The sequence below is a fragment of the Gorilla gorilla genome, chromosome 20 (assembly GCF_029281585.2).
Source record: "Gorilla gorilla gorilla isolate KB3781 chromosome 20, NHGRI_mGorGor1-v2.1_pri, whole genome shotgun sequence".
In the NCBI taxonomy this organism is placed as follows: Eukaryota; Metazoa; Chordata; class Mammalia; order Primates; family Hominidae; genus Gorilla; species Gorilla gorilla.
This window is the reverse complement of record NC_073244.2, coordinates 68,136,708-68,276,026: the sequence shown is the minus strand read 5'-3', so window position 1 is coordinate 68,276,026 and position 139,319 is coordinate 68,136,708. Positions and strand designations below refer to the sequence as shown.

Here is a 139,319-nt window from a genome sequence, read left to right as displayed (position 1 = left end):
ATCATCTCTGACACTGACGGGGGCTTCAGCCATCTCCACATCTGATTCCTGCATAAGATATTCCTTGCCGAGCAAGTTGACTACAGACTATAGAGAGAAAAAAGGCAATCAGACTCACTATGAGAACCTGAAAGTAGCTCTCATATTCCCTGGGTCCTGCCATAATGCTCACACTTTACTGTAATTAATGTTCAAATCTGCCTTCCCGATGCAGAATCAGCTCTGTGTGAACTTTTTTCTTTTCTAGATAAGTATATAAATATGAGTCCTTTAGATGAAAGGGTCTCTAAACCAAAGAGAAAAGAGGAAGAAATATTCTGGGTGAATCCAACTCAATTGGCTGATGGCGGGCTCATGTGCGGACCTGGAGGCAGATCCCTGCATCTGATACCAGCCACTTTCCCTGCCTCAGGATGGGACTTCTGGGCCCCACTTCAGTTCACTCTAATGCCTCCTTCCCTACGTTCCATCAGGCCTAATATTTCACCAATGTGTTTCTTTCATGTTGGCCTCACACAGTGTGTGGGTCCCTGTCCCCCCTCTGCCTGTCCATCTCCTACACCAGGAACTTGCCGTCTCAGCACAGCTGATATTTGAATCTGGATGATTATTTGTCATGATGGGTTGTCCTGAGCATTGGAGAATGCTTAGCAGCATCTCCTGTCCTCCCCCTTGTGACAACAAAAACTGTCCCCAGACACTGCCATGTGTCCCTGACGGGCAAACTCTCCTCTACTTGGAAGTCCTGACCTAGAGCAGCCCCTCGGGTCCTCTCGAGTCCAGCTGCACCGTGCAGCCCCCATCCCAGCTCCCCTTCCCTGCATCAATCACGAGGGTCCCACTCACCCATTTCTTGGGTCTTCTGTTATTTCGTAGCAGGTCCTCCAGGTCTTTGCAGCTCTGCACACCGTTCATCATGACTAAGACCTGGAGCTCCTGGGGCATGGAGATCATGAACTGCTCCATCACCAGCATGTCCAGAATCTGCTCTTTGGTGTGGAGGTCGGGCCTCAGCCACAGATGGCACAGCTCAGTGAGTTTCCTCAGAGCCTGGATGGGGTCCGACTCCTTCGGGCAGCTGAACATCCTGAAGTTCACATGACAAGTCTCAGGATCACTGTCATGATTTCCAAGCTGAGTTGCTGGGGATGGCATGGACCGTGGTGGCTCTGACCCAGGTCTGTTGCAGGATTCTCTCTGACCCCATGAGGGTGTGCAATTTGCAGCCATGTCTACTGGAGAATATTTCAATCTGTCTCTGAGAAAGCTGTTCCAGAAGCTGGTGTCTAATTGTGACCTATCTACACAGGCCACCCCTGGTTTTTCTCAGTAATAGATTCACTGTTCATTCAGAAGTCTGCAGGGAAAAAAAGCGTGAGCTCTGTTAGTTTAAGTTTCTACTCTACCCACCCCGTCCTTCCAAATCCCTCATCCCAATCCCAGACCCCACTTCCCCTCTAGCATTGGACTCAGCACCGTGGAAATCAATCCACTCTGTTATTCTTCCAGTGTCTACACCTGACTACATGTTCTGGAGTAAAATCTGAATACTCCCCTGGATTCTGATCTCTAGGGGATCATTGTGCAAAGGCTGAATTGGTTTTCCTGCCCATCGAACAACATTGGTTTTGACTGTAAATAAAATAGGACAGGAATGTGAAGCGCCTAAAATCTGATGTAACAATCATGTCAATTCTTTATGTTTTCTTATCAAGATAAGATCCAAGGCAAATCCTTAGTCATAATTATGCAATAAGACAAATAAAAATAGTTACAATGTAAGATATTGTCCCACAACAAACCCTCTTAATCCCAGAATTATTCGCTCCAGAGAAGGGACAGCACTAAAGAATCCCATGAGGATTAAGCTCCTACACAGATATTTTGTTATTTTGGTGAAATGCACATTCATAATTTCATCATTTTTACCCTCCTCAAGTGAACAATTTCATGGGACTAAGACATGCACCATGTTGTGCAACCATTACCACTGTCTAGGTTCTAGTTCCAGAATTATCTCATCACCCTAAAAGGAACCCCATCCCCATCAGTGATCACCCCCTGCCCACCCACCCCAGCCCCTAGCAATCACCAATCTACCTTCTGTCTCTAAGGGTTTCTCTATTCCTAATCTCATCTCAGAAAATGGATTTAAAGTCTAGTGCTCTTTGATATGTTAAAGAAGTGGGTTGATACAATAATAAGATTTTTAAAAATTAATTCTTAAACCTAGCTTCATTAGGCAGGAGCCACTGAGTGATACTCTCCAGGCATCAATTATCGTCCAAGTTCAACAGCTATGAGAACACAGCCCTGCTTTCCTAGACACAGGTGGGGGAAGCAACCTGAAGGTCTGCAGAAGGGAGAAAAAACTGGCAGGAGGGTCTCAGGAAAGGTCACTGGTAGCCTGGAGGGCGAGTGCCCCACACTTCCTGGAAGGACTCTGAGCAAGTGCAGAACAGAGAGACAGCCAGGGAGACAATCGGCAGAGGCGGGAGACAACCCAGAGGAGGAGACAATATTTACACACCACACATCTCATGGGGCCCCTGTGCAAAACACAAGCAACTCAAACTCCTCCAGAGCGAGAAAACAACCCACTAGAAGGGCTTAAGGCGCCTGTGTGGACACCTCAGATGAAGACATGTGAATGGCCAGCAGGTCTAGGAAAAGGTGCTCGTCATCACTCATCATCAGGGACATGCAAATCCAAACCACAAGGCACCCCTCACGCCTGCTAGAGTGGCTGTTCCCAAAAAGACACATGGAACGAGTGTTGGTGAGGATCTGGGGGAAAGGGGTCCTCTGCGCCCTGTGCTGGGATGTAAATTAGAGCAGCCGATATGGGAGACAGTAGAGAAGCTCCTCAGAAAATTGAAAGTACACAACTGCATGATCTGGCAATCCCACTCCGGGGCAGGTACACAGAGGAAAGGAAATCAGGACGTGGACTCCAAAACAGTGAAACTCTGGAGGGATAGAGGGAGGGAGGGTTGAAAAACTACCTATTGGTTGCTATCCTCACATCCTGGGTGATGGTTAGAGTCATACCTCAAACCTCAGCATCACTCAATATACTCATGTAACACATCTGCACAGGTACACCCCAAATTTAAATGAAACTTGAAATTATAAAATAGTTTTAAAAATAAAAGAAGTAGGTAATGTAAACAATAATTAAAAACCCAGTGGACTCAAGCTGAGTATGGTGGCTCACGCCTGTAATCCCAGCACGTTGGGAGGCTGAGGTGGGTGGATCACCTGAGGTCGGGAGTTCAAGACCAGCCTGACCAACATGGAGAAACCCCGTCTGTACTAAAAATACAAAATTAGCCAGGCTTGGTGGCACATGCCTGTAATCCCAGCTACTCGGGAGGCTGAGGCAGGAGAATCCCTTCAACCCGGGAGCCAGAGGTTGCAGTGAACAGAGATCGTGCCATTGCACTCCAGCCTGGGCAACAAGAGCAAAACTCCGTCACCAAAAAAAAAAAAAAAAATTCCCAGTAGACTCATAGTAGCAGTGAGTAGAATGGTGGTTAACAGGGCTGTGGTGAGGGTTGGGGAGATATAGGTCTAAGGGTATGAATTTCAGTTGAAGAGATCAGTTCAAGAGAGCAATTGTCCAACATGGTGACTTCAGTTCATAACAATGTATTGTATAATTGGAAATTGCTAGAAGAGTAGACTTTAAGCATCCTCATGACCAAAAATGATTAGTCCATAAAGTAAGGCATGTGAATATCAGCTCAATTTACCCATTTTACAGTGTTTCTATCCTGCAAAGCACATTATGCTGTACACCATAAATATGTATCTTTCTTGTTTTTCAATTTAAAAGTAAATTTTTTTTGAAAAAGCATACGGATATGAGAGAGAAAAGGCAGCCTGAAATTCTGGAATTAAAAATGGTTTTGCCACAGGGCACCTGCTGCTGCTCAGGAGGCTGAGGAGGGAGGATCCCTCGAGCCCAGGAGTTTGATAACCACCTGGGCAACATAGTGAGAGCCTGTCTCTAAAAAAAGGGGTTCATGTTCCTAGAAACCACTTTGTATTTGCTGTCAGTTCATTTCCCATTAAAACAAGCAATGGGACAAGGGAAAAAATAAAAGCAGATACGCGGGTTAGTATTCAATTCTGGGAGTACATAGCACACAGGACCCCCAGGTAGGGACACTTAGTGCAGATTCTCATTGGCCTAGTAGGTTGATGCCCATTCATCAATGGCTGATTTTACCCTGTGGAAAGGGAGAATCCAGCAATGCTTTTTGACAAGTGGTGTGTGGCCGGCAAGGTGGCCCACACCTGTAATTCCAACAGTTTGGAAGACCAAGATGGGAGCATGCTTGATCCCAGGAGTTCAGGACCAGCCTGGGCAATGTACTGAGACCCCATCGGTACAAAAAAATTAAACATTTATTCAGGCATGGTGGCAAGTGCCTGTAGTTCCTGCTACTCGGGAAACAGAGGCAGGCGGATCGTTTGAGTCTGGGAATTCCAGTCTACTCTGGGCAATGAGAGAGATCTCGTCTCTAAAAAATAAAATGTAGCCTAACCACGATGAGAAAGTTAATATTATTCCTATTTTACAGGAGAGTTATATAACAAGTCAGAATAAATAATAGGGTGCAAAGCAGACCCACTGCCTTCACAAGGTGTCCGGGCAAATGCATGAAAAAATAAACCCAAATCTTTCTGAAACCAACCCCTGCAGGCCAACTCCAAAACCCCACAGACATCCCCAGTGGACACTTACCTCCTTCCTGACTTCTGCCTCCAGCCTCCTCTCTTCTGGGATGTGCTCTCCAACTGCTCTGGAGCTGAACTGTCTATTTATAGAGAACCCCCGGGACTCCAGGCCTCTCTTCCAGTCCCCTGGGCCCCCACATGATTGGTTTAGGGCCATAGAATCCATTGAAGGTGATTAGCATTGATTACATTTCTCAGTGAAACCCCACCCACAGGAAATTAATGTATTAAACATGCCTACCATGCAAATAACATAGGTTTTCCCGCTCTACTGAATTACATTTCATATTTCTGAAGTATTTGGAGGCTTCAGGGACTATAGATCTGCAAGTTTTAACCACTTTGCGTCCCCTCATGGCACAGACAGTAATATCCTAATGAGTAAAGGACATGTTAAGAGTTGGTTGAATAATATCAAACCAGTGATTTGCTCTAGTTTGAGGAAAGCTTTCACATGTGAATGTCGAGATATTGAAAAAAAAAGGGACAGTCATTGTTGATACATAATGAGTAGTAGTGATAATTTTTCACTTTTCAAAATCTGGGAATTGACATGGGAAAGCTGTGCTTGAACTAGGCTAAATCACTGCTTTGATATCAGCCAACCTACTCTTAGGTAAAAACAGTGGGAACCGGAGGAAGGCACGTGGTCCCCACTCTGCATTCACTTTAGGATGATGGGAGGTGGTTTATAGACATACTGAGTGCTCCCTAGTTCTCAACCCCCTCAGTTAGGCCTCTCAAGCAAGAAAAGCCTTAATGGTGGTGTGAATTTTACTGTGTGGATCATGGAGACCATGTGGAATGACAATTAAGTGCACTTTATACTGATTCTAGTTTCAATCCTTAGGAAATCTTAACACCCTGAATTCTGGAAACTTCAAACTCCCTGTGACTAGAACCAGGGAATTATTACCTTCCTGACATGTTGTTTTGAAGATTAAATAAGATTATGTTGGCCGGGTGTGGTGGCTCACGCCTATAATCCCAGCACTTTGGGAGGCTGAGGCGGGTGGATCACAAGGTCAGGAGTTTGAGACCAGCCTGACCAACATGGAGAAACCCCATCTCTACTAAAAATACAAAATTAGCCAGGCGTGGTGGCGCATGCCTGTAATCCCAGTTACTCGGGAGGCTCAGGCAGGAGAATCACTTGAACCCGGGAGGCGGAGGTTACAGTGAGCTGAGATCATGCCATTGCACTCCAGCCTGGACAACAAGAGCAAAACTCCATCTCAAAAAGCAAACAAACAAAAAACCAGATTATGTCAGTAAAGTGCCCGATACAAGGTCATTTTGCCAAAAAGTTCTGACGCTTATTTTCTGATGCATTTTCTCATACTCTGTGATGTTTTTCCTTGTTAAGAATTGAGGTATTGATAGTGAGTCAGAGTTCAGATGGAGTTATTAAGTGGAATGAACTAGAATCTGCCTAAAACCACCATCTACCTACCCAATTCCCTCCAATCCTCTCCTCTTGAAACATGTCATGTTCTCATGAGGAATGTCCTTGACATTTTGGTAGGGATTGAGTTGGATCTGTAGATCTCTATTAACAGTGTGGTCATTTTCACAATCTGAATTCTTCCGATTTATGAACATGGAATATCTTTCCATTTGTGTGCCCTCTTCATTTCCTCTCATCAGTATTTTATAGTTTTTCTTGTAGAGATCTCCTGCCTGTGTGGATAAATTTGTTTATTGATTGATTTATTTTTAGAGCCAAGGTCTCACTGTGTCACCTTGGCTGGGTGCAATGGAAAACTCATAGCTCACTGCAGCCTTGAACCCCTGGGCTCAAGAGAGCCTCCTGCTCCAGCCTCCTGAGTATCTGGAGTTACAGGGAAGCACCACCACACTGGGCTAATTAACAAAGATTTTTTGTAAAGATGGGGGTATCGCTATGTTGCCCAGGCTGCTCTCCAATTCCTGGCCTCTATCCGTCCTTGGTGACTAAGGTCACCATGCTGGTGTTTACATATCCCTATTCATGGTGTAATTATCACTACAATCAAGCTAATTAATGTATTCGTCAACTCACATAGTGACTATTTTCTTTTCATTATCTATTTATGTCCTTAATTCCTGGGTCAAGCAATCCTCCTGCCAGAGGTTGCAGTGAGCCAAGATCGCGCCACTGCAACTCCAGCCTGGGTGATGGAATGAGACTCCATCTCAAAAAGAAAAAAAAAAAAAAGATATCAAAAGAAAGCCAGATGTGGCTCGTGCCTGTAGTCTTAGCTGCTAGGGAGGCTGAAGCAGGATTGCTTGAGCCCAATAACTGAGAATTAAACAAATAAGAAGAAGGAAAGAACATGGTATCTATGTGAGTTGAGGGAGATGTTAACTAGCTTGGTCCTGGCGATTGCATCACAATGTATTCCTGTTTCCAAACTTCAGCCTGGTGACCTTCGTTAATAATAATGTGTCGGGAAAGTCTCAACCAGAGCAAGGAACAAAGGGCATCCAAATTCAGAAGGAGGAAGTCGAATTGTCTCTCTTTGCCAACAACATGATGTCATCTATAAGAACCCCTGAAACCTCCACCAGTAAAACTCTTAGAATTGATAAACCAGTTCAGTAAGGTGGCCAGATACTAAGTCGATATGCAAAAATCAGTAGTGTTTTTATACACCAACAACGAACTAGTGGCAAGAAAAAAATCAAGAAAACAATCTCATTTACAAGAGCAAAAGACACCCCAAAACCCTGGAAGTAAATTTAACTAAGGAGGTGAAAGATTTCCACAAGGAAAACTATTAAACACTAATGAAAAATATTAAAGCGGACCCCAGAAAATGGGAAGACATGTTCATGGGGGGGAAGAATCAACATTGTGAAAAAGACCATACTATTAATAGACATCTACAGATTCGATGCGATCCCTACCAAAATACCAACAACGTACTTCACAGAAATACACTGTGAGTTTCCGGAGGGGAGGATTCGGGGGAAGCAGATAGGAAGATGGTGGTTTAGGCAGCTCCCAGTTAATTCCAGTGAATAATTCCCTTTTTTTTTTTTTTTTTTTGAGACGCAGTCTCGCTCTGTTGCCCAGGCTGGAGTGCAGTGGTGTGATCTCCGCTCACTGCAAGTTTCGCCTCCCGGGTTCACGCCATTCTCCTGCCTCAGCCTCCCAAGTAGCTGGGACTGCAGGCACCCGCCACCACGCCTGGCTACTTTTTTGTATTTTTCGTAGAGACGGGGTTTCACCGTGTTAGCCAGGGTGGTCTCGATCTCCTGACCTCGTGATCCGCCCGTCTTGGCCTCCCAAAGTGCTGGGATTACAGGCGTGAGCCTCCGCGCCCGGCCATTAATTCCATTCTTAACTCCAACCCATTGTCAACACCTCAGTGGTTAAGAAGGGAAAATATCACAAAGTATGAGAAAATGCACCAGAAAATAATTGTCACAACTGTTTGGCAAAATGACCTTGTATCGAGCACTTTATTGACCCAGTCTTATTGCATCTTCAAAACAACACATCAGGAAGGTTCTAGTCACAAGAAGTTTGAAGTTCCCGGAGTTAAGCGGCTTAAGATTTTCCGAGGATTTAAACCAGAATCAGTGTAAAATTAAGAGCCCTTCAATTTATCCTAAAGGTTAGACGAGAAGGTTTCCTCTGAAATTAAAATGAATGAGTCACTACTTGAATGGATTAGTATCATCCAATTGATGGTGTGAACCTCCCAAATTGTAATCTAATCCTGCCTAGCACTTAATTATCATTCCACATTGACTCCATGATCCACAGTAAGATTCACACCCACCGTTAAGGCTTTTCGTGCTTGAGAGCCCTAACTGAGGGGGCTGAGAACTAGGGAACCCCGTAGGACCCTCCGTGTATCTATAAACCACCCTGGCACTGTCCTGGAATGAGTGCAGAGTGGGGACCATGTGCCTTTCTCTGGTTCCCACTGCTTTTATATAAGGCTGATATCAAATCAGTGATTTAGTTTAGTTTGAACAAAGCTTTCACATGCCAATTCCAAGATTTTGAAAAAAAGAAAAAAGTAAAAAATTATCACAAACATTCATTACATATCAACAATGAGTGTCCACAATTTTCAATATCTTGGAATTCGCGTGTGAAAGCTTCGCTCAAATGAGATTAAAAATGAGATTAAATCACTGGTTTGATATTAATCAACCAACTCTATTTTGAATTTTTCTTTTTTTTTTCTTTTTCCGTTTTGTTTTAATAAGCGAAGACAACCAGCTCTTAACACGTCCTTTACTTGTTAGGATATTACTGTCTGTGGCATGAGGGGACCCAAAGTGGTTAAAACTTGCAGATCTATATTTTCTGAGGCCTCCAAATACTTCAGCAATATGATAACTCAGTAGAGCGGGAAAACCTATATTATTTGCACAGTAGGCATGTTTAATACATTAATTTCCTGTGGGTGGGGTTTCAGTGGGAAATGTAATCAACGCCGATTACGTAAAATGGACTCTATGGCCCTAAACCAATCACTGGGCGGCGCAGGGAACCGGAAACGGGGCCTGGAGTCCTTCTTCTCCATAAATAGACGCAGTTCAGCTCCAGGCCAGTTGGAGAGCGCATCCCAGACCGAGAAGGTCGGAGGCAGAAGCCGGGAAGGAGGTAAGTGTCCAGCGGGGATGGCTGTGGGGTTTCGGAGCTGGCATGCGGGGGGTTGGTTTCAGAAAGTTTGGGTTTGTTTTCTCATGCATTTATTTTCTCGGAGACTTTGTGAAGGCAGCGGGTCTCCTTTGCACCCCATGATTAACTCTGACTGGCGATGAAGTGCTTCTGTAAACTAGGAATAATATTAGCTTTCTCGGTCGGGCCCAGTGGCGCACGCCTGTAATCCCAGCTACTCTGGAGGCCGAGGTGGGCAGATCACGGGATCAGGAGTTCAAGACCAGTCTGACCAACATGGTGAAACCCCGACTCTAACAAAAATACAAAAATTAGCCGGGCGTGGTGGCGGGCGCCCGTAATACCCGCTATTCAGGAGACTGAGTCAGGAGAGTCGTTTGAACCCAGGAGGCAGAGGTTAGGGTAATACCCGCTATTCAGGGGACTGAGTCAGGAGAGTCGTTTGAACCCAGGAGGCAGAGGTTGCAGTGAGCCGAGGTGGGGCCATTGCACTCCAGCCTGGGTAACAAAGCAAAACTCCGTCTCAAAAAAAAAAAAGGAGAAAAATAAAGCAATAATGTTAACTTTCTCATCATGGTTAGGTTTTGTTTTATTTTATTTTTCAGAGACGGGGTCTCGCTCATTTCCCAGGCTGGCCTGGAACTCCCAGGCTCAAGCTATGTGCCCTCCTCGGCCTCCGCCTAGCTGGGACTGCAGGAGCACACCACCACACCGCCCGAGTGCATTTTTTTATTTACTATAGAGACGTGGTCTCGCTGCTTTGCCCAGTCTGGTCTCGAACTCCTCGGCTCAAGCAATCTGCCCGCCTCAGCCTCGATCTCCGCTTCCTGAGCAGGGGCGCTTAGGGAACCTGGCGGGAAAACCTCTTTAATTCCCAGAATTTCAGGCTGCCTTTTCTTTCTCATATCTGTATGCTTTTTAAAAATGTATCGATTTACTTAATAAATAAACAAAACGAGATGGCCGCTGGATGTGTCTCCCAGGCTGGAGCACAGTGGCACAATCACGGTTCACTGCTGGGCTGAAGTGATCCTGCCACCTCTGCCTCCCAGAGCACTGGGGTGACAGGAGTGAGCCATCGCACCAGGCCTAATTTACTTTCAAATTGAGAAATATAAATATATAATGGTGTATATGTCCGGTGCACAGCATAGTGTGTCAAGGTGTGTACGCATTGTGCAACGGCTAAATCGAGCAAACTGCCATAGGCTCTACCTCACTGTCTTATCATTTTTGGACAACACTTGAAATCGACTCCCTTAGCAATTTCCAAGTATACAGTACATTGCTGTGAACTATAGTCACCATGCTGTGCAGTAGACCTATTTAACGTTATTTCTTTTTTTAAAAAAAAAAGTTTTAATGGCCGGGTGCGGTGGCTCACACCTGTAATCCCAGCACTTTGGGAGGCCGAGGCATAGGGATCACTTGAGTTCAGGAGTTTGAGACCAGCCTGGCCAACATGGCGAGACCCCCGTCTCTACTAAAAATACAAAATTTAGCCGAGAGGGGTGGCTCACGCCTATAATCCCAGCTACTCGGGAGGCTGAGGCAGGAGAATCGCTTGGACCCGGGAGGCAGAGGTGGCAGTGAGCCCAGATCGGCCACTGCACTGCAGCCTGGGGGATAGAGCGAGATTCTGTCTCAAAAAATAAATCAATAAAACGAAATAAAAATAAAAATAATTTTAAGTAGGCCAGGTATAGTGGCTCACACGTAATCCCAGAATTTTGGGAAGCAGAGGCAGGAGGATCACTTGGACCCAAGAAGTCAAGGCTGCAGCAAGCCAGGATGCACCACTGCATTCCAGCCTGGGTGACAGAGCAAGACACTGCTGCAAGTTTAAAAACAAAAATAGATAACTTAAAAAAAATTCCACTTTTATTTTAGGTTTGGTGGGTGCCTGTGCAGATTTGTTACATGAGTGTACTGAGTGATGCTGAGGTTTTGAGTATCACTGAACCTGTCACCCAGGATATGAGGATAGTACCCAGTAGGTAGTTTTTCCACCTTCCCGCCGTCTGTCACTGCAGAGTTTCACTGTTTTGGAGTCCACGTCCTGATTTCCTTTCCTCTGTGTACCTGCCCCGGAGCGGGATTGCCAGATCATGCAGTTGTTGGACTTTCAATTTTCTGAGGAGCTTCTCTACTGTCTCCCATATCGGCTGCTCTAATTTACATCCCAGCACAGGGCGCAGAGGACCCCTTTCCCCCAGATCCTCACCAACACTCGTTCCATGTGTCTTTTTGGGAACAGCCACTCTAGCAGGCGTGAGGGGTGCCTTGTGGGTTTGGATTTGCATGTCCCTGATGATGAGTGATGACGAGCACCTTTTCCTAGACCTGCCGGCCATTCACATGTCTTCATCTGAGGTGTCCACACAGGCGCCTTAAGCCCTTCTAGTGGGTTGTTTTCTCGCTCTGGAGGAGTTTGAGTTGCTTGTGTTTTGCACAGGAGCCCCCTGAGATGTGTGGTGTGTAAATATTGTCTCCTCCTCTGGGTTGTCTCCCGCCTCTGCCGATTGTCTCCCTGGCTGTCTCTCTGTTCTGCACTTGCTCAGAGTCCTTCCAGGAAGTGTGGGTACTCATCCTCCAGGCTTCCAGTGACCTTTCCTGAGACCCTCCTGCCAGTTTTTTCTCCCTTCTGCAGACCTTCAGGTTGCTTCCCCCACCTGTGTCTAGGAAAGCAGGGCTGTGTTCTCATAGCTGTTGAACTTGGGTGATAATTGATGCCTGGAGAGTACCATACAGTGGCTTTTGCCTTTTGAAGCTACGTTTAGAACCAAATTTAAAAAGAAAAAAAAATTGGGCTGTACGCGATGGCTCATGCCTATAATCCCAGCACTTTGGGAGGCCGAGGCATGTCACCCGAGGTCAAGAGTTTGAGACCAGCCCGTTCAACATGGTGAAACCCTGTCTGTACTAAAAATATAAAAATTAGCTGGGCGGGGGCCTGTAATCCCAGCTACTTAGGCTGAAGAAGGAGAGCCATATGAACCTGGACAGCAGAGGTTGCAGTGAGCTGAGATTGCACCACTGCACTCCAGCCTGGGCAACAGTGCGAAACTCCACCTCAAAAAACATAAATAAAAAAATAAAATTTTTAAAAAATGTAGGCCAGCTGCAATGCAATCACGCCTGTAATCCCCGAATTTTGGGAGGCCAAAGCAAGCGCATCGCTTGAGCCCAGAGTTTGAGACCAGCCTGGGCAACATGGCAAAACCCCATCTCTATTACAAAAATAACCTACAAAAATTAGCCAGGCGTGGTGATGCACTTGTAGTCCCAGCTGCTTGGGAAGCTGAGGTGGGAGAATCACTGGAGCCCAGGAGGTTGAGGCTGAGGGAACCATGACTGCAAATTTCCCTCCAGCCTGGATGACAGAGCAAGACCCTGTCTCAAAAAGAAAAAAGAAAAAACCTCTCTATGGTATGATCCCACTACCTGGAAATTTCATAAGACTTTAATCCATTTTATGGAATGAGATAAGGAACAGAGAAACTCCCAGAGACAATAAGCAGATTAGTGATGGCCAGGGGCTGGGGGGGGTGGGGCAGGAGGTAATTCCTGATGGGGATGGCGTTCTCTTTTGGGGTGATGCAGTGATTCTGGAATTAGAAAGTGGTGATGGTTGCACAACATAGCGCATGTTCTTAGTAAAAGTGATGAATTTCATAAATGTGTGTTTTACCGAAACAACCACATATCTGTGCAGGAGCTTAATTCTCATAGGATTTTTTTTTTTTTTTGAGATGGAGTCTCACTCTGTCACCCAGGCTGGAGTGCAGTGGCACGATCTCACTGCAAGCTCCGCCTCCCGGGTTCACACCATTCTCCTGCCTCAGCCTCCCGACTAGCTGGGACTACAGACGCCCGCCACCATGCCCAGCTAATTTTTTGTACTTTTAGTAGAGACGGGGTTTCACCGTGTTAGCCAGGATGGTCTCGATCTCCTGACCTCATGATCCACCCGCCTCGGCCTCCCAAAGTGCTGGGATTACAGGCCTGAGCCACCGCGCCCGGCCTCTCATAGGATTTTTTAGTGACACCTCTTCCCTGCAGCAAATAAATATCCTGGGGTTAACAGGAAAAATGTGTTGGGGACAATCGTAGGTTGTAACTATTAATATTTTTCTCTAGCTTTTTACATAATTATGACTAAGGGCTTTGCCTTGGATCTTGTCTTGATGGGAAAACATAAAGAACTGACATTATTATTACATCAGATTCTAGGAGCTTCACATACATATCCGATTTAATTTACAGTCAAGAGCAGTGTTGTTCCAGTTGAAAGGAAAACCAGTTCCACCTCTGCACAATGATCCCCTAGAGATCAGAATCCAGGGGAGCATTCAGATTTTACCCCAGAACATGTAGTCAGAGAAGAACAGAGTGGATTCATTTCCACAGTGCTGAGTCCAATGCCCACGGACAAGTGGGGTCCAGGATTGGGATGAGGGATTTGGAAGGGAGGGGTGTGTGGAGTAGAAAGTTAAAATAATCGGGCTGGTGCTTTTGTCCTGCAGACTTCTGAACAAACTGTGAATATATTACTGAGAAGAAACAGGGGCAGCCTGTGTAAATAGGTCTCAATTTGATACTGGCTATTGGAAGAGCTTGCTCAGAGGCTGATTGAAATATTCTCCAGTAGTTATGGCTGCAAATTGGACACTCTCATGGGTTCAGGGAGGACCCTGCAACAGCCCTGGGTCAGAGACTCCACGGTCTGTGGTGTCCCCAGGAACTCAACTTGGAAATCACGACAGGAACCCTGAGACTTGGCACATGAACTTCAGGATGTTCAGCTGCCCAGAGGAGTCGGACCCCCTCCAGGCTCTGAGGAAACTCACTGAGCTGTGCCATATGTGGCTGAGGCCCGACCTCCACACCAAAGAGCAGATCCTGGACATGCTGGTGATGGAGCAGTTCATGATCTCCATGCCCCAGGAGCTCCAGGTCTTAGTCAAGGTGAACGGTGTGCAGAGCTGCAAAGACCTGGAGGACCTGCTACGAAATAACAGAAGACCCAAGAAATGGGTGAGTGGGAACCTCGTGATTGGTGCAGGGAAGGGGAGCTGGGATGGGGGCCAAAGAATTCTCCAGTCTCAAATATCAGCACAGCTAATATTGCAAATACCTGACCTAGGAGATGGACAGGCAGAGGGGATACAGGAACCCACACACTGTGTGAGGCCAACCTGAAAGAAAGACATTGGTAAAATATTAGGCCTGATGGAACGTAGGGAAGGAGGCATTAGAGTGAACTGAAGGGGGGCCCAGAAGTCCCATCCTGAGGCAGGGAAAGTGGTTGGTATCAGATGCAGGGATCTGCCTCCAGGTCCCCAAATGAGCCCCTAAGTTCTAACACAAGGTGAGCTGCCATTGGCCAATTGAGTTGGATTCACCCAGAATATTTCTCCTTGTCTTCTCTTTGGTTAGAGACCCTTTCATCTAAATGACTCATATTTATGTACTTATGTAGCGAAGAAAAATATTCAGATAGATTGCTGTGTCCACAGAGCTGATTCTGCATCAGGAAGGTAGATTTGAACATTAATTACAGTAAAATTTGAGCATTATGGCAGGACCCAGGAAATATGAGAGCTACTTTCAGGTTCTCATAGTGTCTGATTGTCTTTTTTCTCTCTACAGTCTGTAGTCAACTTGTTCGGCAAAGAATATCTTATGCTGAACTCAGATGTCGAGATGGCTGAAGCCCCCGTCAGTGTCAGAGATGATCCGAGAGACGTGTCCAGCCAGTGGGCCTCCTCTGTGAACCAGATGTGTCCGGGGAAAGGCCAGGCCCGCCGAGAGCAGCAGATCCTGCCCAGGGTCCCTGCATTGTCCAGGAGGCAGGTGAGTGTGTGAGGCCTTGGTGTCTGGGCAGAGGTGGGAGAAGGAACAGGAGGAAATCGTGTGGCCGCTGGACTGATTGAGAGATTTGGCACAGGACAAGATTAGAGCCATTCCCCATGGACATGATACATCCCCAAACATTCATTCCTGAGCCATCACAGAGAGGGAAGCCTCATCTACTTTTCTCTTCACCATGAGAGCTTTTAGCATTTAGGGTGGGGGGAGGTAAGAAATGGTCTCAGTGAAGTGAGGGAGGCAGTTGGCACAGACGAATGAACTGAAGGTCCCTTCCCCATCCAGTTTCCGCAAAGACATTTCATGAAGTCATTCAGCAAGGAACCCACTTTCTCAGACTGTTGATTTCTTAATTTGAGGAGTGTTTCTCAACTGGTGATTTTGCCTTTAAGGACACATTTGGCAATGTCTGAGGACATTTTTGTTTGGCATTCTCAGGGGTGCTGGGGTGTTAATAGCATCTAGAGGGTGGAGGCGGGGTCTCTGCTCTGCACAGGAGCGCCCCCTCCAGGAGGGTGATGCAGCCCCAATGCCAATGGTGCCAGGGGTTAGGGGCCTCCACCTAGAGTCATGCTCCTTCCAGCGTCAGGGGCAGGGAGACATTGGCACGGCGGGGAGAAATATTCTCAGAGAACCAAACAGCGAAAACCGCCAGGCAAAGGAGCTGATTTAGAATATGGAGGGTGCAGATTAGGGACAGACGCAGAAATGAGGTGGTGATGTTTACTTGGGGTGATGGGGTGGTCCATGGGAAGTCTGGTGTGTCCAGTCAGGAGGGGGCAGACATGTCCCTACTTCCACCAGTATAGACACGGCAGTCATTGCTCTTGGTTTTTCCTCTTCAGGGAGAGGACTTTCTGCTACACAAGAGTATTGACGTAACAGGTGACCCAAAGTCTCCGAGACCCAAGCAGACCTTGGAGAAGGATCTGAAGGAAAACAGGGAAGAGAACCCAGGACTGACATCCCCAGAGCCTCAGCTTCCAAAGAGTCCCAGTGAGTATGAAGACTTGGATCCACAGGGGTTAGTCCCTCTGTTCTGGGGTGCGGGGCTGGGGGCCCAGCATTACCATCCCCTGGGGCTGGCGATCAGCTGCCAAAATCTCTCCTCCACTTTCCTGAGACCTACAGTCCAATGTCTTAGGCTTGAGGTTGAGGGGAAGTTCTCAGCCAAGGTCAGTGTTTGGTTGCAATGAGTTTGGTGTATTGAAAATCGGCTTTATTAACTGTTGTGTGTGGAATCCCTTCTTCCAGCAGATCTGGTGAGAGCAAAGGAGGGGAAGGAACCCCAGAAAAGAGCCTCTGTGGAAAATGTGGATGCTGACACACCTTCTGCCTGTGTTGTGGAGAGAGAAGCTTCGACTCACAGCGGGAACAGAGGAGACGCTCTGAATCTGAGCAGTCCCAAAAGAAGCAAACCAGATGCCTCCTCCATTTCCCAAGAAGAGCCTCAAGGAGAAGCCACACCTGTGGGCAACAGAGAATCCCCGGGACAAGCTGAGATCAATCCAGTTCATTCCCCAGGCCCTGTGGGCCTGGTCAGTCACCCAGATGGCCAAGAAGCCAAGGCCCTGCCGCCCTTTGCATGTGACGTGTGCAATAAATCATTTAAGTATTTTTCCCAGCTAAGCATCCACAGGAGGTCACACACAGGAGACAGACCCTTTCAGTGTGATCTCTGTCTGAAGCGCTTCTTGCAGCCTTCAGACCTCCGAGTTCACCAGCGAGTCCACACTGGCGAGAGGCCCTACGTGTGTGACGTCTGCCAAAAGCGGTTCGCCCACGAGTCCACCTTACAGGGCCACAAGAGGATCCACACCGGGGAGAGGCCGTTCAAATGTAAATACTGCAGCAAAGTTTTCAGCCACAAGGGGAACCTGAACGTTCACCAGCGCACCCACTCCGGAGAGAAGCCCTACAAATGTGCCACCTGTCAAAAGGCCTTCCGTCAGCTGGGGACATTCAAGCGTCACCTGAAAACACACCGGGAAACCACCTCCCAGTGATTCCAGAGTCAGGTCCACATCCTCCACCCAAAGAGACAGTGAATGATGGTTTTTCTCCAATGTTACCAGATGACATATACACTTAAAGCACTTGGTAGGAATTGCCCGGATGTTTGAGTAAATATTTATCCTCCCCCATGAGTTTTGTTTTCTGTTTGATTATGTCTGTTGCTTTCTTACAGATTTATTTTAGTGTCTGTTGCTATTTCTCTTCCAATGAGCAAAGTCTCATCATTTTCCAATATCTCATAAGAAAAAAACTGAGCACAGTGGCACGCATGTGTAATCCCGTCTACTGGGGAGGCTGAGGCAGGAGGTTTGCTTGAGTCCAGGAGTTTAAGTCCAGCCTGGGCAACACAGTGAGACTCCACCCCAAAAATAAGTAAAGAAAAAGTTCAAGACCAACCTGGGCTCAAGCGAGTGAGACCTTGTCTCTATAAAATAAATAAATAACTTTTAAAAATAACAAAAAATAATAATAAAGTCTAACAAATATTCCACAGACATTTATGGAACACTTATCAGCTGATATTCTAGGCACTTGGTATATATCCTTAAACAAAAGGAGATGTATTAAAAATAAGAATAAAAATTAGAAGTAAGGCTGGGCCTAGTGGCTAATGCTTGTAATCCCAACACATTGGGAGGCTGAGGCAGGAAGATCACTTAAGGCCAGGGGTTCGAGACCAGCCTGGGTAACAGTGAGACCCCCATCTCTACAAAAATAAAAATAAAAATTAGCCGGGTATGATGGCACACCTGTAATCCGAGCTACTGGGGAGGCTGAAGTGGGAGGATTGCTTGAGCCCAGGAGGTTGAGGCTGCAGTGAGCCATGATTGCATCACTGTACTCCAGACTGGGTGACAGTAAGGCCCTATCCTAAAGAGAAAAATAAAAGAAAAGCTGACATGACTGCCTAAATATTGTATTCATGGCATAGATGCAACAAATTTTTTTAATGCAATAATTGGTCTTGGGCTGCTAAAAAAATATTAGAAGGCAATAATTTATTTATTTATTTATTTATTTATTTATTTATTTTTGAGACAGAGTCTAGCTTTGTCACCCAGGCCGGAGTGCAGTGTCAGATCTCGGCTCACAGCAACCTCTGCCTCCCCGGTCCAAGCGATTCTCCTGCCTCAGCCTCTCGAGTAGCTGGGATTACAGGCGCCTGCCACTGTAGCAGGCTGAGTTTTGTATTTTCAGTAGAGACAGGATTTCACCATGTTGGCCAGGCTGGTCTCGAACTCCTGACTGACCTCAGGTGATCCACATGCCTCGGCCTCCTAAAATGCTGGGATTACAAGTGTGAGCCACCGCGCCTGGCAATTTTTGTAGTAGAGATGTAGTAGAAATTTTTTTGATAGAGATGGGGTTTCACCATGTTGGCCAGGCTGGTCTTGAACTCCCGACTTCAAGTGATCTGCCCACCTTGGCCTCCCAAAGTGCTGGGATTACAAGCATGAATCACCGTACTTGCCCAGTAAATTATTTTTTGATAAGAAAAAAAAATCCCATCACATAACACTGCTTCAAAACCTCACTGCAAAGCTGGGTGTGGTGACTCACACCTGTAATCCCGGGACTGTGGGAGGCCCAGGCAGGCGGATCGCTTGAGCCCAGGAGTTAGAAACCAGCCTGGGCAACATGGCAAAACCCCATCTTTACTAAAAACACAAAAATTAGCTGGGTATGGCGGTGCATGTCTGTAGTCCCAGCTACTCAGCAGGCTCAGGTGGGAGAATCACTTGAACCCAGGAGGTCAAGGCTGCAGTGAGCCAAGATCTCCCAGCTGCACTCCAGCCCAGGCAATAGAGTGAGACCCTGTCTAAAAAAAAATCTCACTGCAGCCTCTCGTATTAACTTAATCACTTTAAGTGATTGCTTCTCCCAGGGACGTGAGTCTCTAGCAGGGCAAGAACTCATCTGCTTTCTGCCTCCTTGAATCCCCGACATTTGACTCTGTATAATTATTATTTTTATTATTTTTTTTTTTAGTCTGAGTCTCGTTCTATCACCCAGGCTGGATGGGGTGCAGTGGCACAATCTCAGCTCACTGTAGCCTCTGCCTCCTGGGTTCAAGCAATTTTCATGTCTCAAGCCTCCGAGTAGCTGGGATTACAGGCACCTGACACCACACCTAGCAAATTTTGTATTTTTAGTAGAGATGGGGTTTCACCATGTTGGCCAGGCTGGTCTCGAACTCCTGACCTCAAGTGATCCTCCCGCCTCGACCTCTCAAACTGCTGGGATTACAGGCGTGAGCCACCATGCCATTAATAGTAATTAATATTAATTACGTATTAATTATTTATTGTAATTTATTGTAATAATTATTAATTAATTGCAATATTAATGAATAAGTATTAACAATATTAATACTTATTCATTATGCGAAGAAAAACCTCAGGATTCCCCAAACTCCTTATGCAAAAGGAGAGGTCAGCCTGGTGGCTGAGTCAGGCAGCGCCCTCTTCCAATTGGACAGCGGTTGCTGGCATTTGGCATCAGCCAGATCCCCACGGAAAGGGAAGAGGCCCCGGGCATCCACGAATGCCCCCGCAAATCATTCATAAGGAAATTCTTTGCTGACTTCCCATAAACAAGAACTCACCCTTTGTAACTTCAGGTCTACAATCTAAGTCTAGCTCCTAAAACTCAGGTCTGTTTTATTCCACACTGACAATGTCCATTACTAGCTTATCTTCTGAGGCATGGAACAAAGATAAGATGAGCTCAGTCATTCCTCCACCTACCCAAAGATGTCTACGTAATTGATGCTTCCTTTACTCCCTTTACTCCCTTTTTTGCCTTCAAACATGCACTTTATCTTATGTAAAACGTTGCACTTTGGGAGCCCAAGGCGGGCGGATCACTTGAGGTCGGAAGTTCAAGACCAGCCTGGCCAACGTGGTGAAACCCTGTCTCTACCAAAAATACAAAAATTCACCGGGCATGGTGGAAGGCGCCTGTAATCCCAGCTACTCAGGAGGCTGAGGCAAGAGAATTGCTTGAACCCGGGAGGCAGAGGTTGCAGTGAGCTGAGATTGCGCCACTGTACTCCAGCCTGGGCGACAGGGTAAGACTCTGTCTCCAAAAAAATAAAAATAAAAACATAGGCCGGGCACAGTGGCTCACGCCTGTAATCCCAGCACTTTGGGAGGCCGAGGCAGGCAGATCACGAGGTCAGGAGATCGAGGCCATCCTGGCTAACACGGTGAGACCCCGTCTCTACTAAAAATACAAAAAATTAGCCAGGCATGTTGACGGGTGCCTGTAGTCCCAGCTACTCGGGAGGCTGAGACAGGAGAATGGCGTGAACCCGAGAGGCGGAGCTTGCAGTGAGCCGATATCACGCCACTGCATTCCAGCCTGGGCGACAGAGCGAGACTCCGTCTCAAAAAAAAAAAAAAAAAAAAAATTAAAATAAATAAATAAATAAATAATAGAAACATATATTTTTTTAAATGTAGATTTACTGGGCACTAACTAAAGACTGATAGGAATTTAACCATTCAGCTCACCACCTACCCACCCGTCTGCCTCTACGCCTGCCCCCGTCTAAGGAAATGTATAAATAGTAAATATCCTGAAAACTTCAGAAAAACAGCCACAGAGGTGTCTGTGGCTCACCTTTCCCTGGACGTGCCCCACAGCCGATTTCATAAACCTCGATGGATGGAGACTGACACTGTCTCAGTCACTCATTTTGGTCATTAATTACTTTGAGTCTCACTTTGTTGCCCAGGCTGGAGTGCAATGGCACAAGCTCGGCTCGCTGCAACCTCTGCCTCCCGGGTTCAAGCGATTCCCCTGCCTCAGTGTAATACTGTGGTTTCTTTTTCCTGTGACTCCTCAAATCCAAAATGAAAGTAAAACTTTCAGCAAAACAATAATCCAAAATGGATTGCCTCCAATAGGTTATATTTTCCCAGTCCCTTACCTGATTCTGTCATCCTGGATTTCCCAGTCCCACACCTGACCCCATCATCCTGGATTCTGCTACCCCTAAAAAAATTCCCAGACTAATTAAAAGGGAAAAAATGGAGTGTTTGACAAGAAACATTTTATTCTCTCCATTCTGCTCCAAACTGCCTCTCCTCACTTCTCGAGGAGACTCATGTGGGTTGAAAGAATATGGAGGAGTAAGTACGCAATTTGAAGAATCTTTTCAAATAAAGACACAGACTCTCAGACTTAAGAGGGTTATTTGTATTATGCAATAGCTCATGTTATAATTGGGATGATTCCAAAAGAACACAATTCCTTTAAATGTGTTGCAGGAATATTCCCTGATTACCCCAGAATCTCCCAACTAGTCCTCGAATTACTATTGGTTCCATTAATAACACGTTATACTGATTTCAAGGATGAATCAATAAGACCTAGGAAACTCCAGAAATTTTTTAGAATAATTCAAATGCTTTACAATGTCTTCATGAGACCTGGGTATTTAACTTCAGGATCTTAGTCTCAGCATAGGGTACCTAGAAAAGGTTTCAGAGGGAGCAGGAGGAGCTGGAGAAGAAGGATAGGAACAGGGATTTGAAGACATCTATGACTTCAGGACATCTTCCTCCTTGGGAATTTTCATGCTGAGCATGCCCAGATCTGTGGGAGAGAAAGAGGTAAACTTTGAATGGTTTTTCTCACTATCACTCCCCAAACCAGGTTCTTGAGGTTGGGAATGAAACTGGGGAGGAAGATCTCTTTAGTTCTTCTAAGATCCAACAATCTTTTCTTTTCCTTCTCTCCTTCCTTTTCCGTCTCCCTCTGTCGCCCAGGCTGGAGTGCAGTGGCACAATCTCGGCTCACTGCAAGCTCTGCCTCCCAGGTTCACGCCATTCTCCTGCCTCAGCCTCCCAAGTAGCTGGCATTACAGGTGCCCGCCACCTCACCCAGCTAATTTTTGTGTTTTTAGTAGAGACGAGGTTTCACCACGTTGACCAAGATGGTCTCGATCTCCTGACCTTGTGATCCGTCAGCCTCGGCCTCCCAAAGTGCTGGGATTACAGGTGCGAGCCACTGCACCCAGCTAATTTTTGTATGTTTGGTAGAGATTGGGTTTCACCATGTTGGCCAGGCTGGTCTTGAACTCCTGACCTCAGGTGATCTGCCCACCTCAGCCTCCCAAAGTGCTGGGATTACAGGCGTGAGCCACCCTGCCCGGCCCCTTCTCTCTACTTTCATCTGCCCACATATTCTCCCTTTCCGCCCACATTTTAAGAAGGCACATGGTGATGGTGTGTGTTTTCAAGAGTCAGAATGTAATCGAGGTGAGGATGGAAATTAGTGAATTCAGGGAGCGTATCATACCCAGTATTGTCCAGTACATGCTTTTGAAATGAATTAGTGCTGTTGAAATAAGGACATGGCGTCTCCAGGAATTGAGTTAGGATTGAAGAAGGAGCCGGGCGCAGTGGCTCATGCCTGTAATCCCAGCACTTTGGGAGGCCGAGGCAGGCGGATCACGAGGTCAGGAGATTGAGACCATCCTGGCTAACATGGTGAAACCCCGTCTCTACTAAAAATACAAAAAATTAGCCAGGCGTGGTGGTGGGCACCTGTAGTCCCAGCTACTCAGGAGGCTGAGGCAGGAGAATGGCAAGAACCCAGGAGGCAGAGCTTGCAGTGAGCCGAGATCGCGCCACTGCACTCCAGCCTGGGCGACAGAGCGAGACTCCATCTCAAAAAAAAAAAAAAAAAGAAAAGAAAAGAAAAAAAAGGATTGAAGAAGGAGATGGGGTTGGGGCGAACATCCAACTAAAGGAAGGTGGGACAAGCTGGGGTTTGGGCATCTGCTGAGCTCATGATCGGGTGGGAAGGTGGCAGCTGAAGGCTGTGTTTGGATAGTTTAATTCATTCATTTAACAAATATTTACCAAGTACCTACTATGCATCATGCATTGTGCTAGGCAGTGAACAATACAACGGTCCCTGGCGTGGTGGCTCATGCCTGTAATCCCAGCACTTTGGGAGGCCGAGGCGGGTGGATCACGAAGTCAGGAGTTCAAGAACAGCCTGGCCAACATAGTGAAACCCCGTCTCTACTAAAAATACAAAAATTAGCCGGATGTGGTGGCGGGCGCCTGTAATCCCAGCTACTCAGAAGGCTGAGGCAGGAGAATCGCTTGAACGCGGGAGGCAGAGGTTGCAGTGAGCCAAGATCACACCACTTCACGTCAGCTTGGGCAATAGAGAGGGACTCCTTAAGAAAAAAAAAAAAAAGAATGAATGCTGGAAATAAAGATCTTATTTAGGAGAGAGGTTGATGTTAAAAATGAACCATGAGGCCAGGCGCTGTGGCTCATGCCTGTAATCCCAGCACTTTGGGAGGCCGAGGCAGGTGGATTACCTGAGGTCAGGAGTTCAGGACCAGCCTGGCCAACATGGTGAGACCCCGTCTCTACTAAAAATACAAAAATTAGCTGGACATGGTGGTGCGTGCCTGTAATCCCAGCTACTCGGGAGGCTGAGGCGGAAGAATCGCTTGAACCCGGAAGGTGGAGGTTGCAGTCAGCCAAGATCGCACCATTGCACTCCAACCTGGGCGACAAGAGCAAAACTTCATCCCAAATAAATAAATAAATAAATGAAATTGAACCATGAGGTCAAAGTGAGAGGTTTGACGTCAATGTTGTAGCTGAGGCTAAGCTTGAGGGGTGATACTGGGGGAGATCAAGGTTGGGTGTGGGGTCCTAGTTGCAAAAGTGCTAGATGCAGGCTGGGAAATGAGAGTTGGAACATGAGGTGGGATTTGCAGTGAAGGAATCGAGGTGAAGGGAGCAGTCGAGGCCAGGATGGGGATTCACAGTCGAGGCTGAGTGGTCGGGGTAGTGGCTGTGGTTACAGGTGAGGAGGTCCCTGGTTGGTTCCAGTTTCCTTCCTTTCTTCCTTTACCCTCTAAGCTCTGCCTGCCACTTCCTTGTTCCCCCTCTCCTGTCGGTGTCTCTCTTCCATGTTTCCTGGCTTTACCTCCAATCTCTGGTTTGGCAAACGTCTCCATCACGTTCCTCTTGGAGGGCTGTGGAGGGTGGGAGTAGGGGAGCCCGTCTAGAAACAAAAATACAACATTCACACACACGTTCGTAGTTACAAGTGGGAGCTAAACGACGAGAACACACAGACACAGAGACGGGAGCAAGAGACACTGGGTCCTTCCCGAGGGTGGAGCGGGGGGAGGAGGGAGAGGAGCAGAGAGAATAACCACCGGGTACTCGGCTTAGTACCTGGGTGATGAAGTAATCTGTACAACAAACGCCCGTGACACAAGTTTTCCTATATAACAAACCTGCACATGTACCCCCAAACCTAAAATAAAAGTTTAAAAAATAAATAAGGCTGGGCACGATGGCTCATCCCAGCACTTTGGGAGACTGAGGGGGGCAGATCTCCTGAGGTCAGGAATTCAAGACCAGCCTGGCCAACATGGTGAAACCCCATCTCTACTAAAAATACAAAATTTGCTGGGTGTGGTGTCAGGTGCCTGTAATCCCAGCTACTCGGAGGCTTGAGTATGGATGACAGGCGTGAGCCACCATGCCCAGCCAAACCATTCCATTTCTACCATGTGCCAGACAATTCTAGGAAATTAATGTGCATTTTCTCACTGAGTCATACAACTAAATCATGGGATTATTCCATTTATGTCATTTCAAAGTGGAGGAATTCTGTGGGGTCTGATGCAAAGAGAAAATATGGGGCCCATGGTTCAAACAGGATTCAGAATTTCACGTTGGTAACAAAAGAACATTAAAGCAAGCTGGGGCTCCAGGTGACGGCCCAGAAGCTTGAAGGAAACGCATCACTTGCCCAGGGCCCCCCAAATAGTAAGCGGCAGGGTGAGGGCTGGAGCTCACATCTACCAGTTTCCAAAGCCAGGAGAGAGCCCGCAGAGGAGGACGCAGGAGAAGACGTCTAACTCCCCGCTCACTCACCGATGGCCTTCCACAGGTTTAGGATCTCAAGGGCTGTCTCCCTCTTTCCGTCTTGGTCACCCATTTGGGGAAGGTGGAGGACTGGGTAGGGATGGAGAGAGCAAGACCAGGTGGTCGGTTAAGTAGAACTGAAGAAACACATAATCCATCAATTCAACAGCATGGCTCACTGGACGCAGCGCCTCCACCAAGTCTGTTGGACGGGGTGCGTGTTGACCGTCCCTACCTACCGGTGGGGAAATCGTGCAGCTGCAAGCGGTCACTTGCTCAAAATTACTCTGCTGCTAATGGCAGGACTGGGGCTTGAACCCACCTAGGTCTGGGTCCACATCTCACGTTCTTTCTGCTCCTGCCACACTGTCTCTGCAGCCTGGGTTTCCCTGAATGAAGCTCAAACTGAAACCAACCTTGAGCACCACGGGAATCTCGGTATTTTATGGATGTAATGCTCACTATGCAGCACGTGGCCATGGGCACACCTATTGCCCAGGGAAGATGCAACTGGAGAAATGGGGAGAGACAAATGGAGGAAAAGAGAAAAAAGTTGCCAGGAGCAGTGGCTCACGCCTATAATCCCAGCAGTTTGGGAGGCTGAGGCGGGCGGATCACCTGAGGTTGGGAGTTCAAGACCAGTCTGACCAACATGGAGAAACCCCGTCTCCACTAAAAATACAAAATTAGCCGGTGGGGCATTGTGGTGCATGCGTGTAATCCCAGCTACTTGGGAGGATGAGGCAGGAGAATTGCTTGAATCCGGGAAGCAGAGGTTGCTGTGAGCCAAGATTGGCGCCATTGCACTCCAGCCTAGATAACAAGGCGAAACTCCTTCTCAAAAAAAAAAAAAAAAAAGAGAGAGAGAGACAAAGAATAGCAGCCAATCATTATATAGCACCCACTACACACCAGCTATTGTTCTATTAATAACTCAATCCTCACAACATTCTAGGATGTAAGGGCCATCATTACACCCACTGTCACAGATGAGGAAACTGAGGCATAGGGAGATCAAGGTTGCAGCCAGGTGTGGTGGCTCACGCCTGTAATCCCAGCATTTTGGGAGGCCAAAAGTAAGTGGATCACCTGAGGTCAGGAGTTCGAGACCAGCCTGGCCAACATGGTGAAACCCCATCTCTACTAAAAATGCAAAAATTAGCCGGGCGTGGTGTTGGGCACCTATAATCCCGGCTACTCAGGAGGCTGAGGGAGGAGAATCGCTTAAACTACTCAGGAGGCGGAGGTTGCAGTGAGCTGAGATCGCACCATTGCACTCCAGCCTGGGCAACAGAGCGAGACTCTGTCAAAAAAAAAAAAGAAAGAAAGAAAGAAAGAAAGAGTGAGAGAGCGAGAGAGAGAGAGATCAAGGTTGCAAACCAAGCAAGGGGCAGAGCTGGGATTTGGGCCCAAGGCTCTGGCTCCAGAGTCCACACACCCATCGCTCTGCTTAGACTAACCCTCCAGACAGATCTGCAAATAAATCCATGGGCCTCAGTGAATGTGGGTGAGCATCTTTACAAGTCACAAACTCACTGCCTGCAGCAACCAGGCAGACTCAGGCCAGGGATGGAGAGCTGAGCGCAGCCTCACTCACCGGGACCCAGAAGGTAGCCAGCACTATTGAGGGTCCAGCCTCCTCGTCCCTGGAGAGAGATGCAGAAATCAAGACTCAAGCAGACAGAAAGGGGGGCAGGCGTCCCACAGGTGCGGGGTGATGTGGGTCGTCATACGACTTTCCCACTGGGCTATGGAGCAGGTTCATTTCAATCCCCATTCCACCGATGAGGAAATTGAGGACTTCCTGAGACAAAGCCAACTGGCCTGGAAAGAAAGCTTAAAGTGTTCTGTTGTGAGAGGAGAAAGGTGGTTACCAGGGGCTGGGGGGAAGGAGAAATGGGGAATTATTCTTCAACAGGTATAATTTCAGTTATGCAGGATGAAGAAGTCCTAGAGATCTATGGCACAACATCGTGCCCACAGCCAGCAATACGGTGTCGCACACTTTAAAGATATGTTAAGCCTGGGCGTGGTGCTCATGCTGTAATCCCAGCATTTGGGGAGGCCGAAGCAGAAGGATGGCTTGAGAACAGGAGTTCAAGGCCAGCCTGGGCAACATGGCGAAACCTCGCCTCTACAAAAAATACAAAAATTAGGCCGGGCGTGGTGGCTCTCGCCTGTAATCTCAGCACTTTGGGAAGCTGAGGTGGGCGGATCACCTGAGGTCAGGAGTTCAAGACCAGCCTGGCCAACCTTGTCTCTACTAAAAATAAAAAAATTAGCTGGGCATAATCCCAGCTACTTGGGAGGCTGAGGCAGGAGAACCGCTTGAACCCGGGAGGTGGAGGTTGCAGTGAGCGGGGATTGCACCACTGCGCTCCAGCCTGGGCAACAGAGTGAGACTCCGTCTCAATAAAACAAAACAAAACAAAAAATACAAAAATTAGCCAGGCATGGTGGCGCACACCTGTAGGTGGGAGGATCACTTTAGCCCAGGAGTTTGAGGCTACAGTGAGCTATGATCTCATCCCTGCACTCCAGCCTGGGTGACAGAGTGAGACTCTGTCTCAAAGGAAAAAAAAAAAAAAAAGAAAAGAGGCTCTTCCTCCAAAAACCCTAGTAGGTAAACTTGCTATTAGCTTCATCAGAAAGAGGCTCTTGGCCAAGGCTGGCGGATCACGAGGTCAGGAGATCGAGACCATCCTGGCTAACACGTGAAACCCCATCTCTACTAAAAATACAAAATATATATATATGTATTAGCCGGGCCTGGTGGCGGGTGTCTGTAGTCCCAGCTGAGGCAGGGAATGCTGAGGCAGGAGAATGGCGTGAACCTGGGAGGCGGAGCTTGCAGTGAGCTGACATTGCACCACTGCACTCTAGCCTGGGCCACAGAGCGAAATTCCGTCTCAAAAAAAAAAAAAAAAAAAAAAAAAAAGAAAGAAAGAGGCTCTTGAGGCCCAGAAAGATTAGGCAAATTGCAACAAATTGCAACACACTAAGAACAGCTGGGACTCAAACCCAGGTGGATCCCAGACTCTTTATTTATTTATTTATTTATTTTGAGATGGAGTCTCGTGTCTCACTCTGCCACCCAGGCTGAAGTGCAGTGGTGCCATCTTGGCTCACCGCAACCTCTGCCTCCTGGATTCAAGTGATTCTCCTGCCTCAGCCTCCTGAGCAGCTGGGCTTACAGGCACCTGCCACAAGGCCCAGCTAATTTTTGTATTTTTAATAGAGACAGGGGGTTTCGCCACGTTGGCCAAGCTGGTCTCAAGCTCCTGACCTCAGGTGATCCGCCCTCCTTGGCCTCCCAAAGTGCTGGGATTACAGGCGTGAGCCACCGTGCCCGGCCGGTAGATTCCAAACTCTTAAGGAGGATGTGCACTGAATATTTAAGCCACAGTGTTCCACTCTGTAAGATGGGAAGTAGCAAAATAGAACCAACTGCAAAGGATTGTGGGGTAGAATTAGCTAATTCACATCACGGGTTTCACACAACGCCAAGCGCTGAGAAAACCCTCCACACCCATTAGCTCTTGTCAAAACTCCTCGAACATCCCTATAGGATGGATTCCGTTATCCCTTAGTTATATAGCAAAAAAGGAGGCTCAAAGAAACAAATAGCTTGCCAAAGACCAAGCCAGCACCTGGAGGAGAGCTGCTATCCCAACTCAGGGCAGCTGAATGCCAAGCCGGAGTCTCTTTTTTGTTGTTGTTGTTGTTGTTGTTGTTAGCATTTCTTTCCTTTTCTTTCTTTTCCTTTCTTGTTTTTGTTTTTGTTTGAGATGGGGTCTTGCTCTTTCGCCCAGGCTGGAGTGCAGTGGCGCCATCTCAGCTCATTGCAAACTCAGCCTCCTGGGTTCAAGCAATTCTCATGCCTCAGCCTCCCAAGTAGCTCGGACTACAGTCACGCAAGACCATACCTAGTTAATTTTTTTTTTTTTTAAGAGATGGAGATTCTCACTATGTTGCCCAGGCTGGTCTCGAACTCCTGAGCTCAAGCAATTCTCTAATCTTGGCCTCTCAAAGTACTGGGATTACAGGAGTGAGCCACTGGGACTGGCCTCTATTTTTTGTTGTTAGAAAAAAACTGCATTTTAAATGCAGGCATGGTGCACAACACGTGTGGAAATATGGCTACACTGCGGAGTGACTCCATCAAGGTAATTACCCTCTACATTACATCATGTGCTTAGCTTCTTTGTGGTGAGAACACCTAACATCCATCTACTCTCTTAGCAATTTTCAAGTATACAACACATTGTTATTAACAACAGCCACCATCCTGTACCAGAGATCTAGTTTATTTCCCCTGTCTAACTGAAACTGTGTATCCCTGGACCAACATGTCTTAATTATTTAATCCTCTTGGCTAAATAATGAGAGCTGCCTGCCATCTGAGTTAACTGTTAACTCTCACAGTGCTGGAATTGGACAAAGAAGATCCACTCAGAGACCAGAGAGGTTAGGCAATGTGACTGAAGTCACACAGCTGGAGATCCCGGATTTCAAACTCAACCCAGCCTCTACAGCCCATGCTGTGGAGGTGTGTGATCAAAGGTTTTCAAAGTGTCGTCCCAGACTGGGTGCCGTGGCTGACACCTGTGATCCCAGTACTTTGGGAGGCCAAGGCGGGTGGATCACTTGAAGCCAGGAGGTCAGGAGTTCAAGACCAGCCTAGCCAACATGGTGAAACCCCATCTCTTCTTTTTTTTTTTTTTTTTTTTTTTTTGAGATGGAGTCTTGCTCTGTCACCCAGGCTGGAGTGCAGTGGCACAATCTCGGCTCGCTGCAACCTCCGCCTGCCAGGTTCAAGTGATTCTCCTGCCTCAGCCTCCTGAGTAGCTGGGACTACAGGCACGTGCCACCATGCCCGGCTAATTTTTGTGTTTTTAGTAGAGACGGGGTTTCACCATGTTGGCCAGGATGGTCTCGATCTCTTGACCTCGTGATCCACCTGCCTCAGCCTCCCAAAGTGCTGAAATTACAGGCGTGAACCACTGCACCTGGCCCATCTCTTCTAAAAGTACAAAAATTATCCGGGCATGGTGGCAGGCGCCTGTAGTCCCAGCTACTCGAGAGGCCGAGGCAGGAGAATTGCCTGAACCTCGGAGGTGGAGGTTGCAGTGAGCTGAGATCACACCACTGCACTCCAGCCTCGGCAACAGAGGCAAGACTGAGACTCTGTCTCAAACAAGCAAACAAACAAAAAACCAACAACAACAACAAGGTGTGGTCCCAGGACAAGCTCCTATCCCAGACTCACCCAACCAGAAACCCTGCGGGTGGGTCCCGGTATTACTTTAAGCCTCCTTCCAGCTAATTCTCACACAGGCTGAAAAATAGGTGTGAAAGTTACCGGCCTCCGCCTCCAAAGGCGTATTTTTGCATCTCTGAGCAATGCTCATCATGAGGAGGTTTTAGCTTTGGGCACCCTGAACCCTGACCCTGTATTTTTCACCCATACTCTGTTCTATCCCCACAGCCAAGATGAGGTGGGTGTCTGACTTTCTTCACATATTTTCAGGACTTGAGCTTCTTCCCCAGGACCCTGGACACAAGCCAGAAGCATTTTTAAAAACTCTTCCCAGAGGGCAGGGATTTGGGGACACTGTTGTTTCCGAGGAACTTAGGGAGGCGTTACCCAGTGGGCAGGTGCGGATGCTGGAGTCTCTGCCAGGCTCAGCAAGAGGACGAGGAGGAGGACCAGGGGGACGGAGGGAGGAGCCATCGAAGGCAGGACGACAGGTGCCTACAGCTGCGGAACACACTGCAAGGAGAGAGCGGCCAGTCATTTTCCGAAGCGGGGGCCAGGTGCATTTCCGATAAGGACAGAGGAATTTATTTTTTAGCTTTATGGAGGCATCATCGAGATACAAAAATGGCGCATATTTAATGTACACATCTTGAGGAGTTTGGACGTGTGCAAGCAACCACCATACCATTGCCACAACCAAGGAACTAAAACCTATTCATCACCTCCAGAAATTGCCCTGTGCTCTGTGATGATTTTCTTTCGGGTAGAACGCTTCACCTGCCATCTCTCTTACCTTACTGTGTTTTGTTTGTTTGTTTTGTTTTTGTTTGTTTTTTTAATGGAGTTTCTCTCTTGTTGCCCAGGCTGGAGTGCAATGGCACAATTTCGGCTCACTGCAACCCCTGCCTCCTGGGTTCAAGCGATTCTCCTGCTTCAGCCTCCCAAGGGGCTGGGATTACAGGCACCCACCACCATGCCCAGCTAATATTTGCATTATTAGTAGAGATGGGGTTTCACCATATTGGCCAGGCTGGTTTCGAACTCCTGACCTCAAGTGATACACCCACCTTGGCCTCCCAAAGTGCTGGGATTACAGGCATGGGCCACCGCCTGTAAATCAACAGAGTGAGACTCTGTCTCAAAAAAAAAAAAATTGAGAATTCCGGGGGAATTAAGCCTCTCCTTCTCCCATCATCGGATCAGACCGACCTGGTCCCCCAGCGCCCATGCCTTCTGCCCCACTGCCTCCACCACCCCATCTTCAAACCTTTCCGTCCCCTTACCTGCCCCTCACCTTTTCCCTGCCACCAATGCTGGGGTTTCTCCTGTTATCCCCATCCCTTCAAGCCCCCCATCACTCTCCCAGGAGCCCCTCACTCCCTCCACCCCTCTGCCCTCCTGGCCTAGGCTCTCACCCCGGTGCAGCTGGCATCCACCCCTCTGCCCTCCTGGCCTAGGCTCTCACCCCGGTGCAGCTGGCAGCTCTCCGCAGCTCTCTCTGGTTCCACGCTCCAGCGCCTGGACTCTTTCACGCCCCCTGAGCTTTTATGCCTTCTGAGGAGACAATAGAAGGGAGGGGGGAAAGGGAGGGGATTAGGAAGAAGGGAGGGAGAGGGAGTGAAGAGGATGGAGGTGGGGGAACAGTCATCCACTCCAGGGGCTTTCAAACGCTGGTCTGTGAGGTCAGAACACACACCTCATCGCGGGAAATGCTGCTGTGCCTTGGTTTCCCCTGGTAGACCCTGCCCTTCCCCCTCCTTCTGTGTCCCTTTATCTTCCAGCTGTCATGTTCCAGGCTTTGCAGCTATTTGAGGGCTCCCTCCCTCCCTCTTATCTGCGTCTGGGCCTTGACCTGTGTCTTCCTTGGTTGTCTCCACCTGCCACTGGTGTCTCCGTAGCCCTGTCCCCTCTGCCCCCATCAATCCCTCCAAGCCTCTGCAGCTCCCTCGCTGAGTTGCATTTCTTCTGTCTTGCACGGTAGACCCTGTTTATTTGTTTACTTGTGAGTTGTCTATCTCCCCGCCCCCCACCTACCACCCTGGCTAGAGGAGACCCCATGAGGGATGTCAACTGTGTCTTGTTCATGGCTGCGTCCCTAGCCCAGAAGCTCTCAACCAGGAGTGACTCTGCCCCGATGCTGCCCCAGCCTCACCCCAGGACATGTGACCAAGTCTGGAGACAGTTTTGTTTGTTCGTTTTTTTTGTTTTTGTTTTGAGACGGAGTCTCGCACTGTCGCCCAGGCTGGAGTGCAGTGCTGTGATCTCGGCTCACTACAAGCTCCGCCTCCCGGGTTCACGCCATTCTCCTGCCTCAGCCTCCCGAGTAGCTGGGACTACAGGCGCCCGCCACCACGCCCAGCTAATTTTTTGTATTTTTAGTAGAGACGGAGTTTTACTATGTTGGCCAGGCTAGTCTTGAACTCCTGACCTCGTGATCTTCCCGCCTCAGCCTCTCAAACTGCTGGGATTACAGGCGTGAGCCACCGCGCCCGGCTGGAGACATCTTTACTTGGGACTTGGGAGGGACTCCCGGCATCTCGTGGGTGGAAGCCAGGGACGCGGCTCAGCATCCCACAGTGCTCAGGAAAGGCCTCCCCGATGGGAAGGACCCAGCCCCGAAAGTCAATAGCACCAAAGATGAGAAACCTCACAGCAGCCCCTAAAACAGTGCCCGGAGCTCACTCAATACTTGTTGGGTGAACGAATAAGGAGTGTGTCGTTGCTGCGTCTCTCTCCTGTCATGTGTGTTGATCTATCTGTCTCTGCAGCGCTCTCTCTCTTTGCCCTGACATCACCTGCTTTCCAGAGGAAAGAACCTTGGAAGAGGTTTTACTCTTGCCGTTGCCCTTTGCTGTCTAAGGGACAGAGGGGACGCCCTGGTCCTGGCTGGGTTCTGTCTCCTCCTCTCCACCGTGGAGGACACATTGCCTCCAAGGTCCTTCCAGCATTCCGTCGGTTTGTGGCTGGCACTTGTATCTCTGTCCTGTCTTTGCACATCCCCATCAGCCCTTACCCCATCCTTTCTCATCCCAAGGGGAAAGGGAGACCCCAGGAGAGGGATGGAGTGAGAAGACGACGTGGGGGATTACAGACACCCTGGTGGGCTCCGGAGCCCCCTCCGCTGTTTCTCCAAGTCCCTCACTTCTCATCCAGAGGATGACGACAAGGAGGAGGGGGAGGAGTGGGCAGGGGAGGAGGGGGAGGGGAAGCTTTTATTGAAGACAAACTGACAAGAAGGTGTGAATGGCTTTGCTGGGAAGGAGAAAGGAGGAGGGAGTGACGCCCACTGCACGGGAGACAGGACTGAGGAGGCTACGCCGAGAGCTTGAAGCTGGGTTACCTGGAGCCCAATGGAGGGTCAGAGAAACAGTGGGAAGTCCTTGCCTCACTGCCCATTAGCTAGTCTGTGAAAAGTAAATGGGGTAGGTCCAAAGCTTGCTCTCTCTCTCTTTCACACACACACACACACACACACACACGCAAAACTCAAGTGTGGTGCGAGAAATGTCACAATGTCACCTTCTTCTCATTTCTTTTTTTTTTCTTTATTGAGATGGAGTCTCACTCCGTCGCCCAGGCTGGAGTGCAGTGGCACAATCTCTTGTCACTGTAGCCTCCACCTCCTGGGTTCAAGCAATACTCCTGCCTCAGCCTCCCCAGTAGCTAGGACTACAGGTGTGTGCCACTAAGCCTGGCTAATTTTGTATTTTTAGTAGAGATGGGGTTTCACCATGTTGTTCAGACTGGTCTCGAATTCCTGACCTCAGGTGATCTGCCCTCCTCAGCCTCCCAAAATGCTGGTATTACAGGTGTGAGCCACCTCACCCGGCCATCTTTCTTCTCATTTCTGTAACTGAGTCTGTGTCCCTCTTAGTAAATGCGAGCTATGGACACGAGCACCCTTTCCTTCAGAGGACGCTGCAGTTTCCGACCCAGCATCCACCTGGCTCTGGCTGGAGATGAATCTGGCTGGCTTTTAGTTAAATGCCTGCAGCTCCTCCAGGCGCCCCACAAGCCATGACGGTGTGGACTCTATGCCTGGCCTTAGGGGTGAGAAGGAGACTGGGATCTCCTTCAGATCCTTCCCTCTCTCTTTCCTTCAGTGTGGGTAGGTACCTTGGCGCCCACATGTACCAGGTTCCTGTGTACAATCCATTCCAGCCAGGGAGAGTAGAAAAGACATTTGCTGGGGAACTTCTGAAAAGAAACTAAAAACAACGCTTCCTTGCTCTTTTATTTATTTGTTTATTTTTAAGATGGAGTCTTACTGCAACCTCTGCCTCCCGGGTTCAAGCGATTCTCCTGCCTCAGCCTCCCAAGTAGCTGGAACTACAGGCGTGCGCCGCCACATCCAGCTGATTTTTGTATTTTTAGTAGAGACATGGTTTCACCATGTTAGCCAGACTGGTCTGGAACTACTGACCTCAAGCGATCCTCCCACCTTGGCCTCCCAAAGTTCTGGGATTACAGGCATGAGCCACTGTGCCTGGCCTCCTTGTTCTTTTTAAACTTATTTTTTCCCCTTGGAGTTTCCTTTCAATTTTTTTACTTTTTGTTTTTATTTATTTTAAAAATTTATTCTTTTTTTTTTTTTTTTGAGACAGGGTCCTGCTCTGCCGCCCAGTCTGGAGTGCAGTGGCACAGTCATAACTCACTGCAGCCTCGACCTCCTGGGCTCAAGCAATCCTCCCACCTCAGCCTCCCAAGTAACTGGTACTGCAGGCATGTGCCACCACAACCGGTTAATTTTTGTTTTTCTGTTTGTTTATAGAGATCGAGTCTTGCTATGTTTCCCAGGCTGGTCCAGAACTCCTGGACTCAAGTGATCTTCCTGTCGAGACCTCCCAAAGTGCTAGGATTACAGGCATGAGCCACCGCACCCGGCCCTTAATTTTTTTTTTTTTTTTTTTGAGACGGAGTCTTGCTCAGCTGCCCAGGCGGGAGTGCAGTGGTGCGATCTCAGCTCACTGCAAACTCCACCTCCCGGGTTCAAACGATTTTCCCGTCTCAACCTCCCGAGTAGCTGGGATTACAGGCACCCACCATCATGGCCGGCTAATTTTTATATTTTAGTAGAGACAGGGTTTCACCATGTTGGTCAGGCTGGTCTTGAACTCCTGACCTCAGGTGATCCGCCAGCTTCGGCTTCCCAAAATGCTGGGATTACAGGTGTGAGCCACTGGCCCAACCCTTAATTTTTTTTTTATTTTGAAGTAATTTCAGACTTACAGGAAAGTTGCCCAAAGAATTCCCAGATACTCTGATTTTCCAAATGCTTACATTTCACCACATTTCATTTCTCTGGTCTGTCTCCCGCTTCCCCTCTCCCTTTGCCCCTATTCCTTCTCCCCCTCCTCTCTCTTCCTCCCTTCCTGGATGTTATGGGAGAAGCCTGAAGTCGCGGAGCCGCTATGTCTCCTGTCGCCAGGAGGGGGCGTAAAGCCCAGGCCGCAGCTGAGCCCCAGGCATTGGGAAACACGGGGAGCTGGGCCTGGGAGCCCGGCGGCCCCCACCTCTGTGCTTCCTGCTCCCTGCCACACTTAAGCCATTTGAGTTAGATTTATTTTCAAAACCACATTATTGAGGTATAATTGGTGTACCAAAAACGCACGTAATGTTACCATGTGATGAGTGTGGACACAAACGCCCCTGACACCATCACCACATCCCACAATTTCCTTGTGGTTGTGTTTTTCTAATTTGTTATTTTAAAAATGTTTGTGATAGGCCAGACACGGTGGCTCACGCCTGTAACCCCAGCACTTTGGGAGGCCAAGGCGAGTGGACCACCTGAGGTCAGGAGTTCAAGACCAGCCTGGCCAACATGGTGAAACCCCGTCTCTACTAAAAATACAAAAATTAGCCGGGCGTGGTGGTGTGCACCTGTAATCCCAGCTACTTGGGAGGCTGAGGCAGAAGAATCGCTTGAACCCAGGAGGTGGAGATTGCAGTGAGCCGAGATCATGCCACTGCATTCCAGCCTGGGCGACAGAGCGAGACTCCATCTCAAAAGTAAAAATAAAATAAAAACAAAGTTTTGCTTTTACCAGAATGTTATACAAACTGGATCCTACAGTGTGCAGCCTTTTCAGTCTGACTTCTTTTACTTAGTGCATGAGATTCATCCACGCTGCGGCGTGGGTCAACAGTTCACTCCTTTTTAGTGCCATTCCTACAAATTTCTGACGAATCCTTTAGGTTTAAGTCCTAGAAGAAAAGCAACTCAGTCAAAAGGTATAACCATTCTGGGATTCTTTTTTTTTTTTTTTTTTTTTTTTTTCAGACGGAGTCTTGCTCTGTTCCCTAGGCTGGAGTACAATGGTACAATCTCAGCTCACTGCAACCTCTGCCTCCCAGGTTCAAGCAATTCTCCTGCCTCAGCCTCCTGAGTAGCTGGGATTACAGGCACCTGCCACCACTCCCAGCTAATCTGTTTGTATTTTAGTAGAGATGGGGTTTCACCATGTTGGCCAGGCTGGTCTTGAACTCCTGACCTCAGGTGATGCACCTGCCTTGGCCTCTCAAAGTGCTGGGATTACAGGTGTGAGCCACCACGCCCAGCCTCTGGGATTCTTAGTATACACATCCAGATTGCCTTTCAACAATCACATACCAGTTTTCAGTCCTACCAGCACCACAGAAAGATTCCCATTTTACTTGAGAAAGTTACATTTTTTAGGGAAAGTTCATGGGAGGGGCTGGAAAAGACCTAAGTATTGGTCATGTGCGAGAAACACCTAACTGAATTATTGAACAAGAGGGGTTGCATTCTTGGCTTTTTAAAGAGGCATGGGTGGGTGAGGCTGAAAATCCCGCTATTGGAAAGATTCAGATGTGGAAGCGGCCACAGGATGGGAATCTGCAGTCAGGAAGAGAAGTGTCAGCGTTCTCTACCAGGAGCATTTCTGTGCAGAGTCAAGGTGAGTCAGAGTGAAGGGGAGCCAACGCGATGTCCAAAGCTGAGAGCTGCATGTGAAATACATCATCGATGCTGACGCTGCATTCACAGGAGTGGTTCAAGTGGGGGCACGTGGAGAGGAGAGGGCTGACTCATGGCGGGAGCCAACCAGGGCGGAAGGACATCCTGGAGTTTGGCCCATGACAACGGTGGGGAGGAGATGAAATAAGCAGATGCCTTCGCCTTCCAAAGGCCCCGGACATCCAGTTACAAAAACAAGACTGCGGAAGCAGCCAGCAGCCTCCCGTGACCTTGAATCAGAAGGAAAGCGGGAAACAATGTACACCGGAGGCGGCCAGGTGGGAAATGACAGGCTCTCCCACGTTGGTGGGCTGAGTTGTGTCTTTCTGGCTTTTGTTTTTTCTTTCTTCTTCTTTTTCTTCTCTTTTTTTTTTTTCTTGAGACACAGTTTCACTCTGTTGCCCAGGCTGGGAGTGCAATGGCTGGATCTCGGCTCACTGCAACACCTGCCTCCCGAGTTCAAGTAATTCTCCTGCCTCAGCCTCCCGAGTAGCTGGGACTACAGGCACCCACCACCACGCCTGGCTAATTGTGTGTGTGTGTGTGTGTGTGTGTGTGTGTTTAGTAGAGACAGGGTTTTTCACCGTGTTAGCCAGGATGGTCTTGATCTCCTGACCTCATGATCCGTCTGCCTCGGCCTCCCAAAGTGCTGGCATTACAGGCATGAGCCACCGCGCCCAGCCTGAGTTGTATCTTTATGGCTTTTGTTTTTTCTTTTTCTTTTTTTTTTTTCCTTTTTTTGAGACACAGTTTCACACTGTCGCCCAGGCTGGGAGTGCAGTGACTCGATCTGGGCTCACTGCAACTCCCACCTCCCAGGTTCAAGCGATTCCTGTGCCTCAACCTCCCGAGTAGCTGGGATAACAGGTGTGCACCACCATGCCTGGCTAATTTTTGTATTTTTAGTAGAGACGGGCTTTCACCACGTTGGCCAGGCTGGTCTCAAACTCCTGACCTCAGGTGATCTGCCAGCCTTGGCCTCCCAAAGTGCTGGGATTACAGGTGTGAGCCACTGTGCCCAGCTGGCTTTTGTTTTTCTTTTTTTTTTTTTTTTTTGAGATGGAGTCTCACTCTTTCGCCTAGGCTGGACTGCAGTGGCGCGATCTCAGCTCACTGCAAGTTCCGCTTCCCGGGTCCACGCCATTCTCCTGCCTCAGCCTACTGAGTAGCTGGGACTACAGGTGCCCGCCACCACGCCCGGCTAATTTTTTTGTGTGTTTTTAGTAGAGACGGGGTTTCACCATGTTGGCCAGGATGGTCTTGATTTCCTGACCTCGTGATCCGCCCGCCTCGGCCTCCCAAAGTGCTGGGATTACAGGTGTGAGCCACCGTGCCCAGCTGGCTTTTGTTTTTTCTGTAGGTGCACAGATGATATTAGTTAAATTGAAAAGCAGGTAGAATGTTGACAAGAGTGGGAAAAGAGAGTGCATTCTGCCATTGGCTCTGCCTGGAATGTTCTTGCCAGCTACGTGTGGATGACTTCCTATACTCTTCTCAGGGACATTTATTATGGCCACCATTTAAAAATATGTCTATTTACTTATTTATGTATTTGCTTATTTTTTTCTTAATTTTTTTTTAATTTACAAATACAAATTGAATCTATTTATGGCATACAGCATAATGTTTTGATCTATGTATACACTGTAAAATTATTAAATTGGGCTAATTAACACATCCACCAGCTCGTAGACATCGTTTTGTACTGAAAGCATTTAAAATCTACTCTCATGGGGCGCAGAGGCTCATACCTGCAAGCCCAGTACTTTGGGAGGCCGAGGCGTGGGATCACTTGAGGTCAGGAGTTCGGGACCAGCCTGCTCAACATGGCAAACCCTCATCTCTACTAAAAATAAAAAAAATTAACCGGGCATGGTGGCACATCTGTAATTCCAGCTACTTGGGAGGCTGAGGCAGGAGACTAGCTTGAACCCAGGAGGCGGAGGTTGCAGTGAGCCGAGATCATGCCACAGCACTTCAGCCTGGGCAACAGAGTGAGACTCCGTCGCAAAAAAAAAAAAAAAAACAAAGAAAAAAAGAACCTGCAACACAGTAGATTTGGAAAAAATGAAAAGTAAAATAAAATGAGCTCCATGGAAAGTTGGAGTAGGATGTTGATGTAACTGTGGGAGGCTGCATCTTTCTTAATAACTCTGGGTATCATAATGGCTTGAGGAAGGGCTACAGCATGGAGGTGTTGTTCGGTGTTCAGATGTCAATGGGCATATCTTCCTAAATAGACACATTTTACCCCTTGTGAGCTAGGCAGGCTTTAAAAATCCATGCCCACATTCTGTGTCATCCAGCAGTTCGCCATTCATAAAAAACAGCCAGGTGCAGTGGTCCACACCTGTAATCCCAGCACTTTGGGAGTTCAAGGCAGGCAAATTACCTGAGCTCAGGAGTTTGAGACCAGCCTTGGCAACCTAGCGAGACCCCATGTACAAAAAAATACAAAAATTAGTTGTGTGTAGTGACATGCACCCGTAGTCCCAGCTACTCCAGAGGCTGAGGTGGGAGGATCGCTTGAGCCTGGGAGGTCGAGGCTACAGTGAGCCTTGATGCCACCACTGCACTCCAGTCTGGGAGACAGAGGGAGATCCTGTCTCAGAAAAACAAAAACAAAAAACTCCTAAGATGTCAAAATGTAAACCTATATTTGTCTTTGCATCTCACCAAAGAATTCCCCACATATACACTAAACGAAACAATGAAAAGTGGGAGGGGACAGTCCTTGTGCAAGTTAAAAACAGTCTGTACATGGCCGGGCGCGGCGGCTCACGCCTGTAATCCCAGCACTTTGGGAGGCCGAGGCAGGCGGATCAAGAGGTCAGGAGTTCGAGACCAGCCTGGCCAACATGGTGAAACCCTGTCTCTACTAAAAATACAAAAATTAGCCGGGCGTGGTGGCACAAACCTGTAATCCCAGCTACTCAGGAGGCTGAGGCAGGAGAATCGCTTGAACCAGGGAGGCAGAGGTTGCAGTGAGCCGAGATCTCGCCATTGCACTCCAGCCTGAGCGACAGAGACTCTATCTCAAAAAAAAAAAAAAAACGTGTACAAAAGCTTTATTTCTCTTCCCCACCTAAGATGGGAGGTCAGCACTGGGGGCGGGGAAGTCTGCACCTTTCTTTCCCCTAACTCAGCTTGGAGGAAATGTCTCTGTCTATTGTGCTGAATATTCCATCGTCTCCCTGGATCAGTTCTTCCTTATCATGAACCCAAATTAAGGGGTTACAGTTAACCCTCTAAAGGACATGGGTATGCTGTTGCTTAAGCTTGGGTATTTAGTTAGGATTAAGACCCCGGGCCAGGCGCGGTGGCTCATGTCTGTAACCCCAGCACTTTCAGAGGCCAAGGCGGGAGGATCACTTGAGGTCAGGAGTTCAAGACCAGCCTGGCCAACATGGTGAAACCCTGTCTCTACTAAAAATATAAAAATTAACTGGGAATGGTGGTGGATGCCTGTAATTCCAGCTGCTCAGGAGGCTGAGGCAGGAGAATTGCTTGAAACCGGAAGGCAGAGGTTGTAGTGAGCTGAGATTGTGCCATTGAACTCCAACCTGGGGGACAGAGCAAGACTTCATCTGAAAAAAAAAAAAAAAAGCCCCACACATTTCCTGCCCATAATTCCAAAGGTCAGTGTTGCTCCAACCTCAGCCTCCCTGCCAGCCATTTCTACCACTTCATCCCCCAGAGAGGAGGGGTTGGGGACTCATCTTCACTCAATGCCAACTCTCAGAGCAATGAGGAAACAACCTCACATTTCACTGGCCCGCTATGGGGCTGCAGGGAATTCACTACAGACCTCTGGGCCTCCATCTCCTCTTTGGTAAACTGAGGAACCAGCTCAGAACTTGCAAACGGGCAGCCAAAACCAGACCCTCAGACGTGCTTTGGGTTTGTCTGTTTGTTTGCGTTATGATTTTTGTTTGTTTTGGTTCCTTCATATTGTAGCTCACACAGTGCTTGCTTGCTTTATTTATTTATTTATTTTATTTTTATTGCGATGGGGTCTCGCTCTGTTGCTCAGGCTGGAGTGCGGTGGCACTATCGTGGTTCAGTGCAGCCTTGACCGCCCAGGCTCAAAGAATCCTCCGACCTCAGCCTCCTGGGTAGCTGGGACTACAGGCGTGTGCTGCCACACTGGGCTAAATTTCCACACAGTGTTTTGAAAATTGCAAATCGAATCACGAGCATATAGGGTTTCAAAACTTTTACATAAAGATCTAGATTTCTGTGTTTTTCTATTTGTTTGTTTGTTTGTTTTTTGAGACAGAGTCACTGTCATTCAAGTAACTGTAGTGTAATGGCGCGATCTCGGCTCACTGCAACCTCTGCCTCCCAGGTTCAAGCGATTCTCCCGCCTCAGCCTCCCAAGTAGCTGGGATTGCAGGCATGCACCACCACGCCTGGCTAATTTTGTATTTTTAGTAGAGATGGGGTCTCCACGTTGGTCAGGCTGGTCTCGAACTCCCAGTCTCAGATGATCCGTCCACCTCAGCCTCCCAAAGTGCCGGGATTACAGGTGTGAGCCACCTCACCCAGCCAATGTCAGCTTTTTAAAATAAAATAAAATAAATGCCTGCATTTGTACTGTTAGCCAATTCCCATAGTGTAAATATTCCATTAGGGCCAATTTCAACATACCAACAGTTTAACAACTGGCTCACCACTGCCCCCCCAAAATTGTGAATATTTAATGATTTTTTGGGTTTTTTTTTAATTGTTTTTTTTGAGACAGAGTCTGGCTGTGTTGCCCAGGCTGAAGTGCAGTGGCGTGATCTTGGCTCACTGTAATCTCAGCTTCCCAGTTCAAGTGATTCTCCTGCCTCAGCCTCCCGAGTAGCTGGGATTACAGGTGCCCGCCACCATGCCCGGCTAATTTTTGTATTTCTAGTAAAGACAGGGTTTCAGCATGTTTGTTAGGCTGGTCTAGAACTCTTGATCTCAAGTGACCTGCCCCCCTTGGCCTCCCAAAGTGCTGGGATTACAGGCGTGAGCCACTACGCCGGGAACTTTTTTTTCTTTTTCTTTTCTTTTCTTTCTTTTTTTTTTTTTTTTGAGATGGAGTCTTGCTGTGTGTCACCCAAGCCTGGAGTGTAGTGGTGCCATCTTGGCTCACAGCAACCTCCGCCTCCCAGGTTCAAGCCATTCTCCTGCCTTGGCCTTCTTAGTAGCTGAGACTACAGTTGAGCACCACCACACCAGCTGATTTTTGTATTTTTAGTAGATATGAGGTTTTACCATGTTGGCCTGGCTGGCCTCAAACTCCTGACCTCAAGTGATCAGCCTGCAGCGGCCTCCTAAGCACTGGGATTACAGGCGTGAGCATGACTTGTGGACTCCCCCCATTTAGCCCTCACTGTAACCCCCATGTTGTGGATTGAATGTTAGTGTCCCCTGAAGATTCATATGATGAAAACTAATACCCAACGTGAGAATATTAAGAGGTAGCGTGTCTGTTGAGCAGTCTAGGGATGGATGGATGGATGGACAGATGGAGACATAACGATAGATAGATAGATAGATAGATAGATAATAGATAGATAGTAAATAGGTAGGACTTTTGGGACATGATCACATCATGAGGGCTTCATCCTTGTGAATGGGATTCATGCCCTTATTTTATTTATTTTACTTTTTATTTATTTTTTTTGAGATGGAGTTTTGCTGTTGTGGTCCAGGCTGGGGTGCAATGGTGCAATCTCGGCTCACTAAAACCTCCACCTCCCCAGTTCAAGCGATTCTGCTGCCTCAGCCTCTCATAGCTGGGATTACAGGCACCCACCACCACGCCAGGCTAACTGTGCATTTTTAGTAGAGAGGGGTTTTCACTATTTTAGCCAGGCTGGTCTCAAACTCCCAACCTCAGGTGATCTACCTGCCTCGGCCTCCCAAAGTGCTGGGATTACAGGCCTGAGTCACCACGCCCGGCAGATTCATGCACTTATAAAAGAGGCTCAAGGGAGCTCCGTTGGCCCTTCTACCATGTGAGGACATGGCAACAAAACACCGTCTACCAAGCGGAGAGCAAACTCACACCAGACATCAAATCTGCCAGAGCCTTGATCTTGGACTTCCCAGCCTCCAGAATTGTTAGTGATACAATTCTGTTGTTTATGAATTACCCAGTCTAGGCGGGGTGCGATGGCTCACGCCTGTAATCCCAGCACTTTGGGAGGCCGAGGCAGGCAGATCACCTGAGGTTGGGAGTTCGAGACCAGCCTGATCAACATGGAGGAACCCTGTCTCCACTAAAAATACAAAATTAGCTGGGTGTAGTGGCGCATGCCTGTAATCCCAGCTACTCAGAAGCATGAGGCAAGAGAATCGATTGAACCCAGAAGGCGGAGGTTGCGGTGAGCTGAGATCGCGCCTTTGTACTCCAGCCTGGACAACAACAGCGAAGCTCTCTCTCTCAAAAAAAAAAAAAAAAAAAAAACACCCAGTCTAAGATATTTTGTTACAGCAACCTGAGTGGACTAAGACACCTCACTTGGCAGTTTAGGGAACTGAAGGTCAAAGAGAACATGTCATTTGCCCAAAGGCTTACAGAAAAACAAATGTGAGTGCTATGGAGTCTGAGCTTTGGACCCAGCAGCACGATCCTCCTTTCCCCAGCTTTGGGCAGGGCTTGGTCAGTGGAAAGAATGGACTCAATGCTTGGGTGCCGGGGAGGCTAGAGGCCAAACTCCTCGATGCTGAAAGGGTAGGGAATGACTAACAACGATTCTAACTCTTTTTTGCTTAGTTGTCATTCATCCTCCCCATAGCTATGTGACATAGGCTATTGGGGGCTCCATTTCATTGTGATTCTATGCTGCCAAGTACTGAGGTTCTACCCTTACGGAACCCCAATCTTGTGACAGCTACTAACCTGTGCAAATGCACAGTGCAATCAGGAAAAGAACACGGCTCTGGGAGTGCTCATAACAGAGGCTGGGGAAGGCTTCTCTGAGAAGTGGTGACTTCCAAGCTGAGGCCTGAAGGAGGGGCTGGAGTTCACTAGGCAAATGCAGGAAGAAAGAACAACATTTTATTAATATGTGGAGCCAATGGCCTGTGCAAAAGTCCTGTAGTGGGGTGGAGGAAGGAAGGCTGAAAGAACTGAGTGATGAGCTGGACCTGGAATGCAGACTAACTGGGGAGGGTGGAGGGTACGAGGTAGACAGGGACCACCCCATCAGGAAACTTCTAGTTTTTTTTGTTTTGTTTTGTTTTTGAGACAGGATCTCACTCTATCGCCCAGGTTGGAGTGCAGTGGTGCAATCTTGGCTTACTGCAACCTTCACCTCCCGGGTTCAAGCGATTCTCCTGACTCAAGCCTCCTGAGTAGCTGGGATTACAGACATGTGCCACCACACCCAGCTAACTTTTATGGATTTGGGACCCAGTTAGCAATCACCTGTGAGAGAGACCAGGACTGGAGCAGCTTGGACCAGGATACTCCTATCATCAACCTCCTCCCACAGCAAGGAAGAAGCAGAGTTGAGGTTTGAACCTGGTGTATGGAACCCCAGAGCCGGAACCCTTTAGCAGGGGAGAGGAAGGGGTGAGGGGAGGGGCAGTCACCCAGGAAAATTGAGTAGAATTAACTAACCCCTGCTGGGTCGTGGCAGAGCCCCTGGTGCCAGGGCCCCCAGGAGAGGAAGCAGAAAAAAAATCACCTCATGCCACCAGCAGGTTCTTAAAACAATCTCACCCCTCAAGCAATAAAGACGGAAGCAAGAAAGTCAAGGCCAGCATCCAAAACCACAATTCAGATGTTCTCTGGTCTGTGGTATTGGGGTTGATGGATAAGGATCGTAGATATGATAGTGTCCAACAGACATGGTGGGTATCAGTCACAGGACAGCCCTCATGGCACCTGCTCCATCAGAGTGGATATTGGTGGGGAGAGCTGTTGGGTTTATTTCCTTACTATTCTTTCCTTTTTTTTTTTTTTTTTTTGAGACGGAGTCTCGCTCTTTCGTCCAGGCTGGAATGCAGTGGTGCGATCTCAGCTCACTGCAACCTCCACCTCCCAGGTTCAAGCCATCTTCCTGCCTCAGCTTCCCAAGTAGCTGGGATTACAGGCGCTCGCCACCACACCCGGCTAATTTTTGTATTTTTTTTTAGTAGAGACGGGGTTTCACCATGTTAACCAGGATGGTCTTGAGCTCCTGACCTCAAGTGATCCACCCACCTCGGCCTCCCAAAGTGCTGGGATTACAGTGCCCGGCCCAGGCAGGACTATTTTTAAGACAATTGAGCATGATTTTAGAAGGCTGCACAATTGACATTTTGCCTACTTCCACGTTTCGGTACTTTTCCTGAACAATGTTTCTTTGTTCCCCTCCCCTAGTAATGGACATCTACGTTGCTCTGATTCTCTGCCACCCCAAGCAGCACCATGAGGAACTGCGCTATGCAGGACCTTCTGCGGATGCCCCTGTGCCAGTCTCTCTGGCTGGGGCCTGCACACTCTGAGAAAGGACTGCACACTCTGAGGAAGTACCGCGCAGTCTGAGGAAGTACTGCACAGTCTGAGGAAGGATCGCGCAGTCTAAGGAAGGGCCGCACACTCTTGTGGAAGTACTGCCCACTCTGAGGAAGGACTGCTAGGTTGTCTCTCTGGAAAGTTTTCTGTTGCCCATGCGGAGAATATTCAAGTTTTGTTTCGGCCTTCCAGAATTTCCCTCCTGTTTGGGGGGGATCATCCTCCACTCTGTTATACAGCCTCGGAGGAAGACACCACTCGTCATCGGATGTCAAACCAAAGCTCCCCCAGGCTTAGCGGGTGTGGGTGCAGGAGGGTGCGGGAGTCAGATCTCCATCTATCTGGTCTCGCCTTGTTTCTAGTCCTTTGCAGGGGTGTTCTTCCAGCATCCTCCAATCCATCCAGGACTGTCCGTCTTGAGTGACACAAAAGAGTGGGGCAGGACACCCTGGCCGACTGTCCCTCCAAGACCAGACACGGGGTGTGTGTGTGTGTGTGTGTGTGTGTGTTGGAGGGGTCCCCAAAGGGGCACAGAAGTCCCGGGAGGCTTTTCAGAAGAGAAGAGATGGAGCCTGAATGGGCAAAAGGAGCAGCTGTGCTGTTAGGAGCTGGAGTGAATACTGTGAGCCCAGACCCCTGGGATGAGATCCACAGATGTGGCCCAGTCCCTTACTCTTTTGGTGCCTCAGTCTCCCCATCTGTACCATGGGGATAACAACAGTGCATGCCTCATCGGTTGGTTATGATGATAAACAAGCTGGATTTTAAAAAGGTCTGGCCCAGCAGACTCACTCTGCTGTTATCAGAACCCTGTCCTCAGACCCTGGCCTGACACCACCTCTTACTCCCTCTCATGCCTCTTAGTCACTTCCTGAAAGTCTGCAGCAGACGACATGGCTTCTCCCAGCCCGTCTTCTTCCCCACACGGTGGGCATGGTAACGTCCTTAACATGCACCTCTCAGTGTGAAAGCAGCACGCTGAGATCACACACCAAGTTCCCGTAAGTATTCTGCATTCATTACCTTATTTTTCTTTTGAGACGAAGTCTCGCTCTGTTGCCCAGGCTGGAGTGGGGCAGTGGTGCGATCTCAGCTCACTGCAACCTCCGCCTCCTGGGTTCAAGTGATCCTCCCACCTCAGCCTCCGGAGTAGCTGGGATTACAGGTGTCCACCATCATGCCTGGCTAATTTTTGTGTTTTTAGTAGAGTCGGGGTTTCAGCATGTTAGCCAAGCTGGTCTTGAACTCCTGAGCTCAAGTGATCCACCCACCCGAGCCTCCCAAAGTGTTGCGATTACAGGTACGAGCCACTGCACCCAGCCTTATTTAATTTTCAAAAACAGTCCCTTTTCAGGAGGGGCATTACCACCAGTCCTGTTTTAGGAGGTAGGTGCTGAGGCCTGTGGTCACTTGCCCTTCCTGGATAGCCTGGCACCTAAACCCTTCCCTGCACTGTTGAGTCTTGAAGGCAGACCTAGACTCCAGTGATGTGCACTGGACCGTCCGGGTGGCTGTTTCCAGATGCCCTCGCAGCCCGGCACAGGCTGTACCTGCCCCAGCCCTTGACTCTGAGCCAGAAGCTGAAGCAGAGAGCAAGGCAGTGACCGTGGGGGGGCTTGGACGCAAGGTGGTACCGTGGCGGGCTCAGCCACAAGGCAGCAACCATGGAGGGTTTGACATAGAACCCCTCCCAGGCTCAGGCGCTGGGCACACAGGAACCAAAAGGACCAGGGTGAAGCCAGCCCCAAGACTGGGCGGCAGGGGAGTGGTCAGACCAGCGCTCTCATCCTACACTTTCCAAAGCCCGGCAACTGCCCTTCATCCACCCGGCAGAGGCTACAGATTTCCTCTCTGGAGAGAAGGAACCGGGGTTGCTCGCTGAGCTGACAAGAGGTGGCATCCCGGAAAGATGCAGCTGGCCAAAGCCTGCCCTCCATACGGACCCCCTCCTCGGCCAATGGCTCCAGCTAAAGGTGAGAGGATTTCTTGCGTGGCAGAACGGGCCACCCAAGACCTACCAACACTGACACTCAGGACCCCAGTCCAACAGAGTGGCCTTAGCAAGGGAGGTGGGTGCCATTATCATCACTTGCGGATGTGGAACTCATGCCCAGAGGGTATGACCAACCTGTAGGTCCCCAGCCAGGAAGCTGAAGGGCTCAGACGCGAACCTGACTCAGTGTGGCGCTCGGCAGGTCCCTTCCAGGAGCCTCATCCCTGCCTCCGTAAGATGGAGGTGGGGACAGCCCTCCTGAGGACACATTTCCTGCACTGCTTCCCACAGCTGTGCCCAGACTCCCAGAGCCTCTCTCATGCCAAGAGAGTCTGCGGTGGGAGCCAAGACAGCTGATCCCAGAAGCCCCGGGCACCCCAGACGCTCGGCCCTGGGAGGGTAGCTGTGCTGGACAGACTCCAGACAGAGCTCAGACTCCGGGTCTACACACAGTGACTTTATTACTCTATGGATGCTGGTGAACTGCCCTCCCCAACCAGCTTCACGGGGGCAGGCATCTCTGTCCATCCCATGCCTTTGGGTCACAGGGGGCAGCGAGACCAAGGAGACCACAGCCAGGCCCTGGGTTCAGCTTCAGAGCCATCACCCGCTGCCTCCCCTGACCCCCAATCTGTCCTGCGGGAGGAGAATTCCTAGGGACAAGACCCAGACCCCTTTCCTTCAGCCTCCGCTTCACCAAGGGGGCCTGGCCTGCGCCCGAGCTCCTCCTGGCCTGCCCCTCAGGGGTCCCAGGTCCTCACCTCTGCTCTTCAGGCAGGAAAAGGGCAGGGAGAGAGGAATGGAGGAGGGAGAGGGAGGCTGGGCCGCAGGAGAGAGAAGAGGGGGGAAGGAGGAGACATTAGGGAGAGGCCCCTTCACACAGAGAGAGGCCGAGAAATCAGGGAGAAGGGGGGGCTGAGGTGAGACCTGATAAGGAAACTGAAATTTGGGGGAAAAGGAGTTGGAAAGGAATAGAGAGGAAGGCGTTGGGAAGTTCAGACAAGGGAGGCGCAGGTGGAGGAGGACGATGGGAGGAAAGGAGGAGGGGAAGAGGCCAAGTGGCGCCGGGAGAGAGGGGGGACCGCCCGGGGGCAGCACCAAGGGCGGGAGGTGGCGCGGGCCGGGAGGCGGCTAACCCAAGGGCCAGGGCGGGAAGGGGCCTCCACCATCGGGGCCCGGAGCTACCGCCCCCTGCGCGCTGGCCGCTGCCCGGCCATGGATGCGCTGGTGGCGCAGCACGTGCTCGCGGCGCCCGAAGCCCTTGCCACACTCCCAGCAGGCAAAGGGCCGCGCTCCCGAGTGCGTCTTGCGGTGGCGCACCAGGTGCTCGCGCCAGTAGAAGGTCTTGCCACACTCGCAGCACGCGTGGGGCTTCTCACGGGCGGGCAGAGGGCGCAGCGCGGGCCCGGGGCTGCCGGGGCTGCCGGGGTGCGTGTCGCGGTGGCGCCGCAGGTGCTCCTTGCGCCGAAAGGCCTTCCCGCACTCAGGGCAGGCGTGCGGCTTCTCGCCCGAGTGGCTCTGCCGGTGGCGCAGCAGGTGAGCTGGTTTCAGGGACGTTTTGCCGCACTCGGGGCAGGACGTGGTGCCCGGGGCCGCTAGGAAGGCGGGCAGGCCAGGCGCCAGCGGGGGGCTGCTGGGCTCCTGCTTGTAGGGGCGCACAGCCTGGGAGTCCCCAGGCGCCGGCCCCTCAGCCCCAGGGGCGGTGCCTGCTGGGAAAAGAAACAGAGTCAGCGTCTGGGTCGGCACGAGGGCGGGGCAAGGACAGCACAGGCTGGGGTGGAGGCAGGGAGGGAACGCTTAAAGGCAGAAACCATTGGGGTGGGAAGAGGGCTGGGCTGTGCGCTTCTTATTCATACCTGTGTCCCTGTACCTAGTAGTGCCTGGCATACAGTCAATGCCCAATACATAATAGATGATGGCTGGCTGGATGATGGATGGGTAGATGAAGAATGCGTGGGTGGATGATGGGTGATGAATGGACCGATGATGGATGGATGAACGTACAGATGATGGATGGGTAGATGAAGAATGCATGGGTGGATGAGGGGTGGATGATGGGTGGATGGATGGACAGATGATGGGTGGATGAATGTACAGATGATGGATGGGTGGGTGGATGACTAGATGGACGGATGGGTGATGGATGGGTAGATGATGAATGCATGGGTGGATGATGGGTGGATGGATGGACAGATGATGGGTGGATGAATGTACAGATGGATGGGTGGGTGGATGACTAGATGGACGGATGGGTGATGGATGGGTAGATGATGAATGCATGGGTGGATGATGGGTGGATGGATGGACGGATGATGGGTGGATGAATGTCTAGATGATGGATGGGTGGGTGGATGACTAGATGGACGGATGGGTGATGGATGGGTAGATGATGAATGCATGGGTGGATGATGGGTCGATGGATGGACGGATGATGGGTGGATGAATGTACAGATGATGGATGGGTGGGTGCATGGGTGGATGAGTAGATGGATGGGTGGGTCATGGATAGATGGGTGATGATGATGGATGACAGAGGGATGGTGGGATTGGTGTGAGGGGGAACACGTGAAGGATGGATGGATGCCTGGGTGAATGATAGAGGGATGGATGGGTGAATGGGTGGGTATATGATAGAGGAATGGATAGGTGGAGGGTGGATGATGGCTAGATGCGTGCATGGATGGATGGATGGATGGATGAACCTCCAACCCCGAGGCCCACCCATACCCCCAATGCCCGCCCCTTGGGTCCGAACCCCGGGGCTCCTCAAGGGCTGGGGTCCAAGTCTGTCCTTGTCCTGGGTCCTGGTGCCAGGATCATTCACTGAACCCCCTCCCCGGTGCTGGGGGCTGGCGGGGAGAACCAGAGAGGCCAGCAGCTCACCTAAGGGAATCATCCCGCTGTCCTCCTTTCCACCTGTGGCCCCAGGGCCCTGCGTCACATCCTGAGGCACCCTCGTTGCTGACGACCCATCGGGGGAGGCTGCTGGCCCCTGAAATGAGAGCACAGTTTTGAACTCAGAAACCTGAGCGAGGGCCTCTATTTCCCCCTCTCCCCACCACCGTCGACCAGCTGTGCAATCCCATCCCTGCTGGGGGGAAGCCACAGTCATGCTGGGCGACACTGAAGCCGCCCCACAGAGAGGCCCCCAGGTGAGGAACCAAGGCCTCCTGCCAACCCCCTGCCAGGGAGCCATCTTGAAGCCACCAACCTTCAGATGACAGCCCGGCCAACACTGCACTGTGACCTCACAGGAGACCCTGGGCCAGGTCCGCGTGCCCAAGCCACTCGCAGACTCCGGACCCACAGAGGCTTTCTGAGCTGACAGATGTTACTGTTTACACCCCTGAGTTTGGGGTGACTTGTCAGGAAGCAAGAAATAACTAACACACCTGTCTCAGATCAGCTTCGTCCTGCCCTTTGGATAAAGTGCAAGCTCCTTAACAAAATGCAGAATATATAAGCTACTTTTAACTTGGGAAAAAAGTAAACTAAGTTCAGAAACAACTTTTCTTGGTGTGAAACGGCAGAACAGCTGCCAAGCAGGATGGCACCAACCAGGAAGACCAAAAATTTAAAAAGTTTCAGTCCAACTCTGGTTGTGGTTTCTTCGCCCTACTACATAATTCCTCAAAACCACGTCCCCAAGGGAAAGGGATGAGAATTCTTCTGGTGCCTATGACAGCTAAGTCACGCACCACACCTTTTCCCCGTTTCAAATATTTTCGGCCAGAGGAGTACCTGGATCATAAAGCAATCATTGGTGTGAAAATTAGCAATGCCTAGGCCAGGCGAGGTGGCTCACACCTGTAATACCAGCACTTTGGGAGGCTGAGGCGGGCGGATCACAAGGTGAGGAGTTTGAGACCAGCTTGGCCAACATGGTGAAATCCTAACTCTACTAAAGATACAACAAATTAGCTGGGCGTGGTGCCACGTACCTGTAATCAAAGCTACTCGGGACGCTGAGGCAGGAGAATCACTTGAACCCAGGAGGCGGAGGTTGCAGTGAGCCGAGATCACACCACTGCACTCCAGCCTGGGCAACAGAGTGAGACTCTGTCTCAAAAAAAAAAAAGCAAAGCGGCAGGGGCAAACCACCTGCCCTCACTCTGACAGACAAGAAAACGTTTCCTAAATAAGGGGGTCAAAATACAAGAGCGTGGGCCTGGTGGCTCATGACTGTAATCCCAGTGACTCAGGCGGCTGAGGCATGGGGATGGGGGCTTGGCACAACGCTGACTAGATCCTAGGTGCCTCGCAACCTGGCTGTGGGACCGTGATGGGCTCTGGGGCCCATCGGAGAGAGTCAGAAGAGCACAGTCTCACTCGGGCCCAGAGCACCACCCCGGACCACGCTCCAGCTCCTTGGCCCTTGGCGGGGCTCCCATAATCCTTGTGTGGTGTCGGCCACAGGCAGAGGCTGGGCAGGGGTGCTGTCCTGGCCTCAGCTCAAGGGCACCGGGGTTGACACACCTGAGAGTGGAACCTGGGAAGCCGTGCCAGCAGACGGTTCTCCCAGAGATCTTGGGCACAGAAAAGCCTGAGATCCACCCATTCCTCTGGGAACTTCCTGGTTTGAGGCCCCAGAGACAGGGGACGCTGGCCAGGCATTGTCCACAGGAAGAGACATCCAGGGCACACCCACGCGGGGACAGGCGCGCCTTGCGGGGCCAGGCACACACAAGCGGGGAGCATGGAGCAGCCCCGGGGTCCTAACCCTCCCTGTGATTTTATGATATGTATACACTGGGCTCTGTCCATGGCTCCTGGCTCATGACCCCCACAGCCCTTGTTACGGTCTTGTTCTAACGACGGGAAGCTTTAGTCCTCAGAAAAAGAGTCTCTCCCTGACCTTCTGCCCTACTTTCACCTGCTCTTTTTTCTCCACAAGGCAGGCCTTAAAAACTAAAAATATCCTTAAATCTTCCCCCACCTCCGGCCATAAAAAATTTTTCTGACCTAATTTGTCTGATTGTGGGCCATAACACCCCCCTTCAGAAGGGGTCCTGCCCCTACCCTGGAGGAAAGAAAGCCAAAGGAGGCCAAGAAGGGTCTGAACACACAGGCCTTGCGAGGTTTCCCCGCTCGGTCTACTTGGATTCGATCACACCCGTTTTATCTAATCGCATTTCTACATGGCTGTCCATGCTTCAGTTACGCCTCTCAACCAAGTCTCCATAAAAGGCCCAAAGGACAGGGTTCAGGGAGCTTCCAGAGAGCTGAACTCGTGGAGGTGGACAGCAAGGTAAACTAGACCTCACCCACATGCCAGGAGGATGGTGCATCCCAAGTCCACAGGGACAGAGGCCCCTGCGCTCGGAACCCTTCCAGACCTCACCATACGTGGCTCTCCATCTGGCTGTTCACTGGTATCCTTTAAAATCTCCTTTGCAATAAATCGGTAAACATGTTTCCCTGGTTCTGTGAGCACACTAACAAATTAACGGAACCAGAGGAAGGGCTGTGGGAGCCCGATGTACAGCCCGTCAGTTGGAAGCACAGATGAAATAACCTGGGGCTTGTGACTGGCATCAGAAATGGGGGGCCAGTCTTGGGATGTGAGCCCTCAACCTGTGGGATCTGGCACTGTCTCCAGGGAGACCGTGTTGGAAATGCATTAGAGGACACCCAGCTTGTGTCTGCTGCAGAGTTGATTGCTTGTTCGGTATGTGAGGGGACACCCCCTCCAACATTTGGTCACAGACGTCTTCTGTGGTCACTGATGCTGAGAATAGAAAAAGATACTTGAGTACATTTTTTCCACAGATCCCCCCTGCCCCTGAACCAGCTGTGTCACCTCGGGCAAGCTGCTTCCCTTCCCTGAGATGACACCAGTACCCAGGACGGACCCTGCAGGCTGCGTGGAGACTGGACGAGACGCTGCTGCTGTGCAGTGAGGCTCAGCCCTGTCCAGAGAGGTCTGGCCTCTGCCCTTGGCTCCAGGGAGGGTCACCTCTATGCCCCCAGAACACACTGCCTGATGGCAGGGTCTGCTCACCTGGGGCCCTGGGCCACCCGGGTGGGCTGAGCCCACAGCGTGACTCAGGGTTGGGGGTCTGGGCCACGTGCATCAGCTCGGCCTCTGCCGGGGATGGAGGTGAAGGTTAGCATATCTACACACAACCCCAGCAGAGACCGAGTGCCGAGCTCGGGGGAGCGTTCCTGGCCAGCAGCACCCCCTGCTGGTTGTCACACGTTGTTGCTGGGAGGAGTTAGCGCCGTCCACACTCCACGGCAGGAGTACAGTTGGGAGCACAGAGCCTTCCTCCACCCGTTCCACGCATCTCTTCCCTTGGCTGGTTGTCATCTGTGTCCTTTCTCTGTAATAAACTGTGACCCTGTGTGTGACTGACTGAGCCAATTTGGCACAGCCAGGAACACACTGCCTGATGGAGCCCTCCTTACACCCATCCCTGGAGGGCTCAGGAATCGAGATTCCAAAATTGCAGCTGAGGAAGCCAAGGCTCTGAGAGTCCCAGACATGCGTCCAAGGTCACCCAGCTTGGAAAAGGTGGAGACAGGACTCATATCCAGCTTTGAAGTCTGTGTACTTTAACTGAGAGACTCTGGTCGGCTTTGAAGTCTGTGTACTAACTGAGAGACTTCCTGAGGATGGAGCATCCTCGTGTATCTGGGCTAAGCTCCACCTGCCCCAGCACATCAGTCTGTCCACCCACTGCGGAATCAAGCTGCCGATGTTCTGTTGAGGGTCCCATGAGACTGGCTGCAACCTTCTTTTCCTGTGCTGTCCTTGTCCTGTTAGGTGGTTGGGGGTGGGGGTGGGGGTGGCAGCCTTGCCAGTGAGCTGAGGAACACCTTTCCTGTGTTCTGGAAGTTTGTGTAAAACAGACCAGCCTGGCCAACACGGTGAAACCCCATCTCTCCTAAAAATACAAAAAAATTAGCCAGGCATGGTGACATGCACCTGTAATCCCAGCTACTTGGGATGCTGAGGCAGGAGAATTGCTTGAGCATGGGAGGCGGAGGTTGTAGTGAGCCGAGACCACGCCACTGCACTCCAGCCTGGGTGACAGAGTGAGACTCCGCCTCAAAAAAAAAGAACAGATGAGAATGATCAGTTCCTTGGAGGCCTGGTAGAACTTACACATAAAGTGCTGGAACCCAGTGCCTTCTATACGTGAAGGTCTTTCATCACCTTTTGATCTCCCCCCTCTGGTTTCCAGACTCTCACATCTGCCACTACATCATGAACATATGTTGGTGATTTATATTTTCCTAGAAAACTGTCCATTTCATCTAGGACTTCGAATGCATTGTGTACGTTGAACACGGTGTTCTCAACGGTTGTCAAATCCGCTCCATCCCCGGCTTGGCTTGCTTCCACCATCAGTGTTTGTGCTGTTTCTTGTTTTCCTCCTAGTCAACTTGCTGAAGGTTTGCACTATTCTACCATTCTTTTCAAATATTGAGTTTGGGCCTTGATTATCAACCTGTCCTCTGCTAATCTGCTAAGTTTGGCTTCTACATTGAACAGCTACCCTGTGCTATTTTCCCGTGCTCCCAGCTGCCTCTGGAGCCCCAGGGCCTCCCCTTCAATTCCGACCTGAGACGCAGGCTGACTGGGGCATTTCCTGTCAAGCTAACCAGGTACTGGCTGGAGCTGCCTCTCCCCGCCTCCCAGGCCTACCCCACCGGCTTTTCTCTGCACTTCCCCGATTGGCAGACGCCCTGCCCCCATCCGTCTTAAACTATCCCCTTTCCCTATTGTGTGCCTGAGGCCAGATGCTGAGTGACTACAGCCAGGTCATTCGATCTTTCTGGACAGATCAGATTCTCTCTCCACAGAAGTGAGGAAGCTGACCATACCCTGGTCTTCCTGTCAAATCCTGTATATCAAAGCAGGACAAGAGGAGGCTGGGAACGGTTAGCCATTCCCTCCACAGCAGGAGAAGAGGAGGCTGGGAAGGGTTAGCCATTCCCTCAACGAGTATTTTTGTAGCACCTACTATGTGCCCAGCACCATCCTGAGCTCCAGGGACACATCACTGAACAAAAGACAAGGCCCCAACCCACAGGAGACTATATGAGACTACATTCCAGCTGGGGCTAGACATACCATAAAAAAGTCATAAACAAACTCAACAAGGCCAACGTAGCCAAGAAGGCTATATATTTCTCTAAGTCCCCTAGACTCTGAGGAGATGGGAACAGTCCTTAGAACCATGGAGGCTGTGATTCCCAAATGTCCCCTGTTCTCCCCCAAATGGAAGAGCCTGCCCCCTCCTGGATGACGGGCTCTCTCTTATTGGTGGTCCCCAACTCCAGTGGCTCACACAGGTCATGAGGCACTTTTAAAAAAAATGTGAAAGTCTACTAGCTGGCAGAGGATGCATCCAGATTAACATGAAGGAATCTCCAGGGCAAGAAAACAACCCAGTCTGAAAATGGACAGAAGACTGCTGCAGACCAAATGTCTGTGTGCCTCTCAAATTCTGTGCTGAAATCCTAACCCTGAAGGTAATGAGATTACGTGGGGCCTTTGGGAGGTGATTAGGTCATGAAGGGGGAGCCCTCATGAATGGGATTAGTGCCCTTCTACAAGAGACCCCAGAGAGACCCCCTCACCCCTTCTGCCCTGTGAGGACACAGCAGGAAGCCACCATCTGTGAACCAGCAGGAGGCCCTCACCAAACACTGAGTTGGCCTTGATCTCAAACTCCCCAGCCTGCAGAACTGTGAGAAATACATTCCCATTGTTTTCAGCCAGCAGCCTATGGTACCTTGTTACAGCAGCCCAAACAGACTAAGACGTCACGCAACCCAGCAACTGCACTCCTGGGCGCTTACCCTAGATAAATGTAAACGTGTATTCACACAGAAACCTATTCAGAGATGTAAACCAGCTCTATTAAAAAAAAAAAAAAAAACCCTGGAATCAACCCAAATGTCCTTCAACAGGAGAATGGAGACATTCAGTTAAAAAATTACTGAAGCTGAGGCCCCAATCACCTCATAACCGCAACTTCAAATCTAAGAGTAAAATCCCGGCAACGGTATTTTTTTTTTTTTTTTGAGACAGAGTCTCACTCTGTCGCCCAGGCTGGAGTGCGGTGGTGCAATCCTGGTTCACTGCAATCTTCAGCTCCTGGGTTCAAGCGATTCTCCTGCTTCAGCCTCCTGAGTAGCTGGGATTACAGGCATGTGCCACCATGCCCAGCTGATTTTTGTATTTTTAGTAGAGACGCAGTTTTGCCATGTTGGCCAGGCTGGTCTCGAACTCCTGACCTCAGGTGATCTGCCCACCTTGGCCTCCCAAAGTGCTGGGATGACAGGCGTGAGCCACCGTGCCCGGCCGACAGTATTTTTTAAAAGTTTCCAGGTGAGCTCTACTGCTTTCTACCAGTACAGGAGCCTCTCCTCGGCTGTCCTCTCCTTCTCATCCGGCAATGTCTCGGTGAAAACTCTGAGGACAGGCGAGGACCCACACACCAGATGCCAAGAAACCCCAATGCACAGCAGCGCCCCCAGGTGTCAGCTGTCTATACACCACCGTCAGCTCCCACAGACCAAATGCCAAGAAACCCCAATCCACAGCAGCGCCCCCAGGTGTCAGCTGTCTATACACCACCGTCAGCTCCCACAGACCAGATGCCAAGAAACCCCAATCCACAGCAGCGCCCCCAGATGTCAGCTGTCTATACACCACCGTCAGCTCCCACAGACCAGATGCCAGGAAAACCCAATCCACAGCAGCACCCCCAGATGTCAGCTGTCTATACACCACTGTCAGCTACAATGGCTATCGCCCAGGCTCTTATTACTCTTCTTTACTTTTACCTAAAACTAAAATAACACGGACTTAGGACCATGTTGTATCATTGCTGGAAATGGAAAGCCAGTATCATGTGCCAGAGAGAGAGGTCATGGGAAATTCCATCACTCACGGCAGTGTTATTCCCGTCCGTGTGGATACTGATAGGAGAAGGCTCTGAACCTGAGATCTGCCCTTATTAAAAAGAGAGAGTAATAGATACAAGAGAGATGCTAAAGACGTCCCAGAGCCACAGTGAGAGGTTCGCCTCGGAGCAAGCAGAGAACGCAGGAGAGTCCCGACGGCCTGAAGCCTGGTGATTTCCCGACTTTTAGATTCACTGAACCAACAGAACTCTCACTGCATCCCTGAATGGAAGATTTTTTTTTTATTTTGCAAGATATATACATTAAAAGCAACAATAACCACCACCTACTTTTACCATCTTTTCCTAAAAGAACATTTTAATGCCAACGAAACAGATGGCATGAGCTCAGAGTAGTAACAGTGGCTGAAACCTACCTAGACGGCACCCACGTGCCAGGTCCTGTTCTGAGGAGTCATGGAAACTGGAAAGGGCGTAACCCCGAGGCTGACAGATTCCACGTTGGTTCTATTCCACCCCCACTTCACCATGCATTCACCTCGCCTCTGTGGCAGACAGAATAATGGCCCCAAAGATGTACACGGTCTGATCCCCAGAACCTGTCATCTGCTGTCTCAGGGCAACAAGGACTCTGTGGACGGGAGGGAGTTAAGCAATGACATGGGGAAACTCTCCTGAACTATCCTGATGGGCCCTGTCATCACAGGCGACCTAAGACGTGACCACAGTACACCATGGAATACTATGCACCAATGAAAAAGAATGAGTTCATGTCCTTTGCAGGGACATGGATGAACTGGACGCCATCATCCTCGGCAAACTAACACAGGAACAGAAAACCAAACACCGCATGTTCTCACTCAGAAGTGGGAGTTGAACAATGAGAACACATGGACACAGGGAGGAGAACATCACACACCAGGGCCTGTCGGGGGGTGGGGGAAGGGGAGGGAGAGCATTAGGACAAACACCTAAGGCATGTGGGGCTTAAAACCTAGATGACAGGTTGGTATGTGCAGCAAACCTTCATGGCACATGTAACAAACCTGCACGTTCAGCACATGTATCCCAGAACTTAAAGTAAAATAAATAAATAAATAAAAGAAGTGACCACAGGACCTAAGTGGGTCAAGGTCAGAGGAGTGATGGGGGATGGAAGCAGAGGTCAAGGTCAGAGGAGTGATGGGGGATGGAAGCAGAGGTCAAGGTCAGAGGAGTGATGGGGGATGGAAGCAGATGTCAAGGTCAGAGGAGTGATGGGGATGGAAGCAGAGGTCAAGGTCAGAGGAGTGATGGGGGATGGAAGCAGATGTCAAGGTCAGAGGAGTGATGGGGATGGAAGCAGAGGTCAAGGTCAGAGGAGTGATGGGGATGGAAGCAGAGGTCAAGGTCAGAGGAGTGATGGGGGATGGAAGCAGAGGTCAAGGTCAGAGGAGTGATGGGGGATGGAAGCAGAGGTCAAGGTCAGAGGAGTGATGGGGATGGAAGCAGAGGTCAAGGTCGGAGGAGTGATGGGGATGGAAGCAGAGGTCAAGGTCGGAGGAGTGATGGGGGATGGAAGCAGAGGTCAAGGTCGGAGGAGTGATGGGGGATGGAAGCAGAGGTCGGAGTGCAGCACTCTGAGGATGGAGGAAGGGCCATGAGCCGAGGAATGCGGGCAGCCTCTAGGAGCTGGAAAAGGCCGGAAACGGATTCTCTCCTAGAGCCTTGAGAAGGGACGTGGCTCTGCAGATGACACCTTGATTTTGGAGACTTGAGAAGGGACGTGGCCCTGCAGACACCTCGATTTTGGGCCATGAGACCAAACCATTTTGGACTTCTGACCTCCAGAACTGTAACAGACTTGTGTGATTTGTAAGCCGCTGCATTTGTGATTTGTTACAACCCACTTTCGGGAACAATGACCCGGAAGGAGGGCGAGGATAGAGAAGCCAGAGCCAGCACAGAGGTGCCAGGAGGCGGGAGCAGAGGAGGGGCGAGCTGTATCCCAGACAATAAGAGGGGGGAGTGTCTGGGGGCTGGTCGGGCCGCATGAGAAGGGAGACGGATGAGGCCACTGGCAGTCTTGACGGGAGCTGCTCCCTCTGGAAGGAAGGAAGGCCGCCCGGCTGCCATGGACTGAAGGCTTTGCTCGCTTTGCCTCACCGAGATGCCCCCTCTCTGCTGCTACATCTCAGCACCCACCAGGCACTCGGTACGCACTTACGAGGAACACGCGACCGCTCTGACTCTTCACCCTCCTGCCACCGGGGACTCAGGCCTGGCCGCAAACACCCCCTCACTCAGGGCCCCTCTGCCGCTCGAGGTGGCTCAGGGCCTTTGCACTGGCTGCTCTCGTGGCCTGGACCACTCTTCTCAGAGGTCTCTGCGTGGCTGCCCACCGCTCATCACCCAGGCCCCACACAGCAGCCACCAGCCATGGGAGAGTGCCACTACTGAAAGGACGGTATTTTGAATACATTGGGGTCCATGAAGTAAATTTGCCTTTTTTTTAACGTGCTGACTAGAACACTTAAGATGGCATGTGCAGCTCACATAATACATCCCCCGCACAGGACTCTAAGCCAGGCTGGCAACTTCCCTGACAGGGCCAGGCAGTCAACGCTTCCAGCTCCTCGGGCCCTCTGTGGTCATCACGGTGGCAAGTGTCAGCCCCAGGTGACATGAGTGGGTGGGTGTGGCTGTGCACCAAGACTTCACCCAGAACGTGAGTCGGCCCTTGCCTCCTGTGTGGTCAAGAAACCAAACCTGCCCAGAGAGGCCTGGCTTTGCCCTCCGCCCCTGGGAAGTCATCTCTGAGCCCTTGGAGCCTCACGCATGATGAGGAGGGTCTGCCTGCCCAGGGGACTCAGGCCAGCCCCACAGCAAGATGAATTTGGGGTAGAGTTTGGACCAGGGGGTATCCTTGACTTTCGGGGGGCGGGAGGCTGAGGTCAGCCACACAGAGCGGGGAGGAGTCCCCAGTAAGAACCCGGGACACCACGGTCTGAGGAGAGTCCCTGGCTGGCAACACTCCCTGTGTGCGGGCGGAGTGCGGGGAGAGGACAGCTGGTAACTGCGCTCCCTGGAGCCTTCGTGGCCTTCTTCCCAGCTGCTTCCAGCACGTCCTTCTCTGATAAGCTGTGACCGTGAACACAGCTGTGAGTCCTTCTAGAGAACTCGCAAGTATGCCAGGGTCTTGGGGCCCTCCTGACTTGCAGCTGGTGTGGGGATGGAGGGTGCCGCACGTGGACTGTCCCTCCACGCTGTACCGCAGCCTCCCCACCGCGAGTCACACTGGTTTTCAGGGGTTCAGTGCTGCTCCTCCCTGGGCTTTCTGGTGGCTTCCCCGGCACCTTCCCCTCTCCCTTCCCCGCTTGCAGTCCCGCCAGGCTCACCCAGAGCTCCTCCAGCAGGGCCACCGCCTCCTCCCCGCTCTGCGGCTGCCGGCTGCACACCCAGGCCTGCGTGTCGGCGGGCAGCGCGCTCAGGAACTGTTCCAGCACCAGCAGCTCCAACATCTGCTCCTTGGTGTGCACCTCGGGCCGCAGCCAGTCCCGGCACAGGGCGCGGAGCAGCCCCAGCGCCTCCCGCGGGCCCGGCGCGTCGCCCAGGTGGAAGCGGCGGAAGCGGTGCCACGGGGAGTCCAGCGCCAGGCCCTCGGCTTCCTGCTTCACGGGCACCGCCACCTCCATGGGGCCTCCCGGACCGCAGCGCCTGCAGGGAACAAGCCGGTGAGACCCCTGCCCGCCGAGACCCTGCCCGCAGTGCCCAGACTCACAATGGGACCTACGCTCTTTTTTTTTTACTTTTTATTTTTTGAGACGGAGTTTCGCTCTTTCCCCCAGGTTGGAGTGCAGTGGCGGATCTCAGCTTACTGCAACCTCAGCTCCCGGGTTCAGGCGATTCTCCTGCCTTGGCTTCCCGAGTAGCTGGAATTACAGGCATCCGCCACCACGCCTGGCTAATATTTATATTTTTAGTAGAGATGGGGTTTCACCATGTTGGCCAGGCTGATCTCAAACTCCTGACCCCAGGTGATCCGCCCACCTCGGCCTCCCAAAGTGCTGGGAATTACAGGCGTGAGCCACTGCACCTGGCCTGGGACCCGCGCTTCTGAGCCGCCCACATACCCAGGATAGGCCCGGCCTCTGTGCCTCGCTTTCCCCTGTAAGATAAAGCACTCACCTGCTCTGCCTGGCCCAGGGGGCAAAGAGGTCTCTGTTAGGGGGCAGCGCTCACTCGGGTGGTGAGGAAAGGGTGTGCCCTTCCTGGGATCCCAGGGAGTCAAGTCCAGGCTGGGTCCCGCCCTGGGCCCCTGGCCTCTGTACCTCAGTCCTGCAGCTCCTCCCGCAGCCTGTCCTGAGGATTCAACCAGAAAACACAGAAAGAGCTTGCAGCAGGCCTGGCAGCAGCAGGTCACCATCAGCACCACCCTCACTGGACTTGTGGGGCCGTGCACCCCACACCCTGGGAGCAGACACTTTGCAGCCTACTCAGAAGCCACCCCAACTAACTGCTGTGGCCTGAATTTGTCCCCCAAAATTCACATGTGGAAGCTCTCACCCCAGTGTGACCGTATTTGGAGATGAAGCTTTTAACTGGTAATGAAAGTTAACTGAGGTCACAAGGGCTGGGCCTGATAGGGCTGTGGTCTTATAAGAGGAAGGGACACCGGGACTCTGTCCATCTCTGCCAGCAGGAGCACACAGCAAGGAGGCCACCTGCAGCCTGGCAGAGGCCCTCACCAGGAACTGACCATGATGGCATTCTGAGCTTCCCGCTCCCAGAACTGAGAAATAAGCTCATAGCAGTTCAGTCCACGGTGCTCCGCTATGACAGCTATGACGGCCTGTCCCAGTCCCTTCCGCTGGGAATTTGTGATCTGGGTGCCAGCACTGTCGGGTTCTGGTGAGCACCTCTTCCAGGCTGCCGACGGCCTCCTTTTGTGTCCTCCCATGGCGGAGAATAGAGAGAGGCAGCGAGCTCTCCTGTCTCTATTTTTTTTTTTAATTTTTGTTTTGAGACGGAGTCTCGCTCTGTTGCCCAGGATGGAGTGCAATGGTGCGATCTCGGTTCACTGCAACCTCCGCCTCCCAGGGTCAAGCGATTCTCCTGCCTCATCCTCCCAAGTAGCTGGGATTATAGACGTGTGTTACCACGCCCAGATAATTTTTGTATTTTTAGTAGAGACGGGGTTTCGCCAGGTTGGCCAGACTGGTCTCAAACTCCTGACCTCAGGTGATCCACCTGCCTTGGCCTCCGAAAGTGCTGGGATTACCGGCATGAGCCACCACGCCCAGCCGTTATTGCCATTTTTAAATGCATTAATAAATACTTTACAATTTTCTGTTTTGGTTTCTACTATGATACGTAACAACAGATATGACTCCCATCAATAAAAGCATGTTAGGGTCTTCAGTAATTTTGAAGGCAGAAAGGAGTCCTGACTTCCAAGCATTTGAGAAATGGTGGTCTCTGAGCTGGTGGGCCAAATCTGGCCTGCAGCCTGTTTTACTTAAGTCTCACTGGTGCACATCCACGCCCACTTGCTCACGCACTGTCCACGGCCGCCTTGGAGCTACTGAGTGGCTGTGACAGGGCCTGGGTGGCCTGTGAGGCTGTCCACAGAGCCAAAGATAGTTACTCGTTGGCTCTTTACAGGAACAGACTGCCGGCCCCTGACCTCAAAGACACTGGAAGATCAGGACAGAAGGGACCCTGATGACCCCATGGGGCTCAGGCGCCAGCCCGCCCCAGAACACCTCTGGAGTATTATGGGAGAAAAGAATCAGTTCTATCCTATGTGGAGCCCTGTACTTGGGGTCTCTTCATTACAGCAGCTTGGCCTGTATCATAAGGAACTATAGCAAAGTCCCCCTGACCACAAGGCAGAGGGTGGGCACATAATCTGCTTCTAGCCGGTGAGGTCTGAGAGGAAGTCTGTGTTCAGACAATTTTCCTCCTGATACAACCAAAGCCTGGGCTCCTGACCGCCATGTCACTAAACACAAACGTCATCTCATTGCTGGGATGGCTGCCACAAGACCCGTGTATGCCTACTCTCGCCACCTAGAGCCAAATCACTCCACAGTGATCACAAAAACTTTTTCACTGTAAATCCCTGTCACTTCCTTGCTCAGTGCCCTCCAACTGCTTCCTGTGATGCTCAAAACCCAAATTCCTTACTATGGCCATGAGACCATGCAGCCCAGCCCTACTTTCTCATCTCTGCCTGCTCCCAGATTCTCTATACTCCAGCCACAGTGGATCCCTTTTTTTCTTTTTTCTTTTTTTTTTTTTAAGACAGGGTCTCTCTCTGTCGCCCAGGCTGGAGCGGTGGCATGACCTCTCGGCTCATTGCAGCCCCGACCTCCTGGGCTCAAGCCATCCTCCTGGCTCAGCCTCCTGAGCAGCTGGGACCACAGGCAGGCACCAACACACGCAGCTAATTTTTATATTTTTTGTAGAGACAGGGTCTCACTATATTGCCCAGGCTGATCTCAAACTGCTGGACTCAAGTGATCCTCCCACCTCAGCCTCTCAAAGTGCTGGGATTACAGGAGTGAGCCACTGTGCCAGGTCTGGCTCACTTTCTATCTTCTTGGACTGAAGGCCAGTGCCCACTGCAGGGCCTCTGCACCTGCTGCTGCCTCCCGCTGGATCACTCTTTCCCCCCGATCTTTGCTTACCTGACTCCTTCTCATGACTGAGGCCTCCATGCAATTATTACCCCCTTGGAGAGCCTCCCCAGATCACCCCCTCCGATGCTGCACCCACGTGCCCTTCCCCCAGTTGCTAAGACGTCACCCTTATTAGTTTTCTTTTAGCATTTAACAAGATCTAGTGTTACGATATCTGTGTGCTGACTTTCTTCACTACAATTCATGCGGGCAAGAGACTCCATATTCCAACCCCAGCATTCTGGCTAGCACTCAAATAAACTTTACAGGCTGATCAATCCCATGAGGTTGGTGTTACTACCCCCAAGTTGCAGAAGGAGCAAGGGGAGATGTCTTACCCAAAGTCACTCAGCTAACACGTGGCAGAGCCTGGACTCACACATCCACAGCCAGGCCACAGCATCACCTCCCACCCCACCCATCCATCAGTTTAAGGGCTGATGAACCTGGGAGCAGGCAGAAAGACTTATCGGAAGACCCAGGCCAGATCCGAGTCTCAAAAGCCACACAGATGCCTGCTCTGCTATAAAAAAGATCCCTCTGGGACTAAGGAGGAACAAGCTGACCCTGTTTGCAATCTCAGAGGTGATCACAGGTCACTACACCCTGGGCTGTCCAGAAAGTGAGCTCTCTGGGGCAGTGACCAAGTCCAGCTCTTCTCTGGGTTGGTGGGGCCATCCAGCACAAGGCCTGCTCCCAAGAAAGCACATGCTGTTAAGTAAGGGCCTTCCACCATGTCAATCCACCCTACCATCCAATGAGCGCCCTGTGCTATGTGCATTCAACAGCTGTAACCCTGCTGTCTAGCTGTCTGTGTCCGCAAAGCACAGTCCAGTCCAGAGCCAGGCAGCCTGGATGCTTTGAAGACAGCCACTGAGTGGCTAGTGTCTTATACTGCCCCACCCAACCTTCCCAACAGACCCGTGAGCTGGGGAGATGGGTCCCCTCTTACCATAGGGAGATGCTCAGAGAGTGAAGGAGCCACAAATGGGACCCAGATGTGACTCCAGAGTCCACACCAGTTCCACCTAGTACCCCGGCGCCAGCACCCACGTATGCTGGGTTAATATCATGGCTAAGAGGCTGTGGAGTCTGGCTGCCTGGCTTCAACTTCCAGCTCTGCCACCCATCAGCAGTGTGACTGTGGACGTGTGACTTACCCCCTCTGTGCTTCATTTCTCCACCTGAGACACAGGACTAACAAGAGCTCCTTCCTCTCAAGAGGCTGCTGGGAGCAGGAGTTAGAAGCAGCCTCCAAAGGCTAAGTGCTCGACAAAGACCGGTTTGTCTACTCTAGTTTCCCAACCTCGACATTAATGGCACTTGTGTCGTGGCGGGCTATCCTGTGCAACATACAATGTCTACCAGCATCTCTGCCTCTTTTCATGAGATGCCAGTAGCACTTCCCCAGTTGGAAAAACCAAAAAAAAAAAGTCTCCAGACATTGCCACATGTCCCCTGGGGGACAAAACCACTCCTGGTTGAGAGCTGCTAGCCCACTGGACAAATATTTACCTACGGCACAAAGGCTCTGGGGCAAATTCCAGCTCTGCCTCCTACCAGCTCTGTGTCCTTGGACGAGGTACAAGGTACCTTTGTAATACCCTGTATCTCCATTTCGTTGACTGTAAAGTGATAGAAGGAGAACAAAAATGCTGAGAACCACACCTGGCTAGTAAGTGTCCAGTCAGACTTAGGGTTACTTTGTCGAAGTTTCCCTGCGAGGTGCCCAGGGGACACTGCTGTGAACACGCACGCAGACTAAAATACTAAGTATACATTGGAATAGGCGTTAAAATCGGATATAGAGGAGGGTGACTCCATCCTGACTGGGGTAGAGGTGGCGGGGGTCAACTTCAGATGACAATAAACAGAGTTTCTAAGCACTTCACATATTACCGAAGGTAATAATGCCTTGCAACAAGCTAAAAAGGCACATGCTCCGCACTGAGAAAGCAGCAAAACAGAGCAACGATTCTTATCTTCAGGAATCTCACAACTCTGTAAAAGTTGCACTTGTAGAAGCAGCGCGCAAAACGAGCCACCTGCGCCGTATCTACGTTACAACAATAACCATCGTCCCCGGAAGCCCCTTCCCGCAAACCTTTCCGAAGGGGTCCGGTCCCGGCGCCCCCAGACTCCTTTGTAGGGTCCAGCTTCCCACTCAGCTTTCATCTCACAGCCCACCCTCTGCTAGGGTCCCCTTCCCCTCCCCCACCTGTCCCTCCCCCGTCCCGCCCCTCCCCCTCCCCCAGCCGCCCCTCCCCCGTCCTCTCCCTCAGCATTTCTCTCCCGCGTTCAGGACCTCGAGGATCCACGACCCCCTCCCACTATCCACCCCTCCCCCTCTCCAAGTCCCTCCCCCTCTAGTTCTCTCTCCCAGCCCCTTCCCCATCACTCAGCCCCCTTCTCCTCCCCTCCCCGCAAGTCTCCCATCTTTCCCTCCTGAGGCCCCCGGCGCCCCTCTTCCCATCCAACCTCTGGTCCCTCCCTCGTCCAACCGCCCCCACCCAATCCCTCCCTCCTTCCCCCCTCGCTCACCTCACTCTCTCAGGCGAGGCCCCCCAAGCCCCCTCACCTCCCCGCACATGCGCACAAAGCTCGCCGGGACTCCATGCCCCAGCAGGCTTTGCGCCAAACTCCCCCATCCCCCTCCCCCAATCCCATACTCCGAGTCGCTCGTTCAGCCCAACAACTCCCCATGAAGCCGCGGCCTCACCCCGAACTACAACTCCCAGGAAGCACCGCGGCAAAGGCGGCTGCCCATTGGCCCTCGCCTGGGGACCGCCTCACGCCTGTTTGTCACCGCGCGGCGTCTTCGCCAACACTGGAACTACATTTCCCAAGATACATGAAAGCGTCGTCTGCAGCCTATTTGGCCTTGACGGCGCAAATGTCGCGGGCTGTCTGAGCGCGACAGGCTTTGGACTACATTTCCCAGAATGCACGAGGAGGCTTCCCAGTGGTCTGCGCGCGGGCCCTGGACATGCGCAGACGTGCCGGGAAAAAAAAGAGGGAGGAGGAGGAGGAGCCATGGCGGCGTTGTTGTGGAGATCAGGGGAGGCCGGGCACCGCCGGGCATTTGGGAGGTGGAGCCTCCGGAGCTCTAGAAGCTGGCAAGCGAAGAGGAGGAGGAGGAGGAGACCAGGCTAGAGTTCTGCGCCAATCAGGAGTGCAGGCTACGTCTCCTTGACTACGGATCGCATTTTTTTTTTGTCCTCCCTCTCCACGCGGGCAGAACTTAAGGGCCGATGTCGGTGCCAGGAATCAGGACGTGAGCAGGCTGCCCTCCTGTTCCGGGGTGGGCCGTGGCTCAGGAGGGGGCCAGTGCGGGGGCCTCGGTTTGGCTCTTCCTGTGTGTGAACCTGGACAGGACACCGCCCTCTCTTTAGCCTCAGTTTCGCCTGGGGTGAATTGGGGGACATCGCTACCTGCCACGCGTCCTCGCTGTGCCCCTATTGGACAGACTACTGCCCCGTCCTGAGGCCTCAGTTTCTGCATCTCAGAACTGTGAAGAAGCATATTTGGATTTTAGAGCAGACAGACATCCTAAGAGATCAGCTGAAGTTTTTTATCTAGACAGTTCCAGACCTGATTATGGCTCATACAAGCCCTACCCCAGCCCGCAGCGTATTTCCTCTTCCGTACAACAAGGATAAGAGAATCCCCCTTCCATCCTCCACCTCCCTGGCTGATCTGAAGACTCCGCGCCATAAAAACGAAGACAGTGGCTTACCCATAACAAGCATTCATTACATGGAAGTTGTTCGTCTTATATTCATAAACGAACAACTTTCCCCAGGTTTCACAAGCGATGAGTGGCTGACTCAGAACTTTGTGACCAGTTTGCCCACGGTGGCCTAATCTGCCCTGGCCCACCTGTCTACCACTGTCTTCTCCTCGTGTTTAATGAGTTCCAGTCATGCCTCCTTTCTGCTCCTAGAGCACGCTGATCTTCTTCCCACTCATATCCGATGGCCTACTTGACATCTCCTCTTGGATTTCTTAATAGGCATCTCAAACCTAAGGTGGGCAGTAGATAATTTTTCACTCTCTCCCCCACCTTGCGAAGAAATTTGTTCCTTCCCATTACTCCACCATCTTAGAAAGCAAGTCCATCTTCACCCAAATGTTGAGGCCAAAAATAGAAAAGCAGCCCTTGATTCTTTTTTCTTTTTTTTTTTTTTGGTTTTTTGTTTTGTTTTGTTTTGTTTTTTGATACAGGGTCTGGCTCTGTCGCCCAGGCTGGAGTGCAGTGGTGCGATCACAACTCACTGCAACCTCCGACTCCCAGTCTCAAGTGATTCTCATGCTGCATCCTCCTGAGTAGCCAGGACTACAGGCGTGCACCACCACGCCCAGCTAATTTTTGTATTTTTAATAGAGATGGGGTTTTCCAATATTGGCCAGGCTGGTCTCGAACTCCTGGCCTCAAGTGATCTGCCTCCTCGGCCTCCCAAAATGCTGTGATTGCAAGCGTGAACCACCACGCCCAGCCAATTCCTCTTTCTCATCACGATCCACATGCAATCTATCATCAGGTCCTATTGGCTCTGTCTTCAAAATAGATGCAGAATCTGTCCACAGCTCTCCCGTCTATGGCTACCACCTGGTTTAAGTCCCCATGGCCTCTTTAGACACTGTCATGCTTCCACTCTGGCCTCTTCTGCCTCCTGCCCCTCAGTTCCTGCTCCACACAGCAGCCAAAGGGATCTTTTTTTTTTAATTGTGGTAAAATATATACAAGATAAAAATTACCATCTTAATCATTTTTAAGGTACAGTTCAGTAGCATTAAGTACATTCAAGCTAGGCCGGGTGTGGTGGCTCACGCCTGTAATCCCAGCACTTTGGGAGACCAAGGTGTGCGGATCAGAAGTTAGGAGTTCGAGACCACCCTGGCCAACATGGTGAAACCCCGTCTCTACTAAAAATACAAAAATTAGCTGGGCATGGTGGCAGGCACCTGTACTCCCAGCTACTCGGGAGGGTGAGGCCAGAGAATCGCTTGAACCTGGAAGGTGGAGGTTGCAGTGAGCTATGATTGCACCGCTGCACTCCAGTCCAGGCAACAGAGTCAGACTCTGTCTCAAAAAAAAAAAAAAAAAAAAAAGTACATTCAAGCTGTGCAATCATCACTACTGTCCATTTCCCGAATTTTTCATCTTCCCAAATTGAAATTGTACCCATTAAATGTGAACCACCCATTCCTCTCTCCCCTGAGCTCCTGGCCAACCACCATTCTGTTATCAGTTTCTGTAATTTATTTATTTGAGACAGGGTCTGAATCTGTCGCCCAGACTGGAGTCCAGTGGCTCAGTCTTGGCTCACTGTGACTTCTGCTTCCCAGGCTCAAGGGATTCTCCCACATTGGCCTCCCGAGTAGCTGAGACTACAGGTGCACACAACCACACCCAGCTAATTTTTTTTTTTCTTTTTTTTGTAGGGACAGCGTTTCGCCATGTTACCCAGGCTGGGCTTAAACTCCTGGTCTCAAGTGATCCACCTGCCTCAGCCTCCCAAAGTGTTGGGATTACAGGTGTGAGCCACCATGCCCAGCCCAGTTTCTGTGATTTTGACTACATTAATACTTCATGTAAGTGGAATCATACCGTATTTGTTTTTTGTGACTGGCTTATTTAACTTGGCAGAATGTCCTCAAGGTTAATCCATGTTGTAGTGTATGTCAAAATCTCCTTCCTTTTAAAGATTGCCTAATATTCTGTTGCATACACAGACCATATCTTGTTTACCCATTTATCAGAGGAATTTTTTTTTTAAGATGGAGTTTTCCTTCTCGTCACCCAGGCTGGAGTGCAATGGTTCCATCTCAGCTCACTGCAACCTCCACCTCGAGGGTTCAAGCGATTCTCCTACCTCAGCCTCCTAAGTAGCTGGGATTACAGGCGCCCGCCACCACACCCAGCTAATTTTTTTGTAATTTTAATAGAGACGGGGTTTCACCATGTTGGCCAGGCTGGTCTCAAACTCCTGACCTCAGGTCATCCACCCGCCTCGGCCTCCCAAAGTGCTGGGATTACAGGCATGAGCCCCCGAAACTGGTCCCAGAGGGATCTTATTTAAACTTAAATAGGGTCATGTCACTTTTGCTTAAAACCCTCCATTGCAAACCCTTGCCGCTGGCCTGCACAGTCCCACATGATATGCCTTCAGACCCAGAGCTCCTTCAGCTTATAGAGTGCCTTTGTGTGTGTTGGAAAAGCACGGCCCTCAGAAGCACTGCAGAACTGAGCCAGGGCACACAGCTTGGCAGGCAGATCCGGAGGAATATTCCAGCCACCTCTTCCTGGTTGGCCAGGTGCCTGCATGTCACATACAGGGTTCACACAGGCTCTCGATCCAACACCGTTTCCTTCTTCATCACTATGCTTCAACTCATTGGCCACTTTTTTTTTCTTTTTCTTTTTCTTTTTTGAGGCTGAGTCTCGCTCTGTCGCCCAGGCTGGAGTGTAGTAGCTTGATCTTGGCTCATTGCAACCCCCTTCTCCCAGGCTTAAGCGATTCTTCCACCTCAGACTCCTGAATAGTTGGGACAACAGGCGCCCACCACCACACCAGTTAATTTTTGTATTTTTAATAGAGACGGGGTTTTGCCATGTTGGCCAGGCTGGTCTCGAAGTCCTGACCTCAGGTAATCCGCCCGCCTCGGCCTCCCAAAGTGCTGGGATGACAGGCGTGAGCCACCGCGCCAGGCCTCACGGGTCACTCTTTTAAGTTCCTCTAACACAGCAGTTCTCAAAGTGTAGTCCCCAGACCAGCTGCACAACATCACCTGGGAGCTTGTTAGAAATGCAGATTCTCGGCTGGGCACAGTGGCTCACGCCTGTAATCCCAGCACTTTGGGAGGCCGAGGCAGGTGGATTACCTGAGGTCGGGAGCTTGAGACCAGCCTGACCAACATGGAGAAACCCCATCTCCACTAAAAATACAAAAAAATTAGCTGGGTGTAGTGGTGCATGCCTGTAATCCCAGCTACTAGGGAGGCTGAGGTGGGAGAATCACTTGAACCGGGAGGCAGAGGTTGCGGTGAGCCAAGATCGTGCCATTGCACTCCAACCTGGGCAACAAGAGTGAAACTCCGTCTAAAAAAGAAAAAAAGAAATGCAGATTCTCGGTCTCTGCCTCAGACTGAATCAGCAACTCTAGCAGGGGGCCCAGCGATTTACTTCAACAAGGCCTCCAGGGGATGCAAAGGCGCACTCCTATGCATCGGTACCTCCTGCCTGCACTCTAGAATAGTCGCCGCTTCACAGGGTGCTTGGGAGGATTCATGAGTTAATACACGCATAGCACTCGGAAGGCTACCTGGCAGGGAGTAAGAATTCAATAAACACTTGCTATTCTTACTTAACTCCAGTGGAGTCGCTGATAAAAGCAAGCCCAGCTCAAATGCAAAGTTGACTCTTCCCTCCCTCCCCACATTCGTGCAACAAAAACAGCTTGTTTCACTACTGGCTATTGTCTGCTCAGCATTTGTTCACTTCATACAAACTGGACACCTATAATGAGACAGATGAAATGTTGTATGGGCACAAAGGATCTGAGGGTGGACAGAGTACACAGAATCAGTGTCCAGCCAGAGTTGAGGGCCTAGCACAGTGGGTGAGGGCAGGGCTCCAAACCCACCCAACATGCCCCAGCCGAGAGAGCCTGGGGATCTCAGCTCATCGGCGTCTTCACTTGAATGGAGGTCATAACACACTCAGAGAGTTGGGATTGGGGGTGAGCGTGGTTAATAAGGGCCCAAGGGCCCAATAAGGAGCGGGTCCTTTTTTTTTAGCTTTTTTTTTTTTTTTTTTTTGAGACGGAATCTCGCTCTGTCACCCAGGCTGGAGTGCAGTGGTGCGATCTTGGCTCACTGCAACCTCTGTCTCCTGGGTCGAAGCGATTCTCCTGCCTCAGCCTCCCAAGTGGCTGGGATTACAGGCACGTACCACCACGCCCGGCTAATATTTTTTGTATTTTTAGTAGAGACGGGGTTTCACCATGTTGGCCAGGCTAGTCGATCTTCTGATCTCAAGTGAGGCCCACCCACCTCAGCCTCCCGAAGTGCTGGGATTACCAGTGTGAGCCACCCTGCCTGACCAGGAGCAGGTCCTTATTGGTGTAAACCAATCTTGCTGTGCCCCTTCTCCTTGCCAGCAATTGGTTGATGCTCACATATGTGACACTATTCTGGCTAATGAAACCTGAAGGCAGATTTGCAGGGGCACTGCTGGGAAAGGTTTTCCCAACTCTTAAGCAACTGATAAGCAGGAAGAAACAGTTGCCCTGGAGCCCTGCCCTGTCTGCAGGTGACACTTCAAGCTGTGGCAGCCACCTGGGTACCATGAGGGCTGGTAGTGGGAGCTCCTCACTTAGGATGGAAGGGAGGTGAGATGGAGGAACCTGGATCCTTCATGGCATGGTTTGGCAGCTGAATTTTAACCAACCGTGGCTGGACCTGCCCTACCTCCAGACTTCTCTTGGCATGAAGTAGTAAGTCCCCTCAAGCCATTTTGAGTCAAGTTGTCTGTTGTTGAAGCCAAATGTGACAGCAAGTCACACATATCCGGGGCCAGCTTCATGGGATGCAACCTGTGTGGTTGCAGGCTGCCCTGCACTTGGTTGAATGCCCAGCTGTGGCTATCTTGACATTTTTTTCTTTTTTTTGAGACGGAGTCTCGCCCTGTCACCCAGGCTGGAGTGCAGTGGCGCGATCTCGGCTCACAGCAAGCTCCACCTCCTGGGTTCACGCCATTCTCCTGCCTCAGCCTCCCCAGTAGCTGGGACTACAGGCGCCCGCCACCATGCCTGGCTGATTTTTTGTATTTTTAGTAGAGACGGGGTTTCACGGTGTTAGCCAGGATGGTCTCCATCTCCTGACCTCGTGATCCACCCACCTTGGCCTCCCAAAGTGCTGGGATTACAGGCGTGAGCCACCGTACCTGGCCTGACATTTTTTTTTTTAAAGAAATAAGGTCTCACAAACTCCTGGCCTCACGAGATCCTCCTGCGTCAGCCTCCTGAGTAGCTGGGATTACAGCTACCGCACCCAGCTTGAAATTCTTAATACTTTTTTTTTTTTTTAAACACAGGGCTCTGCATTTTAATTTTGTCCTGGGTCCTGTTTACATAAATATCACCTTGACGATCTGTGCAATGTTGGCACACCAGCGTTTAGGACAGGGCCTAATGTATGGTAAGTGGGCCATAAATCTTGGTGAGGAATGAAATGAAGGAACGACTTCCTGGAAATGTCCTTCCTCCACTTCTTCATCTGGTAACATCATATAATCCTCTGGATCAGATGTCCCCTCCTCCAGGAAGCCTTCCCAGACCACCCCCACACCTGTAAGTCTGGACCAAGTGCCTCACTGGAGCTTCCGCAGAGCCCCCTCTTTCTCCATTTCATATACTATTTTTGGGTGACTGCTCCGCCCACCTCATGCTGAACGACTCAGCAACAGAGACCAACCCTCCTTGCCTGCTGTACCCAGCTCCTGGCTTGGGGCCTGCCTGTGAATGAGTAAATAAGAGTGAAGGCACGTGGTTCTTACCCTGCTTCCCAGGCCTGAGGGCGAGAATTCCTTTGACAGCAAATTTAGCTCATACCTTCTAGCTTCTCGGCTCCTTTGTAGCTCTGCTATAATTATTACCCCAAATAATAATTAAGGTTTTTCTCTTTGTATGGTGCTTTGAAGCACTAAGATCCCCCAGGGCAGGGATGGGGTTTGGTTCATCTCTGGAGGCTCGGGTTGGGTTTATGGGTGAGTGGATGATGGACGCATGAGTGAGCGTGTGAGGGGGAGAACCAGCAGAAAGGGGGAGAACCAGCAGAAGGGGGGATGGCGTATTCATGTCAGTCTGTGTCTCGCAGTGCAGGCTCCCAGGGGGCTGGATCTGAACCTGAGTCATCTTTGGCTCCCCAGGCAACAGGAAACGTTTGAGAAAGGATAATGAAATTAATGAACGAATTGCTTAATGATGGATCACATTGCCCATTATCTGATTTCCCCCTCATGCTCCCCCGGCGAGGCAGCAGAGCTCATCAGGAATCACCCCATTTTTTTTTTTTTTTTTTTGAGATGGAGTCTGGCTCTGTCACCCAGGCTGGAGTGCAGTGGCGCGATCTCGGCTCACTGCAAGCTCCACCTTCCGGGTTCACGCCATTCTCCTGCCTCAGCCTCCCGAGTAGCTGGGACTACAGGTGCCCGCCACCACGCCCGGCTAATTTTTTTGTATTTTTAGTAGAGACGGGGTTTCACCATGTTAGCCAGGATGGTCTTGATCTCCTGACCTTGTGATCCACCCGTCTCGGCCTCCTGAAGTGCTGGGATTACAGGCGTGAGCCACCGTGCCCGGCCTGAGAATCACCCCATTTTACGGTTGGGATAATCGAGGCTCAGTGGAGGAGGTGTACTTTCCCAGGTGACACAGCAAGAGACCCGGGTTTTAAGGCCAGCAGCAGGTGTCCTGATTCTCTCTCACAGATGAGGAAACTGAGGCTCAAGAAGGGCATTCTAGCCAGGTGCGGTGGCTCATGCCTGTGATCCCAGCACTTTGGGAGGCCGAGGTGGGTGGATCACCTGAGGTCAGGAGTTTGAGACCAGTCTGGCCAACATGGTGAAACCACATCTCTACTAAAAATACAAAAATAAGCCGGGCATGGTGGCCCATGCCTGTAATCCCAGCTACTTGGGAGGCTGAGGCAGAAGAATTGCTTGAACCTAAGAGGTGGAGGTTGCAGTGAGCCAAGATCGCACCACTGCACTCCAGCCTGGGCAACAGTGTGAGACTCTGTCTCAAAAAAAAAAAAAAAAAAAAGAAAGAAAGAAAGAAAGAAAAAGAAAAAAAAGAAGGTCATTCTGAGGTGTCCACCCAGCTCCGGCAGCAGGTTTTCCACCGGCCAGATATATCCTCTTCCTCAGATGTTCAGAGAGTGAGCAGGGCCTACAGGAGGAGCGAGTCAAGCTGACCTTACCCTCACTGCCAAGGCAGAGAAGAATTCCTTGGAAATTCTTCCCAACTGTATCTCGCAATGTCTGGCAGGAATGAACGCGGCTTCTCAGAGGTTGATACTGCGGCTTCCGTCTCGCCCCCACTTCCAGCCCTTTACTCTGGAGAGAAATCTCTCCGGTTGGAGATTGAAGCTGCATTTCCCAGACCTCTGGAGAGCTAGAGTTCTGGGCTGAACTGGGCTTTGCTAATTAAGTGCACTCGAGTAAGATGCGGAAAGCCGATCAAGGGCCAAAAGAACCACTGGCAGTGAGGTTTATTTATCTTGGTTCAGCGAGGGAGGACGCATTCCAGGGGATCACTGTACAAAGAGTCAGAAGAGGCCTTTCAGAGCGTTAGGGCTTGCACTAGAGGGCTCTGCCGGGGGTTGGGGGAAGTGGAGAGCAGTTCTAATGAAGGCTTAAGAAGCCGGGCAATGCACTGATTGGATTCCTCCATAATTTTTTTTTTTTTTTTTTTTTTTTTTGAGACAGTCTCGCTCTGTCGCCCAGGCTGGAGTGCAGTGGCGTGATCTTGGCTCACTGCAACCTCAGCCTCTCAGGTACAAGGGATTCTCATGCCTCAGCCTCCTGAGTAGCTGGAATTATAGACGCAGGCCACCATGCCCAGCTAATTTTTGTATGTTTAGTAGAGACAGGGTTTCGCAACGTTGGCCAAGCTAGTCTCGAACTCCTGGCCTCTTGTGATCCACCCGCCTTGGCCTCCCATAAGTGCTGGGATTACAGGTGTGAGCCACCGCACCCGGCTTCAATTTTTTTTCTAATTACAGAGATAGGGTCTTGTTATGTTGCCTAAGCTGATTTTGAACTCCTGGCCTCAAGTGATCCTCCTGCTTCAGCCTCCCAAGTGGCTGGGATTACAGGCGTGAGCCACCATGCCCAGCTCTTCTCTTTAATTTTTGCCCTGAAGGCAGGAAGATAGCGCAGGGTTGCATTTTCAATGGTAAGGAAGTAGCAGTAAAGAATGTGATGTTGTCAGAGGAAGGAAGGTGTTGAATTTTTTGCTGTTGTGGTGTGACTCTTTGTACAGAACACAATTTTTTTTTTTTTTTTGAGAACAAGTCTCGCTCTGTCACCCAGGCTGGAGTGCAATGGCCCCATCTTGGCTCACTGCAACCTCCACCTCCCAGGCTCAAGCGATTCTCCTGCCTCAGCCTCCTGAGTAGCTGGGATTACAGGCGCCCTCCACCACGCCTGGATAATTTTTGTATTTTATTAGAGATGCGGTTTCACCATGTTGGCCAGGCTGGTCTCGAACTCCTGACCTTGTGATCCACCCGCCTCGGCCTCCCAAAGTGCTGGGATTACAGGCGTGAGCCACCACGCCCAGCCCACAACCCTATTCTTGCTTGCTTGGAACATCATGACTTGGCTGCCAGCAGGGCCCATTTTCATTCCCCCCGTTCTCTTGCCCCTCTTGCACTGTTCCTCCTGGCAAGTATAACAGTGGAATATGAGGTGTCTCCACGGCAGGCAGTCAGGGCCGTTCTCTGACTTCCCGGACCGCAGATGGCAGCTTTTGGCCCCTGGGTCACAGCTCTGGGGATATGTTCTGGAACTCAGAGCTACAGATGAGTCCTCAAAGGCGGTGGCTCCTTGCTGGGACAGTTCCGTGTGGTTCTCTGAGTTATCGCAGGAGGCTCAGCCCATTCAATAATTTTGTGAACATTTAATTCCCTATATTAAACCCTTTGGTAGATAAAAATACCTGGGGTGGGGTCTATTTACCTGTTTCCTCTCTCGAACCCAGACTGAGACACTTCTCCATTCCACTTTAGACAATCACCATAATGGTAATAACTACTCACGGTTGTGAGCACTTCTTCTGTGTCTGAGCACTGGGTTTAGCGGCTTCATGCATCTCATTTAGCACTGGCCACACCTGTGAGGTGTTTGCCCTAACAGGGTCAGACAATATAGGGTACATTATCCAAAGAGTCATCTTCCGGCCAGGCGTGATGGCCCACGCCTGTAATCCCAGCACTTTGGGAGGCCAAGGCAGGCAGATCACCTGAGGTCAGGAGTTCAAGGCCAGCCTGGCCAACATGGTGAAACCCCGTCTCCACTAAAAATACAAAAATTAGCCAGGCGTGGTGGTGCACACGTGCAATCCCAGCTACTCAGGAGGCTGAGGCAGGAGAATTGCTTGAACACTGGAGGCGGAGGTTGCAGTGAGCCAAGATCACACCACTGCATTCCAGCCTGGGCGACAGAGCGGGACTTCATCTCAAAAAAAAAAAAAGAAAAACAAAAAACAAAAAGTCATCATCTGATTGCTGCCAGGAATGAAGTTATCACAGCAGTAAAAACATCCACTGGTGAGACCCACAAAGTGCAAATGCCCCCTCTTTATAACTGTGCTGTGGAAGTCATATCGGGGAAATTCTACAAATCCACACCTCATTCATGTTTTGATTTTTCTAAGAATCGGGGCATACATTCATCACTGCAATTGTTGCTTACATTTTGTTAAATATACAACAAAATCAACCAGGAGTCGATTCTCAGCATTCCTGGTAATTCTGTCAAGCCACCATGAACATCTCATCAGGGAACACTGAATCAACGCTCCTAGGGAAACACTGCGTTGGCTTCCTGTGAGCCTCTGGCCACATGTTCGTCAACACAAGCCTTATTTTACGTATGTTTTTATTTAAACATATCTTTGTTGATATATTGTTTTCTGTTGTTTTTTTTTTTGTTTCATTTTGTTTTTTGTTTTGTTTTGTTTTTTGAGATGGAGTCTCGCTCTGTCGCCCAGGCTGGAGTTCAGTGGCGTAATCTTGGCCCACTGCTAACTCAGCCTCCTGGGTTCAAGTGATTCTCCTGCCTCAGCCTCCTGAGTAGCTGGGATTACAGGCGCACACCACCATGCCTGGCTAATTTTTGTATTTTTAGTAGAAGTGGGGGTTTTGCCATATTGGCCAGGCTGGTCTCGAACTCGACTTCAGGTGATTCACCTGCCTCGGCCTCCCAAAGTGCTGGGATTACAGGTGTGAGCCACTGTGCCCGGCCATTGTGTCATTCTTTTTTTTTTTTTGAGATGGAGTCTTTCTGTGTCGCCCAGGCTGAGTGCAGTGGCATGACGATCTTGGGTCACTGCAACCTCCGCCTCCAAGGTTAAAGCAATTCTCTGCCTCAGCCTCCTGAGTATCAGGGACTACAGGCCCCCGCCTCCCATGCCCGGCTACTTTTTTGTATTTTTAGTAGAGACGGGGTTTCACCATCTTGGCCAGGCTGGTCTTGAACTCCTGACCTTGTGATCCACCTGCCTTGGCCTCCCAAAGTGCTGGGATTACAGGCGTGAGCCACTGTGCCCGGCCCACTGTGTCATTCTTATGCCTTTGCATCCTCATAGCTTAGCTCCCACTTATGAGAGAGAACATACGATGTTTAGCTTTCCATTCCTGAGTTACTTCACTTAGAATAATAGTCTCCAGTCCCATCCAGGTCGCTGCATATCACAGTCTTCTCATGCTTAGGAACACTAGCTAGCACTTCAACACTACACTTGGGAGCCATTTAAACAGCAAAATCATCAAGAGAAAGCATAAAAATGTGGAAAATGTGGCACTAAATAGACTGAGAAGGATGCTTGTTTACAGGGTGAGAGCTGAAAGGGGAAGGCAGGGGCTGCCTTGTTCAATCTCAGCAGGGAACTTGCACATTAGGCCACTGGTTTTTCTTTTTTTTGTGGTGTGCTGCTCTAAGCATGTCTGTGAATGACCAGCAAAACCACGAAAGCACTGCAAGTATTAATGGTGAGGTTACAAATAAATGTGAGTGAGTTGGCAGATTCACAAATATGGAATCCACAAATAATGAGGATGATGCACTGTATTTTATTTTATTTTATTTTTTGAGATGGAGTCTCACTCTGTCGCCCAGGCTGTAGTGCAGTGGCACAGTCTCAGCTCACTGCAACCTCCACCTCCTGGGTTCAAGCAATTCTCTGTGCCAGCCTCCCGAGTAGCTGGGATAACAGGTGCTCGCCACCACACCCGGCTAATTTTTTTGTATTTTTAGTAGAGATGGGGTTTCACCATCTTGGCCAGGCTAGTCTTGAACTCCTGACCTCGTGATCCACCCACCTTGGCTTCCCAAAGTGCTGGGATTACAGGCATGAGCCACTGCACCCGGCTCAGCCTGTATTTTCTTAAAATGATGTGGTTTTTTTTTGTTGTTTCATTTGTCGAGAATCCCAAACAAACATGGAAATAACTGTCTTGCATAAATATAAAATATGGGCTGCTGTATTAAGTAGTCTTTTCCCAGTGCCAGTTACTCTGGGACATTGAGGACCTCCTGTGCTATTTCTGGCCATTCCACAGAGGATCGGAGGGGTCCAAAGCCTCTCTCTTTCTCCTCACCACACTGCACAGCCTTCAGGAGACAGGGCTGAGAATTATGGCCCAGGCTGTCTGACCTTCACAAAGACTGGTGCCACTTCTCCAAGCAGCCCCTTTGGATAGGCAGGGGTCTGTGAACTCTAACCAGCAACCTCGGCCGGGCACAGTGGCTCACGCCTGTAATCCCAGCACTTTGGGAGGCCGAGGCGGGTGGATTACGAGGTCAGGAGATCGAGACCATCCTGGCTAACACGGTGAAACCCCATCTCTACTAAAAATACAAAAAATTAGCCGGGCGTGGTGGTGGGCGCCTGCAGTCCCAGCTACTCGGGAGGCTGAGGCAGGAGAATGGTGTGAACCCGGGAGGTGGAGCTTGCAGTGAGCCGAGATCGCGCCAATGCACTCCAGGATGGGTGACAGAGCGAGACTCCATCTTGAAAAATAAATAAAATAAAATAAAATAAAATAAAATAAAATAACCAGCAGCCTCAGACATTTTACTGTGTGCAATAATGTCAGGAAAAACTGCCCCGGATAAATAAACTCCTGTAGCAACAAGAAGAAACCAGGTGGAAGTGTTCCTCAAAACCGCTTGGAATTTATACTGAACTTTTATAGCACTGGGAACAATCCACCACCTGGAGAGAAAGTTTAACAGGTTTTACGATTTATTTAAGAGCTCTCGTTAATTTTTCATCTCATTTTGTCTTTACCACAGAAGGATTCGCTTGAAATGAACTGAAGCCTAAAGGGTCATAATATATTTTTCTCATTAAATGAAAATAAGCTTTATAGTTAAGGAGGTCTTTGGGTGTTTGGTTTGGTCAATGTTTTTCGCCTTGGCATCACGAGTTTTAGAGGACAGGCTGAGTGCAGTGGCTCACACCTGTAATCCCAGCACTTTGGGAGGCTGAGGCAGGTGGATCATGAGGTCAGGAGTTCGAGGCCAGCCTGGCCAACATGTTGAAACCCCGTCTCTACTAAAAATACAAAAATTAGCTGGGTGTGGTGGCGGACGCCTGTAATCCCAGCTACTCGGGAGGCTGAGGCGGGAGAATCGCTTGAAACTGGGAGGGGGACGTTGCGGTGAGCGGAGATCACACCACTGCCCTCCAACCTGGGGGAAAGAGTAAAACTCGGTCTCAAAAAAAAAAAAAAAGTTTTACAGGACAAAGTGCAATGGATGGACAATTCCATTTAAATTGAGGATTTATTCTTTAATAAATGTATTTGGAAATGCATTTCAGTGAGATAAACATTTGATGATTATTATCATTATTATTTTTGAAACAGGGTCTTGCTCTGTCACCAAGGCTGGAGTGCAGTGGCACCACCATGGCTCACTGCAGCCTCAACCTCCTGGGCTCAAGCAATCCTCCTGTCTCAGCCTCCTGAATAGCTGGGACCTCAGGCTTGTGCCACCACACCTAATTTTTTTTTGTAGAGATGGAGTCTTGCTATGTTGCCTAGGCTGGTCTCCAACTCATGGCCTCAAGTGATCCTCCTGCCTTGGCCTCCCAAAGTGCTGGGATTACAGATGTGAGCCACCACGCCCAGCCAACATTTCATTCTTAGAGAAGAAATGCATATTTATGCATTCGTATATCCTCTTGGAAGCATGTACACACATTTACATATGTGTCTATCTTCCATTTCCAGCACCTACCCTATGAGATTCATGTGAGGGTTAAATGTGATATGGTAATTGAAGCTGGAGAAATTTGGGTTATCTTATTCTCTGGACAGTGGTGAACACAGCATGAGGGAATGCCTGCGGCTACCTGGACCCTTCCTCCAGACCTCTTATTTTGGCTCTGGGCACCCACCCTTGTCTGCAGTCACTGTACCCAGGCTGTCCTGAAGGGAGAATAGACCACCCCTTCTGTCCTCTCCTTCCACGTGCTTTATGAGAGCTGGTTCCACCCTGCTCCAGGAGTGGACATGTGACTCTGGACTGGCCAATCAGAACTCCCGCCCCTGCCTGGCCCCTGTGATTGGTTCAGGTGAGCCAATCAGATTCAGGGAAATAATAGAAGGGTGAGGCAGTGAGGGCGGCCTTGGCCTTGCAGTGGCCTTTATTCCCCACAGTGGAGGGATGGAAACCAAAGAGGTCCGCGAAGCCCAGACAGCGGGCCAGGCCTGGGGCCCTGTGCTCCGGGATCCAACCAACCATGCCCCAAGGTGTCCAGCTTCAGCTTCTGGTGTTTGTTGCTGCTGTTTGTTTTCAGTTACCCAAGCCAATAAAGTTTTCTTTCTCCTTTCTTAACCTCCAATCCGTTTGAGGTGCATTTGTCTCATGCAACCTGAAACGTGCCACCGCTGCAATCATCACGTCCCACATCCTGCCATCCAGAATTCCCCAGAGCCCCACTCAGCACGTCTCTTTCCCATCGGTGTGCATGGGGCACAGGCCGGAATGGTTGGTCTGAGGCAGGGTCGCTCTGCTTCCTCAAAGCCCCTCCCTCTGCGCCCCAGCTGCAGCAGCTGGCACACGGAGGAGGTGTGCAAATCTAGGAAGATGGGTGAAGAACGTTATAGGAGGCAGCCACAGGGTTCTGCACATAGGTTTGCCATATTTAGCAAATTAAAATATAGGATGCATTTAAAATGCAATGTTCAGTTGCATTTATTTCAAATAAACAACAGATGTATATATACATCCTATATATATAGATTGGATAAGTACTGGGACTTTTTTTTTTTTAATTATTTTTTTGAGACAGAGACTTGCTCTGTATCCCAGGCTGGAGTGCAGATCTCGGCTCATTGCAACCTCCTCCTCCTGGGTTCAAGCAATTCTCCTGCCTCAGCCTCCCGAGTAGCTGGGATTACAGGCCTGGGCCATCACACGTAGCTAATTTTTGTATTTTTAGGAGAGACAGGGTTTCACTGTATTGGCCAGGCTAGTCTCGAACTCCTGACCTCAGGTGATCTGCCCACCTCGGACTCCCAAAGTGCTGGGATTACGGAAATGAGCCACCGTGCCCAGACGGTATTGGGATATTTTTACACTAAAAAATTACTCATCTTTGATCTGGAGTTCACATTTAACTGGGCATCCTGGAGTCTGCCTGGCATCAATACTTCTCAGACTTTCCCATGGCGAAGAATCCCTTGAGGATTGGGTTAAAATGCAGATTCTGACTCTGTAGGTTTGGAGTAGGGCCTGGGATTCTACATTTCTCATGGGTCTGTGGGTGCTGTCAATGCTGCCTGCCGGGGCCCAACTGTGTCTGGGAGTAGAGATGAAGATTGAGCACGTTCACCTAAGCAAAGCACCCAGGAGTGTGTCCGGTACCTGACGAAAACTCAAGAAGTGTTTGTTAATTATCACTGTAAGGAGGATCATTTGAAAAGTGTGATTGTGTGCGTTTCTCTGTGTATCAAGGACTTCGAAGCAATTGTACTTCAACAGCTGCAAACTCTCCCTCTCCAATCTGCCAGCTGCAGCTGTTCCTGTCACTCGGCCTAGGGCCACACCCTCAGGAGGAAACCGTGAGGAGGTTATAAAGGGCTCCCCAGCAGGAGCTGCCACCCGTGCCTCTGCACTGGAGACCTCTGACCTTCCATATCACTACAGAGATGTGTGGCTATTCCGGTCGTCCACCACTCATTCAACGTAGATGGAGGCTTGCGATGCCCAGAGTGCTGGGGGGAGACTTGGGGCTCTTTTGATTACAAGTGGCAGGAACCCAAAACAGGGCTTTCCTGGAAGAAGTCTAGACTCACTCACTCAAGGGAAGGAAGAGTGGAACGTCCAGCCCTCAGGAAGGTTAGGCAGAGTAGAAGCACCTGAGCCTATGGCCTAGGCACTCAACTCAGCTGGGACATTGTCTCCCTCCAACTCTCACTTCTCTGTGAGGCTTCATTTTCTCCTCCTGCAGACTGGCTTCCTCCACACGGTGGGAAGCAAGACTGCCTTGAGTTTTCCAGCCTCTCACATACCGGCATCTATGCCAGAGAGGTGGACTCTCCAAAGAGAAGGATCCAGAGAAAGCCACTGATGGGCCAACTTGGGTGAAATGATGCTGTTATAGCCATTTGCAATTCTCTCCGTACTCACCATTGCCCCCAACCCCAATTTTATTCAGACTCGAGGCTGTAAATTCCATCTAGATGCTGATGCACCCCTGAAAGGGAGCTTTACCATTTTTACTGCCTGGCATCTGAAAACTCTGTATTAGGGAAGGGTGAAGCTGCTGTAATAAAGAAACGCACACATTGTAATGGCACATCACGTTAGAAGGGTACTTTTTCCTCTAAAAACATTTCCAATTGTAGCTATATATAACACAAAATTAAATGTCTTAACTATTTTTGTGTGTGTCTGGGAGGGACGGAGTTTCACTCTTGTTGTCCAGGCTGGAGTGCAGTGGCCTGATCTCGGCTCACTGCAACCTCTGCCTTCCGAGTTCAAGCGATTCTCCTGCCTCAGCCTCCCGAGTAGCTGGGATTACAGGCATGCACCACCACGCCCGGCTAATTTTTGTATTTTTAGTAGAAACAGGGTTTCACCATGTTGGCCAGGCTGGTCTTGACCTACTGACCTCAGCCAGGAGGCCTTGGCCTCCCAAAGTGCAGGGATTACAGGCATGAGCTACCTCGCCTGGCTACATCTTAACTATTTGTAACTGTGCAGTTCAGTAGTGTTAAACCTATTGACATCTTGTGCACCCATCACCCCCATCCATTTCCAGAACTCTTTTCATCTTGCAAAACCGAAACTCTGTCTCCAATAAACACTAACACCCCATTCCCCTCCCCCCAGCCCCTGGCAACCCCCATTCTACTTCCTGTCTCTATGAATTTGACTTCTCTAGGTCCCTCATATAAGTGGAATCATAAAGTATGTGTTCTTGTGTGACTGGCTTCCTTCTCTTAGCATAATGTCCTCAAGGTTCATCCATGTTGTAGCCTGTGTCAGAATTTTCTCTCTTTTTAAGGCTAAAAAATATTCCATTGTATTTATTTCTTTATTTTTATTTTTTGAGACGGAGTCTGGCTCTGTTTACCAGGCTGCAGTGCAGTGGCATGATCTTGGCTCAATGCAGCCTGCGCCTCCGGGTTCAAGTGATTCTCCTGCCTCACCCTCCCAAGTAGCTGGGACTACAGGCGCCCGCCACCACGCCTGGCTAATTTTTGTATTTTTAGTAGAGACAGGGTTTCACTATGTTGGCCAGGCTAGTTTCAAACTCTTGACCTCAGGTGATTCGCCCGCCTTGGCCTCCCAAAGTGCTGGGATTACAGATGTGAGCCACCGCGTCTGGTCTATTCCATTGCATTTATGTGCCACGTTTTGTTTATTCGCTCATCTGTCAATGGACACTGGGTTGCTTCCACCTCTTGGCTATTGTGAATAATGCTGCTATGAGCATTGGGTGTACAAGTTAGATGTGTATTTCTTGATCATGTAGCAATCTAGGATAGATGTTAGGTGACAGGATGTATTTCCACAAGGTGGTCATTCAGGGACCCAGGTTTCTTGGGGCTCCCCTCTTTCTTTAGGGCCTTGAAAGAGCAGGAAGCAGGCATACGTTTCTTTTTTTTTTTTTTGAGATGGAGTCTCACTCTTTTGCCCATACTGAAGTGCAGTGCTGGGATCTCGGCTCACTGCAACCTTTGCCTCCTAGGTTCAAGCAATTCTCCTGCCTCAGCCTCCGGAGTAGCTGGGATTACAAGCGCCCACCACGCCCGGCTAGTTTTTGTACTTTTAGTAGAGATGGGGTTTCGCCATGTTGGCCAGGCTGGTCTCGAACTCCTGACCTCAGTTGATCCTCCCGTCTCAGCCTCCCAAAGTGCTGGGATTATAGGCGTGAACCACTGTGCCTGGCCAACATACATGTTTCTTAAGAGCATTGGCCCGGAAGAGGCCTGTATTGCTTCCATCCCATCCCATTGGTGAGAACCAATCACAAGGCCACACTTAGATGCCAAGAAGAGTGGAAAACAGAATCCATCGATGGGAAGCAGCATCCCAAGAGTGATTTTGTACTGCGGAAGGGAAGAACAGATGTTAATTGTCAATTAAGCCATGTCGGCTGCAACCCATCCCATGTTTGGGAAACATCCTGGTATTGGTTGGGTTGTCTTAAGGGAGAGACTCAGAATTACCAATGGTTTCAGTGAGTTAGAAAGTGATTTCTCTCATGTAAAATCTCAGCTGGCACGGAGCCTCTTTCACGAAGCCATCCAGTGTCTAGCTGGCTCCCTGTGTCTTGTTTCTCCTCCATCCTCAGTGTTGGCTTCCATCTGGTGTGCCAATGAGCTGTTCTCGATCTTGCCGTTAAGTTGTCAATTTGACCAGCGAAGAAGGGGAATGGGCTGGAGAGGGAGGAGGCTGTCCCTCCCAACAACCAGGTCACTGCAGGACACCCACTGAATGATCTGATTCAGAGGAGCACAAGCACATGACTTTTCTTATAAACAGGTTTCCTCGTGTAGAGTTTGTACCCTAATAATTTGTTTCTATTGCTGTTATGATAGCACTTCACTCTCTTTTTTTTTTTTTTTTTTGAGACGGAGTCCCATTCCATCGCCCAGGCAAGAGTGCAGTGGTGCGATCTCAGCTCACTGCAACCTCTGCCTCCCAGGTTCAAGCCATTTTCCTGCCTCAGCCTCCCGAGTAGCTGGGATTACAGGTGTCCACCACCACGCCCAGCTAATTTTTGTATTTTTAATAGAGATGGGGTTTCACTATGTTGGCCAGGGTAGTCTCGAATTCCTGACCTCCTGACGTCTGCCTCTGCCTCCCAAAGTGTTGAGATTTACAGGCGTCAGCCACTGCACCCGGCCACACTTCCTTCTGTTCTAAGATATATTTAAAAATTTACCTTTGTGGTATTTCTGAAGGAGGGACACAGATATCCTCCTATTGATACACTTAACACAGCACTGTTCCCCCCACCCCATGGAAAGATGTTATTAAATCAATAATGCACATCTTATGATTGATGCTGACTGAGCTTTGAGGGTATACAGTGGCCACAACAATAGACTTATATGTAACACTGCTAATAAGTAATAATAACCACCATCATTTTTGTGAACTTACTATGGGCCAGGTATTGAACTAAGCAGCTCTTACACATATTACCTTGCAGGTTATCTTATTTTTCCCATTCCACAGATGAGAAATTGAGGCTGAGAAAGGTGTTATTCCACCAGTGAATTATAGCTTCTTATCTTTTCTGACTACCAGTGAGGATGATAACAATTATAAGCGATAAGTCATCTGCCACTTAGGTGAGAGTCAGCCAAGTACAGAACAGAGGAGGGACCAGAAGGACCAGCCTACAAGGACACTATGGTTTGGACAATTATTTTAAAATATGTGTTTTTTGCAAGAATACCAACAGTAACAGCTAACACCCAGTGCGTCCTTACTAGGTGCCTACCTAACGCGGGGGAAGTAGCGGATTCTCAGGGCTATGACAGGAGGCAGTGTGTACAGTCAAGGGTTAAATACACGAATTTAGAGCCAGACTCCATGGGTTCGGGCCGAGGCTCTGGCATTCCGGGTGTGTGACTTTTGGTAGGTGATTTGACCCCTCACCTGCAACATAGGGATAGGACCTACCACGAGGCCCTAGTTAGGGCTAGGACCTAGTGCGTGTGAAGCACTTGGAGGCGCACAATGTATTTTCATCACTTCAGAAAGGAGGAAACTGAGGCCATGGCACCTGAAGCGCAGCACTGTCTGTCCAATAACTAAGGAACCCGGGGTCTCTGTCCAGTAACTAAGGCACCTGGACTCGGGCCACTGGGAGGTGCCGCGGCAGAGAAGGGGTTACCATGATAGAGACGGTAGGAGGACCCGGGGTGGCACGAGCGTCCCTCTCCACCACTTCACTCTCCTCACGGCAGGCCCGGGGACCCGGCCGCGCAGGCGCGAGGAGCCCGGGTTGTTGGGGGGGCACCGCCCTAGACACCCGGAAGTCTCCGCCTAACGGGCCCAGCCCGCACCTCCTGTCCGGGAAGGGGGCGGGGCCGAAGCCCCTCGGCGCGGGGCGCCATAGAGCATGGACGGAGGACCTGCGTCCTAGACACTTCCGGAAGTGGCTCCCTCAGGCGCCCGCCGGGCACCATAGAGCTGGGGGCGGCGGCCGGGATAGCGGGCTCGCCTTCCTAGAGCGGCGAAGACAGGGTGGCGGCCCGGGGGGCAGGGAGTAGGGAGAAGGGGGGAGCGGCGCGGGCGGAAGCGGCCGGGAAGGTCACTTCCGGCCTGGGCGCCCGTCCCCCTGACCCCAGGGTCTGAGTCGCCGCTACCGCCGCTGCCACCATCCGCGAGGCAGGAGAGAGGAGGAGAAGTGCGGCGCGGCGGCCCCGGGACCAAGGAGGTGAGGGACCAAGAGGCGGGGGTCGTGCGCTGGGGTCCAGGTGGGCGCGCGCTTCGGGAAGCTGGGCTTGGGCTGCGGGTGGGTGGGGAGACTGGAGGGCGAGCGCGACTGGGCGGCGGGCGCGCGTGCGCGCTGCTGGGGGGGCGTGAGTGGGCGCGCGGCCGGGGTGACGCGGGCGGGGGGAGTGCGCGTGCGCGCCGAAGAGCTGTGGGAGGGGACGCGCGCCCGGGCGGCCCGCGAGCGGGGCTGGAGGGGGGTGCGCGTGCGCGGGCCCGGGTCCGGGGCGCGCGCGTGCGCGTGGCGGGGGCAGGAGCGGCGGCCTCGGTGGGGGTCCCTCTGCTGCGGGCCGTCGGGGGTGGGGCCGCTGTCCGTCCCCCCGAAGTTCCAACTCCGCCGGTCGTGGCCGGAAGTGGTGGCGACTTCGGGGGGAAGTTGAGGCCCAGGTGGGGGAAGGGGCCGCGCGGGCTGGGCTGGCCTGGCCGGATACCGCGGCCCCGAGGGCACGGTCTCAGCCCTCGGCCCCCCCAGCCCTTCCTTCCCCTTTTCGAGTCAGCCCGGGTCCCGTTGCTGCCCCGGGCGGGCTGCGCGTGGCCTTTGATCAGGCGGGTAATTACGGGGATTCTGGCCGGCAGGAGGCCCATTCATTCGTCCTTGCTCGGCAGGCGGGGAGGAAGCGCGTCCCCAGCGGGGGAAGTGACTGGGCCAAGGTCAGCCACCGCGTGGCCCACGGGGCAGGGCGAAGGCGGGGACTGGATCGGGTGGCGACTCCTGAGGCCTCTCTCCCCTGTGCCGAGTGGATCAGAGTGGAGCCCCGCCCTCCTGACACCCCACCCCGACCCCCAGTCCAGGGAGCTGACCCCAATTCATGTGGATGAGTGCTCTGGGACCTGCAGAGTCGCACAGAAAAGTGACCCACAGACACAGAAGGCAGGAGTGAGTGGAGGCAGAAGTTTTTCCAGTGCCAGGCCCTGTGCCGGGCGCTAGAGACAGGGAGCAGGGAGATGAACAAGGGCTTGGATTCTGGGTGGAAGGCAGAGACTGAGACCCCGGCGACAGAGTCGCCATCCAAGGTGACCAGACCCCTGATCGAGAGGTCTGGGGGCTGTGGGAGCCAGGGAAGGCATTTTGACCCAGCCCAGTCCGGGGGATGGTCAGGGCTTTAGGAAAGGAATGACTTGGTCTGCTTTTTGCGGTTTCCTGGTCCCAGGTCCCATGTTGGGCAGTGCTTAGAACCCATCTGGGGATCCGATTGACCCCAGCGCCGGGAAGCACAGTTGCGTTGATCCTGGCTTAGCTCCTCTGAAGACTGTAAGCCTCTTTGGCTAAACGCTGCTGACATTCACCTGCCTGCCTCTGCGCAGTCCCTGTGGTCCTCCAGCCACGCACGGCCTCAGAGAACATCCAGATCAGATTCCTGCTTGCTTATCTCACGTCTTATCCATCCATCCGGGCACCCGGCCTGGCCCCTCCCTGGTGCACTGCCAGAGTGCGTGCAGGCACTGGGTTGTATTCCCCAAGAGCTCTGGGACTGGGCAGGCCTGGGTTCAAGTCCCAGCCCCACCACTCACCTTTGTGGCCTTAGACGAGTAACTTCAGTGCCTTACTTTCCACCAGGACAGAGTGGGAGTGGTAATAATAGTATTGACCTCAGCGGGAAGGCTCTTAATGCTTTCGTTTTAGAGCCAGAGCAGACCTCAACAGATGGGTGTAAAGTAAATGGAAAGGGCTCTGGAGCCAGGCCCTTTCCTGGGCCTTGGCCTTGGCACTGTCTCTTCCACTTCTGTGACCTTGGACATGTCACTTCCCTTTTCCCAGGTTCAATTTCCTTTCGGTTGTCTAAAAACGAGAGCAAGTTCACGATTCCCTGAGTAAATGTAATCCATCCAGGTGGCTGCACAGGCCAGGCCCTGTGCTGGGCATGAGGTCACACATGGTCTTGGCACAGCACTGTCCTGTGAGGGCCCAGATGGGGTGCCTGGCCCAGCCTGGGTGAAGAGAGGGATCTCAAGGCCCCTTCTGTGCAAGCACAAGGTAGAGTGGTGCTCTGTGCTGGGCAGCCTGGCAGGAATCTTACAGTCCCTGTCCCAGAGCAGCTGAGACCCATTCACACTGGGCAGAGGGGTGGGGAGATTTGCCAGAATGCTCCCGGGAGCTCTGACCTTGAGGGAGGGGTGTGTGGTGCAGGGGAGGTATTGTGTCTTGAAAGATAGAGAGGAAGGATTGGCTACCAGGAACCTGGTACTTAAGGGAGGATGACAATGGACTCTGGGCAGGGAATGGCAGGGGTCACAGCTCAAGGCCACCAGCAACTGCCTGGCTGCCCTGGGAGGTCTTTTGTTACTAGGCATACACAGCTCTCAGGACACCCATCCTCAGACATGTTTCACAGGCCTTTCCAAACCTCGTTCGTGTGTTCTCTGGCACATCCTGAGGCCTCCAGCCTAGTGAGGACTGTGCCAGGTGCTGGGGCCTCTGTGGTGTGAGAAACTGCAGATCCGACAACACTTGCTGGTGCACACTTTGCAGGAACCTGGCCCAGTGCCTGGTCCTCACTGTCCTAAATTCTCAAGGCTCTGGGATGGAGGTGGTCACCTCCATTTTAGGGTTATGGGATGGAGGCTCTGGATGGCACTTGTTAGCCCAAGGCCCCCAGCAGCTTCAGAACCTGTGTCTACTACGATTCCAGAGCCCAGACCCTTGACCATCATGACCGCCCCCTTCCGCCCTCAGGTTGGGGTCTAGGGGGACAAAGGCTGTTCCGAAGTCCTCTAGGTGTTAGTCATTGGCTTGGAGACGCTGGACTCCCTGCCTAGTGGGGTGTACTGTCCATGAGGACTCCTACACGCAAGGCTGCTGGCTGGTTCAGGGGAACCCCAGCATAGTGGGAGAAGCACAAGTGGCTCGGAAGTTGAGTGCTGAGATCCATGCAACCCCCAAGGAGGCCTCACTCACCCAGCATCAGGGAGAGCAAGGCAGGTGTGGAGTTCGAGCAGTCACACCACCAGTGTCAGTGGCCCTGTCCCAGGAGCCCAGAGCTGTCACCTTACAGCTGCAGAGAAACCAGCCCAAGCTCTGAGCCCAGGTGGGGCGGCCCCGGGCCTGTCTGTTCCTGCAAGGGACCTGGCAACTTGAGGCTGTCCTTCGTGAAGTTTTCCTGGTTCCATCTCTGCCGTGGCCTGAGCCTTCTCCCTTTGGGCTCACAGAGTGTGGACGTCTCTCTTGTGCTAAATGGGGGTCCCATCTGGCCCCCCTGTTTCGAGGCCTTGCAGTGGATAATGCTGGGACCCAGAGATGCATCAGAAGTGGTCCTTGCCTCAGCCCAGGGTGCAGCCAGTCAGAGCCATGGATTCCTGAGGCTGCTGTGTGCAGGGTCTTTGCTGGAAATAGCCCCGCCCTCAAGTGCACAGTCTGCTGGATGCACTGTGGGGCTGATGGGGACCTATAGTAGGTGTCGCAGAGGTGAGTAAGACACGGATCCCCCTGCGGGACACAGGACCATCCTCAATGGTGGACGTTAAAGGGGACAAATGCCGTTGTCCAAGAGTTAGAAGGAAGCAAGCTGTCTTTGGCAGCCGGCCGACTCAGGTGTGGCTCCAGCCTCCTACGCTGTGGCTCTGTGACATTGCTCCAGCCACTCCACTAGTGGAAGCCTCGCTGTGGCTGTATGATATTGTACTAGCCACTCCGCTTGTGGAAGCCTCGCTGTGGCTGTGTGACATTGCTCCAGCCACTCCGCTTGTGGAAGCCTCGCTGTGGCTCTGTGAGATTGTACTAGCCACTCCGCTTGTGGAAGCCTCGCTGTGGCTGTGTGACATTGCTCCAGCCACTCTGCTTGTGGAAGCCTCAGTTTCCTTGTCTATACAACAAGGACCACAGTGATAGGCTGTGTTTACTGGGTGTCTCCACGGCTTTTGGGTGAGCGCTTGACACACATCATCTCATTTAATCAGGAGGGACGGGTAGCCCAAGCACCTTGCCCAGGTCATGTGGCTGGTTCCTGGGGGGCCAGATCCCACCCTGCCCTGCCCAGAGTGGCTGTCCTTTTGTCCCTGCGCTGGCCTCATGGCCTCACACTGTCTCCCACTGATTGTGGGGCCCAGGATCAGAGCTTATATGCTTAGGGCACCCTGCACCCAGGACCTGGGATTTAATCCGTGCTTGATGAGTGTGATCTTTTGTCGCTGGATAAGAGAGGATAGAGCTGAGGGAAGGGAGCAGTCTGGGAAAGCTTCCTGGGGGAGGTGCTGTTGATGCTGAGCCGTGGCAGATGGGCTAAGCAGATGTATACCGAGAGGGCAGGTGAGTTGGGAGGAAGGGACTGTGCAAAGGCCTGGGGGGAGAATCCACACCATCTAGAAAATGGCCAGCCTGCCCTGTTGGCCCAGCAGAGGGGTCACAGAATGTAAGGCGGTCCGTAGGTGTGGTTTTGTGTGTGTGTGTGTCTGTTTTTTTTATATAAAGGCTTTATTTTTAGTGTTTTATTTCATATATATATATATTTTAAGAGATAGGATCTTGCTGTGTTGCCCAGGCTGGTCTCAAACTCCTGGGCTTAATTGATCCTGCCTCCTCAGCCACCTGAGTGGTGACCAGGGGCTTTATTTATTTATTTATTTTGAGACAGAATCTCGCTCTGTCGCCCATGCTGGAGTGCAGTGGCGTGATCTTGGCTCACTGCAAGCTCCGCCTCCTGGGTTCACGCCATTCTCCTGCCTCAGCCTCCCCAGTAGCTGGGACTACAGGCGCCCACAACCACGCCTGGCTAATTTTTTGTATTTTTTAGTAGAGATGGGGTTTCACCGTATTAGCCAGGATGGTCTCGATCTCCTGACCTCGTGATCCGCCCACCTCGGCCTCCCAAAGTGCTGGGATTACAGGTGTGAGCCACCGCGCCCGGCCAGGGGCTTTATTTTTTTTTAGAGCAGTTTTGGGTTCGCAACAAAATTGAGAGGAAGATGCACGGATTTCCCATATCCCCCTGCACCCACCCCCGACACAGCCCCCCCACTGTCAACTCCCACTCCAGGGCAGCGCGTTTTGTGACAATGTATGAACCTACACGGACACCTGATTATCACCCAGAGTCCATAGTGTACTTTGTAGGTGTGTGGGGCTTTTGGCCTGAAGACTGTTTTGTCTTTTAAACAATTCTCAGTTACTCGGCTGCCCTAAGAGCCGGAAGGCTTCGCATAAGGATCTGAAGATCTGCAGGCACCAAGTCCTGCCGGCTGTGCCCTGCTGTCCCCACAACACACTGCACCCTGACAGTAGATGAAGTCCCTCTCTCTCGCCCTCTCGGAAAGTAGTTGAGTGTGGTGGCTGGGGCCGTGAGCAGTCTCTGCCATGGCTGTGCTGGTGCCCCTGAGGAAGACGGCTCTGACGGGGACGGTGTGGGTGGTGCGGGTGGGAGGCCTGCGGGAAACCTTTGGGAGGCTGCTGCGTGAGTCCAGGTGTGAAGTGGCTGGAAAAGAATAGAGCAGCGACCATCCTGGCTAACATGGTGAAACCCCGTCTCTACTGAAAATACAAAAAGTTAGCCGGGCGTGGTGGCGGGCGCCTGTAGTCCCAGCTACTTGGGAGGCTGAGGCAGGAGAATGGCGTGAACCCGGGAGGCGGAGCTTGCTGTGAGCCGAGATCGCGCCACCGCACTCCAGCCTGGGCGACAGAGCGAGACTCCATCTCAAAAAAAAAAAAAAAAGCAGCGAAATCAACGCGCCGCGGCCAGCCTCTAGAGGAGAGGGAGAGGGGCCAGAGCAGGGGACAACGGCTTCCCTCTGCGTCCTGAACCCTGCCGGAGGGACGTGCAGGCTGTGCTCTAGGAGAATGTGACCTGCCAAAACCGGCTCAGACGAGAGGGAAGGTCTCCGCAGACCAGACACTGTAGAATGAACAGGAAAGGGTGTGTAGAGCTTTCCCCACCACCCTCAGGGAGGGCAGGCCTGGGATCTCCATGGTGTCACAGAGATGTCCCGGGGCTGAGGAAATGAGGGCCCCATGCAAGATGCCGGGTAGATGTCACCCCACCTAGCCTGCAGATCCAGGCGGAGGTGCAGGAGGGAACAAGAATGAGGTTTTCAGGCCAGGAGTGAGGGAGTGAAGTGGCCACAGAAAAGGGCAGTGAAAGAGCTGGTGGGGGAGTGGAGGGATGGCGCTGTGGGCTTCTCGAGCTGGGAGCAGAGCGGGAAGGCGAGCAGGAGAGGGCTCTGTGGCAGGGCCGGGCAGCAGTGTTGGTTCCGGAAGCAGCCATGGGCACCAGGGCAGCAGGTGCTGGACACCCCTGGCACCTGCCCTCAGGGAGCATTGTGCCCAGGAGCAGATGCAGAGTCCCAGGAAGGAAATACCAATAGAAGTGATATCACCACGCTCGTGACATGGTGACAGAAGGTGCTGACCAGGCAGGAAGTCAGCCCTGCCATGGGAAAGGTGGGGTGTGGGCCTCAGGGAGAAGCTGACATTCGAGCAGACCCTTGAAAGGTGAGACTGAGCCAGGCAGGTGGAGGAGTGAGCCCGGCCCCTCAGAGAGAAAGACCAGGCCTGGCCGGGGCAGGTGGAGGAATGAGCCCCGCCCCTCAGAGAGAGAGACCAGGCCTGGCTGGGGCAAGTGGAGGAGTGGGGCCGGTCCTTCAGGGTGAAAGACCGGGCCTGGCCAGGACTGAGCCTGTCGGTGTGTCAGGAGCAGTGCACTGCACAACAAGATCCGGGCCAGCTGGAAGGAGGGGGTTTGCAGAGGTTCCGGAGCCAGATGGAACCCTGTGGTGCCTGGGGAGGAACTTGGATTTTGGATTGAGGGGCAGCCGGCACGTGCAGTGGCAGCAGTTTGGGCAAGGAGGTGATGAACTGAGTTGCTTTTTGTTGAGAACAGTTTTATTATGATATGATTCCCATAGTGTACAATTTGCCCTTTTAAAGTACACAGTTCAGCGCTTGCAGTCCCAGCTACTCGGGAGGCAGAGGCAGGAGAATCGCTTGAACCCGGGAGGCGAAGGTTGCAGTGAGCCGAGATGGTGCGATTGCACTCCAGCCTGGGCGAGAAAGCGAGACTCTGTTTCAATAAATAAACAAATAATATACAGTTCAGTAAGGTTTATAGTGTATTCACTGATTTATGCAGCCATCACCACAGTCGATTTTAGAACCTGTTCTTCATCCCAAAAGAAACACCGTGCATCTTCAGCAGTCCCTCCCTGCCTCCCTGCCTCCCTGCCTCCCTGCCTCCCTGCGTCCCAGTCCCTCCCTCCCTCCCTGCCTCCCTGCCTCCCTCCCTCCCTGCGTCCCTGCGTCCCTGTGTCCCAGTCCCTCCCTCCCTCCCTGCCTCCCTGCCTCCCTGCCTCCCTGCCTCCCTCCCTCCCTGCCTCCCTGCCTCCCAGTCCCTCCCTCCCTCCCTGCCTCCCTCCCTCCCTGCCTCCCTCCCTCCCTGCCTCCCTGCGTCCCAGTCCCTCCCTCCCTGCCTCCCTGCCTCCCTGCCTCCCTCCCTGCCTCCCTCCCTCCCTCCCTGCCTCCCTCTCTCCCTCCCTCCCTCCCTCCCTGCCTCCCTGCGTCCCAGTCCCTCCCTCCCTCCCTGCCTCCCTCCCTGCCTCCCTGCGTCCCTGCGTCCCTGCGTCCCAGTCCCTCCCTCCCTGCCTCCCTCCCTGCCTCCCTGCCTCCCTGCCTCCCTCCCTCCCTGCCTCCCTGCCTCCCTGCGTCCCAGTCCCTCCCTCCCTGCCTCCCTCCCTCCCTGCCTCCCTCCCTCCCTGCGTCCCAGTCCCTCCCTCCCTCCCTGCCTCCCTCCCTGCCTCCCTCCCTCCCTGCCTCCCTGCCTCCCTGCCTCCCTGCCTCCCTGCCTCCCTCCCTCCCTGCCTCCCTCCCTCCCTGCCTCCCTCCCTCCCTGCGTCCCAGTCCCTCCCTCCCTGCCTCCCTCCCTCCCTGCCTCCCTGCGTCCCAGTCCCTCCCTCCCTGCCTCCCTCCCTCCCTGCCTCCCTGCCTCCCTCCCTCCCTGCCTCCCTGCGTCCCAGTCCCTCCCTCCCTGCCTCCCTCCCTCCCTCCCTCCCTGCGTCCCAGTCCCTGCCTCCCTCCCTGCCTCCCTCCCTGCCTGCCTCCCTCCCTGCCTCCCTGCCTCCCTGTGTCCCAGTCCCTCCCTCCCTGCCTCCCTGCCTCCCTCCCTCCCTGCCTCCCAGTCCCTCCCTCCCTGCGTCCCTGCGTCCCTGCGTCCCTGCGTCCCGGTTCCTGGGAAGTGCTGATCTGCTTTCTTTCCCGGGGTGTGCCTCTTGTGGGCAGGCGTATAAATAGAATCGTGCTGTTCTGCATCGGGCTTGTTTTACCAAGCGTGCCGTGTTCGAGGGTCATCCCTGTCACAGCTGAACTTCACACCTGGTTATGGTCGTGTTCCATTACGGTCATGGATGGACCACAATTAGTTCATCCATATGGACATTTGGGTTGTCTCTACATTTTGGCTGTTACGCCTGATGCTTCTGTGAACATTCGTGTGCAGATTTTTGCGTGGACGGACGCATGTTTTCTCTCAGGTCTATACTAAGGAGTGGAATTGCGGGTTCTTATGGGAGTTCTGGGCTTAACCTTTTGAGGAACTAACTGCCAGGTGTTTCCCATGGTGGCCGCACCAGCAATGGGGGTCTCCCCACTTCTCCTGGTCCTCACCAGCACTTGTTTTCTGAGGCCGGCACAGTGGGTGTGAGGTGCTGCCTCCCTGTAGGTTTGGTCTGCCTCTCCCAGACGGCTCATGAGGACATCCTTGCATGTGCCTATCAGATATTTGTCTTTCTTTGGAGGAATGCTTTCTCGGATCCTTTGCCCAGGTTCTAATTGGGTTGTCTGAACTGAGTGACTTCAGGAAGATGAGTTGGTGTGTGGTGTGAGGAGGGCGCTTCCAAGAGGCAGGGTGGGAGCCAGGATCGTGGTGGGAGGGAGCGAAAGCCCCAAGGGAAGGGGAATGGGGAGAAGAGAGTGAGGGTGGGAGGGAGGAAAGGGCCAGAGCCCTCTGTGCTGGAGGGGGTGGGGTGGGGTGGGGGGGACGGCTGGTCTGGGCACCCCAGAGCTCCTCCCCTGCCCCACAAAGGCAGGGCCACATGGGTTGCACGGTGGCTCCAAAGAGGTTGTGGAGTCAGGCTGAGAAGGAGCCACAGGATTTGGTGAAAAGTCAGAGAGGGTGTTTGTTAGCCCAGTGGTTAGAGGATGACTTGGGGGGAAGGAAAGGAGGTGGCTGCTCCAGGCTGCAAGTAGAGGGGAAGGAATAAGAGACTGGGGGGAGGAAGAAAGCAGGTGGGTTGCCAGAGAAGTTTCTGGGCAGGGAGGGCCACGGAGGGCCAGGAGGAGTTGCTTCCGAGAGTGCGGGGGAGGAGGAGGTGAGATTGGCAGCAGAAGAAAGGGGATAATTGGCAGGCAGGCCTCCAGAGGGGTGGGCGGGACTTAATAACAACAATAATAACAATCATTTGTGCTAATTGGATCTCTCAAGGGCTGGGGCGAGGGGAAGGCACCCCTGCCCGTGCTCCAGGTGCTTCCTCTCTGCAGCGGAGGTCAGAGCCAGGTGAGTGAGCACCTGCAGAGGCTGGGAGAGCCTGAGACCCCGACTGAGAAACGAAGGCTGGTAAGGGAGGCCGGGACCCTCGTTTCAGAAGATGTGCAATTCCCAGCCTTCTGGTAGATTCCTTGAATAGCCCAGGGTTTTCTTGAGAGCAAGTGGGGGGCCTTCTCCTAGGGAGCTGGCCTGGACCCTGAGAGCTGGGTCAGGAGCTGCCTCAGGCCCCCGCAGCTCCTGGTGCCCCCGCCTCTCCCATTGTTCACCTCTGCGGGTGAGGGTCCCATGCCCCCGCCATGAGGTCCTGGGGGTAGGGCCTGATGGATTAGGACACAGGCTTCAGCAGGGGCTGAGAGCGTGCCTGGAGGGACGGGAGAAGAAGAGAACTGGGGAGCATTGAGTGAACACCCGTCTTAACCCTGGTGAGTCCTCAGAAGCCTCCACTCAGTCCCCACACAGCTCAGCAAGGCACCTGCCCTTCCTGTCCCTGCTTTGCAGAGGAGGCAGCTGAGGCTCAGCCATTTCTGCGGGTGGCAGAGCCGGTGATGACGCCAAGGACTGGTACCGCGGCTGCCTGTTGCTCACAGGGGCACAGTGCTGTCACCCAGGCTGGTTGTTTCACATCTCCCTGGTAGGTGTCGGCCCCTCCCTCTTCTCGGAGAGGAAGTTGGGATGCAGAGCAGTGTGGGCCCTGTCCCAGGTCGCCACGGTGCGGAGTTCCTTCCCGCCTCCCTCTTAGAAGAGCCACCAGACCCTGAGCTCTGGCCCCTCGCCCCTTACCCCTCCTCTGCTGCCCCCGGCCCCTCTGGCTATGGAATTTGTGGACCCTTATGCTAAAAGGCAGGAAAAAAGCATCTTCCTTTCCTGGAGGTCTCTGGGTCGGCCAGGGTGTTTTGTGTTTGGCATTTCACCCACGGGTGGGTGCAGAGACCCCCAAGCCCAGGCTAGGAGCCCCCAGCACCGAGCCCTTGTGCCCTTGGACCCCACTTACAAAATACGGGTCAAAGGTGAAGTGACCAGGAATTCCAGGGCAGCAGCTGCTGAGCACGGAGCCCCAGGCTGGGCCTCCCTCCCAGCTGCCCAGGCCTTGCCCCAGGTCCCTGCCTGCCCTTCCCTCCTGGCGCCATTCCAGGTGCTCAGCCCCTCTGCTGTGCCTCCTTGGCCTGGCTGTGGCCTGGAAAGTGTGCACCCCAAACGCCGGCACCCTCATTCCTTTATTTACATCAGGGTCAGCAGACTCTCTGCAGTGGGCCACATAGTAAACATTTTAGGCTTTAGGAACAAGAGGGAAAATCAAGGCTACTTTTCATGTAGGTATATGGCTGTCTATTGAAAACATGTAAAAGGTATTAGTATCTGGGGGGCAGTTTGAGGCCCAGCGCTCCCCGCCCGGGGTCAGCCCCTCCACCTCTATAGGCTGCCTCACTACCCCCCTACCCAACTATCACCACAGCAGGAATCATGCCTTGTGCCTAGCTAGGCAGCGCAGGCCTCCTGGCTCGCGGCAGATCCCTGCTGAGTGAGAGGTGATCTCTGCTGGCCTCTGGGCAGGCTGCTGTGCGGTGGAGAGGAGGGGTGTGGCGGGTAGACTCTCCCGCCTCCCCCATCCACAGCCTGGTCAAGGCCTTCACCCTGCAGGAAGCTGGCCCGAGGTGGAGGCCAGGGGAAGGCTCTGAGCTGGGAAGTCCCTGCTTTTACTGAGTTATGTGATAGAGTTTCACTGGAAGTACATTATCACCACTTGGCAAACAGGTTTCAGCCAAGAAGAGGAGGTGAGGAGCAGCCCCCACCACCTCCTCAGCCCCTGGTTGCAAACTGCTCTCCCCTTTTTTTCTTGTGCTTTTTTTTTTTTAACCTTTCCTACAGTGCTGATTCTTACGCATTTTTAATGTTTAGGGTGTTGTAATTAGAAAGCCTGTACAATGTTTAAAAGTTTGTTTACTTTCTAATAGAGGTGCAATTAATGTATTACAACATTTCGTTTTTCTTTTTCTTTCTTTTTCTTTCTGAGACGGAGTCTCGCTCTGTTGCCCAGGCTGGAGTGCAGTGGCGTGTGATCTCAGCTCACTGCAACCTCTGCCTCCGGGGTTCAAGCGATTCTCTTGCCTCAGTGTCCCCAGTAGCTGGGACTACAGGCACGAGCCACCATGCCTGGCTAAGTTTTGTATTATTAGTAGAGACAAGATTTCACCATATTGGCCGGGCTGGTCTTGAATTTCTGACCTCGTGATCCGCCTGCCTTGGCCTCCCAAAGTGTTGGGATTACAGGCGTGAGCCACCGTGCCCGGCCAACATTTGCTTTTTTTAAAATGTACAATTCACTGGTTTTTAATATATTCACAAAGTTGTGTAATCATCACCACTATGTAATTCCTGAACATTAGGCTGGGTGCAGTGGCTCCCCTCCTTGGGTCTCTGGCAGAGTCTGAGAATTAGGTTAACATAGAATAACAGGAGAAAAGCTTACGAATGTTATTTTATTTTATTTTTTTGAGACGGAGTCTCACTTTGTCGCCCAGGCTGGAGTGCAGTGGCGTGATCTCGGTTCACTGCAATCTCCGCCTCCCGGGTTCCCGCCATTCTCCTGCCTCAGCCTCCCGAGTAGCTGGGACTACAGGCGCCCGCCACCATGCCCGGCTAATTTTTGTATTTTTAGTAGAGATGGGGTTTCACTGTGTTAGCCAGGATGGTCTCGATCTCGTGATCCACCCGCCTCGGCCTCCCAGTGTGCGGGATTATAGGTGTGAGCCACTGCGCACGGCCACGAATATTATTTTTACAGGTACATGGGAGACTTCAGAAAGTCAAGGCCTCCTGAAGCAGCTAGACCTGAGGGCTTCTATGCCAAAGAATAGCACCTGTGAAAAAGTAACTAAAATCCTTGGGGAGGCTGAGGGAGATAAGGGTTGGTGTGTGCAGCTGTCTCTCAGCCTCAGCTCCCGGTGCTGGTGATGAGCACGTTCTCTTCCTTTACGAGGAGGGCGTGTTTCACGTGGGGTTTCATCTGCTTTCAGGAAGAAAGGGGAGGCTAGAGCACCCTTCTCGCATCTGCTGCTGCCTCCGTGCCTTTGGGGCTGCACTGGGGTGGCCTGTTCTGTGCCGTCGCCTTCACTGCTGGCCCCTAGCACCCAGCCATCTACCAGTTCCGATACGTAGCCCCAGCCGCTGTCCAAGACACCCCTTTAGGCTTTTTCTCTTAATACAGACGTAATTACCTGTTATTAAAATATTAGGAAAATGAACATAAGGAAAACGTTGAGATCACTCTCACTCTTGATGTTGGGCGTGGGAGGGGTGCCAGCCGTCTTTCCCTGGCCGGCTCCCTTGCTCCCGTGGAGGAGGGGTGACTCCACCCACCTCCCTGGCGTGGGTCTCATAGGTTCCTCCCGGTTTCCCCATTCGGAACCTCACTGTGATGGAGGCTGTCTCTGCAAGAAGCATTTCCTGAGATTTGGGCTTTCCTGTCGGTAGCCTCTGGAGAGGTAGAGCTAGCCTGGTCGGGCTGCAAGCATGTTCATGGCAGTTTAGCCTGAACTCTTCCATCCGAGGCACCCAGAGCCCACGGGGGTCTGTCCGAGGGGAGGTCTGCCTGTCCTTCCGCGTGGGTCTCACCTCTTCCTGAGACAGGTCCGGCGAGGGGCTGAGTGTTGGGATTTGTTGTGTCTGGTCTTAAGCCTGTGCTTTGTCCAGACCTACCTGTTTGTGTGCTCACCCAGCTGTGCCTGGCACTGCCCTGGGTGCTAGGGACCACATGGGTGTCAGAGCGGGCGCTGACATGACAGGATGCCGGGAGGACAGGCCAGCTAAGCAGAGACACGGAGAGTGGCAGAGTAGCAGGCGTTAGGAAGAGAAAGGCAGGCGGGTGGAGCAAGTGGGGACGCTGAGGAGGTGGCCCTCACCTGGAGTCCAGAGGAGGCAGCTGGGAGGACTGGAGGAGAGCTCTGGGCAGGGGCAGGGTGGAGGGAGCTGGGGAGCTCTGGGCAGGGGCTGGGTGGTGGGAGCTGGGAGCGCTGGGCAGGGGTTGGGTGGAGGGAGCCGGGGAGCTCTGGGCAGGGCTTGGGTGGAGGGAGCCAGGGAGCTCTGGGCAGGGGTGGGGTGGTGGGAGCCCGGGAGCTCTGGGCAGGGGCTGGGTGGTGGGAGTTGGGAGCGCTGAGCAGGGGTGGGGTGGAGGGAGCCAGGGAGTGCTGGGCAGGGGCTGGGTGGAGAGCGGGGAGCGGCGGCTCCTGGCAGGGCTGCCTTCAGTGCCTCCCGCTTCTGGAGCTGAGAGAGTCTCCTGGGAGTCCCCGTGGCTCTGTGCCTGGCACAGACACTGCTCCTGGCTGCTGCCGCCAGTGCTGCCCTTCACGTGTTGCAGGGGACCCGAGGGTCTCGCCCTGCCGGCCTCACGTTCCGCATCCATAAGACAAGCGTCAGAACAGTGCCCACCTCTAAGGGACCCCTGCGCTTCAGGTGACTTGCAGTCCTCCCGGCAGGAACTGCCCCACACACCTGCAGCCCCTCCCACAGCCCCCAGCATGCCCGGCCTTTGAGCAGCCTCTCCCGCAGCCCCCAGCATGCCCGGCCTTTGAGCAGCCTCTCCCGCAGCCCCCAGCATGCCTGGCCTTCGAGCAGCCTCTCCCGCAGCCCCCAGCATGCCCGGCCTTCAAGCTGCTGCCTGCCCCCTCCCCTCCACGCTGCCCATCCAGGGAATGCTCCTGTGGTGCCTTCTTTCTGAGGGCGCACCCCAGCCTCCCCAACAGAGCTGCCCGTCCCTTTCTCCCCCTAGACCCCCCTCCCTTTTCTGCCCCTAGGCCCCCCTCCCCGTGTGCTTCCTTCCTGCTGTCTGTGAGCCTTGGGGGCAGGACCTCGGCCCTCCTGGTGACCCTCTTTCTCCTGGTGACCCTTGTCCCTCCCTGTGACCCCATGTCTCCTGGTGACTCGTTTCTCCCAGTGACCCCATTGTCTCCCGGTGACCCTGTGTCTCACAGTGACCCCGTGTCTCCCGGTGACCCCATGTCTCCCAGTAACCCTCGTTTCTCCCAGTGACCCTTGTCCCTCCTGGTGACCCTTATGTCTTCTGGTGACCCCATGTCTGCTGGTCCTCGCAGGTGCTCAGTAAATGAGGACCCTGGAGAGCGCGGCCTTCATGTTCCCACGTGGGATTTGAACACAGTTTCTGAGGCGAGCGTAGTGGTGGGTGGTACTGGGCATAGACTTGGGGCCTGATGGTCTTTGTGTGAACTGTTTCTGTACTCCTCCAGCCTTTCCCTTCACCCCTTCCCCACGGAGAGACCTTGGGCCTCTGTTTCCTCATCTGCATAATGGGGACAGCAGTCAGACCTACCCAGAGGGCTATCATGGACCCCAGTTTACTCACAGTTCGTCAGCCGTTTAGAGCAGTGCCTGGAACCGTGGGGTGGCGTGGCCAGGGGCTGCCCAGTGACCCACACGGCATATCTGTGCACATGAATTTATTTAAACAGGCACGTCCCGAGTTCTTCTCAGACTCTCATGCCCTTCCTGAGGGCAGGTTGACAGCACCCTGCAGTGGGGCTGGTTCCCTTCTGTACCTGGATAGTGGTGAGCTTCTTGTCACTGGAGGGACTCAGGAAAATCGGTTCAGAGGGGTTGCGCCAAGGAGGTGTGTGGTGCTCAGGTGGAAGCCCCACTGTTCCGCGTGCTGGTCTGCAGACCCCAGCCTGGAATGAGGTGCTGGATGCCGACGTTCCTACCTGCTGGTCTGCAGACCCCAGCCTGGAATGAGGTGCTGGATGCCGACATTCCTACCTGCTGGTCTGCAGACCCCGGCCTGGAATGAAGTGCTGGATGCCAACGTTCCCACGTGCTGGTCTGTGGACCCCAGCCTGGAATGAGGTGCTGGATGCCGCCGTTCCCACGTGCTGGTCTGCAGACCCCAGCCTGGAATGAGGTGCTGGATGCCGGCATTCCTACCTGCTGGTCTGCAGACCTCGGCCTGGAATGAGGTGCTGGATGCCACCATTCCTACCTGCTGGTCTGCAGACCCCAGCCTAGAATGAGGTGCTGGATGCCGCTGTTCCCACTTGCTGGTGGTCTGCAGACCCCGGCCTGGAATGAAGTGCTGGATGCCGACATTCCCACGTGCTGGTCTGCAGACCTCGGCCTGGAATGAGGTGCTGCTGGATGCCGCTGTTCCCACTTGGTGGTCTGCAGGCCCCAGCCTGGAATGAGGTGCTGGATGCGAACATTCCCACGTGCTGGTCTGCAGACCCCAGTCTGGAATGAGGTGATGGATGTCGCCATTTCCATGTGCTGGTCTGCAGCCCCCGGCCTGGAATGAGGTGCTGGATGCCGGAGGAGGTTTCCTCAGAGCCGAGTGCATTCAGCCCAAGGGGGCCTCGCCTGGGTTTTCTCTTCCGGTGTTGAGGTTGTTGGGGAACGAGGGGGGGCGGCGGGGGGGGGGCCGCTGTGTCTCACCAGGAGTCCTACCCACCTGGGAGTGAGGTCACACCAGGAACTGAGGCCAGACGGCCGGAGCATAGGCTGGCTAATGGTTGGTCGAGCGTTGTGCCCGCCTCCACCTCAGTAGGCAACTCTGATAAGACACAGAATTGAAGACTCGCGGGGGGGCTGGGGCCTGCGCAGGCTTCTCCTTCCCAGAGAGATGAACGCGAACGTCCACAGAGATAAATGGATGGACGCGGCGTTGAAGCTGGAGTATTCACAATGCCCGCTGTGGAAGCAGCCCACAGTTGTCCGCCAGCGATGGGTGGGTGCATGGACCACTGTGGCCGCCGTACAGTGGAGTGGGGTTCAGCCCGAGAGAGGAGTGACACGCCGGCACGCCGCAGCACCATGCTGTGTGGAAGAGTCAGACACGCAGGAACAGATGCTGTCCCTCTCCTGTGCAGAGCACACGGCAGCAAGTCCAGAGGGACGGAAAGGAGTTCAGAGGCTGCAGGGCGCCGCGGGGGAATGCGCGGTGACTGCCGTGGGTGCGGAGGGCGGAATGCGCGGTGACTGCCGTGGGCGCGGCCGGGGGAATGCGCAGTGACTGCCGTGGGCGCGCGGGCTTTTTGGAGTTGTTGTAAAGTTGATTGTAGTGAGGTTGCAAAACTGAATACACTAAATATCATTGCATCGTACACTTTACATGGGGGAATGTTGTGGTGAGGGGATCACATCTTAATGAAGCTGTTTTAATAAAGAAGTGTGGGCCCTGGGGTGTGAGCCCTGGAGCCCTGGCCCGGCAGTGGGAGGCTGTGCCTCCTCGGGCAGGTTTCTCGTGGCTCCTGCTGGAGGCTTCCCCCGAGAAGCTGGGTGGTTACAGCCCCTGCCTCCTGCAGGTGCCGGGGGATTCGGGGAGCCAAGCCCCAAATCTCTACTGTGGGAGGTAGGAGGTTTTTTTGTTCTAAGGCTAGTCAAGTGAAGCAGTTGGCGTGGAGAAGGAACAAAGAGATCCGTAACTGGCAGTTAGTTGTAAACACCGCTGCACTCAGGCCGGCAGGACGTTTTTTTAAATTGCCCTTATTTGGCTGTCGAAGTTGGCAGCCCTGTGTCCGCCCCGTGGAGTTTCGCTGAGGCGCTCCTGGTTTATGAAACCCCAGCATGTGGAAAGCTGGGAGGGCACGTTTGCCACAGCTCCATCTGGCGGCCCTGCCCTTCCCTGATCTGTGCGAGGGTTCAGGTTCCAGCCGCGCCTGCAGGAGGGTGGGAGAAGGGCTGGGAGGGCTGCCTCAGAGCCTGTTTCATTTTATTTTTTTATTATTTATTTATTTTATTTTATTTTAAATTTAATTTTTGAGACAGAGTCTTGCTCTGTCGCCCAGGCTGGAGTGTGATCTCTCTTCACTGCAACCTCTGCCTCCTGGGTTTCAGCAATTCTCCTGCCTTAGCCTCCTGAGTAGCTGGGATTACAGGCCCCTGCCACCAGGCCTGGGTAATTTTTGTGTTTTGGTAGAGATGGGGTTTCGCCATGTTGGCCAGGCTGGTCTCGAACTCCAGACCTCCACTGATCCGCCTGCTTTGGCCTCTCAAAGTGCTGGGATTACAGGTGGGAGCCACCGCATCCAGCCAGGGAGCCTGTTTTAAAAGAGAGATCCGGGTATGAACCCTTCAACAACTCGGGCGCGTGGCAAAGGCTCTGCTCTCCACTTTAGCTGTGTGTGTGCGTGGCACCGCTTGGTGGTGTGCGTAGAGAACCCTCACAGTGCATGGCACAGGTTGGTGTTGGTGTGCATAGAGACTTTCACAGTCACGGGTTGGTGGTGTGTGTAGAGATCCTCTTGGTGCATGGCACGGGTAGGTGGTGTCATGTGTAGAGACCCTCATGGTACGTGGCACGGGTGGGTGGTGTCGTGCGTAGAGACCTTCCTGGTGCGTGGCACGGGTCAGTGGTGTGTGTAGAGACCCTCACTGTGCGTGGCATGGGTCAGCGTGCGTAGGGACCCTCCCGGTGCGTGGCACGGGTCGGCGGCGTGCGCAGGGACCCTCCCGGTGCGTGGCACGGGTCGGCGGCGTGCGCAGGGACCCTCCCGGTGCGTGGCACGGGTCGGCGGCGTGCGCAGGGACCCTCCCGGTGCGTGGCGCGGGTCGGTGGTGTCGTGCGTAGGGACCCTCCCGGTGCGTGGCGCGGGTCGGTGGTGTCGTGCGTAGGGACCCTCCCGGTGCGTGGCGCGGGTCGGTGGTGTCGTGCGTAGGGACCCTCCCGGTGCGTGGCGCTGGTCGGCGGCGTGTGTAGGGAACCTCCCGGTGCGTGGCACGGGTCGGCGGCGTGCGTAGGGAACCTCCCGGTGCGTGGCGTGGGTCGGTGGTGTCGTGCGTAGGGACCCTCCCGGTGCGTGGCGTGGGTCGGTGGTGTGCGTAGAGACCCTCCCGGTGCGTGGCGCGGGTCGGTGGTGTCGTGCGTAGGGACCCTCCCAGTGCGTGGCGCGGGTCGGCGGCGTGCGTAGGGAACCTCTCGGTGCGTGGCACGGGTCGGCGGCGTGCGTAGGGAACCTCCTGGTGCGTGGCGCGGGTCGGTGGTGTCGTGCGTAGGGACCCTCCCGGTGCGTGGCGCGGGTCGGTGGTGTCGTGCGTAGGGAACCTCCCGGTGCGTGGCACGGGTTGGGAGTGTCGTGTGCGGAGACCCTTAGGCGCCTGCTGCCCTGTTTCTGCTGTGATGGGTCAGTATCTGCCAGGGGTGTGGGAGCTCCAGTCCCTGTTTGGCATGAGCACCACACGTACACTGTCTTGTGTACACTTGACAGTAACATGTTCTCCATCTTGCCAGTGAGGAAGCTGAGGTGCGAGGAGGCGCGAGGTGGGGTTGCTTGCCCCAGGTCCAGCTGGGGAGTGGTGGGGCTGGGATGGGAACTGACGGTGGTTGTAGCCCTTGAGGGTCCTTGAGTCCTTCCTGCGGCTGTGTGAGGCCTTGGCTGGCCCCTGCAGTGGGGAGCGGCCAGGCTAGCTCCAGGCCAGTTCTTGGTGTCCTGGGGTAGGTGCCGTGTGCCTTGTCTGCCGGGCGCTGTGCCTGCCACGCCGGGGTCTGCAGGCTGCCTCTCTGCAGGGCCCTCGGTGCAGCCTGGCACCCCATAAACTCTGTCCTTCTGTCTCATCCCCTTCTAACAGGGACCCAGACATGGAGCTGCGGGAAGAAGCCTGGTCTCCGGGGCCGCTGGATTCTGAGGACCAGCAGATGGCCAGTCACGAGAACCCAGGTGAGCGGCCAGAGGCCTTCCTAGCCGACCCCGCTGCCTCCCACCTGACCCTGGCTTCCTTTGTCTCTGGGTGGGAGGAAACCCCCCTTCCCTGTTTTCCCCTCCTGGGGCCCTGGGACCACCCGACCCTGGCCTCCCCTCCCGCCCTGGGCCTTGCACTCCTGGCTGTAGAGGGAGGGCTGGTGTTGTGGCTCCAAGTTTCCTTTCTGCTGGATGATCTTGGGGACCCCGGGGGGCCACCTTCTCTGCCTGACTTCCTCTGTGCTTGCCCCTCCAGCCTGGGCAGCATCCCCGTCTGTTGAGGGTGCCCCCTTCCTCTCCCCACAGCCCCACCTCCACATCCTGGACCCTCTGCTATGATTCCAGGTGGGCCTGTGGCCCTCCCTGGCAGGAAACTCCTTAGACCAGGGGTGGCTCAGGAGCGCAGGGAACCCGCAGGCTGACGCCGACTTTTCAGGGAAAGCTCAGGAGTGCAGGGAACCCGCAGGCTGACGCCGACTTTTCAGGGAAAGCTCAGGAGTGCAGGGAACCCGCAGGCTGACGCTGACTTTTCAGGGAAAGTTGTCAGTTTGGGTTTTTATGTGAAATCCTTCACTTTTTGGACATTGGCAATGTGTTTTGTTTGTTTAATAAAGCATTATTGGGGTTGAGCAAAACTCATTTGTGGGCTACGTGGGGCCCAGGTTTGCTTGTGAAGGCCCCGTGGTGACCCCACTGTGGCCCCTGACACCTCATGGCTCCCTCCCCTCCACGGAGGCCGCCTCCCTGCCTCAGACCTGAGGAATAAGGTGCGGCGGCTTCTCTCCTTGCTGTGTCTGCATGTCAGGCCCCAGGTCCCAGGCCCACGCTGGCCCCACGCTGGCCCGGGCTCAGCAGACCTTTTCTGCAGAGAGCCAGAGAGGAAATACTGTCCATCTTGCAGGCTGCGGGCCTCACAGATACCACGCAGCCACAGTCCACACGGAAATGCGTGGGCACACTTGATGCAGAAAGGCCGGCAGAGCTTGCCGGCTCAGGCTGGCATAGCTGAGTCGTCCCATACAAAGACCGGGGTGAAGTTTGGGATCGATTTTGTAAAGCACCTCAGCCCCTTTTTGAGTGATTTCTGAGATCTGTGGATGAGCATGAACAGAAGCTCCCTGTGGGTGGGGCTGTGGCAGCCTTGGTCCCGGGGTAGAAACTATGATGGGGGTTTTGAGTGCGTCGCCAGGACCGCACGCCCAGGGGGCCCACACCCCGGCCCCAGGCTGCCCCGCGTCTCTGTGGGTGGTTGCCATCCCGCACCGCCACAGCCCTCGAGGCCTGCCCGTGCCTTCTCCCTCGCATATATCCTTGGCCTTTGAACCTTTTCGAAAACTAATTCTGTGGAAATCTCAAGTGTGTGGACGCAGTGTGATGAATCCCTCTTCCTGCGCCAGCGATTCGCGGCACTGCTGGTCCCTTTCTGCCCACTGTGGTTGTCTTTCCACAGCGTTTTAGAGAAAATATCCATCACGTCATTTTGTCTGTAAATTCTCCAACATGTAAGGACTCCTTTAAAAAAAGAAAAAGCCCTACAGGAAGCTGATCTCATCTCACAAAATGTCATTTTTTAGGAACATCATCTAATCTAGCACCCGGTCCTTTTTAAAATACCTCGTTGTCTCCAAAATGCTTGTCTTTGAGTAAGTTCATCTTTAATTTTACAAGTCACTCATGCACTCACTCTCTTTGTAGAAGGTAGGTGTCAGGTCCCCTTGTCCAGCCCGCTGCCCTGCCCAGCCCTGGCCCTGCGTCTGTGGGAGTCCTGTCCCCCACCAGGCAGCTGGCTCCGGGGAGGGCCTGTGCTTGGCGCTGCCTCTGGAGCATCACCCCCACGTGACACCCTTGCTCGGCTGTCAAGGATGGGCTGCGCACGCTCCCAAGCTGCTCTGGCGTCTGGCGTTCGCGTAACTCCCGTGTGGGGTCCCGCCTACGTGCGTCCCTCCTATGTGACAGTGACAGACATCGTAGGCGGGGGTGGAGTGGCGGGGGTTGGCCTGGCCATGGCGTGTGGGGTCCCGCTTACGTGCGTCCCTCCTATGTGACAGTGACAGACATCGTAGGCGGGGGTGGAGTGGCGGGGGTTGGCCTGGCCATGGCGTGTGGGGTCCCGCCTACGTGCGTCCCTCCTATGTGACAGTGACAGACATCGTTGGTGGGGGTGGAGTGGCGGGGGTTGGCCTGGCCATAGCGTGTGGGGTCCCGCTTACGTGCGTCCCTCCTATGTGACAGTGACAGACATCGTTGGCGGGGGTGGAGTGGCGGGTGTTGGCCTGGCCATAGCATGTGGGGTCCCGCTTATGTGCGTCCCTCCTATGTGACAGTGACAGACATCATAGGCGGGGGTGGAGTGGCGGGTGTTGGCCTGGCCATAGCATGTGGGGTCCCGCTTATGTGCGTCCCTCCTATGTGACAGTGACAGACATCGTAGGCGGGGGTGGAGTGGCGGGGGTTGGCCTGGCCATGGCGTGTGTGGTCCCTTTTCCTCTAGCCTATTGCTGAGGGATATGGGGGCCCATGGGGCAGGCATCTGGAGAGGAGCATACCCTGGAGGGGCAGGGGAGCATGCCCGCCAGTCAGAGAAAAGGGAACCAGCAGGGCTCGCAGCCCACCTGGCCCCAGCCTCTTCTGCGTAATTAGGGTCCAGGCCCTCAGCCTACCTTGTGGGGTCCTGAGACAGGGAGGAGGCAACTTTCACCATCCTGCATGTGAGCAGTGGCCTAGGGAAGGTTGAGAAGGAGGCAGAGAGAACCAGCAGCAGGAGGCGTCCAGCCTGAGCACTTGCCATCCCCAGCCCTGCAGTGCTGGGGCATGGGGCAGGGTGTCCATGTCCCGTGTTGGAGGCAGGAGATGCTGGTTGGAGTGCCAAGGAGGGAGGGCGCCACCCGAGCCAGGCTGCAGGCACTCAGCACAGAGAGGTCTTGGGGTAGATGCCACGGGCCAGCGGGCCCTCACCCCAGACCCTTCCTCAGCTCCTGACTTCCGTGTGTCCTGGCACCTGCTCTGGGAATACATCCCGAGTATGGTCGCTTCTTCCCACCACGGCCCTAGCCCTGTGGCCTTACACACAGTCACGGCGCGCTGGCCTTCCTGCGACCTCTGTCCCTATCCTTGTCCCCTCCTGAGCCTCTTGGGGAGGAGGCGAGATCCCGGCGCCGTGCTCAGAACCCTGTGAAGGCATCCTGGCTTGAAGGGAGCGAGAACCTGCCGCCTGTCCAGCCTCCCAGCCCTACACACTGTCTCCCCGTCTGCCTCCCAGCTGGTCTTGGGCCCCTGACACGGCCCCCAGCCTGCGTGGCCCTGCTGCAGTTTTCTTCCCCAGAGGGTGTTGTGTGACTCTTTCTTTCTCTCTCTCTCTTTTCTTTTTTTTTTTTTTTTTTTTTTTTTTTGAGACAGAGCCTCACTCTGTCTCCCAGGCTGGAGTGCAGTGGTGCGATCTTGGCTCACTGCAACTTCCACCTCCCGGGTTCAAGCGATTCTCCTGCCTCAGCCTCCCAAATAGCTGGGATTACAGGCACCCGCCACCATGCCTGGCTGATTTTTGTATTTTTGGTAGAGACTGGGTTTCACCATGTTGGCCAGGATGGTCTCGAACTCCTGACCTCAGGTGATCTGCCCGCCTCGGCCTCCCAGTGTTGGGATTACAGGCGTGAGCCACCGCACCCGACGTGACTCCCCCTTTCTGTCCTCTTCCGCCAGCTCTCTGCTCCATGAAATGCTGTCTCAGCAGAAACATCCCCATGTCCCCTCTCCTGCGTGCCTGTCCTTCAGCTTCCTGGAGATCACTCCCTGGGGCACCAGGTCGCTCAGGGTGCAGACTGTTCAACCAGAGGGTCCCGTCTCGGGGGCCAGGGAAGGCTTCGTTCACGGAGGAAGGGGCTTTGGGCTGCCCTGCAGGGGATGTGGCAGTGTGGCTCGAGGGCCCTGGGAAGCCACTGGGCAGTGGGGACGCTCTCAGCTGCTGATTACAGGGAACCCGGACAGCAGTGACCTAGCCCAGAAGGACTTGATATGTTCTTGGCAGCCGGCCTGCAGGCGGGACAGATCCAGGGTGGCCTCTCTCCTGAGAGCCGCTTGTCTCTGGGCCCCTCGCTGTGACGTCCTGGCCACACCGAGGCAGAGCCTTAGCCCCAGGTGGTGGGTCCCCAGGAAGCTCCAGCAGTGTCCTGCTGTGCCACTTCTCTCTGGCGCCACCCTATCACCTAGGCTGCATCACCCTGTGGCCGTATCACCCGGGTGGCCATATCACCCTGTGGCCGTATCACCCTGTGGCCGTATCACCCGGTGGCTGTATCACCCTGCGGCCGTAATCACCCGGCGGCCGTAATCACCCGTGCGGCATCACCCTGCGGCCGTAATCACCCGGCGGCCGTATCACCTAGGCTCCATCACCCGGCGGCCGTATCACCCTGGCGGCATCACCCTGCAGCATGGGGTTGCCTGTCTTTGGGCCTCTTCTTCTGAGGAGTGTGAGAGGAGAATGGGTTCTGAAGCTCCCAGGCAGGCCTCACTGGCCAGGGCAGGTGGGTCCCCACGATCCAGAGAAATCCCAGGCAGCCCACACTTGGGACCTTCTTGTGAAGAGGAAAGGAGTTGGACTGTGGATAGCTCCCGGCCATGTCCCCTGTTCAGAGGTGTCCCCAGGGAGGCTTGGGTGGCTGGAAAGCTTTCTGTGGCTGTTGTGGGGAGAGCAGCGTGCCCGGAACCCCTGGCACATGTTCCTTCCATGGAGCTGTATGGGCCCCAGGCTCCTTCACCCAGGCCCATGGCTTTGCCTCAGTGTCCCTGGAGACCTGGGTCAGGGGATGGGGCCTCGGGTGCTGACCGGGGGTGCCCTTGCTGGGCTTAGCAGGCCGGGCTTCAGCATGAGGTTGTCTGAACAAAAGTCTCCATGCCTCTTCTCCCCCAAGCCTCCCGAAATTCCAAAGGTTTGAACCTCCCCACCCCATCTCTTACTGGAAGTCACTCCAGTAGGGTTGCCCCTGCTGATGACCAGAAGGCCCCTGAGAGACGTGGCACAGCAGGGTGCTGTGTGTCCCCTGGGCCAAGTGGCTTTGTCCCTGGGGTCTTGGCTTCCTTCATTTTAGTAAACTGGCTCTGCAGTGCCTTTGCCGTCAGGGCCGGGGGTAGTTGATCCCTCGCGCCGTGCCTGCACGCAGGAACACAGCCAGATAAAAAGAAACGTACGGATTTATAGGAGACCAAAATAAAAGTTCCACAGAACAGTTCTTCCTGTGCTAGCAGCACGTGCGGGTGTTTCCTCCTTCTGCCTCCATGCCGTTTCATTTACATGCTGGCCGCCGTCCACGCAGTCCATCCTACTGCCTGCCGGGCTGAGGCCCGCAGTGGAGACGCGAGGCGTGGCCTGTGGTGGGCGTGAAGTTCACAGCACGGCGTTTCCCACGTGCAGCACGGTGAAGAACTGCATGTGAGACTGGAAAAGCCACAAAGCCAGTGTTCTTTCTGGTTAGATAGATTGACCTGGGGCGTTTTTGAAACCTTAGAAATTTTGTGATTTTTTTCTATATTTGAGTATTTCTGGGAGGTGTGTTCAGATCCTCTGAGCTAATACTGGTAGGAATAATGGCCGGCGCTTCATAATCATGTCCTGTGTGCCTGCAGTCAGTGCAGCCCCCTTAGGTGGTTACCTTGTTGGATTTGCACAAAGCCCCATGAGGTCTGGGTGCTGGGGAAAAAGGGGCCGAGACACCTGCCTGGGCCGTGGAGCTGGGGGCTGGTGGGTGGCATGCAGCCTCCTGCAGGCTGAGGCCGGGGCTCCTGAAGATCTCAGGAGGGTAAGACCCATGGCTCTAGGCTGACTGGCGCTTCCTAACCTGCCTCCTGGGGCATTTTCTCCCGATGACCCCAGATGGAGTTCCCGATGTTGAGAGGGTGAGGGGTGTGGGACCGGGCAGCGACAGCTCAGGCAGCCTCAGAGCTGTTCAGATAACGAAATAAAGACATTCCGCTTCTGAGGAGGGAGCGGTGCCAACAGGAAAGCTTCAGCTGATGTCTTACAGCTGGAGTTCTGGCTGCCCTCGGGTGAGCACAGGCTCCATGTTTCAGCGCACCCTCATCTCTTTTTATTTTATTTTGTTTTATTTTTATTTATTTATTTATTTTCTGAGACAGAGTCTCACTCTGTTGCCCAGGCTGGAGTGCAACAGCACGATCTCGGCTCACTGCAACCTCTGCCTCCCGGGTTCAAGCGATTCTCCTGCCTCAGCCTCCTGAGTAGCTGGGATTACAGGCACCCGCCACCATGCCCGGCTAATTTTTGTAGTTTTAGTAGAAACGGGGTTTCACCATGTTGGTCAGGCTGGTCTCAAACTGCTGACCTTGTGATCCACCCGCCTCGGCCTCCCAAAGTGTTGTGATTACAGGCATGAGCGGCCCAGCCTATCTCTCTTTATTTTTTGGAGACAGGGTCTCGCTCTGTTGCCCAGGCTGGAGTGCAGTGGTGCCATCTCTGCTCACTGCAGCCTTGACCCCCTGGGCTCAAGCTGTCCTTCCATCTTAGCCTCCTGAGTAGCTGGGACTCCAGGCACACGCCACCACACCCAGCTAGTTTTTTTTTTTTTTTTTTTTTTAGAGACGGGGTCTCACTATGTTTCCCAGGCTGGTCTCAATTTCCTGGGCTCAAGTTAACCTCCTGCTTTGGCCTCCTAAGTAGTTGGGACTACGAGTGTGAGCCACCATGCCCGGCCAGATGACAGTTCTGAGTGTTGGGTGATGGCAGAGCAGCCACAGCGTGGCCCTTGAATCTCCTGTATCCCTGCATAAAAACACGGCAACCAGGTAGCAAAACTCAAGTTCCCTGGACCACAGTTGCAAAGTTACTAGGTCCTAAGTTATCCCCATGAGTTGCAAAATACAGCTGGATGAGGATAAACCACCGAGGCCTGTGTGGTGGTAGCATCTGACTGGGAGGAGGGAAGCAGAGGAGAGCCACAGACAGCCTGCAGGTCTTCACTGCAAAGCTGGGCAGGGGAGTCGGGGTCACTTTAGGACCAGCAGCTGAAGTAGGAGCTGTTTTGTCCAAACTAGGATAGTGGGGAGAGAGGCTGGTGGGAAGGCCCAAAAGGGGCTGGGGCAGCTCAGGCCCTGCAGCTCTCGAAGCAACCAGGTAAAGTGCTGTGCAGGGCAGAACCTCATGGGAGGAATCAGAATCGAGCAGGGCCCCTGTCCTTGGCAACAGAGGAAGGCAGGAGAAGGTCCTGATGACAGTGGGGACAGCGGCTGGAGTGTGTGCATCTGTGCAGGCTGGTTGCCGCGTTTTTACCTGCTGTGTGAGAACCTCTGAGAAGTTAGAACAGCTACCCTGAACCAAGCCTCCTCCTAGAAATTCAAGGAAACTTATACATAAAATGAGCAACAGAAAAATACTGAGTTCAACCTTCCCAAAAGTGATTATAATAAAAAAGATAAGAGACAGGATGGCATTTCTACAGATAGGCAGGCCGGAAGTGCATCCCAACAAGATCAAGATCGTTTAGTACAGGGTCCCCAGTCCTTGGTACTGGTGCTGCTCCGTGGCCTGTTAGGAACTGGGCCACACTTGGGGAGGTGAGTGGCGCATGAGCGAGCATTACCGCCTGAGCTCCGCCTTCTGCCAGGTCAGTGGCGGTATGAGATTTTCACAGGAGCGGGAACTGCACATATGAGGGGTCTAGGTTGTGTGCTCCTTATGAGAATCTTATTTTTTGAGATGGAGTCTCGCTGTATCACTGAGGCTGGAGTGCGATGGTGCGATCTTGGCTCACTGCAACCTCCACCTCTCGGGTTCAAGTGATTCTCCTGCCTCAACCTCCCGAGTAGTTGGGATTACAGGCACACACCACCACACTCAGCTAATTTTTGTATTTTTTTAAGTTAAGATGGGGTTTCACCACATTGGCCAGGCTGGTCTCGAACTCCTGACCTCAGTTCATCCGCCTGCCTCGGCCTCCCAAAGTGCTGGGATTACAGGTGTGAGCCACCGAGCCTGGTCCCTTATGAGAATCTAATGCCTGGTTATCTGAAGTGGAACAGTTTCATTCCTGAACTGTCCCCCACTACCTCCCCACCCTGTCCGTGGAAAAATTGTCTTCCACAAAACCAGTCCCTGGTGCCAAAAAGGTTGGGGGCCGCTGATTGTGAACGAGCTGAGGCAGTGCAGCATGTGAAAGAACAGCATAATCACAAACTCAGAAACGAGGGGGCAGCCTCGGCAAAGATTTGCAAATAAGAACAAAAACCTTTCAGAATGAAGACTAATGTAGAAGGAACTCAAGAATAAAAACATCGTTCTTTAAAAAAATTGAAGGCAAGAAGGAGGATCATTTTAAAATGAGAAAAAAAAAAAAGGCTGGGCGTGGTGGCTCATGCTTGTAATCCCAGCACTTTGGGAGGCCAAGGCGGGTGGATCACTTGAGGCCAGGAGTTTGAGACCAGCCTGGCCAACATGGAGAAACCCTGTTTCTACTAAGAGCACACACACACAAAATTAGCCAGGTATGGTGGCTCATGCCTGTAATCCCAGCACTTTGGGAGGCCAAGGCGGGTGGATCACTTGAAGGCAGAGGTTCAAGACCAGCCTGGCCAAGAGGCAAGAAGAAACCTTGCCTCTACTGAAAATGCAAAAAAAAAAACAAAACAAAAAACAAAAAACAAAAAAAAACCGGGCATGATGGCTCATGCCTGTAATCCCTGCTACTCGGGAGGCTGAGGCATGAGAATCACTTCAACCTGAGAGGCGAAGGTTGCAGTGAGCCGAGATCACGTCACTGCACTCCAGCCTGGGTGACAAAGTGAGACTGTGTCTCAAAATAAATAAATAAAATGAAAAAAGATTAAAACAGTTTTAAAGGAAACAAGTTAGGAAAAGAAAATCCAACATATGGATAGGCAGAGTCCCTGAAGAAGAGACCCAAAGCAAAAGAATAGAGCGGATAGTAAAAACTCATTCAAGGAACACCCCTTAACACATGAAAGCTGCGCATTGAAAGAGCAAATCACAGATGGTTGCGTTAGAATTGCTGGACGCTAAAGGAAGTCACCGATCCTTCGTGGCAGAAAGCGTGGAAGACTTGGAAAGTCAACATGACTATGCTCGGACTTAGCACTTTATGCCAGGAGAAAATGGCATTATGACTCATGGAAAAGGGACCTTCAGATGGGAAGGGCACAGACAGGCTACCCAGCAACAGCCCTGTGAACCCCGTTCTTCTGTGCCCTTACTGAGGAACCTAAAAGCGAATGAGCCTCAGACAACTGACCAGGGAGAGGGATGGGAGGAGGGTGTGAGCAGGTCAGTCTCCTGAGCCCGAACATGTCTCAGTCGGCCAAGACCTGCACTTGACAGAGGGGATGCAGCCGAGAAAACACTGGGGAAGGAGGACGGTGGGTGCAGCACAGTCCAGGAGTTGTGCCTGGCAGTGGTAGCAGTGGCATTGTTACCCTGAGATCGCGTGTGCACCCAGCAAGAGGGCTGTAATATAGGGTATCCCAGTTCCGCCACCTCCTGCGTCTATGGAATATTCCACTTCCGCCATCCCCTGTGTCTATGGAATATCCCACTTTCACCATCCCCTGTGTCTATGGAATATCCCACTTTCACCATCCCCTGTATCTATGGAATATCTCAATTCTGTCATCCCCTGTGTCTGTGGAATATCCTACTTCCGCCAACCCCTGTGTCTGGGATATCCCACTTCCGCCATCCCGTGTGTCTATGGAATATCCCACTTCCGCCATCCCCTGTGTCTATGGAATATCCCACTTCCGCCATCCCGTGTGTCTATGGAATATTCCACTTCCGCTACCCTGTGTCTATGGGGTAGCCCACTTCCACCATCCCGTGTCTATGGGGTAGCCCACTTCCGCCACCTCCTGTGTCTATGGGGTATCCCAGTTCCGCCATCCCCTGTGTCTAAGGGGTATCCCAGTTGCGTCATGCCCTGTGTCTATAGGGATCCCACTTCCGCCACCCCCTGTGTCTATGGGGTATCCCACTTACGCCATCCCCTGTGTCTATGGGGATCCCACTTCTGCCACCCCTTGTGTCTATGGATATTCCGCTTCCGCCATCCCCTGCGTCTATGGGGTATCCCAGTTCTGCCATCCCATGTGTCTATAGGATATTCCAGCTCTGTCATCCCCTGTGTCTGTGGGGTATCCCACTCCCGCCATCCCCTGGGTCTGTGGAGTATTCCACTTCCATTATCCCCTGGGTCGTGGGGTATCCCAGTTCCGCCATCCCCTGTCTGTGGGATATTCCAGTTCTGTCATCCCCTATGTCCTTGAGAACCAGGATTCTCCGTGGGGCTGAAGGGAGGTGCAGATGTCACAAAGAAAAGGCTAAATGAAAACCTTAGTCCTGAATTTCTATGGGAAGTATCAGTGTGAACTCAGGAATTTTATCTTAAAAAAAAAAAAAAAGCATTTCCAGATTTTGCTCTAGAAACATTATCTCCCGTGGAGGGAAACCTTGGCTTCCTGGAGTAGTGGTGCTGCAGGTGGGGCAGGAGGCGTAGAGGTAGAGCCTGGGGCGTAGGGGATCTGGAGTGGAGGACCGCCCCCCAGCCCATCCCCTCGGGACCTCAGCTGAGTCCTTCAGTGAGAGGACAGTCATAGTGTTGGCCATGGATTAAATGTGGTAATCCACGGAACACATTTAGCCCAGGGCCAGGCGTCTGGGGACACTGCCCTCCCCCAAAGGTAACTGCTGCCACCATCAGAGTGGCCCCGGCCCTCATTGTTTCTTATTTTTTTAATTGAATGAGAACTCTTGTGCTCCTCACCGTGCTCTTCTCTTGCTGGGAATTCGTTGAATCCCTTTAAAGATGGTGCTGTGAGGTGGAGAAAGCTGTTAGCCTCATTGCTCCTGTGAGGGTGAGGGTGAGGGTGAGGGTGAGGCTTCGGCTTCGGCTTCGGCTTCGGCTTCGGCTTCGGCTTCGGCTTCCGTTTGGCTTCGGTTTCGCTTTCGGCTTTGGCTTCGGCTTCGGCTTCGGCTTCGGCTTCGGCTTCCGTTTGGCTTCGGTTTCGCTTTCGGCTTTGGCTTTGGCTTCGGCTTCGGCTGCGGCTGCGGCAAGTGGAGCGGCTCATCTTGGCCCATGCGCGGTGCAGAAGCAACCTCTTGTCAGAAACCAGTCTGTGCCTGTGAAGCGCGGTTTCCTGGGCCTTACTGAGATGCAGCACGGGAAGGTTTGCGCAGAGCCCAGGAATCTGCAAGATGTAAAAGAGCCCTGCCTTTTAAGTAATTAAACCCTGTCCATTTAACAGTGCTTAACTCGTACTTAGAAAAAGTAGTGCAGAGATGCCTGTAGAGAAGCCAGATCGCCTACGGCCTAAAGCAGAAAACAGCTCCCACCTCCTGCCCTCCCCACTCCCAGTTTGCCTCTAGAGGAAGTAGCCCCTCCATGCACTCTTTGGGGTTCTCCCTGGTTCTAGGTAAAGAGCTCATGAAATTGCTTTGATAGTTGCAAATCTAATGGGAGGTGAGGACATGGCTCCCACATCCTCTCCCCACTCTCCACTCACTGCGCTCTCCACGTACTGCACACCCGCCCCAGTGCCCCTGTCTTAGCTGCCACTGTGTCACAAGTTTTGTGTTCAGAATTCATGTCGTCATGAATAAATGCTATTCATAGCTGAGTCACAGGGAGCATTGCTATACTTTCTTTCTTCACAACTTCGAAAACAAAGCAGTTATTTTAATTAAAGGCGTGGAAGCACTTGTAAGTTTCAGATAGTATGACTCGGTTTACGGTGACAACAAATCTCTTTCCTACCCGTCCCTTTCTGTCCCCTTCAGTCACACTGCCCTGGGGCAAATAGCTTCTGATGTTTGTTTTTAATTCTCTCTACATCTTTAAGTAATGTGCTTATAACTTACAACATTTTTTGATTTATGTTGACAATGCAGTGGGCTCCATGCCATCTCTCCAGAAGGCTCCCCCCTTCCTGACTTCACCTGGAGTTTTTTCTTCTGCCGCAGGTGATTCAAGAGCCATATTCGAATACTCTCTGCCTTGGAATAGTGATTCTCACACTGGAGCTGGCATCAGAATCACCTCGGGGGCTTGCTGAAGCACAGGCCCGGCCCGGCACTTTCTCATACAGTGGGTCTGGAGGGAGGCCTGAGCATAAGCGTTTTTGTTTTGTTTTGAGATGGAGTCTTGCTCTGTCGCCCAGGCTGGAATGCAGTGGTGTGATCTCAGCTCACTGCAACCTCTGCCTCCCGGGTTCAAGTCATGCTCCTGCCTCAGCCTTCCAAGTAGCTGGGACTACAGGCATGCGCCACCACGCCCGGCTAATTTTTGTGTTTTTAGTAGAGATGGGGTTTTGCCATGTTGGCCAGGATAGTCTTGAACTCCTGACCTCAAGTGATCTGCCCACCTCGGCCTCCTAAAGTGCTGGGATTACAGGCGTGAGCCACTGCTCCCGGCAGTGCATAAATGTTTTTAATATGTTCTCTGTGGCGCCGATGCTACTGGTCGCAGGATCCCACTTTGTGGAGCACTCCCTTAGCGTGTAGGGTGTGCTGCCTGTGGGTGGGGGATTTAGCGGTGGGCGGCCACAGTTAGTGGTAGATGGCTGTTTCTTGGACCCAGACTACTAATGCGCTTCTGGGCATTGCCACTTTGAAATCGTGTAGTGTGGGCCATGACTCGACTCCCTAGTGCCTCAGTTTCTCCCTTGTAAAGGCTCAGTTTTGTGCTCCCAGCTTATGAGGACCTGACGCTGAAGTGTGTAGCGCAGGGGGGCGTCATGGCCCTTCCTTGCGTGTTTGCCAGCGTGGCATCTGGGAGGGTGTTTGGGCTCTGTGTGCTGGGCACCACTGTGCCAGGTGTTGGGATAGAGACTTAGGAGCTTACAGTCTAGTAAGGTCAGGAGTGAGAATGTTGTAATTGTGATTCATGGCTTTGAAAAAACCCTGTGGGATGCACCTGGGGTGTCCACGGGGGTCAGAGATGCACTTGCTGAGGCCCTCCCACCTGATTCTGTTGCTCTGGACCAGGCCCCAAGGGAGAGCAAATGTAGAAGCTGCACACGGACCCTTCTCAGGAGTGAATGAGCTGGGGAGGAGGCAAGCCCATCCCTCCCGGGAGAGCCCCCAGGGGCAGGCCTGGTGCAGATGCGTGAAAGGCCTCGTTGACTGCTGGAAGGGCGTCCTCAGTGTAAAGATGTGCAGGCAAAGCCATGTGTGCCCGAATTGTCCTCACTGAGCAGACAGGAGCCCCCACACCAGGGGCTGACCATAGCCTCTGTAATGGAGGTGGCGTTGAGCCAGGTTTTACTCCCAGGTTCGGAGGCGGGGCTTTCATGCTCATCTCCAATCCCATTACCTGTCTGCAGCCAGGATTGTCTTCCTGGAGCCCGAATGTGACACCATCGCTCCCTGGCGGGCACGTCTTCAGGGTGCCAAACCCACTCCCTGGCTCAGGACCAGGTGTCCAGGGCTGCATTCAAGCCCTGCGGCCTCTCTGCCTAGTGGAACCTTCGCCCTTGAGCCTTCCTCATCCTCTGCCCCCGGCGTCCAGGCTGGTGTTTTGGGTTTCGGGGTCCTTTTCTGGGAGCCTTCCGTGGATCCCGCCCCTCGCCCATGCCTCTTATGTTGCCTGGTTGTTTACAGACCAGGCCTTCTGTGTCTGGGGCATTGTTCTAGAGGTTGGGGGTAAACTGAGGGTCTTAACTCACACAGAGCTGAGGTCTTAGCTGGGGAGAGGGGTAATAAATACTTAGTAAAATGCAGGGAGTGATGCACACTCTGAGGACACCAGGGCAGGTCCTGCGCCAGGGGGAGCGAGGCACCCGAGGCCAGCGTAGCATCCAAGACAGGCGTGGAGCCCTTGCCTCTCTTGACTCACCTCCCCCTACCCTCTTGCTTTCCAGTGGACATCCTCATCATGGATGATGACGACGTCCCCAGCTGGCCTCCCACCAAGCTGTCCCCGCCCCAGTCTGCGCCCCCAGCCGGCCCGCCTCCCCGGCCGCGGCCGCCCGCCCCCTACATCTGCAACGAGTGTGGCAAGAGCTTTAGCCACTGGTCCAAGCTGACGCGGCACCAGCGCACGCACACCGGCGAGCGGCCCAACGCCTGCGCCGACTGCGGCAAGACCTTCTCGCAGAGCTCGCACCTGGTGCAGCACCGGCGCATCCACACGGGCGAGAAGCCCTACGCCTGCTTGGAGTGCGGCAAGCGCTTCAGCTGGAGCTCCAACCTCATGCAGCACCAGCGCATCCACACGGGCGAGAAGCCCTACACCTGCCCCGACTGCGGCCGCAGCTTCACTCAGAGCAAGAGCCTGGCCAAGCACCGGCGCTCGCACAGCGGCCTCAAGCCCTTCGTGTGCCCGCGCTGCGGCCGCGGCTTCAGCCAGCCCAAGAGCCTCGCGCGTCACCTGCGGCTGCACCCGGAGCTGTCGGGGCCCGGCGTGGCGGCCAAGGTGCTGGCGGCCAGCGTCCGGCGGGCGAAGGGGCCCGAAGAGGCGGTGGCGGCGGACGGCGAGATCGCCATCCCCGTGGGCGATGGCGAGGGCATCATCGTGGTGGGCGCGCCGGGCGAGGGGGCCGCGGCCGCGGCAGCCATGGCGGGCGCGGGGGCAAAGGCCGCGGGGCCCCGGTCGCGGCGCGCCCCAGCCCCCAAGCCGTACGTGTGTCTGGAGTGCGGGAAGGGCTTCGGGCACGGGGCCGGGCTCCTGGCGCACCAGCGGGCCCAGCACGGGGACGGGCTCGGGGCGGCGGGGGGCGAGGAGCCGGCCCACATCTGCGTGGAGTGCGGGGAGGGCTTCGTGCAGGGCGCCGCGCTTCGGAGACACAAGAAGATCCACGCGGTGGGCGCGCCCTCGGTCTGCAGCAGCTGCGGACAGAGCTACTACCGGGCGGGCGGGGAGGAGGACGACGACGACGAGGCTGCGAGCGGGCGGTGCCCCGAGTGCCGCGCTGGTGAGGGCCGGTAGGGGAGGGCCCCTCGGGCTTGGCGGGAACGACGACCTGCAAGACCAAGAGACCCAGGGAGGAGCGGACGGGGTGCAATGGACCCCGCGGCATCCCCGGCTCCCCACTCTCCTCTGTCCCCGCGCCAGAGACCCAGGGAGGAGCGGACGGGGTGCAATGGACCCCGCGGCATCCCCGGCTCCCCACTCTCCTCTGTCCCCGCGCCGTCCATGTGGGGCACTGGGGGTTATCAGGGCCCGTTCACTTCTCCGCCTCGAGACTCTGCCCCCCTCAGCCTGGCCCGCCCTTCCTAGGTTATCGGCCTGCGAGCCGGAGAGAGACAATGGAGAGAACTGTAGAGGCCGAGTGGCGACCGCCAGGCCTCAAGCGGAAGGCCATTTTCCCTACTCTTCCTCAGTTGTCCGGGGTGGGGGTGCTGCGAGGAATGGAGAAACCAGGCCCTTTGGATTTAGAGGGTCCCAGAGAGGGAAGGGAAATAGGGGCCCTTTTCTCTTTTAGAATTTTCTTTTAATCAGCCCACCTTTTGACTCCCCGCCCGCCCCAATCCATTATTTTTTTCTGCCTTCCGGGTCCCATCCTTAGAGCTCGAGTCGTTCCTTCCCCTCCTGGATTCCGGGTAGCAGAGGTGGCCCCTGTGCCCAGCAAAGCCCCGCAGGAGGCGGGTGCCCGTTTGTCCTGGGCATGGTGGAGGAAGGGGTGCTAGAACAATAAATGGCACTATCCAAACGTCCCCCTCTGCGTGGTTCTTGAGTCCGGGAGGGAGAAGGGCAAGAGGGGTAAACGGAGGCTCCCGCCGGGGCAGCAGCAGAGTGTCAGCCGCGTCCCGGGAGTGGCCCTTTGGGTCGCCCGCGGAGGGCTCTGGGCAGGGCGGACTGGTCGGGGGCCAGGCCTGCCAGCTGCAGGGGAAGGAGCCCCCACGGCTTCTGCCACCCTCTCACAGGGGCGGCTGGCTTCCTCCACTCCTATCGTGTGGCTCCCGCCCCTAACCCCAAAAGCAGCATCCTCCTGCCTCCAGCTTCTGGGGAGACTCTGCCTGCAAAGGGCGCACATCTCCCTACCTGGGTCGTTCACGGGGCTGCTTCCGTGGTTGCGCCTCCCTGCGGAGGCGGCTGGGAGATGAGGTCCCGGCGGCTGCCGCTCCGGGTACAGGACCCCCTGCCCCCTGCGGGAGGAGGATGGTGCGCTCAGCTGTCTCTGCTGCAGGGGCCAGGCAGACGAGCCAGCCAGGGGCTGGGGGAGAGGGCGGGGATGCCACAGTCCAGCCGAGCGCTTAGGGCATTTCAGGCAGTGCGCGTGCCTGAGGGGCTTGGTCCCGTAGAGCCGCTGCAGCCGTCCTGCCAGGTGAGCGCTGTTGTTCATGATCAGAAGGGGGCTCGACCATGGCGACTGGTTTCCTGGACCCACAGCCCAGGTCCTGAGCACCCATCTTCCTGGGGCCTTGGGAGGCCGCAGTGAGGGTCCCAAAGGGGTATTTTCAACCTGGCTGAAGGCTGCGATTACTCAGGAGCGATTGGAGGCGGCAAGCTGCAGGCGTCTTTGACTTGGGGGTTTCATAGTAGAGGGGGACTTGGAGAAATTCGGATTTCCAGTTAGAGCCCTTAATCTGCCCTTTCACACCCTGATGTGCTTGAGCAGGGTCCTGGGGCCTCATCTGGAGGCAGGGGGTTTAGAAACCAGGGCCACTGATGGTCTACAGATCCTGGAGGATTTGTTAGAGGACTAGGGAGTGATTGTGGATCAAAAAAGCGTGTTCTCTAGTGGCCATAGCCTTGCTTAGATAATTGGTATTGCATGTCAGTTTTTGAAATTTCAGGTCACTCGAAAGGAGGGGGTGAACCTTGGCGGGTCAGAGTGGGCTGGGTTAGCAAAGACTGAGGAAGAATTGCTCAGTTCTCCTAGGGTCCTTCTGTGGAGCTCTGGCCTTGGGCACTTCTGGAGGCCTGGGAGGATGGGAGGTGCCCTGTCTGTCTGGTAGAATTGGCAGCTCGGTGCCCCGTAATTCGGGCACACTGAGTCTCGGGTCAGCCTCCTCTACCTGCCCCAGTATATGGTGGCAAGAAAGATTCAGGGCAAGTTTCCACCCTGCCCCTTAAGGCTGTGTGACCCTGGGCAAGTGGACTAACCTCTCTGACCCTTGGCTTCCTGCCCTGTGGAAAGAAGAGCTTGCCTGCCTGCCTTGTGTGACTGTGTGTGGAGGGGGGAATCCCCAAGCCATGTGTTAACTCACTGGAGCTGCCCTCCCAGGCATGAGCAAAGATGCAGGGGTGAGGATCCAGGCTCAAATCCCAGCTCTGCACTACTCATCCCGCTTTGTAATACAGAACTCAGCGAGCTCACATGACCACCTTGACATCAGCCTGCACCGGACCGAGCACCTGACCTGTGCTTTGGTGTCACACGCCATCCATTACTATTCATGCACTCAGGTAGTCATTGTCCACCCCTCACTCACTCATTCTACAAATGGGTTTTGGGCAGCAGCTCCGTACCCAATGGGCACGGTGTGGGTCTCAGGTAAAGAAAGGAACATGGGTTCTTGTGGCACTTGCCGTCGGCCCTGTAGTGCACCTGCATTGGAGCTGCTCACCCACGGCAAGGTGAGGCTGGGCCGCCGCTCCATGCTCACGAACCCACCCTGGCAGTGACCGCAAAAGTTCCTTTGGCCCCCATTCCTCTCATGCTCACTTTGGTGGAGGGCACACCCAGACTCGTTCATGCTGGTGGAGGGCATGCCCAGACTCGTTCACGTCCCTTACGGAGTCAAGTCCTCACAAAGGCCCTGTGTGGTTGGCATCATTCCTCGGCTGCTGCTGCTGAAGCTGGTATGAGGAGAGGAAGCAGCCTGCCCAGGCTACTGGTTTGTAAAGTGGTAGAACCTTAATCTGGATCTAAAGTCCCGACACCCATGCCCCCCACCCCCGGCCCCCTGCTGAGTTGATGATCCACTTAATCTTAGATGTTTATCGGGCACTTGTTTCCTGTGAGGGACTCTGCTAAGCATGGGGGCACAGCAGTGACCTCAACAGACACAAATCTCTGCTGTCATGGGGGCTGGGAGGGGACACACACAGCTAAGGGCTGAAGGGACAAAAAGAGGCTCTCAGGAGGCAGGAGGTGGAGGAGTCCTGGGCAGGGGGCAGGTGTGACAGGCAATCCCAGGGGGAGTGAGGGCCAGACAGGTGAGTGGAAAGGGACCCTCCGCCCAGCTTACTCCCCAGCCTGAAGGCAGCATTGATCTGGAAATGATTTTATTCCATATAGCCGCGTTTCCCTAAGGGTAGCCTGGAGAGTGTAGGTTCCAGGGAATATTGTTAAGATGTTTGGAGAAAACAGGATCTTGTATTCAAATAACCTGGGAAAATGCTGGATTCAAGTTTTCTTTTGAGACGGAGTTTCGCTCTGTCACCCAGACTGGAGTGCAGTGGTGCAATCTGGACTCACTGCAACCTCTGCCTCCTGGGTTCAAGCAATTCTGTCTCAGCCTCCCAAGTAGCTGGGAATACAGGCACCCACCACCACACCCGGCTCACTTTTGTATTTTTAGTAGAGATGGGGTTTCACCATATTGGTCAGGCTCATCTTGAACTCCTGACCTCAAGTAGTCCACTCACCTCGGCCTCCCAAAGTGCAGGGATTACAGGCGTGAGCCACTGCGCCCTGCCGGATTGAAGTTTTCTCATACACAGAACAGTACTTGGCAGGTGGAAGGTGCTGAGCCAAGATTTAGTTGACTGGATGAATTATAAAACTAGCCCCCCACACCCACCCGGCTCAGAGCTTTTCACTATGATTCTGTATACCCGGGTGGGGCTGGGGGCCAGGGCAGGGGTAGGTGATAACATGCAGCATTTTCTAAACTTGTTCTGTCAGAAAACCTTCCATTTATAGAGCATCTTGGGCTGGTGTACTCCAGGCCATCCTTAGAGAAGTGCATGCATGTGAATTGTGTGTGTCTCTGCATGTATGAATGCATGTCTGTCTGTGTGGATGGTGCATCTGTATCTTTGTGCATATGTATGTCTGTGCGCATGTGGGTATGTGTGTGTCTGTGGTATACATCCACCCATCCTTCCCCTCATATCTACCACTCAAAGAGGCTGTGGGTGGGGACGGAGTTGCCTCTGGCACCATTGATTTTGCCTCCTCTCCTGCCTTGATGGACAAGTCTATCCAGAAATTCCCTATCTTCTGGCGCCGGTCTTTCAGCACCATGGACAGAGATCCCCCCCCGACCCCCCCACCCCCACCCCTACCCCCACAGCTGAGTCTGGGATGATGGAGCTCAGTTTAATACATACGCATTCCCTTTTAACGCCTCCCGATCAGTTCGAAGAGGGTATTGTTCCCATTTTGCAGATAAGGGAACGGAGGCTTTGGAGAGGTTAAATAGTCCTCCAGGCTCTCACAGCTGATAAGTAGCAGAGCTTAATAGTCAGAATCTAATGCCAACACTTAGATCAGTCTATCTGTACCTTATGGGATGCTTGTGAAGTGGGGTGGCCACTAGCCATGACAGCAAGTAGACTGTGGACGGACAGCCTCATTCAGGCTGGTGGGGACTCTGGCAGGGGGATTTGGATCAGCAATTGATGTTTGGTCACAAATAAGATTTTTTTAAAAAAAAGTAATGGATACTTTGAGGAAGAGATTACTTACCAAATCTCAACTCCCAAATTCCTCATTCTTCTCCCTGCATTATCCCTTGAAATACTCAGTGAATCTACAAGTGGGTTTAAAACGTAAATTTATCAGGCTGGGTGCGGTGGCTCATGCCTGTAATCCCAGCACTTTGGGAGGCCGAGGCAGGCAGATCCCTAAGGTTGGGAGTTCGAGACCAGCCTGACCAACATGGAGAAACCCTGTCTCTAATAAAAATACAAAAAATTAGCTGGGCATGGTGGTACATGGCTGTAATCCCATCCACTCGGGGGGCTGAGGCAGGAGAATTGCTTGAACCTGGGAGGCAGAGGTTGCGGTGAGCTGAGATCATACCATTGCACTCCAGCCTGGACAACAAAAGCAAAACTCCATCTCAATAAATAAATAAACACAAACAAACAAATGTGCTCCAGCCTGGGCAACAAGAGCGAAACTCTGTCTCAAAAACTAAAATAAATAAACAAACACAAACAAGTGTGCTCCAGCCTGGGCAACAAGAGCGAAACTGTCTCAATAAATAAATAAAATAAATTTATCAAATGAAAGCATTCCTTGCATATTATTCTGCCCCTTACATATGTATCTCTATCATCATCATGTATCATGTATATATCCACTATACATCATCTATCTACATATATTATCACTTATATACTAATCCCTTGTCTTCTATTATTCCATCTATGCATCAATTATATCTGTCATCTATATGTAGCTATCATTTATGTATCAGTCATCTATCATCTATTATCATTACACCATCCATGTCTATCATCTATAATCTATATCATACATGTAATCATCTATTATCTACTTACATAGATATGTATCAATTTATCATCTACCTCCATAGTACATATCTGTGATCTTCCTATCTTCACCATCTATTCTCTCTCAGTAATCTATTTGTGTACTATATCCGTTATCTGTCATCTATCTTTAGCTATCTATGTATCTATCAACTATACCTATTTATGTATCTACCTATGATTGTTCCAAAGAGCCCTATCTACATTTCTTATTTTAAAAAACACTTTCAAAGCGTTCCTTTGTGCAGACACAGTGTTTAATTCCTGACTGACGTGCAGTCTGCCTGTTTCTAGTCTTCTGCTACTGTAGCAATGCAGCAGGAAGAATCTGACCAAATCCGACCCACACCCTGTGCTGCTTGTCCTGACAGGAACTGCGGGATGAAGGGGAATGTGCGTTTGGATCCCAACAGATCCGGCTGTATCACCCTCCCCAGAGGTCAGACGCTTATCATGTCCCCAAGAATGTATGAAGTGACTGTCTCCTATCTACTCTCCGCAGTGAGGGCTTGGATATGGCTGATAGCTGGGACCCTGGGGAGCAAGGTGACGGTTCAATGTGCACCACTGTGTGTCAGGTGCTTCACTAATACCTTGTTTAGACCGGGCGCGGTGGCTCACGCCTGTAATCCCAGCACTTTGAGAGGCCAAGGCGGGCCGATCACCTGAGGTCAGGAGTTTGAGACCAGCCTGGCCAACATGACGAAACCCCGTCTCTACTACAAATATGAAAATTAGCTGGGCGTGGGCGCCTGTAATCCCAGCTACTCGGGAGGCTGAGGCAGGAAATTGCTTGAATCCGGGAGGCACAGGTTGCAGTGATTCGAGATAGTGCCACCGCGCTCCGGCCTGGGCAAAAGAGTGAGACTCCATCTCAAAAAACAAAACAAAACAAAACAAAAAACAAAACAAAACAACCTCTTTTAACTCTCCACTCTACAGACGGGAAAGCAGGCTCAGAGGGAAGGGACTTCTCCAGGACTTAAAACAAGGCACAGCAAAGTTGGTTTCAGCTGCCTGGCTTTGCCCACACTGTTTAGACATGGCTGGATGTCGCTGGTCACAGAGAAGCAAGCCAGCTCAGAGAAGTGAAGCCACTCACTTTAGATCACATGCTCAGTAAATGGAGAACCCGATTCAAACTCAGGACAGTCGGACCCCACGCCGGAGCTGCTTTGACACCGTAGCCGCCTGGCGGAGTGGCCCTCGACTCGGCGTCCGCTCCAGGCACTGGGGATGCAGCGGGGCAGACACACTAGTCCCTGCCCTCAGGGATACAGACTGCGGCCTTCAGAGCAGGAAGTGAGCTGGGTGGAGGGTCCCCTTCCTCTTGCCCACGTCTGTCTGGATCTCACTCCCCTGGGACCCGCCTCCCACACAGCTGCCTGTCACACCTGCCCATGCCCAGGACTTCCTCCATGTCTCACCCCCAGGGGTCTCTTTTTGTCTCTTCAGTCATCATCTGTGTGTGTCCCCCCCCGCCACCACTCCCACTCCCCGTGAGGGCAGAGATTGTGCCTGTCGAGGTCACCGCCGTGTCCCCTTGCTTAGCAGAGCCACTGGCAGGAAGTGCGTGCCCGATAAACACGGGCGAGTAAGTGGACGGAGCTGAGCCGCGAGGAAAGAGGGGAACTTCCAAGGGCAGTTCAGGAAGCGCGGTCCAGGCGGGGCCACAGCAGGGGAGAGGCCCTGTGGGGCGCAAGCAGCGCTTGTTCACATGCACCAATAGCCACAAATGCAAAGCGCCCCAGCTGGAAGAAAGTTGAGGGGGGAGGAGGCGGTTGGGGTAGGAAAGCGGGATGTGGCGCCCCCTAGTGACCATGTCCCATCTGTGGTCATGATCAGCACTGTTAGACCCAAGCCCCTCGAGCCCAGCCTCTCCCTAGTGACCATTCCACACCGCCGTGGTCACGATCAGCACTGTTAGACCCAAGCCCCTCACTCAGCCACTCCCAGTGACCATTCCACACCGCCGTGGTCATGATCAGCACTGTTAGACCCAAGCCCCTCGAGCCCAGCCTCTCCCTAGTGACCATTCCACACCGCCGTGGTCATGATCAGCACTGTTAGACCCAAGCCCCTCACTCAGCCACTCCCTAGTGACCAGGCCACACCGCCGTGGTCACGATCAGCACTGTTAGACCCAAGCCCCTCACTCAGCCACTCCCTAGTGACCAGGCCACACCGCCGTGGTCATGATCAGCACTGTTAGACCCAAGCCCCTCGAGCCCAGCCTCTCCCTAGTGACCATTCCACACCGCCGTGGTCATGATCAGCACTGTTAGACCCAAGCCCCTCACTCAGCCACTCCCTAGTGACCAGGCCACACTGCTGTGGTCACGATCAGCACTGTTAGACCCAAGCCCCTGGAGCTCAGCCGCTCCCAGTGACCATTCCACACCGCTGTGGTCACGATCAGCACTGTTAGACCCAAGCCCCTGGAGCTCAGCCGCTCCCAGTGACCATGTGATGTCTGTGGTCATGATCAGCACTGTTAGACCCAAGCCCCTCGAGCCCAGCCTCTCCCTAGTGACCAGGCCACACCGCCGTGGTCATGATCAGCACTGTTAGACCCAAGCCCCTCACTCAGCCACTCCCTAGTGACCAGGCCACACCGCCGTGGTCATGATCAGCACTGTTAGACCCAAGCCCCTCGAGCCCAGCCTCTCCCTGGTGACCATTCCACACCGCCGTGGTCATGATCAGCACTGTTAGACCCAAGCCCCTCACTCAGCCACTCCCTAGTGACCAGGCCACACCGCCGTGGTCATGATCAGCACTGTTAGACCCAAGCCCCTCGAGCCCAGCCTCTCCCTAGTGACCATTCCACACCGCCGTGGTCATGATCAGCACTGTTAGACCCAAGCCCCTCACTCAGCCACTCCCTAGTGACCAGGCCACACCGCCGTGGTCACGATCAGCACTGTTAGACCCAAGCCCCTCACTCAGCCACTCCCTAGTGACCAGGCCACACCGCCGTGGTCACGATCAGCACTGTTAGACCCAAGCCCCTTGAGCCCAGCTGCTCCCAGTGACCAGGCCACACCGCTGTGGTCATCAGCACTGTTAGACACAAGCCCCTTGAGCTCAGCTGCTCCCTAGTGACCAGGCCATACCTCCGTGGTCATGATCAGCATTGTTGGATCCAAGCCCTTCGAGCTCAGCAGTTTCAGACCAGGCTCCAGAATATCCCTGCTGACACAGGGAGGGGAGGAGAGGAGAGGTGGCTGCACAGCCTAACCACTGGCCTCTGGTTTGAAAACTCATTTCTCTTTGCTAAACCCCATTTTCTCATTTGTAAAACCAAGAGCCTGGAATGAGTGTTTCAACTAAAGCCAAAAGAGGGAGTTGTGCCCAAACCATCCAGCTCTGTGCATGGGGTGGATTCGGGGTTACAAGTGCATCCTACGGGTCTGGAGAGAGCACCAGACTAATAAGGGAGCCAGTGTGAGATGGTAGAGTGGGGAAACCAGAGCACTGTAGCCCAGGAGAAAGGAGCTCCGTTTCCAGCTTACACTGACTGTGGTCACCAGTAGGAAGTCAGACCTAACGATGCCAGAGCTTTCATTTTTTTTTTTTTTTGAGATGGAGTCTTGCTCTGTTGTCCAGGCTGGAGTGCAGTGGCATGATCTCAGTTCACTGCAAGCTCCGCCTCCCGAGTTCACGCCATTCTCCTGCCTCAGCCTCCCGAATAGCTGGGACTACAGGTGCCCGCCACCATGCCGGGCTAATTTTTTGTATTTTTAGAGACGGGGTTTCACCGTGTTAGCCAGGATGGTCTTGATCTCTTGGCCTAGTAATCTGCCCATCTCGGCCTCTCGAAGTGCTGGGATTACAGGCGTGAGCCACCGCGCCCGGCCTTCATTTTTTATTTATTTTTTCTGGAGGCAGAGTCTTGCTCTGTCACCCACACTGCCGTGCAGTGGCACGATCTCGGCTCACTGCAACCTCCATCTCCCAGGTTCAAGTGATTCTTGTGCCTCAGCCTCCTGAGTAGCTGGGACCACATGTGTGTGCCACCACCCCTGGCTAATTTTTATTTTTCTTGGAGATGGGGTTTTACCATGTTGGCCAGGCTGGTCTCAAACTCTCGGCTTCAAGTGATCTGCCCCCGTCAGTCTCCCAAAGTGCTGGGATTATAGGCGTGAGCCACCGCACCTGGCCTTATATATTTTTTTAAATAAAGAAGCTGGCAAGACAGATTTAGTAACATGTAACATCATAATTATCAGACTTTCTTCCTTAATATCTCTATGATTCAAGCCAGCAACAGTATGTTGAAAGAAAAACAGTGGAATACCTCCATGAGAACCAAATAAAACATATTGCTGTAGAGCAAGCTCGTCCAACTCACCTTATTTTGTTGCTGTTCTGTTTGTTTTAGGCTTTTAGCAGCCTGAAATCATGGATTTTAGTTTCTGTCTCTAGTGATAAGTGGAAAAGAGGGTTGAGGAAGGGTCTTTACTGGTCCAACCGCAAACAGAAACTGAGAACCCGTGACTGTATTCTCTACCTTGGACACCCCTGCTTAGTCTGTTCAGGCTGCTCTAAGAGAATACGTAGTGTGTGTGTCTTAAACAACAGACGCTCATTTCTCACAGTTCTGGAGGCTGGAAGTCCAAGATCAGGGTGCTGGCATGTCTGGTGTCTGGTGAGGGCTGCTTCCCAGCATGCGGACGGCGGCCTTCTCCGTGTCCTCCTGGGAAGGAAAATGGGAAAATTGGGCAGAGAGAGAAGGAACGTGTCTCACATGTCTCCTCTCTGATAAAAGAAAAACTTCAGCCGAATTAAATTTAAAGGAGTTTAATGGAGCAATGAATGATTCGTGAATCACGCAGCCCCCAGAATCACAGCCGATTCACAGAGACTCCAGCGCGACCATGTGGTGCAAGATCTGTAGACATAAAAAAGGGAAAGATGTACAGAAATCAGAGGTGAGGTACAGAACAGCTGGATTGGTAAACAGCGGGGCATCTGCCTTAATTTAAATTTTTATTTTTGAGATGGAGTTTCTTTCACCCAGACTGGAGTGAAGTGGTGTGATCTCGGCTCACTGCAACCTCTGCCTCCCGGGTTCAAGCGATTCTCTTGCCTCAGCCTCCCAAGTCGCTGGGATTACAGGCTCCCGCCACCATGCCCGGCTAATTTTTTGTATTTTTAGTAGAGATGATGGGGTTTCACCATGTTGGCCAGGCTGGTCTTGAACTCCTGACTTCAGGTAATCCTCCTGCCTCAGCCTCCCAAAGTGCTAGGATTACAGGTGTGAGCCACTGCATCTGGCCTGATTTTTGTATTTTTAGTAGAAATGAGGTTTCGCCATGTTGGCCAGGCTGGTCTCGAACTTCTGACCTCAGGTGATCTGCCCGCCTCAGCCTCCCAAAGGGCTGGGATCACAGGCATGAGCCGCTACACCCAGCCTGTCACCTGTGTTTGAACAAGCCCTCACCCACTCTTTCCCATGTGGTCCCTCACATCGCCTGCCTGGCATTTGAGTTTGTGACCCCCATCCCCAAGCGTGTGTCAGGATAGGACCGGTTATGCTGCAAGCAAACAGCCCCCATGTCAGGGGCTCACAACACTCAACATTTTATCTTGTTTGTGTTCCGTGCCTGCCATGGGTTGCGCGGAGCTCTGCTCCACCTTGTCAACTCTCTGGGACTCACCATTTGCCGTGGCCAGGCAGAGGGACTTGGCAAATCATGTACTGCTCTTGAAGTCTCCAGCCAGAAGTGACACATGCTGCTTCTGCTCACAGTTCATCCCCCACAGCAAGGCACACGGCCATGCCCGGCTTTCAGGGAGCCGGGAAGTAAGTCCTATTTTGTGTCTGGGAGGGAAAATGGGAAAACTGGGCAAAGGATTATAGTTATTCTGGGTATAATCCAACATGCTGGTTCTCAGAAACCAAACGAGGCTCAACCGTGCATCTCACCTGAGTCTATATTCTCAGTATTCTCTGTCCTGTGGTCTCAGTGACGGGTCCTGTTCCTTTTACCTAGGGGCAAGCCCCAGCCCAGCTGGTTCCACCAATGCCAGAACTGGCCTGGATGCTTCTCCACTTCAGCCCCGAGCCTGGGCTGAAGCTGCTGAGGCTCTGCATCCTGCTGGCCTCCTTCCTCTGGATGAGGAGGTAAAGATGATTGCTCACAGTTGGAGGTTAGGGTGTCAGAGAGCCCTCTGGGAGCTGCAGATCCACTGTCATTCCTGGTGGGATGAAACACTGCCCAGACCACATCTGGTTCTGTGGCTCCATCTACCTGCCTCTCCTTAGCTGCATTCGCCACTGTGACTGGTGCAATACAGAAATGCTCACTGCAACTGGGCAAGGTCAATATTCTTATTCTGGACCTTCCTTAGGGCGGGTAGGGAAGTGCTGGTTTCTGTCAGCTCTCTGCTGCCACCACCTGGATTCTTGAGAACTGCAGTGTCTGTGAAATCACGAAAAGTCGTGGTCCTGGATAAAGGATGGTAAAGTGTATTATATAACATACCATGTAAAGGCATGGATCTGTGTTAGATAGACAGTGTTTTTGTTCATCTGGTAAAAGTCACATAACAAAATGAACCCATTTTAAAGTGCACAATTCAGTAGCATTTGGTACATTTACAGTGTTGTAGAACCATCATTTCTGTCTAGTTCCAAAACATTTTTGTCATCCAAAAAGGAGACCTTGTACCCATTAGACAGTCACTCCCCATTCCCACCTTTGCCTCAGTCACCACAAGCTGATTTGAGACAGGCCTCGTTTTGCATCAAGGGTGGTGATTGCTTCAGCATTCCACACAGGAGGAGCTTAGGCCCAGCATTCTGCATGGTGAGCAGAGCCTGGGGCTTGTCTTGAAGCTGGACTTGCTTGTATAGCAAGTGCTTTTTCCTTATGTGTGTGTGTGTTTAGGTTATTTGGGAAAGGATGGCTCATGAAGAGTATATGGTGGTGGTAGGGGAAAAACTTCAGGGTCCTGGTCAGCAACGTACTAGTCTTACCATCCTGTTCAAGAGACCAACTTTTCTGAGCTCCAGCTTTTTCGTCCTTTAAAGACAGTAAATGATGTTTATCTCGCATATTTACTTTGAAGATTGAAGGAGATAACTTACTCAAAGAACTGAGCAAAGGCCGGATTACAGTGGCTCACGCCTGTAATCCCAGCACTTTGGGAGGTCAAGGCGGGCAGATCACCTGAGGTCAGGAGTTCAAGACCAGCCTGGCCAACACAGCAAAATGCTGTCTTTACTAAAAATACAAAAGTTAGCCGGGCAAGGTGGCGTGCACCTGTAATCACAGCTACTGGGGAGGCTGAGGCAGGAGAATCGCTTGAACCTGGGAGGCGGAGGTTGCAGTGAGCCAAGATCACACCACTGCACTCCAGCCTGGGTAACAGATCAAGACTGTCTCAAACACACACACACACACACCCCCAAGCCAAAGAACTGAGCCAAGTGACTGTCAAATAGAGGTAACTGGTAGGTGGTCCTGGTTCTTCTTCCTCATCATCAACAGAGCCTGAACCTTGACAACTCATTCTGGGGGCTTAACCATAGCAAGTCACTTGTGACTCCCAACTAGAGTTAGGAACCCAAAAAGCATTCATGATATTTGGTTGCTGCTGTAGCTTAGAAGACAGACAATCTGCCAGTGTGGAAAATGCATTAGGGTTCTTCGAGAAGCAGAATCAATATTCTGTATGTGTGCGTGTAGTCACGTGCTGCATGACATTCCAAACAATGGGCTGCATGGACCATGATGGTCGCAAAAGATTATGCTGCTGAAAAATGTCTTCGACCTGGTGCTGTCCTAGGCCTTGTAACATCACAGTGCAATGCACAACTCACATGTGTGTGGTGATGTGGTAAACAGGCCAACTGTGCTGCCAATTGTATAAAAGTTGGGCACATACCAGCCTGACCAACAAGGTGAAATCCCGTCTCTACTAAAAATAATTAGCTGGGCATGGTGGCTCACACCTGTAATCCCAGCATTTTGGGAGGCTGAGGCAGGTGGATCACCTGAGGTCAGGAGTTCGAGACCAGCCTGACCAACATGGTGAAACCCCATCTCTACTAAAGATAAAAAAATTAGCTGGGCATGGTGGCATGCGCCTGTAATCCCAGCTACTCAGGAGGCTGAGGCAGGATTGCTTGAACCCAGGAGGCAGAGACTGCAGTGAGCTGAGATCCTGTCACTGCACTCCAGCCTAGGAGACAGAGCGAGATTCTGTCTCAAAAAACAACAACAACAAAAAACCCACAAAACTAACAAACAAAAAAAATTAGCCGCGCATGGTGGTGCACACCTGTAGTCTCAGCTATTCTGCTCAGGAGGCTGAGGCAGGAGAATCGCTTCAACCTGGAAGGCAGAGGTTGCAGTGAGCCAAGATCACGCCATTGCACATATAATTATGTACAGCACATACTACTTGATAATGGTAATAAATGACTATGTTACTGGTTCATGTATTTACTATACTTTTTTTTTTTTTGAGATGGAGTCTTGCCTTGTCACCCAGGCTGGAGTGCAGTGGCGCAATCTTGGCTCACTGCAGCCTCTGCGTCTCAGGTTCAAGCGAACCCCCGACCTCAGTCTCCTGAGTAGCTGGGACCACAGGCACATAACACCACACCCGGCTAATTTTTTTGTATTTTTGATAGAGACAGGTCTCACTATGTTGCCCAGGCTAGTCTTGAGCTCCTGAGCTTAAGCGATCTGCCTGTCTCAGCCTCCCAAAGTGCTGGGATTATAATTGTCAGCCACAGCACCCGGGTATACTATAATTTTTAAACGTTATTTTAGAGCGTACCCCTACTTACAAAAAAAAAAACAATTAATTGTAGAGCAGCCTCAGGCAGGTCCTTCTGGAGGAACCCAGAGGAACCCAGAAGAACCGTTGTCATAGAAGAAGACAGCCCCATGTATGTCACTGCCCCTGAAGACCTTCTAGGGGGACAAGATACAGAGTTAGAAGAGAAGGATCTTGATGATCCTGACTCTGTGCAGGCTAGACTAATGTGTGTGTGTCTTTCTTAATCAAAAATTAAAACGTTAAAAAAATTAGGAAAAAGGTTATAGAATAAGGATATACAGCAAGAAAATCTTTCTATACAGTTGCACAATGCACATGTGTGCATGCGTGTGTGTGTGTGTGTGTGTGTGTGTGTGTGTGTGTGTGTGTGTGTGTGTGTGTTTAGAGACAGTCAGGTTCTCTTGTCCAGGCTGGAGAGCATGGTATGAACATAGCTCACTGCAGTCTTGAACTACTGGGCTCAAGAGATCCTCCCACCTCAGCCTCCCAAGTAGCTGGGACTATAGGCATGTGCCACCATGCCCGGCTAATTAAAAAATAATTATTTCCTGTAGAGGTGGGGTCTATGTTGTACAGGCTGGTCTTGAACTCCTGAGGGTGATCCTCCTGCCTCAGTCTCTCCAAGTGCTGAGATTACAGGTGTAAGCCATTGTGTCTGATCTATGTTTGTGTTTTAAGCTAAGTGTTATTACAAGAGTCAAAAAATTAAAAAAAAAATTAAAAGTTAGCTGGGCACAGTGGCTTATACCTGTAATCCCAGCACTTTGGGAGGCCGAGGCAGATGGAGCACCTGAGGTGAGGAGTTCAAGACCAGCCTGGCCAATATGGTGAAACCCCATCTCTACCAAAAATACAAAAATTAGCCGGGCATGGTGGCAGGCGCCTGTTGTCCCAGCTATTCGGGAGGCTGAGGCAGGAGAATCGCTTGAACGCAGGAGGCAGAAGTTGCAGTGAGCCGAGATCACACCATTGCACTCCAGCCTGGGCGACAGAGTGAGACTTTGTCTCAAAAATAAGTAAATAAAAGTTTATAAAGTAAAAATGTTACAGTAAGCTAAGGTTAATTTATTCTTGAAGAAAGAAAAATATTTTATAAATTATGGTAGCCTAAGTGTGCAGTGTTTATAAAGTCTACAGCAGTGTAGAGTAACGTCCCAGCCTTCACATTCACCCACCACTCACACACCGACTCACCCAGAGCAGCTTCCATGTCTGCAAACTTTATTCATGGTAAGTGCCCCATATAGGTATACCATCTTCAAATATTTTCTTTGGTATTTTGTTGTAACTTTTCTACGTTTAAACATACAAATACTTAGTGTCGTGTTACCGTTGCCTACAGTATTCAGTACAGTAACATGTTGTCCAGGTTTGTAGCCTAAAAACAATAAGCTCTAAGAGCAAATAGGCTCTGGCCTGTGCAATACAGCGAGAGTCCATCTCTACAGAAAATAATAATTATTTTTTGAGATGGAGTCTGGCTCACGCCTGTAATCCCAGCACTTTGGGAGGCCGAGGCGGGCGGATCACAAGGTCAGGAGATTGAGACCATCCTGGCTAACACAGTGAAACCCCGTCTCTACTAAAAATACAAAAATTAGCTGGGCGTGGTAGTGGGCGCCTGTAGTCCCAGCTACTCGGGAGGCTGAGGCAGAATGGCATGAACTCGGGAGGAGGAGCTTGCAGTGAGCTGAGATCGCGCCACTGCACTCCAGCCTGGGTGACACAGCAAGACTCCGTCTCAAAATAAATAAATAAACAAACAAACAAATAAATAAATAAATAAAATGAAACGGAGTCTTGCTCTGTCACCCAGGCTGGAGTGCAGTGGTGTGATCTCGGCTCACTGCAACCTCTGTCTCCCAGGTTCCCGCAATTCTCCTCCCTCGGCTTTCGAAGTAGCTGGGACTACAGGCGTGCGCCACCATGCCCAGCTGCTTTTTGTATTTATAGTAGAGATGGGGTTTTCTCCATGTTGGCCAGGCTGGTCTCGAACTCCTGACCTCAGATGATCCACTTGCCTCGGCCTCCCAAAGTGCTGGGATTACAGGCGTGAGCCACCACACCCGGCCCAGAAAATAATTATTTTTTAAATTAGCTGGGCATGGTGGCACATGCCTGTAGTCCCAGCTGCTTGGGAGGCTGAGGTGGGAGGATGGCTTGAGCCCTGTAGTTCAAGGCTGCAGTGAGCTGTGATTATGCCACTTCTCTCCATATAGCCTAGGTGTATGGTAGGCTGTATTATCTAGTTTTGTGTAAATACACTCGATATTTGCACATGACTGATGATGCAGTTCTCAGAACAGAGAAAGAGGTTTATTATGAGAATTGTCTCACATGATTGTGGAAGCTGAGGAGTCTCACGATCTGCCATCTGCAGGCTGGAGAAACAGGAATGCCTGTGGGGTGGTTCCAGCCCAAGTCCAAAGGCCTGAGAACCAGAGGAGCCAAGGGTGCAAATCCCAGTTCCAGGGCGGGAGAAGATAGGCGTCCCCACTCCAACAGGCAGGCGGGGAGCAAACAGGGTAAATGACTCCCTCTACACCTTTTTGTTCTATTCAGACTCTCATGAGATGAGTCCACTCACAGAAGGGAGGGCAATCTGCATTACTAAGTCCACGAATTCAAACAGTAATCTCAACCAGAAACACCCTCCCGACACACTCAGAAACAATGCTTAATCTGGGAACCCCGTGGCTCAGGCATGTTGACATATAAAACCTACTATCACAGACAAGCAGGTCCAGTGTGTGGCGGGTTTGGCAAGAGGATGGGCTAGGGCC

At 52.4% G+C, this 139,319-nt stretch overlaps 5 protein-coding genes across 17 annotated transcripts in view; 2 read left to right on the top strand and 3 right to left on the bottom strand.

Annotated features, from left to right (window-relative positions):
* LOC101153957 (zinc finger and SCAN domain-containing protein 5C) overlaps positions 1 to 1,230 on the bottom strand; it is a 3,410-nt gene extending 2,180 nt beyond the window's left edge. For both annotated transcript variants that reach the window (XM_019014986.3, XM_055370674.1), the window contains exons 1-2: positions 847 to 1,230; positions 1 to 87 (exon numbers count right to left, since the gene is read on the bottom strand). The exon at positions 1 to 87 is cut by the window's left edge and continues 117 nt beyond it. In XM_019014986.3, the coding sequence (XP_018870531.3) occupies positions 1 to 87; positions 847 to 1,230 (471 nt within the window). The remainder of the gene's footprint in view (positions 88 to 846) is intronic.
* Positions 1,231 to 9,302: 8,072 nt separating this feature from the next.
* On the top strand, positions 9,303 to 17,388 carry ZSCAN5B (zinc finger and SCAN domain containing 5B). 2 transcript variants are annotated; one of them, XM_004061508.4, is made up of 5 exons: positions 9,303 to 9,352; positions 13,897 to 14,407; positions 15,023 to 15,226; positions 16,087 to 16,237; positions 16,499 to 17,388. In XM_004061508.4, exons 2-5 carry the CDS (start codon positions 14,024 to 14,026, stop codon positions 17,245 to 17,247), a joined length of 1,488 nt encoding a protein of 495 aa, XP_004061556.3. In that variant the 5' UTR covers positions 9,303 to 9,352; positions 13,897 to 14,023; the 3' UTR covers positions 17,248 to 17,388. The 2 variants fall into 2 exon arrangements, with proteins under 2 accessions (XP_004061556.3, XP_018870490.3); XM_019014945.3 differs by having other exon boundaries at positions 9,304 to 9,352; positions 16,496 to 17,387.
* A 3,910-nt stretch (positions 17,389 to 21,298) lies between these two features.
* On the bottom strand, positions 21,299 to 31,956 carry GALP (galanin like peptide). Of its 2 annotated transcripts, XM_004061504.3 has the most exons (6): positions 31,902 to 31,956; positions 30,824 to 30,949; positions 26,774 to 26,822; positions 25,186 to 25,266; positions 24,224 to 24,301; positions 21,299 to 21,859 (listed from the first exon to the last, which is right to left on the bottom strand). In XM_004061504.3, the coding sequence occupies exons 2-6, from the start codon at positions 30,908 to 30,910 to the stop codon at positions 21,804 to 21,806; spliced, it is 351 nt and encodes a 116-aa protein (XP_004061552.1). In that variant the 5' UTR covers positions 30,911 to 30,949; positions 31,902 to 31,956; the 3' UTR covers positions 21,299 to 21,803. The 2 variants fall into 2 exon arrangements, with proteins under 2 accessions (XP_004061552.1, XP_063556993.1); XM_063700923.1 differs by lacking the exons at positions 21,299 to 21,859; positions 24,224 to 24,301; positions 26,774 to 26,822; positions 31,902 to 31,956 and having other exon boundaries at positions 25,204 to 25,266; positions 30,824 to 30,910.
* Positions 31,957 to 48,326: 16,370 nt separating this feature from the next.
* Positions 48,327 to 67,381, bottom strand: ZNF444 (zinc finger protein 444). Of its 8 annotated transcripts, none has more exons than XM_055370659.2 (6): positions 66,975 to 67,160; positions 65,949 to 66,058; positions 61,939 to 62,112; positions 61,149 to 61,467; positions 50,774 to 50,882; positions 48,327 to 49,596 (listed from the first exon to the last, which is right to left on the bottom strand). In XM_055370659.2, exons 4-6 carry the CDS (start codon positions 61,443 to 61,445, stop codon positions 49,022 to 49,024), a joined length of 981 nt encoding a protein of 326 aa, XP_055226634.1. In that variant the 5' UTR covers positions 61,446 to 61,467; positions 61,939 to 62,112; positions 65,949 to 66,058; positions 66,975 to 67,160; the 3' UTR covers positions 48,327 to 49,021. The 8 variants fall into 8 exon arrangements, with proteins under 8 accessions (XP_055226634.1, XP_030860191.1, XP_030860193.1 ...); XM_031004331.2 differs by having other exon boundaries at positions 48,327 to 49,599; positions 66,975 to 67,158; XM_031004333.3 differs by lacking the exon at positions 66,975 to 67,160 and adding an exon at positions 66,538 to 66,648 and having other exon boundaries at positions 48,327 to 49,599.
* Positions 67,382 to 87,765: 20,384 nt separating this feature from the next.
* On the top strand, positions 87,766 to 122,999 carry ZNF787 (zinc finger protein 787). Of its 3 annotated transcripts, none has more exons than XM_055370653.2 (3): positions 87,766 to 88,175; positions 107,220 to 107,308; positions 121,205 to 122,999. In XM_055370653.2, the coding sequence occupies exons 2-3, from the start codon at positions 107,230 to 107,232 to the stop codon at positions 122,269 to 122,271; spliced, it is 1,146 nt and encodes a 381-aa protein (XP_055226628.1). In that variant the 5' UTR covers positions 87,766 to 88,175; positions 107,220 to 107,229; the 3' UTR covers positions 122,272 to 122,999. The 3 variants fall into 3 exon arrangements, with proteins under 3 accessions (XP_055226628.1, XP_055226627.1, XP_030860464.1); XM_055370652.2 differs by having other exon boundaries at positions 87,768 to 88,135; XM_031004604.3 differs by lacking the exon at positions 87,766 to 88,175 and adding an exon at positions 104,119 to 104,379.
* Positions 123,000 to 139,319: the final 16,320 nt, after the last annotated feature.

Bases quoted from the DNA above. Each gene is read 5' to 3' on its own strand.
- GALP (XM_004061504.3), bottom strand. From the start codon at position 30,910: ATGGCTCCTCCCTCCGTCCCCCTGGTCCTCCTCCTCGTCCTCTTGCTG. The intron at 26,823-30,823 runs GTAACGCCTCCC...ATCTCTCTCCAG, and splicing joins CATCCGCACCTGCCCACTGG to GGACGAGGAGGCTGGACCCT. The intron at 21,860-24,223 runs GTAAAGCCAGGA...TCTCTCCCACAG, and splicing joins TGCCAAACCAGAGATTGGAG to ATCTGGGCATGCTCAGCATG.
- ZNF787 (XM_055370653.2), top strand. From the start codon at position 107,230: ATGGAGCTGCGGGAAGAAGCCTGGTCTCCGGGGCCGCTGGATTCTGAG. The intron at 107,309-121,204 runs GTGAGCGGCCAG...CTTGCTTTCCAG, and splicing joins GGCCAGTCACGAGAACCCAG to TGGACATCCTCATCATGGAT.
- ZSCAN5B (XM_019014945.3), top strand. From the start codon at position 14,024: ATGGCTGCAAATTGGACACTCTCATGGGTTCAGGGAGGACCCTGCAAC. The intron at 14,408-15,022 runs GTGAGTGGGAAC...TTCTCTCTACAG, and splicing joins ACAGAAGACCCAAGAAATGG to TCTGTAGTCAACTTGTTCGG. The intron at 15,227-16,086 runs GTGAGTGTGTGA...TTTCCTCTTCAG, and splicing joins CTGCATTGTCCAGGAGGCAG to GGAGAGGACTTTCTGCTACA.
- ZNF444 (XM_055370656.2), bottom strand. From the start codon at position 61,445: ATGGAGGTGGCGGTGCCCGTGAAGCAGGAAGCCGAGGGCCTGGCGCTG. The intron at 50,883-61,148 runs GTGAGCCTGGCG...CTCTCATTTCAG, and splicing joins CCCTGCTGGAGGAGCTCTGG to GGGCCAGCAGCCTCCCCCGA. The intron at 49,600-50,773 runs GTGAGCTGCTGG...TTCTTTTCCCAG, and splicing joins CAGCGGGATGATTCCCTTAG to CAGGCACCGCCCCTGGGGCT.